Source organism: Corella eumyota, chromosome 4 (genome assembly GCF_963082875.1).
Source record: "Corella eumyota chromosome 4, kaCorEumy4.1, whole genome shotgun sequence".
Classification (NCBI taxonomy): Eukaryota; Metazoa; Chordata; class Ascidiacea; order Phlebobranchia; family Corellidae; genus Corella; species Corella eumyota.
The window spans coordinates 16739238-16840766 of record NC_137493.1 but is presented as its reverse complement, the minus strand read 5'-3'; the positions used below and the strand labels follow the sequence as shown (position 1 = coordinate 16840766).

The following is a 101529-nucleotide window of genomic DNA, read 5'->3' as shown; positions in this document are numbered from 1 at the left end:
AGGATCTTTTGTTAATTTAAATGTTCTAGATCCCTACCAGAAAACCTTATCGCTTATATTTTTTTACGTTGAAAATGAACATGAACGAATACCTTATTCAAATAGAATTAAAACAAAATATTAATAACCGATATTAACAATATACTATAAAGTAAAACCAACCTAATAGTTAAAACATCAACCAACCACAAAGAACATAATACTAAGTTCAAAAAATGTGATAATAACGAAACCAACTATACTAGAAAGAGCCTTATACTTTGGTGAATGAAAGAGGATAAAAACGTCATATTAACTTAACCAAAACATAATTCATACTCCCATTTATGAGTCATAAGTCTCCAATTATAATAAAAAAAAGGAAAATACAAATAAGCTAACATAACCCAATTTAAGAAATAAAACTACAAAATTTGTGTCATGATTTCCCCATTTAAAGAAATTTACACAAGTTAATTCCGAAAAAACAACACAAATTAGTATAAACACAACAATACAATTAATAAATTCGACTTATGTAATCCGCCCCAACATTAGCAGAACCCTTTATATACTCGTACTTAATACGATAATTTTGTAAAACATTGGCCATCGCACAACACGGTCATTTATAAATTTAGAATGTTCTATATGAACCAAGGGCTGGTGGTCCAACTGGAGGGTAAATTCTACCCCATACAAATAATTTTTAAACTTTTAATAACCCAAATCACGGCCAAACATTCTCGTTCAATCGTGGAAAATGTTAAACTAATCATGAACTTGAAGTAAACCGCACCGACACCTACGTTGGACGCGTCAGTACGCAATACGAACGGTTTTGTAATGTCAGGTAGTCTTAGTATCGGCTTACACATTAAACTTTGCTTTAGGAAGTTAAACGCCAAATTTTGCAGTTTTTTCCACTCCACAATATTTGGTTGATCTTTTTTGTCAACTCGGTTAACGGTGCGACTATTGCCGCGAAATTCGGTATAAAATTACGGTAGTAACCAGTCAGTCCCAAAAATCCCCGCACATTCTTTGTTGTCGCTGGCCGTTCCGCTTCTTTCACCTTGCAAACTTTTTCTTCCTGGAGTCCAAAAAATACTGTCTGGATACTGTGCCCCAACTCGATGCTATTAGCCCCAATAACGCACTTTGACGGTTCCGCCGTTACGTTGCCTTGACGCAATCGCTAAAATAGTTGCTCTAACGCCTTAACGTGTTCTTCCAAAGTTTCTGTGTGGACGATTAAGTCGACAATGTAACTACGTTTACCAATCCGATTAACAGTTGTCTCATACCTCGAACAAAGTTTGCTCCCGAATTTACCATCCCAAATGACATTTTAAGAAATTCATAGGCGCCATCAGGCGTAACAAACGCTGTTTTGTAAACGTCATTTTTGTGCGCCTGCACCTGCCAGTAACCCTTAGTTAAGTCCAATTTCGTGAAATATACATCTCCCGATAATTTACGAAATATTTTCTTTGCTGTCACCATACGTTCAGGATTAAACACAGTCAGTCACAAATTCGATTTGTACCGTCTTTTTTTTACAATTACCACCGGCGAAGCAAATGGCGATTTGGATCTTTTAATTACACCCATCTTAAGCATTTCGTCGATTTCGTTCTTTAATTCACCTCGTATCCCATATGATACCGGATAAGGTTTAGACCGGATCGGAACATTGATGTCAAATTTATTTTGTGCTTTACACAGTTCATCGTACCTGGCACATGGGTAAAAACGTTACTAAATTTCTTGTCACTTCAAACTCGGTTTCTTGCTGTGACGACGTAAGCTGCTCACCGAACGTTAAATCGTCAACCGTTTCTACACACTTTGGTGCTCTTAATTCAAGTAACTGTTCGTCGTCTACATTCTGCTCTTCTAAATCGTTTTGTCCCCCGATGACGGCTAAATTAACCACGGCCTTTTTGCTGCCAATCGTTTCCTTTAAAAGCATCTTCCCTGCTTGAATATTTCCTAAGCAAATTTACATGAAACAACTTTATTTTCCTATTAATATGAAGTTTATAATCGTTTGCTCCAACTTTTTGGGTAACTTGAAATAAACCCTTCCAATGCATCAATAGTTTATCATTGTCAGTCGGTAACAACACAAGAACCAGATCGTTATTCTCGAATACTCGTCGTTTCGTTTTGCGACCAAAATAATTTTTGAAGCACGCCTGCGCATTCTCCATAGCCTCCCTCGCTATTTTCAAAGTATTGTCGATTCGTTTCCATCACGTACAAATAACTGTTTTTCACTTCTTGCTCTGAAACAGTGTTGGTCCACATCTCCTTTAAGATGTGTATTCGTCCCCGCACCGTTCTTCCATACAGCAGCTTGAATGGTGAAAATCCAGTCGACTCTTGCGGCACCTCTCGATAGGCAAACAATAACGCGTTGATATAACAATGCCAGTGGTTTTGCTTTTCACAACAAAGTCGCTTCAGCATAGATTTTAACGTACCATTAAATCTATCTACTAGTCCATTACACATGGGGTGGTAAGGGGCACTATAAGTGGCGAATTTTTGAAAGACGCTCGACTTCTTCCATGCATTCTGACACAAACTGAGTTCCCAAAGTTTTTTTTTTTCCGTATAAGAAGTTTCCACCCATTTTTGCAAATAGTTTTGCAAACGCACTATGAACTGCTCCGAACTCCCATTAGTTTCGGGCTTTACATGTTGGAACTTTTTTCCGTAACCATCTTCGGTCAAGTCGTATCGTTTTAAAAGAACACTCTTCAGCCGATCATAATTCACGGGGTCTTTATCGGCTAACCGTGAATACACATCCAGTGCTCTTCCCTGTCAACAACGCACTCAATGATAACGCCCAATTTTCCTTTTTCCAGTCGCTGCTTGTTGTCAATTATTTAAATTTTAACAAATACCTATCCAGCTCATCTTTACCGACACCGTCCTTAAACGATAGTAACTTTGGAGTTCTTGCGCCGGATTCTTTCCCGCCGAAGCTACTTGCGGTCGCCTGCGCCAACTCTAGCTCAAATGCTTTCGTCTTTAGCTAATAATCACAGCTTCTTTTGCCACCTTTATTTCACGGACCCTTTCCTCCCGTTCAACAGCTTGCTGTTGCTGTTGTCCGACATATTCCTTTAACGTTTCGCCCTCAAGGCCAAATGGCTTTCCAGCTTCAACCAGATTGTCCGATTCACTCATTTCGTAATAACTTTACAAGACTGTTCTCTTTTCTGAGTTTTCGTAAAAAAAGTAAACAACAATATCTCCCGGACGAGCCCCCAGATGTCACGTTTAAAGGTAAATGGTGGGATCTTTTGTTAATTTAAATGTTCTAGATTACTACCAGAAAACCTTATCGCTTAAATTTTTTTACGTTGAAAATGAACATGAACGAATACCTTATTCAAATAGAATTAATACAAAATATTAATAACCGATATTAACAATATACTATAAAGTAAAACCAACCTAATAGTTAAAACCTTACTAACCACAAAGAACATAAGACTAGGTTCAAAAAATGTGATAATAACGCAGCCAACTATACTAGTAAGAGCCTGATACTTTGGTGAATGAAAGAGGATAAAAACGTCATATTAACTTAACCAAAACATAATTCATACTCCCATTTATAAGTCATAAGTCCCCAATTAAAATAAAAGAAACAAGGAAAATACAAGAAAGCTAACATAACCCAATTTAAGAAATAAAACAACGAAATTTGTGTCAGTTGGTTTTATAAATTTTGTGTTATTACGTTTTAAAATAGACCTAAAAATACTGAATATAAAATTTTTTTTTAATTAAAACAAAAATTACATGAAATTGGTAACAATAAACTAAAATAATTATAAATTATGTTTTCGTAAAACTATAATTTTTTTTACTTATTTTTTTATAAAAATTCTAATTTTTTAACTATAAATTTTATAGAAAAAACAGGAAATATAAGAAAAAATACAAATTTTGATAAATTATTTTTGGAGCTTAAAACCCTGCACAAATTCGGAGCAAACATCAATTACATTCCTAAACTCACCAAGCTCTATGTCTCAAGTTTAATGACGGACAGATTCGACACCGCTATGGAAATCATTACCGAAATGATGTCACTGATTCAAAACCACACTCAATTGGACGCAGAACAAATTAAATCATTCGCTAATACTCTCTATGATAAAGAGAAATATCTGGAAGGAATTTTGTTTAGTGGAGTATCAGCAAATATGTTGATGGATGAAGAAGGGAATCCGAACGAAATTGTTCGAATTTTAGGTTCAAGTTTATTTGGAATAAGTTTGTGTGGTGATAAACTTAAGGAAAAGGAAAACAAGAAGAATATAATTCAACGTCACGTGGCTCCACTCATGCAGAAAATAAAAACTTTAGTTATTAACAACAAACATCTTAACGTCATCAACAAAGCTGATTGTTTACATTCGATCGGGTTTAACGAAAACTTAGTGGAAATCGATGATGCGCTACAAACCTACGAAACTGGGTTAAATTTGATGGATAACGAGTTTGAATCAAATGCGAACAAACACGAAATTTACGGCCATCTTTTACGCGACATTGGTAACTATTATAAAATTAAATCACAATACTCGGAAGCAGAAGAAAATTATCTTCAAGCAATCAAAGCTTACGAAAAAACTGAGGATGTGGACGACGAAAAAAGAAAACGGTTGATTAGTTTTTGTAATTCTGAGTTGTCTGAGATCAACGAACGACTTCAATTTTCATTTAAGAAGTAAACTAAATTCAAGTTTAAAGTTAACACCGAACCCCATTTAAGTTGTGCTAACCATTGTTCTAACAATCACCATTCTGAGTTTTCTATGACATCATATTGAGCGTTGTATTTGTTTTAACGCTACCCACTTAATACTGGTTAAACATTAACATGTTGTACCAATATTGGTTCCTATACAGGTTTAAGATATAAACTCTTGTTTAGGAACAAAATTGTAATCCTGTGTTTGGCGTTTTCTTTAATTTCTGTGCATGATTTATCAACCATTAGTAGTTAGTATATAAATGTATTTAACCAAATTGTCTTAATTACTAACGGCCACTTTGTAATTTATATGATCCTAGCTGTATTGTAACCAAAGGTGGGCACCAAATCGTTAATGCGTTAAACGTTAAATAACAAAGTTGAATTTTTTGTTAAAAGTTAACTTTTAAGTTAATTTTAAAAATCGTTATCGGACCTGTTAACTTTCGTTAAATTGTACTTCCGTTAAATTAAGCCCGTTAACTCAATGTTTTACAAGTAAATCCATGGTAATATAAGGAATATATATGTTTAATATCACCGTTTATCGGGTTTAAACGTTGCAATTTTTAAACGATGTAAGTAATTACTATCCGGCCACTGTTATTTGGGCATTAGGCCTATGCCAGTTTTAAAAACTTCTTCTAAACCATTTTCGTCTAGTTAAAACATCGATTAAAAAAAAAACTATTTTTTTTATAAAAAAGGTAATTTCTTTGTTTGTTTTAATTAAATTTTAACGTTAACGTTCAACGATAACTTCCGTTACATTTGGTTTAATTTAACGAAAAAACGTTAGCGAAGTTACTGTTATGTGTAACGAATAACCATTTAACGAAGTTGCTTTTCGATTAACTGTGCCCACCTATGATTGTAACTTGATTAGATCTAAATTATTACCACGTGGCCACCTTGTAATTTATGTGATCCTAGCTGTATTGTAACTTGATTAGTTGTAAATTATTACCATGTGGCCACTTTGTAATTTGTGTGATCCTAGCTGTATTGTAACTTGATTAGTTGTAAATTATTACCATGTGGCCACTTTGTAATTTGTGTGATCCTAGCTGTATTGTAACTTGATTAGTTGTAAATTATTACCATGTGGCCACTTTGTAATTTGTATGATCCTAGCTGTATTGTAAACTTGCTTAGTTGTAAATTATTACCATGTGGCCACTTTGTAATTTGTATGATCCTAGCTGTATTGTAAACTTGCTTAGTTGTAAATTATTACCATGTGGCCACTTTGTAATTTATGTGATCCTAGCTGTATTGTAACTTGATTAGTTGTAAATTATTACCACGTGGCCACTTTGTAATTTATGTGATCCTAGCTGTATTGTAACTCGATTAGTTGTAAATTATTACCACATGGCCACTTTGTAATTTATGTGATCCTAGCTGTATTGTAACTTGATTAGTTGTAAATTATTACCATGTTGCCACTTTGTAATTTGTGTGATCCTAGCTGTATTGTAACTTGATTAGTTGTAAATTATTACCATGTGGCCACTTTGTAATTTATGTGATCCTAGCTGTATTGTAACTTGATTAGTTGTAAATTATTACCATGTGGCCACTTTGTAATTTATGTGATCCTAGCTGTATTGTAACTTGATTAGTTAGAAATTATTACTACGTGGCCACTTTGTAATTTATGTGATCCTAGCTGTATTGTAACTTGATTAGTTGTAAATTATTACTATGTGGCCACTTTGTAATTTATGTGATCCTAGCTGTATTGTAACTTGATTAGTTGTAAATTATTACTACATGGCTACTTAGTAATTTTTGTGATCCTAGCTGTATTGTAACTTGATTAGTTGTAAATTATTACCATGTGGCCACTTTGTAATTTATATGATCCTAGCTGTATTGTAAAGTAGTTAAGCAAATAAAATGTAGCGAGTGAAGAATGATCTGATTTTATCAAAATTGAAATAGAAAGTGTAGGTTTAAGGTGACTTTTAAACAACTTGCAACTTGCTTTAAACTTTTAGTTTTGTCAAATTGTTTGTTTTACATGATACAAAATATAATACTTAAAAAAAATTTTATAAATCCAAAACTCTTGACTTAGTGTAAAATAAAATGTCAAATTAATTTAAAAAAATATCAAAATATAATCCAACGAGTTCCGTTTCACTTTAAAATATGAAATTAACGTTCCACCTCTCAATAGGTAAAATACACAGTAACCCAATAACTGTAAGTATAACTACATTTAATGCATTTTGAAGTACCCTATATTTAAATATCACATTTTTTTATCCCTTTAATAGAAATAGAACAAGAATATTCGTCGTGTTTTTAAATAAACAACAAATTTATTGGTTGTATCACTTTGTAAAGAAGTATAAATAAGCGTATATAACTATATTGTAAAATTTCAATCGTTTTATTAAGTCAAATCGCTCTGTTTTACGAAATTTTGTATGCCTTTAATTTCATTAACTTATTAATATCTACTGACAACAAGCGGCATACGTTCAGGGTGCGTTTAAAGTTTTATTAGTAAGTTATTAACGACATGCCCACCCCATTACGATTGAACAAATACAATGTTGGTAAGGTAAAAGTAAAAACGCATGATCAGCAAAAACCGCTCAACCAAAAAACTTAAAAACATGTGCAAAATATTTCAAAACTTTACAACTTTAAAAGCTAGCCGGCGGTTATAATTAGTGCATCGGAATATGATATTTTTAAATGTGGTGTAATAGTTAAAATATTGATAAAACTTTGCGTTATTGAGATGCTATGATAAAATATTTCAACTTAAATTTAATAAGATTTTAGTTATTTGGTAATAGGATTTTAGTTTTTATTGTACAAAAATGCATCTATAAAGCAATGCAATATTTTGAAAATTATGCTAATGTAAAATTGATTCGGTGTTTCAGCGTTTGCTAAAAGAAACTTGTAAAAATTTTTTTTGCTTTCATAAGCATAAAATGTTATAATCTGGTTAACCATGTATATATTTGTTATTTCTTTAACTATTTTAAGACATATTTAGTAACAATATAGTTTAAGATAATATAATATTTAAAAATATCTAAAAGGAAAATTTGAAATACCCTACTAAAAATGTACTTAAAAAATAATTGTAAAAAAGGAAAATTTTAAGTATTCTGATAAAACACCCATATTTTTTATGATGGAGAATAACGAAATAACAGCAAAAGACGGCCGAAAATTTAAGTACAGAAGTCTAACTACAGAAGATCGAAGTGAAATGTTGAGGTTAATATTAGAATATTTTGTTTCGAGTGAACCGACTTTTTCGTCTACTTGGCCAGAAGAAAAGCACACTGATTTCCTAACCGATTATGTCGATGTAAGTGATGTTATGCTATTTCTTTTTGCTGTAAAAACTCGTATCCTGTAGCAAAAGTGCTACAACTTGAACCAGTATTAAGTTGTACAAAAATAGGATATTGTGAATTTATATATAAATGTACATAATGGAGGTTAATAGACGTATAGATATTTCTAATTTATAAAACATTAATCGAGCTGAAATTTTATCTATTTACAGAGCTATCTCGGTCAAAATGTAAGTATTGGTTTATACGAAAATGACCCAAAAAAACTGATAGCTGGAATGGTGAATTCAGTTTCAAATTTAAAATCCAACCCAGTCAGACCTGTAACCTCGCCAGGATCAGCAAATGTACAAAAGGTAGCAAAAATTTACTTTTATAAATCATCTTCTAACCGGGTTTGGTGACCATGCCATAACATACTTAAAATCTTTATGTAAACATTGATACTTTTGGCATGTTTTAAATCATTAAATTGATTTTGTCATTTTTCCCCGTCGCATTGTTGTAATACTAATTGTATATCGTATTTATTATTTACTTTTATCAATGCGCGAAAAACCCCAAAAAAATAAAAAGGTGATTATTTACATGCTTTAGTGACTAATTAAGACAGGGTCGGGGTAAGAAATGTTACTTAACGTTTAGGCTCTTAAGTCGGTCGTCCATCACCGAGGATTGCCGGCAGTGTGGTGTAGTGGTCAGAACACTCTTTTATCATACACAAGGTCCTGGGTTTGATTCCCAATGATCTCATGCTGTGGCGCCCTTGTAAGGCGTTATAAACGATATAAACTCCTGCTGAGCCAGAACTTAATCTGCAGTATAATTATCGGGCAATTACAATCTATAATATCCCAAACTACCACAGGCAACTCGAGACTGGTTCGGAGTAACTTATGTTACTCTATGTTTAGTTCGCACAGACTTTCCCACATCGAGAATAAAGATGTATACAAAAAAAAAATTGACAATTCTTACTACCTTGCTAAGCCAAAGAAATTCTACTAATTTTTTGGTATATTATCAACCTGGCGGTCTCGTCTAATCATTATAATGCTGATTAATTTTAAGTCTAACTAATTATTGTTAATATTTTAGATGCTCGGCAAAATGATGGACTACATTCCTCATACGATCATGGGCAACGATAAGTTTATGATGATCGAACTAAGTACGATCGAATATGAATATAGGAAGCTTGGACTAATGGGAGAGCTTCGAAAAAAGTATTTTCATTAAATATTTCTTTTTACTTTCATTTTATGAACCACAAAACTTAATATATTTAACTAGTGTAAAATTTAAATAGTTTTAGATATCTAATTATTGGTTTTAAAAAAAAAAAACATAATAAATGTTAATTAGCGGGAATCGAACACGGGCCCTAAAACCATAAAAAAATAATTTTAGGTGAATAAAAATTTAAAATAAATCCAGTAAACCAACAGTAGGAATTAAACTAAAGACCACAAAACTTAATATATTTAACTAGTGTAAAATTTAAATAGTTTAGCTATCTAATTATTGTTATTAAAAAAAAATTAAATGTGGCTAAGAGAACAAAATATTTAAAAAATTTTAATAAAATTTAAACAATTTTCTGAATAAAACAAATTTCTAAAGAATTTGAAAAACGATTTTATCCGAAAAGTTTTCTGTATAAGGATGATCAATCAAGCGTGTCCAGCGGGGTAGGAACTTTATCCAGTGCGCAATCAACCGTGTCTGATCTATCAAGCGTATCAGGTCACATGACCAGCCCAAAACCAACAACACAGTCACGTTTAAAAGGTAAACAATATTAAAGAGAAAGTTCAATGCCTACTCTGTAGCGCCCACCACCGGTCAGTTTTTTTGTTAATTTTTTATTTTATTTTAGATCAAAATCTTCAGCAAGTGAATTTGCAAACTCTATTTGACTTAGAAAGTAATAAATAAAATAATGTTAAATTTAACTTATTTTTAAACAATAAACAAATAAAACATTAGAAATCAGTTAACTTTAATTCATTTTTGTAATAAGCTGAATTTAAATCTGAAACTTTAGAACAGTTATGTTACTGATAATATTTCACATGTTAAAATATTAACAGAAAAGTCAATGAACCACTGGACCAATGGTGAATATGACAAGTCATTTTTGGAACTAAAAGCCCTGCACAAATTCGGTGCAAACATCAATTACATTCCTAAACTCACCAAGCTCTATGTCTCAAGTTTAATGACGGACAGATTCGATACCGCTATGGAAATCATTACCGAAATGACGTCACTGATCCAAAACCACACTCAATTGGATGCAGAACAAATTAACTCATTTGCTTTTACTCTCTATGATAAAGAGAAATATCTGGAAGGAATTTTGTTTTACGGAGTATTAGCAAATATGTTGATGGATGAAGAAAGAAATCCAAACAAAAATATTGGAATTTTAGATTTATGTTTATTTACAATAAGTTTGTGTGTTAATAGACTTAAAAAAATCATAATTCAACGTCACGTGGCTCCACTCATGCAGAGAATAAAAACTTTTGTTATTAACAACGAACATCTTGACGTCATCAACAAAGCTGAGTGTTTACATTCGATCGGGAGTTACGAAAACGAAATGGAAGTCAATGATGTTACAAACACTTAAAACTGGGTTGAAATTAATGGATAACGAGTTTGGATCAAATGCAAATAAATACCAAATTTACGGCCATCTTTCATGCTACATTGGTGATTTTTATGAAAGTAAATCACAATACTCGGAGGCAGAAGGAAATTATCTTCAAGCAATCAAAGCTTACGAGAAAACTGAGAATATAAACGTCATACGGAAAAAAGTGTGGATCCAAGATTGTAATTCTAAGGTGTCTGAGATCAACAAACAACTTCAATCTTTATCTAAGAAGTAAAATAAAATTTAAAACCAAAACCCAATTAACTTGAAACAGTCAACGGAATTTCCGCGTTTTATTTTTTTAAGATTCCGCCTCTCCTTTTTTCACTTTCCTTCAATTTCCGTTCCTTCATTTTCCGGTTCCTTCATTTTCCGTTCCTTCATTTTCCGGTTCCTTCATTTTCCGTTCCTTCATTTTCCGTTCCTTCATTTTCCGGTTCCTTCATTTTCCGGTTCCTTCATTTTCCGTTCCTTCAATTTCCGTTCCTTCATTTTCCATTCCCTCAAATTCCGCGTCCCCCTTAACACTGGTTAAACATTAACATGTTGTACCAATATTGGTTCCTATACAGGTTTAAGATATAAACTCTTGTTTAAGAACAAAATTGTAATCCTGTGTTTTGTGTTTTCTTTAATTTCTGTGCATGATTTATTAACCATTAGTAGTTTGTATATAAACGTATTTAACCAAATTGTCTTAATTGCTTATGCTTAATAAACAATATTATCAAAACATGTTATTAAGTTTAATTTTTTTTATAGGGCAATAAATTTAACTTAAATAAGCAAAAATAAATAAATAAATTATAAAAACCTGATCAGAATTCCAACAAGTTTCAGGTTTCCCATCGAGCAAATATTTCTTCCCGTATTGTTTTGTGTCCCTGTTTATAACACTGCTAACTTGGATCTTCACCGAGTCCTTCAACATCGACGTTTTTTCCAAGAACACAAAAACTAACGCCGCTGATGATTAGAATTGAACCAATAACTTGTCCTAAACAATTAAAACTTTGTTATAATTAGTTTAATAAACTAAAACATTGGAAAGCTAAAAAGACCAGCAGAGTGGTGTAGTGGTCAGAACACTTCCTACACTACATAAGGCAATGAATTTGACCCCCAATGCTTCTATGCTGTAGCGCTTGATTAAGGCGCTATTAACAACATGAACTCCTACTGAGCCTACACTTAATCATCAGCTTAATTATCAGGCAATTATAATCTATAATATCCCAAACAGCAAAAATCAAAATAAGACTGGGTAAAAAAAAGTCAACATAAGACTGGGACTGAATTCACCCTTTCCACATAGAGGATAAAAAAAATAAAAAACTATAAATTTTGTTTTAATTTACTTACTGGTTGTAATTCTTTCTCCAAGGCAATATCCAGATATTGTTGTGAACAAAAGAGTTGAAGAGTTGGTTAAAGGCACAGCAAGAGTTATATCTAAAACATAAAATAAAGTTTTAAATAAGGTTTCTAAAATGTAAATGCTTATAGCTTTTCAATTAAGTAAATATACCAAACAATTCTTTCTGTAGATTGTAAGTTAATACTGACCTGTTATAGATAGAGCAATATAATACAACACTGATCCAAACTGGTTAACAAGTAAAGGCAAACCACATCTCCAATTAAGAACTAAATACGAAAGTTTTCGGAAAATTTCTTTGTATTGTTTGTCCTCTTTTATTTGGTCAAACCCTTTGCTACCTTTCTTAATAAATGGGTTGGTTATTCCCCAACAAAAAGCAGCCAAAACTACGCAAAATATTGCTTGCCACAAAAACTTTTAGTTGCAATAAAGTAAAAATTGTTTGAAATTATCAAGTTACTATGCACACGTGCGCTGTTTGTATACAGCAACTACTTTAAATATGTTAAGTAATCACTTTGTTAACATTATAAATAAAAATGTCGTTTATCCCCGACAAAAATGACCAAAATTATTATTAATTTGACCAAATTATTATTATTATTATTTTTAATTTAAAAGTATTATAACTTTATAAACTTAAAACATGGGCTATAAAATATAACCATTATGTTTTAACATATATACACTACTTTATATGTAACCACAATTAAACAAAACTTTACTAATTTTAGGTTTAATCTATTTCTAAACATAAACCTTAATATTAAATTGGCATACAATAAAATATATTTATAACAACTTTTCTATAAACAAACCTGTTTATAAAACTACAGCACTTACTATTAAACTACAATCAACTAAACAACCTTTTAACATATGCTGAATACAAGGCCTAACTATAAATCTAATCAAGGAAAAAAACGTTAAACGTACAAACGTATTTTACTTCAAGCTTAAAAACGCCAAGCGAAAAATATGACGTCATTATATGGTATGTTAGTTAAGGTTAGGTTAAAAGTGAACGTTAAATATTAATTATTGGTATTTTATTTGGTTTTACCATTCGTGTAATAAAATACTATTGCAAACTTTAAAGGACGAAATGTCGTGTTAGAAACTCAGATCCGAATCGGAAATGATAATGTTTCGGGAATTCCCCGCTAGAACAAAACTTTGCGCGGCACGTGCTTGGAAACCTTTCATTTATTACCATGACGATTACATTCAGTAGGGTTGGTAATTAACAACAACACAAGGTTGCCATTCACAATAAAACAAGATGTTGCCACTTTATTTGAACAGTTAAAAGTTACACAGCGTAGAAAAGCGAGTAAAATAAAAAGTAGTGTTCAAAATATTAAATATTTAGTAAACTGACAATATTTTTATAGAATATAAGCTAAACATATTTATTTTATGGAGTTTTATAAAAGATATCAACAAAAGATTTAATATTTTCTTATGATACTTACAATTTTATAAATAACTTTTCCGCAGCTTAAAATTGGTCGTTAACAAAAACAAAATTGGTTTCAACAAAATAAAAAGGGCTAATCTTTGTAAAACGTAAGTTCAAAATAAAAATGATTAACTAATTTGTGCGTTAAAATAAAAGAAAAACTAAACAATATTAAATAAAGTATTTAAGTCATATTTTAATATTTATTGTCGTTGATTTTAGATCAGTGCAAATACATTTTTACTAATTAAATTTTAGGAATGATTTGCTTTTATTTGACATAGATTTAAAATTTAAACAAAATATTTGGCAATTTATCTTTACAAAAAAAGCATAACAACTCAGATCAACCACACAACAAAACCGTATAAGAAATAAATTTAATATCTTGCCAGTCTAACAATCATAATGGCAGAAGAAGCTGGTCAAATCGTAGCAGAGCAAATAGTTAATTCGTGTAGCGGAAAACTTTTGTTTATGGAATTTCAGTTGCATGGAGCTGCAGCTGAGAACATGGTTTATGTAGTGACTGGTACAGCTGCTGCAGTAGGAGTCGGTGCATTTGCTTACACTTTATATAAAAGTGAAGAGAAAGAACAATTTTGTAAGGATATGCTTAAAATTTTAGTAGCAGCTGCTGGTGGGGCTGCTTTTATTAACCGAGTGACGTCAGGATCTCTTTCTGTCCACGTCATAGCTAAGGATCATGAAACAATGGATCTTATTTTGGCTGACTATGCTTCAAAAAATATGCTAAAGAGATTAAACGATTACGTGGCCGAATATGCTTTAGATTTGGGAAAGTTTAATAAAGTTGAGCCTATGGGTGTTGAGGTTATTAAAACTGACGAAACCTACGAAGAAATGAAGTTGGAAGCTGATGAAAGATTAACTAGGATGTTGGCACAGCCAGATGACAAACAAGTTGATGTCGGTAAGTTTAATTTTAAAAATAAATTAAAATCGTGTAAAAAAGTTAATACACAATATTTACATTGTTTTTTTTGCGTTTTTTTAAAGAAGAACAAATGTCTAAAGAATTTGAAAAACGATTTTATTCGAAAAGTTTTTTACATGATGATGATCAATCAAGCGTGTCCAGCGGGATAGGATCTAGTGCGCAATCAACCGTGTCCGATCTATCAAGTCACGTGACCCGATCAAAACCAACAACACAGTCACGGTTAAAAGGTAAACAATATTAAAGAGAAAGTAATATACCACTGCTTACTCTGTAGCGCCCACCACCGGTCAGTTTTTTCTTATTTTTATTCAATTACAGATAAAAGTCTCCAGAAAGTGAACTTAAAAACTCTATTTGAATTAGAAGGTAATACGTAGAATAATGTTAAATTTATACAACTAATCGTTTACCAACAAGCAAATAAAACTTACATTTATGACAAAAATTATTTTACAACACTTATGTTACTGTTTTAATTTCATGTGTTAAAATATTGACAGAAAAGTCAGTGAACCACTGGACCAAGGGTGATTATGACAAGTCATTTTTGGAGCTAAAAACCCTGCACAAATTCGGAGCAAACATCAATTACATTCCTAAACTCACCAAGCTCTATGTCTCAAGTTTAATGACGGACAGATTCGATACCGCTATGGAAATCATTACCGAAATGACGTCACTGATCCAAAACCACACTCAATTGGACGCAAGACAAATTAACTCATTTGCTTTTACTCTCTATGATAAAGAGAAATATCTGGAAGAAATTTTGTTTAATGGAGTATCAGCAAATATGTTGATGGATGAAGAAAGAAATCCAAACAAAAATATTGGAATTTTAGATTCATGTTTACGTGGAATAATTTCGTGTGTTAATAGACTTACGAAAAACAAGAAGAATATAATTCAACGTCACGTGGCTCACTCTTGCAGAAAATAAAAACTTTAGTTATTAACAACAAACATCTTGACGTCATCAACAAAGTTGAGTGTTTACGCTCGATCGTGATAAACGAAAACGTTATAAAATTCGATGATGGGTTACAAACCTACAAAACTGGGTTGAATTTGATGGATAACGAGTTTGGATCAAATGCGAATAAATATGAAGTTTACGGCCATCTTTTACGCAACATTGGTGATTATTATAAAAGTAAATCACAATACTCCAAAGCAGAAGAAAATTATCTTCAAGCAATCAAAGCTTACGAGAAGATTGAGGATGTGGACGAAAGATCAAAAAAATGGTGGATCCAGGATTGTAATTCTAAGTTGTCTGAGATCAACAAACAACTTCAATCTTCATCTAAAAACTAAATTAAACTAAAAACTAAATTCAAAGTTCAAAGTTCACACTAAACACCCGTTAAAATTGTGCCAATGTTCACATAATAACCATTTTAATCTTCTTTTGCCACCATATTGCTTGCAAAACATTTATCTATCGTTCTAACGTCAAGTTTAAAGGGAAATCATTGTATACATGGCTCCAATTCACATTTGCAACTTGGCGAAATAAAAGTTTTTTTAACCGATATAAAACAATATTTTTTCACGGTTAACTATCGTAACCTTGTTTTATTATTGATGTCGTAGTAACTGACTATTAAACATGTACAATCGCTTCTCTGTTTACTTTAAAATATTAAATATTAACTACGTTTTACCACAAGGTGGGGTAGAGAGAACTTTTGTACACACAACGTGATATTACGATCTTGTTATTGTTGAATATTCCAAATAATTTTGAAGCTTGGTTTTTAAATAGTTTGTTTCACTAATTATTGTTAGTCTGCTGATTTTTTTTTGTTTACAATGTATTACATAACAAAGCATGAACTTGATTAAATTTGTAAAATATTATACGTGATTCGCTTGATTGTATAGTAAGCTAATTTGTTGTTAAATGCATTTACCCCATTATGTATTGTATGTTGATTAGTTGAAAGTTATTACCATGTGGCCACTTTGTAATTTGTGTGATCCTAGCTGTATTGTAAAGTAGTCAAAGCAAATAAAATGTAGCGAGTGAAGAATGGTTCCGTGATTTAACTGGTATGAGCGATTACTATGTTTGCTATGTAAACCTAATAAAAGTGATTAAATTTGATAAACTGAATAAAAAAATGTAAAGTTAATATCTTAAACTTAACGACACCTTATCCTTCTGCAATAAATTGGTTTATTAGCCATATTTGTTTATTACTGAAAAATTAAAAAATCTTTGACATCAATTAAATTTACTAGTAACCTTTTTCCCAATTCAAAAAATTTAAATTATTAAGATACTAGCCTAAAACAACAAAAAATACCCTATTTCCTAATATTAAGCATACAGATATAAAAAAATCTAAAGTCAAACTTATGATATAATATATCTTATGTATTATTCTTATAAAGTATATAAAACTTAAAATTGTAAACGTGATATGTACAAAAGGTAAACAAGAAAATATGTACTAAGACGACAAAAAATGCTGAACGTTCATTCTGGGCTGTTAGCTGTTTGCTTTTCAGTTGATAAATGCAGAACTAAACATTATTTATAACATTATTTATAAGTAGTTTAACATAGAGCCTAAACCTACGAAAGGTGTACAACTAGGGTAAATATTTGTTGGCAGTTTAGGCTGTCATCATTAAACGTTTAGTTAACTTAGCAATAAATTAACGTTAATAAGGAAAACATAAAGGTTAAAGATTTGATATTGTCGATCTTAAGCTTATTAAACTCTTATTACTATCTGCGAACTTTGGCGTAAATCGTTTTATAAATACCAAAAGTTAAAGGTTACCATTTACAATAAAGCAAGGCGGCGTTATTTTAATCAGGCAAACTTTATATACAAAGTGTAGGGAATCAAGTAAAAAAAATAGAGGTCAGAATATCAAATGTTTTAGTAAACTAGTTATAATTTTATTTTTTAGCAAAACTTGGGTGTTTTGTATATTTTTAGTATGTAACTAAAACCGCCTGCTTGCAAGTCTCTTGACAGCTAAAAAGAAATAATTTTACTTTAAGATATAGCAATACAGATAAAACCTAATTCTACTTAGTTTATTTATGACAACACTTAAAACTTTTTAAAGTAACTTTAATTTTAAAATATTTCTAAACGTTGTGTAATTTGATTGTAGTGTTATAATCTACTAAACTGATAACAGATAAACAAAGTTTAAAAGTAAGATTGCCGACTGACTACACAACTTATGATGAAATTTAAAACATAATCTTACAACAACATAAACGTTTATATAAAACCAGGTTGTATGACCCTGAGCCCCATGTCTAAATTAGCCAAAAAATATTAAGTAAATTAAATTAAATTATATATATAACTGTTTTACAAAATAAACTTATATTTCAATTCATGTTTTTTAGAAAGTTTAAGTTAATTTCTATTTTGAACATTATTAAACGATTCCAGCAAAGAAAGTTCATCACGTGATTCTAATAAAACGTCACAAAACTCTGAAGTTGCTTTAGCGTCTACACCCACGGCAACAAACGTTCTCTCAACTCGTAGAACTCTAACTACTGCTTTACAAAGTACACAACACCAAAGTCAAACTACTACAAGCTTTGCAACACAACATTCTACTGCAGAAATTTTAACTACCACACAGTCTAGCCAAACACAGCGATCTACTGAAGGGACTTCAACTACCACACAGTCTGGCCAAACACAGCGATCTACTGAAGGGACTTCAACTACCACACAGTCTGGCCAAACACAGCAAACTACTGAAGAAACTCCAACTACAGCCAAGTCCAGTGAACAAACACAGCAGTCTAGCACATCAGCCAGTGCAGTTTCCAAGATGCAACAGGAGGATTATGCTGATTTCAAAAGTACAATTCCATTTCTTGAATTTAACTTAAAAGGAGAAACTGCGAAGAAATTGGCTGTGTTGGTGACCGGTACAGCATGTGTAGCTGTCTCAGTTGGAGTAGGTGTAGGAGGATATGTTATGCTAACGGTTCCAGACAAAGCGGGGCTTTTAATCGGTGTGATTTCAGCAATATTTGGCACGAAAGCTGTTAAGGCATTTGCAAACCGAGTAGGACAAGGATCCCTTTCAATTCAAATCATCGCCGAAAATGAAGAGGAATCAGACAAGTTGATTCGTGATTACAGTTCCAATGCAATGCTGAACCGATTGAACGACTTTCTTGCCACATATCCTGAAGAATATGACTTAGGTAGGTTCGATTTGATTTCCTTGAAAAATTTTGAGTTAATGGAAACCGACGAAAGTTACGAAAACATGAAAAAAGATGGAGACGCAAGAATTGAACGCATTCTAGAAGAGGTCAGTTAAGTTGACTGTAACATTGTTAATTTAAAGCTTTTTACTAATACTCTATATTTATATGATCAGTATGAAAAATTACTGCTTAAATAATATGATGTACGTTTTCTTAATAAATTTTATGTTTATTTTTCTACAGATCAGAGCACCCAAGAAAATCGGTAAGCAAATTTAAGTTTGTTTTTGTAAAGTGTGTAAAACAAAAGATGCCTTCCCGTCTTACAGAAGTTGATAGTGTACAACGCCAGATCTTACGACAACGAAAAATGTTCTCTTATCTAGATGACCAGCAAAGTGTATCAAGTGGTTATGTGAGCATGGCACCAAGTCTGTTTAAGGATGACCAAATAACCATGATCAGTGAAACTGGGACTAGTGCGCCATCTAGCGAACCGCCTCCACCTAAACGAGCCAAACTGACAAAACAAAAGTTTTCAGAATTGGACAAACATAAAGGTTAGGCTTATGGCAATATGTTAACAATGAGTAAGTTTTCTGTTAAATAACAAATAAATATTTTTTAGACCTTATGAGGGATGAACAAGATTTAGTCAAACTATTTAAAGCAGAAGGTAAATATTGTTGGTGTCACGTTTTAAAAGTAAATGGTAGGATCTTTTGTTAATTTAAATGTTCTAGATCCCTACCAGAAAACCTTATCGCTTATATTTTTTTACGTTGAAAATGAACATGAACGAATACCTTATTCAAATAGAATTAAAACAAAATATTAATAACCGATATTAACAATATACTATAAAGTAAAACCAACCTAATAGTTAAAACATCAACCAACCACAAAGAACATAATACTAAGTTCAAAAAATGTGATAATAACGAAACCAACTATACTAGAAAGAGCCTTATACTTTGGTGAATGAAAGAGGATAAAAACGTCATATTAACTTAACCAAAACATAATTCATACTCCCATTTATGAGTCATAAGTCTCCAATTATAATAAAAAAAAGGAAAATACAAATAAGCTAACATAACCCAATTTAAGAAATAAAACTACAAAATTTGTGTCATGATTTCCCCATTTAAAGAAATTTACACAAGTTAATTCCGAAAAAACAACACAAATTAGTATAAACACAACAATACAATTAATAAATTCGACTTATGTAATCCGCCCCAACATTAGCAGAACCCTTTATATACTCGTACTTAATACGATAATTTTGTAAAACATTGGCCATCGCACAACACGGTCATTTATAAATTTAGAATGTTCTATATGAACCAAGGGCTGGTGGTCCAACTGGAGGGTAAATTCTACCCCATACAAATAATTTTTAAACTTTTAATAACCCAAATCACGGCCAAACATTCTCGTTCAATCGTGGAAAATGTTAAACTAATCATGAACTTGAAGTAAACCGCACCGACACCTACGTTGGACGCGTCAGTACGCAATACGAACGGTTTTGTAATGTCAGGTAGTCTTAGTATCGGCTTACACATTAAACTTTGCTTTAGGAAGTTAAACGCCAAATTTTGCAGTTTTTTCCACTCCACAATATTTGGTTGATCTTTTTTGTCAACTCGGTTAACGGTGCGACTATTGCCGCGAAATTCGGTATAAAATTACGGTAGTAACCAGTCAGTCCCAAAAATCCCCGCACATTCTTTGTTGTCGCTGGCCGTTCCGCTTCTTTCACCTTGCAAACTTTTTCTTCCTGGAGTCCAAAAAATACTGTCTGGATACTGTGCCCCAACTCGATGCTATTAGCCCCAATAACGCACTTTGACGGTTCCGCCGTTACGTTGCCTTGACGCAATCGCTAAAATAGTTGCTCTAACGCCTTAACGTGTTCTTCCAAAGTTTCTGTGTGGACGATTAAGTCGACAATGTAACTACGTTTACCAATCCGATTAACAGTTGTCTCATACCTCGAACAAAGTTTGCTCCCGAATTTACCATCCCAAATGACATTTTAAGAAATTCATAGGCGCCATCAGGCGTAACAAACGCTGTTTTGTAAACGTCATTTTTGTGCGCCTGCACCTGCCAGTAACCCTTAGTTAAGTCCAATTTCGTGAAATATACATCTCCCGATAATTTACGAAATATTTTCTTTGCTGTCACCATACGTTCAGGATTAAACACAGTCAGTCACAAATTCGATTTGTACCGTCTTTTTTTTACAATTACCACCGGCGAAGCAAATGGCGATTTGGATCTTTTAATTACACCCATCTTAAGCATTTCGTCGATTTCGTTCTTTAATTCACCTCGTATCCCATATGATACCGGATAAGGTTTAGACCGGATCGGAACATTGATGTCAAATTTATTTTGTGCTTTACACAGTTCATCGTACCTGGCACATGGGTAAAAACGTTACTAAATTTCTTGTCACTTCAAACTCGGTTTCTTGCTGTGACGACGTAAGCTGCTCACCGAACGTTAAATCGTCAACCGTTTCTACACACTTTGGTGCTCTTAATTCAAGTAACTGTTCGTCGTCTACATTCTGCTCTTCTAAATCGTTTTGTCCCCCGATGACGGCTAAATTAACCACGGCCTTTTTGCTGCCAATCGTTTCCTTTAAAATCATCTTCCCTGCTTGAATATTTCCTAAGCAAATTTACATGAAACAACTTTATTTTCCTATTAATATGAAGTTTATAATCGTTTGCTCCAACTTTTTGGGTAACTTGAAATAAACCCTTCCAATGCATCAATAGTTTATCATTGTCAGTCGGTAACAACACAAGAACCAGATCGTTATTCTCGAATACTCGTCGTTTCGTTTTGCGACCAAAATAATTTTTGAAGCACGCCTGCGCATTCTCCATAGCCTCCCTCGCTATTTTCAAAGTATTGTCGATTCGTTTCCATCACGTACAAATAACTGTTTTTCACTTCTTGCTCTGAAACAGTGTTGGTCCACATCTCCTTTAAGATGTGTATTCGTCCCCGCACCGTTCTTCCATACAGCAGCTTGAATGGTGAAAATCCAGTCGACTCTTGCGGCACCTCTCGATAGGCAAACAATAACGCGTTGATATAACAATGCCAGTGGTTTTGCTTTTCACAACAAAGTCGCTTCAGCATAGATTTTAACGTACCATTAAATCTATCTACTAGTCCATTACACATGGGGTGGTAAGGGGCACTATAAGTGGCGAATTTTTGAAAGACGCTCGACTTCTTCCATGCATTCTGACACAAACTGAGTTCCCATGTTACTCAATAACTCTTCTGGTATGCCAAGCCTGCTGTACATATCCAAGACCCCACAAAAATTCGACAACATTCTATCGGTCGTTTTATTTAATTTCCATGTGGCCGCCAATAATACTTTCATGTGCTATCTTTATTGTTTTTATTCGCAAAACTTTCGGCTCGACCACAATTGTTGTATCGGCTTACAGTTGTTTACGTTTGGATGCGTAAACGCACGATATAACCCCCCCCCCCCCCCCCCCGTGAAAATATTCTAACGAAGAATCTTTGCGTTGACCTTCAACAAATTTTTCTTTGCTCGCTACCGGCCGGTTGCTACTGTCTCCAACTTCTCATTTCTATCGAATTTTCTTTTCACCACAACGCCTGTACATCCAGTTTTTATTTTTCTCGCAGCGCTGATTACACACGCTACCGAACACCGGTCGTCTATCTCCATTAGGTAGCAGCACATAATTCCGATCGTTAATTTCCCTTTCATTGCTTTGATCATGTATTAAAGCTAAGCGCCCTATCTAGCAATCTTAAGCCATCTAAAATGCTTTATATGTGATAAAGTTTATCACATATAAAACATTTTCTAACAATGCAACGCTCACCTTTTGTCTTGCAATCAGTCGTTCGATGCCCAAACGACTTGCACAGGTAGCACTGTGTTTCGCTTGCCGTGTTTACACTTCTAATGTCTTTCTGTCAAATATTTTGACCGTGTGCCACCAGAAATTGGTCAGCTGCTTTGCCAACAAATTCAGTTTTTCCGGAGCTTTTTCTCATAGATACACAGATAAATCTTTCAAACTCGCTGCCACAAATTGTACATTTACTATAAGGTCGCAAACACCTTTTCAAGTTTTTTCCGTATAAGAAGTTTCCACCCATTTTTGCAAATAGTTTTGCAAACGCACTATGAACTGCTCCGAACTCCCATTAGTTTCGGGCTTTACATGTTGGAACTTTTTTCCGTAACCATCTTCGGTCAAGTCGTATCGTTTTAAAAGAACACTCTTCAGCCGATCATAATTCACGGGGTCTTTATCGGCTAACCGTGAATACACATCCAGTGCTCTTCCCTGTCAACAACGCACTCAATGATAACGCCCAATTTTCCTTTTTCCAGTCGCTGCTTGTTGTCAATTATTTAAATTTTAACAAATACCTATCCAGCTCATCTTTACCGACACCGTCCTTAAACGATAGTAACTTTGGAGTTCTTGCGCCGGATTCTTTCCCGCCGAAGCTACTTGCGGTCGCCTGCGCCAACTCTAGCTCAAATGCTTTCGTCTTTAGCTAATAATCACAGCTTTTTTTGCCACCTTTATTTCACGGACCCTTTCCTCCCGTTCAACAGCTTGCTGTTGCTGTTGTCCGACATATTCCTTTAACGTTTCGCCCTCAAGGCCAAATGGCTTTCCAGCTTCAACCAGATTGTCCGATTCACTCATTTCGTAATAACTTTACAAGACTGTTCTCTTTTCTGAGTTTTCGTAAAAAAAGTAAACAACAATATCTCCCGGACGAGCCCCCAGATGTCACGTTTAAAGGTAAATGGTGGGATCTTTTGTTAATTTAAATGTTCTAGATTACTACCAGAAAACCTTATCGCTTAAATTTTTTTACGTTGAAAATGAACATGAACGAATACCTTATTCAAATAGAATTAATACAAAATATTAATAACCGATATTAACAATATACTAGTAAAGTAAAACCAGCCTAATAGTTAAAACCTTACTAACCACAAAGAACATAATACTAGGTTCAAAAAATGTGATAATAACGCAGCCAACTATACTAGTAAGAGCCTGATACTTTGGTGAATGAAAGAGGATAAAAACGTCATATTAACTTAACCAAAACATAATTCATACTCCCATTTATAAGTCATAAGTCCCCAATTAAAATAAAAGAAACAAGGAAAATACAAGAAAGCTAACATAACCCAATTTAAGAAATAAAACAACGAAATTTGTGTCAGTTGGTTTTATAAATTTTGTGTTATTACGTTTTAAAATAGACCTAAAAATACTGAATATACAATTTTTTTTTAATTAAAACAAAAATTACATGAAATTGGTAACAATAAACTAAAATAATTATAAATTATGTTTTCGTAAAACTATAATTTTTTTTACTTATTTTTTTATAAAAATTCTAATTTTTTAACTATAAATTTTATAGAAAAAACAGGAAATATAAGAAAAAATACAAATTTTGATAAATTATTTTTGGAGCTTAAAACCCTGCACAAATTCGGAGCAAACATCAATTACATTCCTAAACTCACCAAGCTCTATGTCTCAAGTTTAATGACGGACAGATTCGACACCGCTATGGAAATCATTACCGAAATGATGTCACTGATTCAAAACCACACTCAATTGGACGCAGAACAAATTAAATCATTCGTTAATACTCTCTATGATAAAGAGAAATATCTGGAAGGAATTTTGTTTAGTGGAGTATCAGCAAATATGTTGATGGATGAAGAAGGGAATCCGAACGAAATTGTTCGAATTTTAGGTTCAAGTTTATTTGGAATAAGTTTGTGTGGTGATAAACTTAAGGAAAAGGAAAACAAGAAGAATATAATTCAACGTCACGTGGCTCCACTCATGCAGAAAATAAAAACTTTAGTTATTAACAACAAACATCTTGACGTCATCAACAAAGCTGATTGTTTACATTCGATCGGGTTTAACGAAAACTTAGTGGAAATCGATGATGCGCTACAAACCTACGAAACTGGATTGAATTTGATGGATAACGAGTTTGGATCAAATGCGAACAAACACGAAATTTACGGCCATCTTTTACGCGACATTGGTAACTATTATAAAAGTAAATCACAATACTCGGAAGCAGAAGAAAATTATCTTCAAGCAATCAAAGCTTACGAAAAAACTGAGGATGTGGACGACGAAAAAAGAAAACGGTTGATTAGTTTTTGTAATTCTGAGTTGTCTGAGATCAACGAACGACTTCAATTTTCATTTAAGAAGTAAACTAAATTCAAGTTTAAAGTTAACACCGAACCCCATTTAAGTTGTGCTAACCATTGTTCTAACAATCACCATTCTGAGTTTTCTATGACATCATATTGAGCGTTGTATTTGTTTTAACGCTACCCACTTAATACTGGTTAAACATTAACATGTTGTACCAATATTGGTTCCTATACAGGTTTAAGATATGAACTCTTGTTTAAAAACAAAATTGTAATCCTGAGTTTTGTGTTTTCTTTAATTTCTGTGCATGATTTATCAACCATTAGTAGTTAGTATATAAATGTATTTAACCAAATTGTCTTAATTACTAACGGCCACTTTGTAATTTATATGATCCTAGCTGTATTGTAACCAAAGGTGGGCACCAAATCGTTAATGCGTTAAACGTTAAATAACAAAGTTGAATTTTTTGTTAAAAGTTAACTTTTAAGTTAATTTTAAAAATCGTTTTCGGACCTGTTAACTTTCGTTAAATTGTACTTCCGTTAAATTAAGCCCGTTAACTCAATGTTTTACAAGTAAATCCATGGTAATATAAGGAATATATATGTTTAATATCACCGTTTATCGGGTTTAAACGTTGCAATTTTTAAACGATGTAAGTAATTACTATCCGGCCACTGTTATTTGGGCATTAGGCCTATGCCAGTTTTAAAAACTTCTTCTAAACCATTTTCGTCTAGTTAAAACATCGATTAAAAAAAAAACTATTTTTTTTATAAAAAAGGTAATTTCTTTGTTTGTTTTAATTAAATCTTAACGTTAACGTTCAACGATAACTTCCGTTACATTTGGTTTAATTTAACGAAAAAACGTTAGCGAAGTTACTGTTATGTGTAACGAATAACCATTTAACGAAGTTGCTTTTCGATTAACTGTGCCCACCTATGATTGTAACTTGATTAGATCTAAATTATTACCACGTGGCCACCTTGTAATTTGTGTGATCCTAGCTGTATTGTAACTTGATTAGTTGTAAATTATTACCATGTGGCCACTTTGTAATTTGTGTGATCCTAGCTGTATTGTAACTTGATTAGTTGTAAATTATTACCATGTGGCCACTTTGTAATTTGTGTGATCCTAGCTGTATTGTAACTTGATTAGTTGTAAATTATTACCATGTGGCCACTTTGTAATTTATGTGATCCTAGCTGTATTGTAACTTGATTAGTTGTAAATTATTACCATGTGGCCACTTTGTAATTTGTGTGATCCTAGCTGTATTGTAACTTGATTAGTTGTAAATTATTACCATGTGGCCACTTTGTAATTTGTGTGATCCTAGCTGTATTGTAACTTGATTAGTTGTAAATTATTACCATGTGGCCACTTTGTAATTTATGTGATCCTAGCTGTATTGTAACTTGATTAGTTGTAAATTATTACCATGTGGCCACTTTGTAATTTGTGTGATCCTAGCTGTATTGTAACTTGATTAGTTGTAAATTATTACCATGTGGCCACTTTGTAATTTATGTGATCCTAGCTGTATTGTAACTTGATTAGTTGTAAATTATTACCACGTGGCCACTTTGTAATTTATATGATCCTAGCTGTATTGTAACTTGATTAGTTGTAAATTATTACCATGTGGCCACTTTGTAATTTATGTGATCCTAGCTGTATTGTAACTTGATTAGTTGTAAATTATTACCACGTGGTCACTTTGTAATTTATATGATCCTAGCTGTATTGTAACTTGATTAGTTGTAAATTATTACCACGTGGCCATTTTGTAATTTATATGATCCTAGCTGTATTGTAAAGTAGTTAAGCAAATAAAATGTAGCGAGTGAAGAATGTCCTAATTTTATCAAAATTTAAATAGAAAGTGTAGGTTGAAGATGACTTTTAAACAACTTGCAACTTGCTTTAAACTTTTAGTTTTGTCAAATTGTTTGTTTTACATGATACAATATTTAATACTTTTTAAAATTTTTATAAATCCAAAACTTTTGACTTAGTGTAAAATAAAATGTCAAATTAATTTGAAAAATATCAAAATATAATCCAACGAGTTCCGTTTCACTTAAAAATATGAAATTATCGTTCCACCTCTCAATAGGTAAAATACACAGTAATCCAATAACTATAAGTATAACTACATTTAATGCATTTTGAAGTACCCTATATTTAATTATCAAATGTTTTATCCTTTAAATAGAAACAGGACAAGAATATTCGTCGTTTTTTTTAAATAAACAACAAATATATTGGTTGTATCACTTTGTAAAGAAGTATAAATAAGCGTATATAACTATATTGTTAAATTTTAATCGTTTTATTAAGTCAAATCGCTCTGTTTTACGAAATTTTGTATGCCTTTAATTTCATTAACTTATTAATATCCACTGTCAACAAGCGGCATAGCTTCAGAGTATGTTTAAAGTTTTATTAGTAAGTTATTAACGACATGCCCACTTTATTATTACGCTTGAACAAATGCAATGTTGGTAAGATAAAAGTAAACACGCATGATCAGCAAAAACCGCTCAACCAAAAAACTTAAAAACATTTGCAAAATATTTTAAACTTTACAACTTTAAAACTAGCAAGCGGTTATGATTAGTGCATGGGAATATAAAATAATTGGGTGAGATTAACGTTTAGGTAATGGTAACAATTGGTTATAATAATATATTGTTAAATTACCATCATTCAACAAAATGTTAATTTAAATTTAAACCTAATAAGCTATTATGTTATTAAAATTTAAGTTGTCATTGTACAAAAATGCCTATATAGCTTTAGCAGACAGAAATATCTATTAAATTAAGCTAGTGTAAAATTAGTTATCAAAGCGCTTACTGAAATTAACTATAAGCAACCATTAAAACTATTTGTTATTTCTTTAATTGTTTTTTATTGTGTTATTTTGTTAACTGTTTTATACCTACAATTTAAAAATATCTAACAAATGGTGGTTAAACGTAAATTATCACAATAATGTTTAGTATTTTGATAGTGCTGGTATACCTATATTAATTGTTGTAAAATTAAATATTAATTGATGATGGAGAATAACGAAATAACAGCAAAAGACGGCCGAAAATTTAAATACAGAAGTTTAACTACAGAAGATCGAAGTGAAATGTTGAGGTTAATATTAGAATATTTTGTTTCCAGTGAGCCGACTTTTTCGTCTACTTGGCCAAGGGAAAAGCACACTGATTTCTTAACCGATTATGTCGATGTAAGTGATGTTAGGCTATTCATTTTTGCTGTAAAAAATCGTATCCTGTAGCAAAAGTGCTACAACTCGAACCAGTATTAAGTTGTACAAAAATATGATAATGTAAATCTCTATATAAATGTACATAATGAAGGTTAATAGACGTATAGATATCTCTAATTTATAAAACATTAATCGAGCTAAAATTTTATCGTTTTCAGAGCTATCTGGGTCAAAATGTAAGTATTGGTTTATACGAAAATGACCCAAAAAAACTAATAGCTGGAATGGTTAATTCAGTTTCAACTTTAAAATCCAATCCAGTCAGACCCGTAACCTCGCCAGGATCAGCAAATGTACAAAAGGTAGCAAAAATTTACTTTCATAAATCATCTTTCAAGTGTATTTGGTGACCATGCCATAACATACTTAAAATCTTTATGTAAACAATATTACTTTTGGCATGTTTTAAATCATTAAATTGATTTTGTCATTTTTACCCGTCGCATTGTTGTAATATTAATTGTATATCGTATTTATTATTTACTTTTATCAATGCGCGAAAAACCAAAAAAAAATAAAAAAGTCATTATTTACATGCTTTAGTGACTAATTAAGACAGGGTCGGGGTAAGAAATGTTACTTAACGTTTAGGCTCTTAAGTCGGTCGTCCATCACCGAGGATTGCCGACAGCGTGGTGTAGTGGTCAGAACACTCTTTTATCATACACAAGGTCCTGGGTTTGATTCCCAATGATCTCATGCTGTGGCGCCCTTGTAAGGCGTTATAGACGATATAAACTCCTGCTGAGCCAGCACTTAATCAGCAGTATAATTATCGGGCAATTATAATTCATATAATATTCCAAACTGCCACAGGCAACTCGAGACTGGGTCAGAGTAACTGATGTTACTCTATGTTAAGTTCGCACATTCGACCATTCCACATCGAGGATAAAAATATATACAAAAAAAATGACAATTCTTACTACCTTGCTTAGCCAAAGAAATTCTACTAATTTTTGGTATATTATCAACCTGGCGATCTCGTCTAATCATTATAATGCTGATTAATTTTAAGTCTAACTAATTATTGTTAATATTTTAGATGCTTGGCAAAATGATGGACTACATTCCTCATACGATCATGGGCAACGATAAGTTTATGATGATCGAACTAAGTACGATCGAATATGAATATAGGAAGCTTGGACTAATGGGAGAACTTAGAAAAAAGTATTTTTGTTAAATATTTCTTTTACTTTCATTTTATGAACCACAAAACTTAATATATTTAACTAGTGTAAAATTTAAATAGTTTTAGATATCTAATTATTGTTTTTAAAAAAAATTTAATAAATGTTAATTAGCGGGAATCGAACCCCGGCCCTAAAAACATAAAAAATGCAACATTAAAAATTCAAAATAAATGCAGTGAACCAACAGTGGGGATTAAACTAAAGAACATATGATTATTAAAATAGTATTCTGTTGACATTTACGTTTCCACACAGAGTAATAGATTGGGCAAAACAACAAGACTGCAAATATTTGTTCGCAATATCGACCTCAAAGTTTACGCAAACAATCAACACAAAACTCGGCTTTATGACGTTAAAATCAATCAGGTATGACGAATATGAAGATGACGTCACGGGGAAAAAGGTTTTTCTTAACGTTGCTCAACCACATCAAGAAGCAAAATTGATGAGCATTCATGTTTAAAATAAAATTAACAAAGTTTCAGTTTTACATATTAACCTACATTATATCATTTCAAATTGTGCTACTTCATTACTAATAAATATTTGAATCTAATAAATCTAAATTCGAATTATTGATTTTTGGTGACCATGCCATAATATACTATAAAATCTTTATGTAAACATTAATACTTAAAATATATAAAATCTTTATGTAAACATTAATACTTTTGGCATGTTTTAAATCATGAAATTGATTTTGTCATTTTTTCCCGTCGCATTGTTGTAATATTAATTGTATATCGTATTTATTATTTACTTTTATCAATGCGCGAAAAACCAAAATAAAAAAAAATAAAAAACAATCAAAAAAAATTATTAAGTTGTGTAAAGTGTTTTAAATAATAAGACTAAACAAATAAACCTGCCCAATATTTCAGATTTTTAAAGGTCAATAAATTCGTATCTCGAAAAAGTTGGATTTTAGTTAAATAATTAACTACACGTTTAATTTGGTATTTAAGATATAATATCTTTTCTGTGTGGCCTTTTTTCAATAGATCCACATAAAATTACTTTAATATTTAAATAAATGGATCGATTTTGGTGTTAATTTAAAAGAAAAATTGTTATTAATTTGATAACAACTTTTAGTGTAACCTTATTTATTACACGCATTAATTGCTTTTAGCTATAACTTGTTTATCAAATTTACTGTTTCTATTTTACAACTCTTTTTATGTAGAAACTTTGAACTTGTTTTTCCAGGAATTTAGTAACATATTTTAAACCCGGGCAAATTAATCGATTAAACGAACACTTAACAGGAAATTAAACAAACACTTAACAGGAAATTAAACAAACACTTAACAGGAAATTAAACAAACTCTTAACAGGACCCGTTTAAATATTAACAACCTTTCTGAAATCATGTTTAAAGCCAGTCAAATATAAGGTGTAATAGAAGTAGCACCAACAGAGCATTTCAAGTAATTTCAAGATGAAAAATTTTAAAGAACATTTTTCAACAGTATCAATTCCAACTTTAAATTCAATTTAAGATAAATTAAAACTGATTTAAATCTTAATCAGGTGTATGAAAGCAATCTGCGCACGTCAATGTTTTTGTTGTCAATAAGTGAACGGATATACAAAGGTTAATAGGTTTGTTAAGGTCAAATTCATGGTTAAAGTGTTTACGCCCCTGGTTAACAAAAACTCAATTGTTTAAAACAGATTTTGTGGTTAGCAAAGATAGGTGTTTTTTTACACTGTAATTGTTTAGCATTACGTTTAAATATAACGATGTAATTTACATTTGTAAATAATTCTGGCTGATCTAAAAAAGTTTGTTATACGTTTTATATTTTAAGTAGGTTTGAGAAATTAAATTTAATAATAGTTAGGAATGGTGATAGAGAATAACAAAATAACAGCGAAAGATGGTCGAAAATTCAAATACAGAAGTCTAACTACAGAAGATCGAAGTGAAGTGTTAAGGTTACTTTTTGAAAATTTCGCACCAACCGAACCTTTATTAGAATTAACTTGGCCAGAAGAAAAATCCACTCAAATTTTGACTGAATTTGTTGATGTAGGTTACAATGCTAAACTTTTAAATTGTTTAATCTATATTCGGTTAAAATTATCAATATATATTTTTTTCAAGTTTTAATAATCCTTAGTGATTAATTGAACCGGCAGCGTGGTGTAGTGGTAAGAACATTTGCTACACCACACATGAGGTCGTGGGTTCAATCCCCACTGATCTCATGCTGTAGCGCCCTTGAGTAAGGCGTTATAAACGATATAAACTCCTGCTGAGCCACCACTTAATCAGCAGTATAATTATCGGGCAAATATAATCTATAATATCACAAACCGCCACAGACAAGACTGGGTCGGAGTAACTGATGTTACTTAATGTTTAAGTCGCGCATTTGATTTTCCCACATCGAGGATAAAGATATACAAGAAAAATAATAATTAAATTTTAAAGCAAATTCTATAGTATGTAAAATAAAAAATGACCAAATCAATTTCGTAGTCTAAAATAAAACATAGTTAGTTTTGTACGCATATTTTTTTAAGTATGTTAAAAAGAAAAAAAAATATGATCGTCCCATCAATATGTATAACAACTTTTTATTAAAGGGTAAAGACTTTAGCCCTACTTTTTATACATCATTGTTTTTATATTTTTTATAGAACTACCTTGGTCAAAATGTTAGTGTTGGATCATACGACAATGATCCTAAAAAGTTATTTGCTGTAATGCTTTTATCGATCTCCACTATAAAAATCAAACCCTTTTCACTTTATACAACACCAGGTTCGGCAAACATTCAAAGAGTAAGTTTGACTTTTTTGAATTCATCTACTTATTTATTTTTACAATTATTAAAAAAACAGGCCTGGACCACTAGATAGGTTGTTTTTACATCAATCCTAGACTAGCTAATAAGGTGTCTTGTTAAGTTATTTGTAAATAATACTAAAAAAATAACAAAACTTATTATATACGTTTAAAAACATGGTCATTCAATGCTTGATTTTTTGCCTATTTTCTTATCATTCAGTTAGCAACTATATACAGTTGTTTTTTTGTAATATTCGTTATTTTTTTATTTAATTACCCTCAAAATGGCCTTTAAGTCATTAAAATCGGTAAGTTTTTTAACACTAAGTAAAAATTTAACAGTTGAATAAATTTATGATGAATTGTGTTCCGAACTCAATAATTGGCAACAATAAATTTATGACCATCGAAATAAGTACGATCGAATGTGAATATAGACAACTTGGAATAATGGGAGAACTAAGAAAAGGGTAATTACACTTATACTCTACAAGGTAACCTCTAAACTTAAAAAATTAAGACTTTTGTAACTAGAATTACATTTTATTAAACTTGTCCTCGATGTGAGAAGGTCAACTTTACGGCCTAAACTAACATTTGTTACTCAGACCTAGAATGTTTATTAAATTTTGGATATGCATACCGTCTCACTATTTATGGCCTTATTTCAGAGCACTTTAAAAGTTGGTGGTGGGGATTGAACCTATGACCCTAGTTGTAAAACAAAGTACCTGCAGGCAAATATTGACTTTATTAACCCACATTTTACAGGATAATAGATTGGGCAAAACATCATGATTGTAAATTTCTGGTGAGCTTATCTTCTTCAAAATATACCCAAGCTATTAACACAAAACTCGGCTTTGTGACGTTGAAATCAATCAAGTATGACGAATACGTTGATGACGTCACGGGGGAAAAACCGTTTGTGAAAGTGGCCCCACCACATGAAGAAGCAAAGTTAATGTGTTTAACTTTAAAATCGTAATAGTTAATTAAAATTAAGTAAAACTGTTAAATACTTTTTTCTAAAAGCATGTTAAAATACTTATTTCCTAGAAGCATTGTAGTTGCTAATAAATTATGAAAAACATTGTTTTTTCTTTTCAAATTATTAAGTTTAAAAAACACATTTCTAAATTTAGAGTCGTTTAAAGGTTCCTTTTTTGTTATTTAAACCAATTTTTACTACATTTACCAATGAAAAAAAAACATTTAAAAAAGAACCCGATACAATTTACTAAATTCTAAAAATTTCCATTTTTAAACCGTACGATTTTCCGTCATCTTACTTCGTCACTGTGATTACTTCACTTTTTAACCCAAGCTTTATTTCATATGCTATAAGAAAGCTTGACCTTAGCCGCCAGTGCAATTACAAACTTACCTAAATTTTTATCCAAACGTTTTCTCTGTAACTTTACCCAATTTTATAACCCCGTATCTAAGTTATATATAACACAAGTGAGCTAGTGACATTGTAGTCATAGATAACTTTAGAAAAGATCTTTGCGATACCAAATTATTATGTTTTGATGACTTATTAATTTATGACCAATATGTTTTTAAGTAAAAAGGTCGCACAAGCTAATTTTTTTGTTAAATATCCAAATTTTAATTACTACCCACGTATAAACTCAACTTTTTTAATGATAATGTATTGTATAATGTAGTCTTAATATATATTTATAATTTTATTTATAGAGACACAAATATATTTGTGTGCGTTTTTACTAATAAATCAATTTTGTCAACTTAAATTTCACAACGCCATGCACTTACTTCCTTTAACACGTCAGTTTTCCCGGCGTGATTCATCAAACAAACATACCGTTTGTAGGTTCTGATTCAATTTTAAGATTTCTTAAAGAACTCTTAAAACCAAATTAAAACTTTAAAAAATTGTGAATAGCAAAGATTAAATGATTTATTGCACTGCGAGACTATGAACGATTTATTTTAAATTTGTAGATTATTTTTAGCAGATATAATAAAATTTGTTATACTTTTTATATTTTTAGTAAGTCTAAGAATTTCAACAAATTGAATAATAAAGTTAGAATTAATGATGGAAAATAACGAAATAACAGCAAAAGATGGCCGAAAATTTAGATACAGAAGTCTAACTACAGAAGATCGAAGTGAAGTGTTAAGGTTAATATTTGAATATTTTGTTTCCAGTGAGCCGACTTTTTCGTCTACTTGGCCAGAAGAAAAACACACCCAATTATTAACTGAATTTGTCGATGTAAGTTCTGTTACTAAATCTTTAAATTTTAAAACTTTAAATTTGGTTTTGTGATTTATTATTAAATTTTTAAAGCAAATAATATATTTTGTAAACTAGAAAAAAATCACCAAACTAATTTTGTAGTCTAAGCCAAAACATTGTTGTTGGTTTTATACACATGGTTTTTCAAATATGACGTAAAGAAATTTATGGTTTCTATTATTTTTATTACAACTTTTTTACAGGTTAACAACAGCAATTCCTACTTTTAATAGAACACCGTTATTATGTTTTCTTACAGAAATACCTTAGGCAAAACGTCAGTGTTGGATTGTACAACAATGATCCAGAAAAACTAATCGCTGTAACGCTTTTATCTATCTCCACTTTGAAAAGCAAACCCTTCTCACTTTGTACAACACTTGGTTCAGCAAACATTCTAAGAGTAAGTTACATTCATACTTTTCAACTAATTTATTTTCTTTTTTTTTGTATATATCTTTATTCTTGATGTGGGAAAGTCGAATGCGCGACTTAAACATAGAGTAACAACTGTTACTCTGACCCAGTCTCGAGTTGCCTATGCCAGTTTGGGATATTACAGATTATAATTGCCCAATAATTAAGCTGCTGATTAAGTGCTGGCTCAGCAGGAGTTTACACCGTCTATAGCGCCTTACTCAAGGGCGCTACAACATGACCTCAGTGGGGATTGAACCCACGACCTCATGAGCGGTGTAGCAAGTGTTCTTACCACTACACTACGCTTATCACAAAAATTAAAAAAAAAAACAGACTCTACCACGTATTAGTTTTTTGATTTTAAAACACAATTCTAGTAAGGTAAATAAGCAAAATATAGTCCTGAGTATTTTAAGACACCGTTACCTATTATTTGCCTATTATAAGCAAATTTTGGTTTTAAACAACTATTCATTTTTGACAGATGATAAAATTGAATATGGATTTTGTCCCTAATTCAATAATTGGCAACAATAAATTCATGATGATCGAAATATGTTCGATTCAAGATGAATTTAGACAACTTGGAATAATGAGCCAACTTACTAGAAGGTAATCAAAATGTGGCTGGCTATATTTTAGTTTAGATTTTCTAAAAAAATAATTGTTGTTATTTAGGCCTTGTTAACGTGAAAAGGTAACATAGAGTAGCATTTGTTCTCCCGACCTAGTTTTAACTTGTTGGACCTATTGTAATATAACCAAGTGTTTTAACGCCTAAAACACATTGCAACTAATTTTTAGTATTAAATTTTTAAACCACATTTTACAGAATAATAGATTTGGCAAAACTTTATGAATGCAAATTTTTAACATCTTTGTGTACTTCGAAGTATACCCAAGCTATTACTACAAAACTCGGCTTTGTGACGTTGAAATCAATCAAGTATGACGAATACGTTGATGACGTCACAGGGGAAAAACCGTTTCTGAAAGTTGCCCCACCACATGAAAAAGCAATGTTAATGTGTCTTGCTTTGTAAAGTAATTTGATGATGGAATCATAATAACCAACAGAATTATGCAATAAGAGTTTTAATTACTAAATGATAATGCATCACATGTTTTTACATAAACAAAGTTAGTTAATAAAATATTAACTAGACCTAATTAATAATTAAAATATGGTCCGAATCATGGTGTTTCATAGTGTTACTATATATACAGATAAACTTAAATTCTATCATAAGTAATGTTTTAAGGGTATATCGTAGTTAATGTGCTAGTATATTCTGTAGTGTTATATTATACCCTTTTGCGACGTTTTTATTAATGAATTTAAGTTTGTCAAATTTTATTTTACCATTCGACCCGTTCTCTTTTTGACCAGTCAATTTTTTCGACGTAATTAATCAATTAAACATATGTTTAATAAAGCCTGTGTAAACAAGCAGACTTCCTAAAGTTCTGTTTAAAGCCAGGCGGGAATTTAAAATATCGGATGTCGTAGAAAAGGCGCTAACGGAAAAAGTCAAAACATTTCAAGAAACTTTAAAGAAATTTCATAGACAGTATCAATTATCAAATTTCATTTCAAATTAGTATAAAAATTAAGGGATCACGTTAACTGTCCGTAACTCAACAAAAAAAGTTACATTCTCAAAACCAGTGAATTTAGGAGTTACGTAATATTTACGAGATAGCTCTCTCGCAATGTAGCCTATGCGAATAATTAATAAACATTAGCTATAAATTACTACATTTTAGTGTAATATAATTTAATTAAACTGTAATATAGTTTAATTAAACAGCCGTTTCATTTTCCGGTTCCTTCATTTTCCGTTTCTTCATTTTCCGTTCCTTTATTTTCCGTTCCTTCATTTTTCATTCCCTCATTTTCAGTCGACCCGTTTGCGACTTTTTTTGCGACTTTACTAAACACCGACGGTTGTTTTGCAGACATCATCTTAGTCTTCAAATTTATATACCCTTACCCCAACCCTATCTAAGTTTGTCAGAGAACCACACAAAACGAAAAAGGCGTTGCGTAGAAGAGTTACGTACAAGCTACGAGTAAATTTGGGAGGTACGTAGTGTTTATCAGTTTTGTCTGGGTACGGACAGTTAACGTGAACCAAATTAAGAGTATAAAAAATGAAGAATGACGAAATAACAGCAAAAGATGGCCGAAAATTCAAGTACAGAAGTCTTACTGCAGAAGATAATAGTGAAGTGTTGAGGTTAATGTCGGAATATTTTGCTTCAAGCGAGCCTACTTTATCGTGCACGTGGCCGGAAGAAACACATAACCAATATTTAACTGAACATATTGACGTAAGTGCTATTGCTAAACCTTTTCTTGTACAACTCCATAATGAGTTTAAATATTCCATATAAGTATTTAATATTTAAATTACAAAGGCTGATTTAATATTTAAATTACAAAGCTAATAATATAGTTTGTAAAATAAAAAAAAATGACCAATTTCATCATTGTTATACTTTCTTACAGAGTTATCTCGGTCAAAATGTAAGTGTTGGATTATACAACAACAATCCAAAAAAACTAATTGCTGCGATGGTTTTATATATCTCAACTTTAGAAAGCAAAACTTTCTCCTTTTATACAACGCCAGGGTCGTCGAATGTCCAAAAAGTAGGTTTAAATCTTATTTATCCACAATTTTGTTTTACAATTATTTAAAAACAAGCGTACACCACTTAATGCTTGTCTTTTGAAACTTTTAATACATTTTATTGAACTATTAATAACACATCTATACGAATAGTAACATTTGTTTTTGTTACACCAACCCAGTCTTGAATTGTCTTTAGCAGTTTAGGTATTCGTATTATAGAATAAAAACTATAACAGCTTACTTAACAGCAATATGAAATCAGTGGGAATCAAATCTTGAACCTCGTGTAGTAAAGTCAAGTGTTCTAACCACTGCATCACTGTCAAGTTTTTAACAATTATTAAAAACCCTTTAACAGTTCGATAAATTCATGATGGGTTATGTTCCAAATTCGATAGTTGGCAACAATAAATTTATGATGATCGAAATGACTACGATCGAAAATGAATATAGACAACTAGGTATAATGGGAGAGCTTAGAAAAAGGTAATATCTTATAACTTATCCTTAAAAAGGTAATATCTTATAACTTATCCTTAACATAGTTACCTTTTAATTTTATGATTTAAGGTTAAAGTAACTACAGTTAGTTGCTTTTGTAATATTTTTTATTCACCATTGATGTGAAAGCGCTGACTTTACAGCCTAAACTGTAAAAAGTTTTTTTTCTCGAGTTAACTTGGACAGTTTGGAATACTATTGAAAATTTTCGCCCTGTTTTTTGATTTGGGGTTAGCGAAATGTTTGCTGTTTGTATCGCCTTGCTTAAGAGGCACTACAGCCTGAAAGCAGTTGGCAACAAACCTCATCCCTAAAATAGTAAAGCTAAAAAACCAAACCCCTAAACCATGCTGTCAGTAACTACTTATTTCTTTAAATACATTTTACAGGATAATAGATTGGGCAAAACATCATGATTGCAAATTTCTGGTGAGCTTATCTAATTCAAAATATACCCAAGCTATTAACACAAAACTCGGCTTTGTGACGTTGAAATCAATCAAGTATGACGAATACGTTGATGACATCACAGGGGAAAAACCGTTTCTGAAAGTTGCCCCACCACATGAAGAAGCAAAGTTAATGTGTTTAACTTTGTAATTTCAGTTTATCAGAATTAAGTATTTGAAGTACTACACTACCTCATAGCAGCATTGTGTTGGCAAAATAATTTATGTAGAACATATTTTTAAAATCTAAAAATTAGGTTTAAGAAAGACTTTTGTTTTAAAGACTTATTCTTATATGACTGACATTTTTCTTTTAAACTAAGGTTTCAAGGGCGTTTTCTTAAACATTTACCGATGCATGAAACTCTAGTTAAAAGACACAAAATAGGTATGGCAATATGGGGTTAAATATATTGGGTTTGGTGACCATGCCATAACATACTTGAAATCTTTATATAAACATTAATACTTTTGGCATGTTTTAAATCATTAAATTAATTTTGTCATTTTTTTCGTCGCATTGTTGTAATATTAATTGTATATCGTATTTATTATTTACTTTTATCAATGTGCGCAAAACCAAAATAAAAAAAAATTGGATTTTTGACTATGTAGACTTCTGACATTGAAACTTAAACACAAAATCTTAGCAAGTTAGAACTTTAATTTACAAATTCCTTTTACTATCTCTAGCACAACCTTTAATTTTAAATTAATTTCAATTTAGCAGAACCAAGTTTATGTTAAGTTGAGTCTTTTAAAACTTATTCTGCCCTAGCACAAAATACTTCAAGATAGATTCAACTCTTCCAATGCAAACACCTATTCATTAAAAATATTAAATACAAGATTTTAAACTTCGTTTATATCATACTTTTAAATCAACTAGAAATAATATAACTGGACAGGCCATACGTAATGCTTTTTTATAACATAATCTATTGCCTAAACATTTTTGTATACCCGACTGCTTAAATATAACTCAAAAAAAAAAACTGGTTAGAAGTGACCTTCCAAACCACATTTGATTGAAGTAAATGAACAACCTTGTTAGACGAAATTAGAGATAATAAATATGACTGGTTAACTAAAAATACCATGACTGGTTAACTAAAGATAACATGACTGGTCACTTAAAGATAATATGACTGGTCACTTAAAGATAATATGACTGGTCAATTGAAGATAACATGACTGGTCACTTAAAGATAATATGACTGGTCAATTGAAGATAACATGACTGGTCAATTGAAGATAACATGACTGGTCAATTAGAGATAATATGACTAAACAGAGCATGCAATATGCCCATTCTAATCGCGTAAACAATTTATTTCTTACCACATAAAAGAAAAAATCAAATAAAACGAACGAGGGCCGAAATAACCCTTTCAAGTCACATCTGATGAAAGTAAATGTACCATCAAGTTAAACGAAAAGAACTAAAGAAAAACGAATGAAGTTTCAAGTAACATTTGTAGCAAACATTGTGCCATAACGAATGACGTCGTTTCTAGTACCATATGACGTCACCGTGTGACGTAAGAACTGATAATTTTACCCATTTCCTAAAATAAAACAAAACTATAAAATTTTGAACAAAGTGTTAGATTTGGTATGGTAAGACTTTTTACAATAACAGTAAGTCAACAATATACAAATGTAAAAAAATAATCTTATACTTAGGCTTAGACATTAAAATATATTTTAAAACTATTAAAATTCAGTATTTAACTAGTTCAAATAAAATTTTGTGACCATATTTTATATTAGTTTTGCTGTAGTTAAAACACTTTGTTTCACTACATAAGGTTCTTGGTTTAATCCCCATTGTTTTCATGCTGTATTGCCATACAGGAAGGGAACTATAAATGGTATAAACTTCTGCTGGGCCAACACCTATTCAGCAGCTTATATTAATTGGGCAATAATTTTCAGTAACACTTCCAAACTGCCAAAGTCAACTCAAGACTGCGTGGAAAAAAAATTGTAAAGTTGTAAAGTCAACATTCCTACATCGAAGATAAAAAATACAAAATAAGGTAACCAGCAAGTTAAGATGGTGGTTTAAGGTTTAAAACTACAACATGGAGTTGTAAATTTCCAATGTCTGGTCTTTAATTTAATATACATAATCAACATTATAAAATAATTCGAACCTTAATAAGTTGAGTTTTATCGAAGTTATGACGATGTAAATGAATTGATCTCGATATATTCGAGTAAAGTCGTTCCAACTTAACCACTCTCCATGATAATGTGGTCTACAATAAAAACTGTAAGTCAATATTACAAACAAATTATAACGGAACGTTTTATAATTATTTATTCTTGATGTGGTAAGGTCGAATGCGCAACTTAAACATAAAGTAACATTAGTTACCCTGACCCAGTCTTAAGTTGCCTTTGGTAGTTTTGGATATTATAGACATTAATAATTTGTCGAGAATTAGGCTGCTGATTAAGTGCTGGCCCAGCAGGAGTTTATACCGTTTATAGCACCTACTAAAGGGTGCTACAGCATAACCGCAGTGGAGATCGAACCTAGGGCCTCTTGTTGTAACATCAAAACGTTAAACGAAAAAAAAAACGCTTAAAATACTTACATCTACTGTGTATTCCAACAACTGATGTAGCTTGTTACGATCAAATACAACAGGGGGGTAGGCTGACATTAATCTTCGATTCTCGTTACGAGTTTTGGTCAAATCTTCTCAACAATAATAGATTGGTAAGGGGGTAATTTTTTTGTTTTATAATATTTCTTAGTAGTAAATTAAGTTTATGCTGTAAATTTGTCCTTTCCACATTGGGGATAAAGATAAATATTTACAACTATTTAATATTTATATTTAATTGAAAAAAATTCAATTTACTTTTTGGGGTTATATCTGCAAGTGACTCTACGTCGGTAAGACATTGTTCCATCACCATACTGACGTCACTCATGATCTCATCACTATCCATGATGTCACAAACACGCGTGGATACGTCACCGTTTTGATTACATTTTAGTTTCTTAAAAATTACTGTAGCTGGTGAAATTTCATTTATATCGGGCCTACCGTCATCTGTAGTGACGTCATCGCCATTTAATACGACGTCATTTTCTCGAGCGTCACGTGATGACATAGGAGTGATGTCATCATCTAACGTTATATCGTATGACGTCTCCAGCATGTCGAGTACTACTTTTGGCTAAAAAAATATTTTTCTTTAATTTGTAAATATTAATTAATTCTTCGCAACGAGGATCGACCCACTGACCTAAGGTTTTGATTTCAGTTTATTTAAAAAATGAAAGCATGCAGTTGAAATTAAATTTCACACGTCTAATTTAAGATTTTTAAATAGTAATTAATTCTCCGCAGTTGGGATCGAACATAAGACCCTGAGGTTTTAAATTCACTCAATAAAAAGTAGCATCAGTAGAAATTAAACCCTAGACTTCTACTTGTAGTTTTTTTAAATATAAGTTTATCTGCAGCAGGGATTAAACCCACAACCTTAGGTTTAAGTTTATTAAAGAATAAATATACTCGTAAGAACCAGGTGTTAAATATTTTGAAATGTTTTGCACTAAATATAACTAAAAATTGGAACGAACTTTAATTTTTTTCTTCTTTACAATTCCACTCGACCAAGCTGATCTTTTTCTACGTTTTTTCTTCACAATTCTCTTCTCATTCACTGGAGTTGACTCAATATTTATGTTGGCTGTAACTATACAAAATAAAACAAGTTCTTAGGTTTAAATATTGTTTTTTCTTGTTTTATTTTGAGATGATAGGTTTTTGTAATTTTCTTGGAAAAAAAAGCGTTATTAAAAATGTTTTTGAGCTATCTGTAAACACCAGCTTAAGAATAAATAATGTGGTATTGGTGCGTCTCGAACCTGAAACCTTTTATCTAATAGCACAATTTCATAACCAGTATACCAGACCACTAGACTATTACCAAATATTATTTAATATGTTAAAATGATTTATAGACTTTACTACAAGAGGGACCAGGTTCTATTCCCAATCCTGGCATGTAATAGAGCCATTGGATAAGTTTCTATAACAATACTAAATTATACTGAGCCAAAATATCAATAATCAGGCAATACAAAAATCATTGATCAGCCAAGCCTATAATATCTGCAACAGATTAAAGCCTAAGTTTACCCAGAAGGTGATATAAAAAATATAAACTCCTGCTGAGCCAGCACTTTATCAGCAGCTTAATTATCAGGCAACTATATTCAATTTTTTTTGTATATATTTATCCTTAATGTGTGAAAGTCGAATGCGCGACTTAAACAAAAAGTAACATCAGTTTCTCCGACCCATGAAGATGATCAACAACAAAAAAAAAGAATATTTTACAGGGCACCTAATATCTCACCTATCAAACCCAAAATATGTTCAAAATTAACATTTTAGTTTTACCAGTAACATTGGTTTCCAGTTTCTTGGGAGAAACTTTATAATAAGATGGAGCAAACTTTTGCGGATCAGCTTCCCTTCGATCCCGAGCTTCCATAACTTCCCTGCATAATACCTCAAACTTTGGATCCAAATCCTCCTCTATTATAGCATATGCCATATCTTTTAATAAACATGCACGATGTCTGATTGCTTTATCTGTGGAAAAATAGTGTAATTTAATTGTTTTAATAAGTTAAATTGTTAATAATTGAATATGCAAAGAGTGATGTATTGAATATATTGATATTTGTAAAACTTCTTAGTTAAATCCTAGTTGATTTTAACCATAAGGTCGCAACTCAGAACTAATATTCAGAATTATTTTTCTCCTGAACTACAAACAACCATTTTATTTATTTTAAAGACCATTGACTAAAAAACCAATCATGTATAATTTGTCCAATAAGCTCATCAATAAATAAAAGAAATCAAAACATTTAAAAATTTACTTAACAACAACATTATGATATGTAAACCAAAAACAGAGACATCCAAGTTTGTACTGTTACATTAGTAGGTATAGCAGTTAAAATATATTTTTAGATGAACAGTATGTTAATTCAACCCTATATAATTTTAATTAAAAACAAAAAATATAACTAACTAACATTAAACAAATAAAAATCAGTTCTTTTTTAACTAAAAAACCTTACCTTGGGCACAGTAGTCTGGGTTGTATTCCAATGCATTACTACAAATCAGATCGATATCCTTCTTAAATGAGTTGACATCGTGATATTTATGTTGATCTATCTTCGTCATCATTGTAGATATGTCCATGGGGTTGGTTATAACATCAGCATAATCATCTATCTCTTCTGTATCAACTGGGTTTAAGAATACCTAGAAATTATATTTAAATAAAATACTGGCACTCTAAACTTGAATTTTTAAAGGTAAATATAGAATAAATTCTTGAGAAAAAAATGATGTTAAAATAATTTAAATTTTGTGTCAACTTCTTATCTCAAGAAACTGTTTAAGTTAATTGTTTTATTGAATAAAATACACTTAAATATATATTATACACCGGCAGCGTGGTGTAGTGGTAAGAACACTTGCTACACCACACATGAGGTGGTGGGTTCAATCCCCACTGCCCTCATGCTGTTGCGCCCTTGAGTAAGGCGCTATAAACGACATAAACTCCTGTTGAGCCAGCACTTAATCAGCAGCTTAATTATCGGGCAATTATAATCTATAATATCCCAAACCGCTGAAGACAACTCGAGACTGAGTCGGAGTAACTTATGTTACTCTTTGTTTAAGTCGCGCATTTGACTTTCCCACATCGTGGATAAAGATATACACAAAAAAAAAAAATATTTGAAAAAGTTTACAAAACTGAATAAAATAGGTTTAAAAAACAACAAATTCACCTTAAATCTTCTATCCTTAGCCAACCTTGTTAGCACATCTCTTAAAAACAATCTCAAACTTCTCATAATTGATTCCTCATTGGATTCAATTTTCTGTTTCTCTTTAATGGTCAGTTGGGGGGTAATATCAATATCAGCTTTCTTTAATACTTCTACTGGTTCATAGCCTAGTGTTAAAATTAATAAGATTTTTAATAGTAGAAATATTTCATTTACATTATTTGTATATTGCCTGCTTTACAGGCTGCATATTTCTTTACTGTTGTAATATACAAAAATATTTGCCTGCAATAATTTAGCGCACCATGGACAGAAGTTTTCATTATTTTAAAGATCTAATAGTATATACGACTTAATAAAAAGAAATACTGTTAATGACTTAGTTAAAAAGGTAACAACATGAAAGCAGTTAGAATCAAACCAAAAACCTTATGCCTTAACAACTGCTCTATACTTTTTAAATGGCTATTTATTAACGGAAAGCCAAAAATGTTTAGTTGTTGTTATTAACTTACTTGTTCTATCTTTTAGAATTGAAACTTTTGTTGCAAAGTTGAGAAAGAGAGGAGCGAAAAAGGCAGTTCTCTCCTTTTTGGAGAGTGGTTTTATAATATAAACTTCTTTTTGGTGTTCGTTGAATAATAAAGATAGGGAGGGACTTAATTCAAAAAAATTACAGTTCACAGTAGCTAAAAAAAATAAAAAAAGGTTTATAGTTTTGCAGTAATCAACTTTTATTACAAATGCTAAAATTTTAAGTCTAAAAACTAAAAAAATAAAAAAGTTTTTACCAGAAAATAAAAGTGTCTTCCTAAAAAAGTTTTTACTCGAAAAAAGTGCCTACCCAGAAAAATAATTTCTACCCTAAAATATAAGCACCCACCAAAAAAAGTTTTTACTACAAAATTAAAGTGCCTACCTAAAAATAAAACAGGTTTTGAGGCAGGTAAGGATTGGAGTAACGACTTTAACAAACACTGCAAACTCTCGTTCACATTTTCCCACCACATGGTGGCATCAGGGAGGTAGATGATACTCGGGGAAGATCGTTCAGCTTCACGAAATATCTGAAAAATAATTAAAATTAATAAAACCCCCGAGTACTAAAAAATAAGCCATTTTACACAACGAATACCTACACAAATATTTTTAATCATTTAAACTCTTTAAAATGTAGGCTTTAATAATGGTTAGAAAAGCATTATAAAGGCATTTAGAATAATTTCTTTATAACAGTCTAAACAAAGAGTAACATCAGTTAACCCAACCCAGTCTTGAGTTTCCTTTGGCGGTTTAAAATATTATAGATTATAATTCCCGATAATTAAACCGCTGATTAGGTGCTGGCTTAGCAAGATTTTATACATTTTTTAGCTTCTTAATCAAGAGCACTACAACATAGAAGCAATGGGAATCAAACCCAAAACCTCATACAGTAAAGCCAAGTGTTTTTACCACTACACAATGCGGGTTACCTATCTTAGAATATTGTAAAGTCTAAAAATCAATAAAATGTTTTATTCAAGTTTTATTTCACCTTAGTACAGGCTTCTTCAGGAGAATGCACAGTTGAGTTAAACAGGTTTGGAAAATCAAGAATATGAACAGGTAATGACTCGAGATCATGTAACATTGCTGGAGCTAAGTGAGAGGTTTGCCCATCTTCTTCATCCCCACATATTAACATTCGTGGTCGGTGTATAATGGAGTCCCTGTATGTTAAAGGGGTTTGCATGTTATTAAATTAGTTAACCTATGTAAGTTTGTCCAAGTAGATTTTTGTGTAATTAAATTTTGTATTTCAGATTAAATAAAACGTAATAAGGTCCTGAGTTTGATACCAACTGCTTTCATGCTGTAGTGCCAAGTAAGGTGCTATAAACAATATGTATTCTTGCTAACCCAAAAAATCAATCAGCAGATTAATTATCGGGCAATTCCATTCAATAATATCCCAAAGGCCAAAGGCAACTCAAGACTGGGTCGGGGTAACAAATGTTACTCTAAATTTGGGCTGTGAAGTTGGTTTTTTCAAGTCAGGATAAATAAAATACAAAACAAGTATTAAATTTTTTTTAATTATTACGATAAAAGCTAGATATAAATAACAAAATAATTTTAATTTTACCTGATTCTAGCTGTACTTATTGTAGCTTCATGATAAACATTTAATCCATTTATTGGGGAATTTATTTCTTCTTCAAACTCACTGTCGGAATCACTTAACATTCTGTCAGAATCATTTGCATAAACTGCATCAGTAAAACTTTTCAGTAATTTGGATTTTTCTATAAGTAATTTTTTCAGAATTAGAATATTTTAAACAATTTCTTTATATATCAATTTATCCTCGATGTGAGAAGGTTGACCTTATGGCCCAAACATAGAGAAACATTAGTAACCCTGACCCAGTCTCAAGTTGACTTTGTCCGATTGGGATATTATAAATTATAATTACCCAATAATTCAGCTGCTGATTATGTGTTAGCTTAGCACGAGTTCATACCATTTATAGCGACTTACTCAAGAGTGTTAAAGCATAAAAGCAGTAGGGATTAAACCCAAGACCTCATGTAGTAAAGCCAAGTGTTCCAACCACTACACAATGCTGCCGTTTCATTAAAGTTTCACTTATAGTTTCTAAGATTTTGCAACAAAAATATTCTATGCAAGTTTTTTAAAGCCAACTTACTTTTAATAATTGGTAAAATTTTATTAATTTGATTGATAGCTTTAACAAGATTATGATGCAATAATGGTTTAATAGTTGAGTTTAATGCATAGCCTGGATTGTTAGATGACCGTTGTGCTGTTGGGACGATATTCTAAAAAAATAAAATTAAAAATAAATTATGGTAAGTAACTGTATAAAATTTCAGTTGTGTATATAGCTTTATCCTCGATGTGGAAAGGTAGAGCGAGCTACCTCAACACAGAGTAACATAAGTTACTTCAATCCAGTCTCTAGTTGCCTGTGGCAGTTTGGGATATTATAGATTATAATTCCCTGATAATTATGCTGCTGATTAAGTGCTGGCTTAGCAGGAGTTCATACCGTTTATAGCGCCTTACTCAAGGCATGAGAGCAGTGGGGATTGAACCCACGACCTCACATGTGGTGTAGCAAGTGTTCTTACCACTACACCACGCTGCCGGTTGCATCAGAAATCAACTATTAAACTAGCTTAATATTACTTGAAATTTTAAAAAATTCTACCTTTATGGCCTTATAGAAGTCTTTAGCAGATATATTAATTGAATCAAGATCCAACTTTAGTTTTTCGTTAGTTTTGTATATTTGTGGATATCTTCGTCTTAAAGCAAATAATGCTGACTCAGTACATAGAGACTAAAACAAAAATTACAAAAATTGAAATCAAATATAATTTATTTATAACAAAGCTTGGTGGACTATATATTAGTATAAATATTTAATCTATAGACCTTCAAAATAAATAAAACTGCAATTTGTGGTGCATTAGTAAATTAATGCAGGCAAATATTAGTTAAAAGTTGCAACCATATTTTAACAATTAAAATGCAGACTGCTATTGATTAGTTATCCCTAACATAAAACAGACATGGTTGTTAAATAGTAAGTATAAACCTTTTAATAACATGACCCATTCTAGAGTTGCTATTATTAGTTTAAAACACCTTCTTATTAACATAGTTATATTGGCTTGTAATAATCTGTTAATGGGAATTATAAAACCCTTACTTAAGTGTTATAACATAAAAGCAAGGAGAATTAAACCCAGAACTTTATGTATTAATGCAAATTATCTTTTAACCATTGTATTAGCTCAAGTAAAAAATGTTAAATATTCAATAAATGAACCTTAATATCAGCACCACAATATCCTGAACATTTTTCAGCTAATTCTTGAATAAAAGTTTCACTTAAAGGTGGGATCCATTTACTTGTGTGAATTTTTAAAATTTCTTTTCTGGCCTAAACATAAAAAAAATTATAACAACTAGAATATTTTAGCATTTTAATGTACAGAAAAATACTAAAAATTGATACTTGTAATTGTTTTTTACTGCTCTAAAATAAACTTTTGTTTAAGCTACATTGGCAAGTTATTTCTGTAAGCAAATATGATCAATAATATTTAAAACTGGCAAAGTCAACTTAAAAAAGGCCGAGGTAACAAATGTTAATGTGTAGAGCATAAAGTCAGCCTTTGCACCAAGGTTGAAGCAATACAACAAAAAATGTTAAGTTAAACTTAATATAACAACTAAAAAATTACAAGCAAAACTTATGTGCAAATTCTGTTGTGTAAAATTTAACAAACATTTAAAATATAATAAACCAAGTTCTTACCATTTTATCAGGTAGAGGGAATAGAAATTCTTTATCAAATCTTCCAGGTCTTCTTAGAGCTGGATCTATTGAATCTATTCTGTTAGTAGCACCTTAGGACATATCAATAAAAAAACAGTTTTACAATCTGTAATTATTACCAACTTAATGTTATAAATATATTATACATTTTGGTAAAAAAAGGTAATATATTTTAAACATAAGGTTAAAATTTTAATGTCGCTCTTTGGTAATAAAAGTTCTAATTTTTTTAAATAATTTACAGGTACATAAATAGACAGTACTAACAAACTGGTGATACTCGCAACTTAGTCATTAAGGTACTCTATGAAAACTTAGTCATTAAGGTACGTTAGTCAAGAGTCAGGCATTCTTATAAAGCTAAAATGCAAAAATAGTTTCAAAAGTACAATAAAACACATTAACACCTATTATAATAATCTCTCCTCTACTATCCAATCCATCCATGAGAGCAAGTAGAGTTGAGACAATTGAGGAATGGATTTGATCTTGTCGGGATGATCTTACAGGAGCTAATCCATCGATTTCATCAAAGAATATGATAGAAGGTCGCATTTGATATGCCTGTGTATATTAAATAACTCATACTAATGTAACTGTGTATTAAATAACTAATTATGTGTATATTAAATAACTAATTATGTGTATATTAAATGATTATTTTTATGTGGCATTAATTTATTCTTGATGTGAAAAGGTTGATTTCACGACCTAAACATAAAGTAACATTTGTTGCCCAAACTTAGTCTCAAGTTGACTTTAGCAGTTTAGGATATCATTTATAATTGACCAAAATTTATAAGCTTGTAATTAAGTGCTGGCTCAGCAGGAGTTTATACAGTTTATAGTGCCTTACTCAAAGGTGCTACAGCATATGAGCAGTGGGAATCAAACCGAGGACCTTTCTCAATTAAGTCAAGTGATTAAATTGCATTTCAAATATACAAAAAAAATGCTTACCAGAAAGTTCTAACCAAAAAAAAAAAACAATTTTAAATTTTATTACCTGATCAAATAAAAGTCTAAGTTGTCTTTCTGATTCCCCCACCCATTTACTTAAACAATCTGCCCCCTTCCTCATAAAGAAAGCAACTTTTTTGTCCTTATTTGAGCACTCATTAGCAAGTGCACGAGCTAGTAAAGTTTTACCTGTACCAGGAGGTCCATGAAATAAACAACCACTAAAAATACAAGGAAATTACTTGTTAACATTTATTCTTAATTAGTTAATTTTAATTGTAGTAAAATGATTGTAAGGTACAAGCTACATTTGCGGCATACCACAAATAGCAGTTTTTTAATTATTTTTGTGCTTTTAGATTAGACATAACTATATTGTCTATCAAGCTCTATTACATATATAGATGTAATAGACTAAAAAATATTTAAAGCATACCTTTTAGTAGATTATTTATCTGGCAATTATTATCAATGATATTTCAAACTAGCAAAGTCAACATAAAACTGAGTCAGGGTAAGAAATTTTACTCTTATATTTATGCTAACAAAAAGTTAAAAAATTGAAAAAAAAAAAAGATTTGTTTTTAGTTCATTAATTTTGTTAATTTACCGAGTTGGGGTGATATGAAATTTCTCAAATACTTCAGGATATAAAAGTGGAAATACGACCATTTCTTTAAGAGATCTGATATGTTTGTGGTGGCCTCCTACTGACGTGAACTTTACCTATAAAAAAAGGTGCATAGGTAATTTTAAGTTAAAAGTTGCAACCATATTATAACAATTAATATGCCGACTGTAAGGTAAGTTATAAATACAATTTTTTCAATATTTAGAAGATTTTTGAGTATTTTATTTTATGATTTAAACTCACATTTTTATCGATACTCATTGGGTCAACATCAGCGAGGGAAGAACCGATCTTTTGTCTTTCTTTAGAATAACCATGAACATCATTCGAGGATAAATTCATTGGAAGACATCTAAAGATATATAAGCAAAAATTTAAAGTGTAAAGAATTATATTAAAAATGTAGAAATAAATTATCAACAAATTTTTTTAATTTTTAATTAAAACGCTTTTTTTATTCTTTAAATATGATTTTGGTTGTAATATACAATAGTCTAATACCAGTTAAAAAATTTTAATTTTTTCAATATAAACCACTTTTTGTAATACCTTCTACCCATTATATAACACAACTTTATTTATCTTAATTCAAATTTTTAATACCAACCAACCTGTTCCTAGCTTTGGCCATACTTTTCTTCTTTCTTCGTTCAAACTTAGTTTCTTCATCGGATGAAGAAGTCGAACTACTAGAAGCTCCCTTTAAAAAAATTAAAAAATTCATCAAACACAATTATCAAGTTAACCCAGTAGTGTAGTATATAGATTAAATCACGTCCCAACAGTACACCCTTTTACACCAAATACAAATAAATCTATTACCTCAAAGTGATACAGAAAAAAAAACTGATTAACAATATAGTAGGTCCTGTATATGTCATGTTATTGCATGTATCCTATTTTGAAGGTTGTAAGTTTAATTCCCAACAGCGGCAGGCCAAATTTTTATTAAATTATTTAAATAAATTTTTGTTAAATGTTATTTAATTAGGTTAGTAAGTCAAAAGTTGTTTAAAAATTATAAATTTTTAAACCTGGGAATTTGTTCTTCTTTTCCGATGTTGGTACGGACTTCGTGGATGGTTGTAGTTACAACTTCTGTGCTCCGGGGAGTCAGGGATGTGATCAAAAAGATTGTTGGATTGGCGCCGAGGTGGCTCACGGCGTTGGAGTTCTAAAAAAATTGATTTTTTGTAAACACACAAAATGAAAGTAAAATTTCAAATACAAGGTCAGCAGCATGATGTAGTAGTGGTCAGAACACTTGACTTCACAACATAAGGTCCTAGGTTCAATCCCCACTGCTTTCATGCTGTGGCGCCCTTGAGTAAGTTATATAAAAGATTCAAACTACTACTTACCCAAAAAAAATAACAGCTTAATTAGCTGGCAAATATAATTAATGATATCACAAACTATCAAAGGCAATTCGGGACTAAGTTAAAGTAACTAACGTTACTCTATGTTTAGGTCGTGCAGTTCCCTTTTTTACACCAAAAATAAATAAATAAAAAATAAATAAACAGTATATTTTTATTTAGGTCTGCATTTAAGTTTCATGTTACATATTAACATACAATTTTATATATAATAGTTGGTATAAAAATAAGAAATACCATAGATAAGTCTAATTGGTTGGGCTCGGTGTCTCCTTAATGAATATCTTCCATTGTGGCCATCTTCTGTGTAAAAACTTTAATGTTTATTATCTCTTACTTAGCAGGGTGGATGGAGAAATACAATTTATAAGTTATTTGTAAGCAGGTTAATTATTATCTAATATAAACTTGTACTTTGTATATGATCAATACATAATGTTTTATTCAAGGTTTTTATTTAAACTTTGTGTGGCCTTTCATTTAAACAAAATTAAATCTTAAAATTTTAAGTGCATTATATAGATAGTTTATAAATTCTATAATTAAATATATTAGTTAATTATTTTTTACCATTTTCTTCGACATCAATTTCTTCCTCATTTTGAACTTTTTGAGTTATTGATTGTTTTTCTAAACGAAACAAAAATCTATTAAAAAAAAATGTTAAATTTAATTTCACATTCTAATATATAAATTTTATATTTTTTTAACTTATTTACCTTCGATGTGAAAAGGTCGACTTCACGACCTTAACATAGAGTAACATCAGTTACTCCGCCCAGTTTCGAGTTGCCTGTGGCAGTTTGGGATATTATAGAATATAATTGCCCGATAATTAAACTGCTGATTAAGTGCTGGCTTAGCAGGAGTTTATACCGTTTATAACACCTTACTCAAGGGCGCTACAGCATGAGAGCAGTAGGGATCGAATCCAGTTAAGGTGAACTCCTAACTACTTACTTCTTAATCTATGAGACCTGGTTGTTCTTAGTGAATATCGTTGATTAGTTTGTTCATTTTCCAGAAATTCTTCATTATTTTCTTGCTCTTAAAATACAGTAACGAATGTTATTAGGATTAAGTTTTAATATAGAAAAAGACTCTCTTCAGCCTAAATTAACATTAGGTTATATAGTCGATCCGCCCTAAAGTTGACATTTTGTTGTATGATTGTGACTTGCAACTAATATTTGCCTGTGAGGCTGTGATAAGCAAACCACAAATGGCAGTTTAATATTGTTTGCAGGCCTATAACTTACACATACATACCCATATTATCCACCATACTCTATTCTGTATAGATTATGCTATCCTAACATAGTGTAAGAATAAAGTAAAATCTAAGTACTTAATGAAGTAGTAAAGTTTTTTTAGAATAAAGATTTTCTAAACATTTTTGGGAAAAGTGGCTGAGCCTTGTGCACTCATTTTTATATAAAATAGAATAATTGAATGATTTGATATTTTTTCAGGTTAAGATTGTGAAGTTGGACCTTACTAAATTCAACAAACCTTCTTCCACTTCTTCTTCCTCCTCTACTTCCTCATCCAGCTCCTGTTCTTCACTTGCATCTGAGGTATTAAGATCTGTGTCATCGAAGAAGCGTTTTGATCTTCTCCTTCTATTCTTTATACTACTGTATATATCTGGTTGTGAGGGGTTCTATAATAGTTAAATATTTTTAAATTACCTATAGTATTTTCTTTATTAATAATCAAGTCAATCTAAAAAGACCAGCAGCATGGTGTAGTGGTAAAAACACATGCTACACCACCATGAGGTCGTGGGTTCAATCTTCGCTGATCTCATGCTGTAGCGCCCTTGAGTAAGGCGCCGGTATAAACTCCTGCTGAGCCAGCACTTAATTAGCAGTATAATTATCGGGCAATTATAATCAATAATATCCCAAACTACCACAGACAACTCAAGACTGGGTTAAAGTAACTGATGTTACTCTATGTTTAGTTTAAGTCGCGCATTCGACTTTCCCACATTCAAGAATAAAGATATATAGAAAAAAATAAAATAAAAAAGACTACAATTGCATTAACAAAATTCCTCTAAAATTGAGGCAAAGATTGGAGGGCAAAAGAATTTAATATATTATAGTTATGAATTTTTTACCCACTTACTTGTACTTGTATAGAGGTTGGGTCTACACCTTGTGCTATTAATAAATCCCTGATCTCAGGTTTTATTTCATCTTGTTTAAACTTCTTAGGATAACTAGAAAAATTTAAACTAGGTTATAGTGTTTGAAAAATCTAAATCCACAAGATATAATAAATCTTAATAACTTTAAACTCTACTAAACATAAGCAAATTGTAGATTGTCTTATTAACTATATAAATCACTTTTACATAAAACATAGTATATAAAAATGATTAAAAAAAAGCTTAAAAAAATAAAGTCGAAAAAAAGCTTAAAAAAAACAAATTCAAATCTTACTCTTGTACAGCCTCAATAGAATTTTTTAATGAAGAAACGTTTAAAGTGTTGTAACTTGATTTCTTGTTTCTACAATTTCGACGAAGTAAATTGTTCGGAAAGGTGGCATCTAAGATAATAAAAACAACTTTTTTTTTTCGTATATATCTTTATCCTCGATGTGGGAAAGTCGAATGCGCGACTTAAACATAGAGTAACATCAGTTACTCCGACCCAATCTCGAGTTGCCTGTGGCAGTTTCGGATATTATGGAGATTAATTGCCAGTTATTATGCTGCTGATTAAGTACTGGCTCAGCAGAAGTTTATACCGTTTATAGCGCCTTACTCAAGGGCGCTACAGCATGAGAGCAGTGGGGATTGAACCCAAAACCTCACATGTGGTGTAGCAAGTGTTCTTACCACTATACCATGCTGCCGGTTTAAATTGAAGAACTTGGCTTTGCTGAGTGAAATATATACTATTGAATTTTAGCTATTATAGGCAAAACAGTACCTAAATTTTTTTTTTAATGTGTAAAATAGTAGGAAGGTTTCGATTAGTGAAATATGCAATACAAAACAACTGGCTACAAAGTGTAGTATGTATAACAATAAACATTAAAGTTGAAGGTCACTGGTTTTAATTACACAAATAGAATGCAAAAAGATAATTTACAATATAAATAAACTCTTATCTTAACATAGGCCAAATGCTGGGGTAGTTTTGGTTTAAAATTCTAACCCTAAACTTGATTGTTGTTTAAAAAAAAATTTGTTCCAACTTTCCTTACCTCTAGATAAAGATCGATTTCTGGATGGCACAGCAAGAGCTCCAATCCCTTCATCTTCCTCTTCCCCAGAACTCCCCTCCTCCTCGATTCCTAGAGATCGTAAGGATCTTAAAGAAGAAAAAAATTAATAATATACACAAAAAAGAACTTCTGCTAAGCCAATACTTAATCAGCTTAATTATTAGACAATTATAATTTATAATTATCTCAAACTGCTAAAGGCAACTCGAGACTGGATCAGAGTAACTGATGTTACTCTATGTTTAAGCTGTAAAGTTGTCCTTCCTACGTTGAGGATAGATATATATAAAAATTAAAAAAAAAACATAAATAAATAAAACTGCCATTTGTGAATCAATTATTTAATGTTTAATGTTTGATACCTGTTGTGGTTAATTCTTGCAATTTCTTTTTTTGTTAAAGTTGATGTTGATGCATTCTTATTTACTAACATTGATCTAAAATAAAAAAATAAAAATTACCAAATATTTAAGTTGTTATCATTTTCAAATATAAGGATAATAAGCTTAAGTTAATTTTCATAAACAAATACTAATGATCAGCGTGGCGTAGTGGTAAGAACACTTGCTACACCACACACGAGGTCGTGGGTTCAATCCCCACTAATCTCATGCTGTAGCGCCCTTGAGTAAGGCGCTATGAACTCCTGCTGAGCCAGCACTTAATCAGCAGTATAATTATCGAGCAATTATGATCTATAATATCCCAAACTGCTAAAGGCAACTCGAGACTGGGTCAGGGTAACTGACGTTACTCTATGTTTAAGTCATGCATTCGACTTTTCCACATCAAGGATAAATTATATCCAAAAAAAAAATGAATTTACAAAAAAGTATTTTTTTCCAAACTAAAGTTTAAATTAAAGAATAATATTTTAAGTGGTATTTTTGATGTATTAATATTCGTTAATCGTGTCTAGTTTAATACAAAGTTAACAATTATTTAAAATGTAAAAATAACAAGAAAATTAAAAATTACTGAGTGGAATTTTCTTCGTTATTTTTTCTACTACAACGACGAGTTTTTGTTTCAGTAAAACTAGAAATATTGCTTTTAGCATTGTTTTCTTCTTTCTAAGAATAATAAATCAAATATTGTGAAAGGATTTTAAGGGTAGGAATAAATGTAGTATATGGTATAAGCAAATAAAAATACTTAAAAATAAATAAAATTTTAAGAAAAAAATTTGTTTTTAATTTTTTTTGGAAAAAAATTTTTACTTAACATGTGACTGAATTCCCCTTTTGGGTAATTTCCCCATTTTAACACCACAAATTCAAGTTTAAAATAAGATCTTTTATGAAAAAAAATTTTATTTTGCTTTTTTACCCTTAACTTTTAAAATTTATAATTAGGTATATAAATATTAATCAAAAAAGTTCAAAAATAAAGTAACCTTATCAAATTAACAAGTAATATTAAATAAATTAACATCTCATTAGTATTTAACTACAATCCTATACAAAAAATCATTCAATTTTTGTCAAATATAATTTAAACGCAAATAAATTGTTACCTCTGCTTTTTGTTTTTGTCGCCAACCTCTCAGATGATGAACTTCAGTTTTATTATTTTCCGAGGTACTTTTAACTCGAGATCGAGTTGTCCTCGTGATTTTAACTGACTCATAACTCTGAGTTTTAGACCGAGTCAAGCACTCAGACATTATTTAAACTTACTTTATCTATAAAAAATAAAGTTGGTTATAAGATATTATACCTCATGATATTTTATTTTTTAGTTTACAATATTAAGTTATTAGTTGCAGAAAACTATATTTAACTTCAAACGTCAGTTTACTGGTCATAAATTTAAAAAATGTTTATTTGTCTGTTTGTAAAATTAAATTAACATTAAAACACTTTTTTTATTGGTATCTATTAATTCACATGTATGTTAATATAATTTGTGTTTAAACTTTGTGTTGAAAACGTCAACATTTTAGTTTAAATTATTATTTGATAAGATAAATAATTTTTAGTTCCCGTTTTTATGTTTGTTTAAAAATCGTTTTTTAGCTTTATCTTAAGAGTAAGTGTACTTAAAACATAATACAATTTAATGGTTAAATAAACAAGTACATTTAAAATGTCTTAAAAATACGAATTTGATGGATTTAATTTAATTTGGACATTTAAAATACATAACTTATTAGTTTATAACGTTCAACTTTTTAGATTTCTACGTTTTGGCGCAAAAATTTTTAATAAACAGACAACAATATTTAATATCGAAAATTATATGATTTCTGTTTTCTTCTACATTTTGTAATCTTTTTCCTAAATAATTATAGGTATCTATTGATTAAAACTTTTAATTCTATTAAATTTGCAGCAATTTTTAACTAAATATTCAATAAATCGAGGATAAAAAGTTACATATACATAAGTGCTTCCAATGTATATATTGTAATTAATATATTTTTTTAAGATAAGTTTGTATGCGTGCTTACAATTAAACTAACTTTAACAAAAAAGATAAACTATTTAAACTAATAAATCTATTTAAAATTTAGTGCTAAAACTGTTCATTATTTTGTTAAATTAGAAATTACTGGCAACATAACATGACTCAGTATTTTTAATTCAATATTCTGCTTCATCATGTGACCAGCATGCCGGCAAAAGACGAAACGCAGCTGGGTTTAAATCATTTAAGTGGGTCAAAAGCTTAAAAAAAGCGAAAAAGATCCAATTATTTTGAGTGTCTGTTGTAAAGTAATGTAGGGAAAGATAGAATATATAAAAATACAGACCAAATTTAATGGTTTTTGCTTTAAAAACCTAAAAAAAAGTTTGCGTATGCCTTTATATATTTTAGCATTAAATACGTTATTTCTTTCAAGGTTTAGTGTGTTTAAAAATAATGTCAAAGAGTGGTGGTGATTCGTTTGTTCATGTTTTAACAACTATCTTTATAATAGCTGGTGTTTACGATGTCTTCACTAATTTTGAAGATAATAAATGCGAGATGACTTATATGTTCGAAAACCCTCAATTTGCTAAGGTTTGTTTATCTGATTATATTAGTACTGAGCCAAATAACATCACCGGCACTGTGGTGTAGTGATTTGAATAGATACTACACTACATGAGGTTGTTGGTTCAATCCCCACTGCTCTCATGCTGTAGCATTCTTGAGTAAGACGCTATAAACAATATGGACTTCTGCTGAGCCAGCACTTAATCAGCAGTATAAATATCGGGCAATTATAATCTCTATAATATCCAGAAACTGCCACAGGCAACTTGAGACTGGGTCGGGGTAACTGATATTATTCTATGTTCAGGTCGCGCATTCGACCTTTCCACATCGAGGATAAAATTATATACAAAAAAATACAAATTAAATTTAAAAAAAAATTTAATATTTTATAGTTGCCACTTAACCACACCCGGTATTCCTTATATTTGTATGGGGAAGGAAAATATTTTCAAAGCGTAAAGAATTTTAATCTTCAAGGAATTCCTGTTTTGTTTATTCCAGGACATGGTGGAAGTTTTAAACAGGTAGAAACAATCTTAAAATTATTTTGTATTTATTATAACAAAGTGGATGTTTTACTAATGATAAACTTAGCATTTTTGGGTATTTTTGATCTGTACGATCTGTATGTGTCTATAAAATATACAGAATCAAATACATTACTTAAAATAAAGGTTTCAATAAAACTAAATAAGTTGATTTTAAATGGGTTAAAGTTTAATCTATTTAAACCTTTTAGTCTATTTAATTCTTCTGTGTTTTTAAAAAGGCATAAACCCAATTTTAACTTTCATTTTAAATACATTATGTTCCTTTTGGCATATACCTCGATTTTACTTATATTTTAATTCATTATTGTACTTTCATTTAGGCAAGATCTATTGGATCTGTGTTGCTACAAAAAGCTCTCAAAAACAACGACCGCATTCATTTCAATGTTTTTACAGTTGACCTAAACAAAGAATTAGTTGCTTTATATGGTGGCACTTTGAACGACCAAGTTGAATTTGTACATCAAAGTATTAAGAAGATATTGTCATTATATGAGAACCAAGCAAATGGACCACAATCTGTTGTTTTAATGGGCCACTCTATGGGAGGAATGATAGCAAGAGCGCTGTTTACTCGAGATAATTTTTATTTTAACTCGGTTACAACTATTATTAACCTAGCAACACCGAATATTGGACCTGTAGTTCATATGGATAAAGATATAAGTGCTTTCTATCATAAGGTTAACACTTATTGGAAGGAAAATGGCAACACTACTTTAAAAGATGTTTCAGTAATTTCTATCGGCGGCGGTACTAGAGATTTCCAAGTGCCAACCTCACTTACAAAACTACCTGTTAATACAAGCAATGTAATTTCAACGGTTGCCACTTCTATTCCTAGAGTTCATGCGTCTACAGATCACCAATGCATTGTATGGTGCAAGCAATTGGTCTTAGTTACAGCAAGATTTTTGTTTGATATTATCGATAAACAACAACAGCAAATAACTGGTGATATTACAACTCGAACAAGGGCAATGGATTTCCATTTTCGACAAAATTCTGGTTATGATACATTCACTGTAAGTGATAAGCTTAGGACTGTGAAAATATCGCCATCCTATCAATGGGTTGTAGTTGATTCACTACTCTGGTCTGTTAGCAGTGAGGAAATGGGCACAGGCACATACTTTGTGTTTCCAATACATGAATTCACGAAATTTAAAGCTAATAATTTTGTGAGCAGAATCGACGCTCCTAGAGAAAAATGGATTTTCATCTGCAAAGCTTCTGAAGATGAAAAATGTACTCAAGCATTAGACTACTCACCTAAATCTATAAACACCCCTAAATACAGGGTAATTCATTTAGACTTAGAATCACTAGAAGAAGAAGGATATACACATATTATATTTCCTGCTTCTGCAAGCAGAGGAATTAATCTATTAGATGTCAATATATTGTCTGATTTAGAGCTTACAAATGAAGTTATTGTTCCGCATATATTTTCTAACTTATGGACCTTCAATAAAGGGTATGAGCACTCAGTTCAAAAAAATCCTGAAGAGTTTCGGTTTTACTACAAAGTTAAATTAGATGGATTCCAGGCAATATATCATTCATTTAAGCTTGATTTTAAACCTAATACCCTTCTAAGAAGTGAAATTGAATGGGATGAAACGCAAAGTACTTATGGAACCGACACAATCGAGTTAAAATTACATAACGTTCCATCAGATGTCTCACAAAAAGTTGCGGTTCATGTTTACACTGATTCTACCAATTTACCTTTAAGCTTTCAAATCAAGGTCGAATTCCAACAAGTTTTAGGACAAATAATAAGATACTTTGGTACCTCCTTACCAATTTACATCATCTCAAATATCGTGCTTATCTACATATACCAAGTTAACCAGATACTTCTTAAACAACCTTGCCATACAGTCGACGATGCTAGATCTGTCACTGCAAAACCTTATAAAGTTCAACCATTTTTAAGTTTAATTAAAGTGTTTTTCGGATATCAGGGATTTGTTAGAGTTTGGGATTTAATCGGTCTTCCAGTCCCTGACTCAATCAGCCTTGAAGATGAGCATAAAACATGGTTTGGATTTGGTCCCTTAATTGTATTTCTATTTGCTTACGAGATTCTAACATTTTTACTTCTTGTTCAATCCACAATTATGTTTCTTTTTAAACCCGTAATTAACACTCTGTTGAATCTGAAAGCCTTTAAACCATTTACAACATCAAGTGTTAACAGGAGTTTATTTCATGCTACTATGGTCTCTGTTATACTACAAGCTGGGAGCACGTTTGGTTTATTGTACATGTTTTTAGCCTCATTTCTTCATAGTTGTCAGTTAAACTATGCAATTGTGCCTTTATCCCCACAAGAAATAAGGGAATGGAAGGAGAATGCTGCTAAAGAAAAAGAAGCATCGTTAAAGAAAAAAGAAGCCCCGAAAACTGAAGAAAACAAAGAAAAAGAAGAAGAAAATAAGGAAATTTCTGAAAAAAAAGAGGACAAAAAAGTTGAGGAACCGGCAAAGAAACCTGAAAACAAGGACCCAGATCCAACGAGTTCATCTCAGGATTTATTTTCTGTTTATTTTGTTCTAACTCAGTTGTGGTTTTGGTTGTTTATCTTTTCTGTTCCATCGTTCGGCGTTGGCCTAGTTAATTTTGGGTAAGTTTAAATTTATGTTATTTGTATATTTATTTAACTTAAAAAACATTTAAAATAAAATATTCATATTTTTAATTAGTTTTTAATTTATTAACAATAATGTCTAAAAATAGGTAATCTTTTTTTTGTTATAACAGCATAATTCTAGTATATTTTATGTGTATTATCCTAGTCTTACACTGTATCAGTTTAAGATCCTTAAAATTATTTATTAACTTCTTGGTAATACCGGTACTTAACATGTTTGTTTAAAGTAAAATACAGATATAGTGCTTGTAGTAGTGAAAAGTTCTGTAAGACAGGCTTTCTGTGAATACCCAAAATATTATTATTTGCCATTACTATTTAAAAAAATGGCAATTTTTATTTAACTTTTATTACACATTAATAATAACCCTTTTTTTCTTTTTTTAATTTTTTCTTTTTTTTAACAGGTCAACAGGTTTACCCAAAGACCCAGTCATGTTGTCAACCAATATAGCTGCCATAATCTTCATTTTACAAAGCTTAAGTACCTCACATGATGGAATACTTAATTCAAAATTAAAGATCTTAACATGGATTAAATTCCCGTTATCTGTGTGCATGGCATTGTTTTGTATTTACAATATACATAGAGCGCAGTGGTTTATATTAGCTTTTCTATCTTTCCATACTGTTACACAGTTATATTGATTGAAATAATAGTAAATTAAGAAAATCTTATGCAGTTCTAGGTACACATTTTAGAAGAATCTTGCAATAAATTTAAATATGTAACATTTTGTCATAGTTAGATAGCTACCAATATTTGTTTTTTGACAGATTTTTTTACTTGGAAACCATTTGCAAAACTGCTTTAAATTATGTGTTGTGTGTGTGTTAGTGTATGTCAATGTTTTTTTTAATGTATCAACTGTTTATTAAGTGTTTTTATAAGCTAAACTTTAAAATTTTTGAATAAAGTGTTTTTACTAACTATTTTTACAATCTACACCAACCGTCAGACGGCGCCAAAGAGTAGTAAATTACATTCTATTAAACTGTGTGAATGTTTATAATTAAAAAGTTCTTTTTTACTTTAAATTATGATTAGCTGGTTGTCGATTCAAATGCATGGAATATATGTTTTCGTATTTTAATTAATAAAATTTGTGCTGTCCTGATTTTTTGATTTTCTATCAAATTTTTTTAATTTTCTGTTAAAAGTTTGAGTAAAAATCGAAGTTCATTAGAAAATAATAAGATTTTTTGAATTATTTAAATCACAAATCCCAGGGAAATTTAATTTTAGAATGTGTTAGAATATAATCCTATTACACTATATTCGCAAGGGGATAAGTATATATCATTAAAACTAATTGAAAATATATATTTTTGTCAGGTTAATTGCAAAGCGACATTTTAATATAAAATATCTGTTGAGTAATACAAAATAAAAGATATATTTTAATAGATTTTTCCTGTTAAGTTGGGTGTTTAAATCAATACATTTATATTTTGACAGTTTAAATTAAGATTAAATTAGATTTTTGTGTAGCATAAAAGGCGCCAAAATACTTCAAAAGTTCAGAACTTTAAAAAACTTTTAGCTGTAGAACGCTTTACAACCAAATTGGAAAGATTTTAAAATTTTAAAGGCTTGTAGACTTTGTAGGATATAAAAAAAGGCATAACACATTTTTACAAACGATTTCAACATGGCAATACAAAATCTTGTTGGCAGATTTTTCAGGAAACGTCGACACCGTGTTAGTTGTATTTTTAGTAACTTTTTTTGAATCATTGCGACTCAAAAAAACGATAATTCAGTTCAAGCGTAGACTTGCAGACGCTGCCAGAGAGAAAAATCCGTTTTATTGAGATTTAAAACCGGTAAACAGCCCTAAACCTAGCGTAAATTGTAAAATAAAATCCAGTTTTTAGTAGAAAAAATTTAGAAAACTATCAATAACTGAATAAAATCAAATTTAGTCAGTTTGTTTAAAAATAGGGTTACAATATTTAATTAATAGCATTTAGTTAGATTAATAACGAAGCATTATTTAAAATTTAAATGAATTAAACTTAATTATGTTAAGTTATATAAACTGCGTCACAAAAGCACATTACTATAATGAACTCATGCGTCACAAATGCTATGCACCAGTAGATACAATAGTGTAATTATGAATGGGGGACTTTTACGTCACAAAAGTTAAAAGAAGTTATCGCTGTAACAGCGAATATTTTGTTAAAGAATTATTAAATTTGTATACTGGAAGGCCTAGCCAGGTGCCAGAATATGTTATTACTATAAACACCAACAGGATGCTAATAAAGTTATTGAAACCGAAATGTAATATTGTAAGTTTTTGGCAGACGTTTTCACTCGATTTTTATCGCAATTTGGCCGTAGCGAACGTCGTGTGAATGTTTATAACTTTGTGGTTTTGGCGAGTTGAAGTGGTCTAGATTTTGCTACGCAGTCAAGCAGTATATATTACTAAAATTTATGTTAAATTACAACCATCAAAAAACAAAGTTAATTTAAAATAGTCATCAAATGTACAAGTAAATTGCGCTATGAATAATATTTAATTTTAATTGTTTATATAAAGGTAATTATTTTTGGATTTTAGGTGTATTATTTGACATGATATTTTATAAATGCAATATGTGATGATTTTACACAATATGTTAGTTTACCAAGTTTTAAATAAATTGTAAGAATGTCAAACCCCGATGAAAATGAAAAAGATTGTGAGGAAATTTTAAAAGAAATTCTAAAAAGAAGAAATGCCAGGGAACAGGAGCAACTAAACATAGGATGGTAAGACATATAAATTTTTATTTATTTATCTTCAATGTGGAAAGGTCGACTCACGACCCTAACTTAGAGTAACATCAGTTACCCCGACTTAAGGGTGCTACACTATAAAAGCAGTGGCGATCAAACCTAAGACCTTGTATAGTAAAGCTAAGTATTCTAACCTGTTTTAATTAAGTTATACAAGTTTAAGATATTATTAACCTCATAATATTACCCCAACCCAGTCCCAAGTTGTACAAGTTTAAAATTAAATTTTTATAACATATATTTTATCTATTAGCTGTTTTATTTTTAAATTATATATAAAATTTATGAACTAGCGTTTGTGACCAAATTAGTTTTAAATTAAATAAATGACTGGTTTTACATTATTATCATTTAAATTTTTTTTAGGTATTTTTGGCTATTATCTGAATACCCCGGTCTTGTAATATTTCTGTGCTTATGTCTCACGAGCACATTTACTTCAGTTTCAATATTCTACAGCAATACTCCAGACTTCAGCAACCCAGCAAAAGTATGTTGATGGTTCACAAAATGCTATTTATCTCTTTAAAAGTGATTCTTAATTTTGTTTTGAAAACTTTACTAATTGGCAAAAGTGTTGTTGTCAACAGCACTAATTTGACTTTAAAGAATGCAGTTTAATTATAGACTGGTACACTGGTTAATTTACTAAAAGTTGTTTTCAAAATTGATAAGGTCAAAAGTTAATTTAACATGCTTTAGAATATGGTAATGTCAAACATAAAGGGAAGTAATTGAACTGCAAAAAAATATATATACACTAAAGTAACATAAAACAAATTATTTATTTTTTAAATTTTATAAATTTTTATGCTTTTAAATTAACATTACAATAAAACATACCTTTTTGACCCTTATGTTTATCTCTAAACACCAAAATTTTATTAAAAAGTTTAAAATTTTTTAAATTTCATCTAAAAACTATTCTTTTTACTTTGCATTACAAAAATTACCAAAATTTGTTCGTTTAATTGTTATTTTTTTCTAGGGTTTCGAGGTCCGAGGAGTTGAACTATCAGATAGATTGGTAACATGGCAAAACATGATTAATCAGACTGGCCATCGGGCAACTTTATCTTACTTTCCATCTGTTTTTGCTCAGGCAAAAGTTGAAAGCCAGGTAAGTGGACTTTAATTACAGGATTACAATCTTAAATTAGTGGTCACTTATGCATGTAATTTGGTGTACAACAACTATTTGTATCTTTATATTCTTGTACAGTAATATAAACCATAATAAAGTTACATAAAATTTACATTTTTTATTATTTATCGTAAAGAAATATTTTTATTTTTTGTTAAAATTTTTTTCTAAGAGTCAGTTTTTGAAATTGTAACACTAAACTTTAACTAACAAAAAAATTTAAAGCCTTTTAGTTAATTCCCTAAGCAAACACTAAACCATCATCATGAGATTGTAACAAATTATGTTGTTTGTAGTAGATTTAATCTTGCTTGTAAGCCTAGTTTAACTAAATGGACTTAATATTTGTTGGCATACCAAAGTTTAAGTATTTCAAAACTTTGCCTCTGGCCTTATTCTTAAATGTGTGTTGTAATTTAATAGGTGGTTAAGTTTTCGCAGAATCGTTTAAGATTGATACCTTGACAGAAGTTCTGACATAACATGTTTTTTGTCACAATTCTTATTTTAATTTGATCTGTAATTTTTACAAAAATAAATTATTAACATATTTAATTAAACTTATTAATTATTTAAACCCTACTTATGTTGTAACCTATCTTTAAATCACCACAAAAAAGACATTTTTTTTGAAAATTAATTTCTTAACTTGATTTTATATATATATATATATATGTGTGTACATAAGGTGTTAATATAGGGTATTATAGTTGTGAGAAAATAATGTTTTATAGTCTGATTACTTCTCTATTTCCCCTTTCAACTTTGAAGTGGGTTTATGACTAATATAGTTAACTTGTATTTTCTTATTTCAAAACCTTAAAATTTTGTAAACCTTTTAATGTGTATTCATTTATATGCCAAATATCTTATTTTTTGACCATTTTTATAATTATTTTAATAAATTTTGTTGTGTTTTTTTATAGATTTATTTACACAAATTTTGTATTTTTTTTAGAAAAAGCAACTTCGTCGAGTTAACATGCAGAAAAATAAACAAAAAAAGAAGAAAAAACGTAGAAGAAAGAAAAAGAAACGAAATAAAAGATCGTTGGAACCTTACAACTGGGATTTTACTCAAAATGGATACTTTTGTGACAATCCTCGTAAGTAGATTAATTTTTATTATTATTTTTAATTTATCCTCGATGTGGGAAGGCCAACTTTGTGATCTAAACATAAATTAACATTTGTTACCCTAAACCAGTATAAATTTTAATTTAACACTAGAGCATTTGGCAATTATGTGAAGCATAAATGAATTATGTAAGGGCTTTATATAGTAAAGCTTCATATAAAATGAATAATTAATTTATTAACTATTTCTTTAAACTATGTCATATACATTAAGTTGAATAGTTATTATGCATAAAAACAATTAATTTCCGTTTATTAATTTTAAAGAAATAATATTACTTGTTCATTGTTTTAATATATAACAGCCTGCCAGTATAAATATTTATATATTATACACTAAACAATATACCATATTGTACCAAGTATAAAGTCAATTTCTATGTAAAACGATATCTTAATCATCTAATTATCCAACATTAGGAGATTTCACGCATCTGTGTGTTGATATTACAGGCTCTATGTTCGGCAAATTGGTTTATACATTAGACAATAATGAAGTCGAAACTATCTGGAGTTTGCCTGCTTTTCGATCCATCTGTACAAGTGAAAATCAACTTTTAAGCCATATTACATACGCGGATATCTGCTATAAGTTGAACATCTCAACATGTTGCCCTACAATGTCGTTACCCAACTATGTAGCCTACCTAACAGGGGTGCGATCGTGCCAGTATCTTACTCAATCAGATCTCGACACCGCGCTTGCGTTATTAGGTAGGTGTGAGCGTTATTATTGCGACGGAAAACTGACTTCTGATTGCTGGCAGCCGACCGACGAAATTAACCGGTGTGTAAACATACCTGATGAATGTACCCACCATAATGCTGTTTATTCAATATTCTACTACCTTCTCGAACAGAGTTCACTCTGTACAAATAACGTAAACTCAACATTATTTCTGCTGCGTAATTCTGCAGTTTTCTTACCCGCTCTTACTAATGATGGTTTACTGCCAATTTATGACGACAATTTTGCTGGACAACTTTCAGATGGCGTCACTAAAATATCTGGGATTGATTTTGGAATTGAAGAATCGGTCTTTGAGAGATTTTTGTACACCGACTCTGTCTACCCATTCGTCGCCATGCTGGCTGTGCTAGTAATTATATTTTTCTACACAGGGTCGCTATTTATAACTCTCATGAACTTTATGTCAACTGCTAGTGCAATGTTTGTCTCCTATTTCTTCTACACAATTGTTTTCGATTTCAAATATTTTCCATTTTTAAATCTCACGGCCGTGCTGGTCATGGTCGGGTTATCGGCCGACAATGTTCTCGTTTTCTACGGGACTTGGTGCAGCCACGCCGCCGCCGATGAACTAAAACTCGCCCGAGGTTGGGTACTGCGTCATCGCCACCCTACAGACGCTAGAATCGGGGTGGTTGCCAAGACGACGATGCGTCACGTTGCCTGGTCTTTGCTAGTGACTGGGTTGACAACTGCTGCTGCGTTTTTATCGAATTATTCCAGTTCTGTGACTGCGATCAAATGCTTTGGAGTTTATGCCGGACTTACAGTGCTCACTAATTTATTTTTCTCTTTGACCTGGCTACCTGCGACCATTATTTTTGACCACAAGTATTTTCAATGTTTAAGGTGTAGTGGAAAGAGTAAACTGTGGGCTAAAGTGTGTGAAAATTTCGCCGAAATCTCGCGAATATTTTTCCATCAAATTCAGGTTCTTTTCATCGTTCGCTTGCGCTTTTGTTGGATGATTTTGTACTTCACTTGCGCAGTTTCAAGCCTGTATGTTGTATTCATTTACCCAGGACTTCGGCTTCCACAAACAAGTCAATATTTTCAGTTTTTTAAACCCTCTCATCCGTTTGAAACCTACAACTCGAACCAGGACTTTGCGTTTCAAAATGAGGGGTTCGGTAACTTCAGCGCCCGGATCGTATTCGGTCTCCACCCGGTTGATAACGGTGACCACCGGGACCCGGAAAACAAAGGAACTCTTGTACCTAATATAAGATTCAACGTATCATCGCGTACTAGTCAAAAATGGTTGCTGAATTTCTGCCGGGAAATGCGGAAAAGTGAGTTTTACGAACCATCCTCCCACAACTTACAATACACAACTTGCTTTGTTGAAACACTAAAGGAATGGATGGAATCAAAGGAATGTACTGAGCAAAATATGCCGTGTTGTAATAGAGCAACTTTCCCGTATCGACCTTATGTGTTCCAATATTGCTTAAAACAAGGAATTTTCTCTTTAACTAACGATCCAAGATTGCCTCGTTTAAATGCCTGGTCGCCAGGTCCAAGGTGAGCACGTGTTTATTGGTGTTGTTTATTTTAAAATGTAAAAATTTTTATTGTTTTGTCATTTCTTATGTATTTAATAATCAGTAATGTAAGTAAGTTCACTTAACAACCTAAACATTAAGTAAACATTTGTTACCCTGACCCATTCTTAAAGCTACAACATGGGAGCAGTGTGAATTAAACCAATGAACTTATGTTGTTAAGTGAAGTATTTTAACCTGTTAAAAGCGCCTTAGTCAAAGATGCTACAAAATGGAAGCGGTGGGAATTTAACCCAGGACCTAATGTTCTTAAGTAAAGTGTTCCAACCATTGCAAAACGCTGTCAATATTTACTTATCAAATTCTGCAATTTTTTTAATGTAATTCAATATTTTGACCCCAACTATTTTTTCTAGGTTTGATATTAATGACGTCATACGGGCTGTCGTCATCGAATTCCCATCAAACGTCAGCCATTCGTCATCTTACAAACAAGTCGAAAGTTTTTACCAGAACGTCGACCGATTTCTTCAAATGCTGCTCCACGACGCCCCAAGTGGTATGAAGGGAGGCTGGTTCGTTAGCGATTTTGAATATTACGTTCTACAGAATGGTTTATATTATGGCACCATTACTTCAGTTGGTCTTTCTCTGCTGGTCGCTCAAATTGTTATCTTAATCACTTCTCGTAACATCGCTGTCAGCATATTTGCCAACTTCACAATAGCTTGTATTATCTTTGTTACATCTGCTATCCTGGTCTTACTTGGATGGGAACTTAACGTTCTCGAATCGGTCACAATCTCTATCGCTGTCGGGTTGTCGGTCGACTTTACTGCTCATTACGCTATTGCTTATATTGTCGCTGAGGATAAAGACGATAGGGCGCGTAGAGTTGAAATCACGGCGTCTAGAATGGGTCCTGCTATCACCCTAGCGGCGCTAACTACGTTCATAGCAGGCGTAGGTCTGCTGCCATCTAGCGTGCTGGCGTATAACCGATTCGGGGTGTTTTTAATGATCGTAATGGTGATAAGTTGGTTGTTTAGCACCTACTTTTTCTTGCCATTATTAAGTGCAATAGGCCCGCAAGGTGGCTGCTGTGATATAAGATGCAGCGGGGAGAATTGTAAGAACGTTTCGACTGAAAACGACGAACAAACAACGATGATAACAAGTGAGAATTGTCATCCCACCCCGGGGTTTTATAATCATGAGATCGTCGAACGCTCGACGACGCTGTAAGATTATGACGTCACAAAAAAATCGATTCTATAGTTTCTTTTCAATTTTTTATGATCAGAAAGTTGTGTTTTTTTGTTATTTTTCTTGAATTTGCAATATTTTTGTAGTATTTGATCAATTTAATATTGTGTTTTTATATAACTACCTTATTTGTTGTCGTTTTTGTATTATTAATATTTTCATTGATCACAATTTAATAATTTTTTTTAAACATGTATTTTATTTAAATTTACACCTATTTTTAAAAGTTAATTAAATTTTTACACTATCATTTTTTTACTTCGGTTTATATATTTTAATTAGGTTAATTAAAATTTAATTAATTGCCAAATTTAAAATAAGAAAATAGTATTTTTAAAAGTTAATTATTATCATATTTGTTTTTTAACTGTGTTTTTGCCATCATGAGATTTTCTATCGTATTCTATATCTTAGCTGTGTTGAATTTTTGTTGTTTTGAAAAAATGTTTTTTATTCACAAAAAATATATTATTAAAATAAAGATTTAAGTTAAAAAAAATAGAAATAATAAAAAATGTTAAAGGTATATTTGGTAAAATGACGTAACAAAATACGTCATAATAAAAAATTATTTTAAATTAATTCACATAAAGAATAATAGTAACCATAACATGAAGTAAAAAGTGTCCTGTTTCCTTTTAGGATTGCACAATTAAAATTGGGTTCTGAAAAGTAAAGTTTAAGTGAATGAAATACAATCATATTTCTGTCATATTATCTTTTTTTTATCCTCGATGTGGAAAGGTCGAATGTGCGACCTAAACATAGAGTAACATAAGTTTCTCCGACCCAGTCTCGAGTTGCTTGTGGCAGTTTGGGATATTATAGAGACTATATTTGCCTGATAATTAAGCTGCTGATTAAGTATTGGCTTAGCAGGAGTTCATACCGTTTATAGCGCCTTACCCAAGGGCGCTACAGCATGAGATCAGTGGGGATTGAACCCACGACCTCATGTGTGGTGTAGAGTTCTTACCACTACACCACGATGCCGGTTATAATTTATAATAATAATATGGGCAAATTCTACATATTTAAAAATTAACTTTACCGGTTTTTTGTGGTTAAAATTTAGAACTGAACTATTTTAATTTTTACCGAATATTTTAAAAGCGCTTTCGACTTTCACATAATCATTTTCCAGTTTTGAACCGTCCAACCATCTCCAATCGGTGTGATTATAATTTAAACCGACCCAAAATTTTTTGTTGGGGTAGTAATGAGAAATTACTTTCATTAAAAATCTAAAAAAAATGTTTTAAAACTAATTAAATTGATGAAGTAGTTTAATCATTAAATTAATCGCATAAAATTCGCTTTATTTTTTATTTTACAGAAGTTTTTGGTTTCCATGCTGTAGCGCCTTTAAGTATGGCAAATTAAATGGTATAAACTCCTGCTGAGCCAACACTTAATCAGCAGTATAATTACCGGGCAATTATAATCTATAATATCCCAAACTGCCACAGGTAACTCGGAACTGAGTCGGGGTAACTGATGTTACTCTACGTTTAGGTCGTAAAGTTGGCCTTCCCACATTAAGAATAATTAACAATAAAGTTCTTAATTTTTAATAAAATTTACTTTAAATTTTTGTTGAATTTTACTCCATTTACGACAGGTATAAACCCCCTATCTTCACAATATTGTTTTGCTTTATACCAGTTCGAGGGTTTGCGACCAAATTCATACAAAATATTATGTTGAGCATATTGATGAAGTTGACCAAATGCTAAGAAAAAAATAAACTGTTTTTAATTGAACTTTTTTACAATATTTGTTAAAAATACATTTTATACCCACTGCTCTAAGGCCAAAACCAGTTAAGTATCTTTACAGTAAAAAAACTTTGGCTTTACTACATGAGGTACTGGGTGCGATACCCATAGCTCTCATGCTGTAATTCCTTTGGGCAGGAGCCTATAAACGGTATGAACTCCGGTCGACCCCAAACCAATTGACAGGTTAATTATTGGACAACCTTATCAATAATATTTTAAACTGGCAAAGTCAACTTAAGACTGAAAAGGGTAACTGAATCTAGTGTTTTCCATAAAGGCAACTTAAGGCTGGGTCGTTGAAATGAATTGTATTCTATGTTTAGGCTGTAAAGATAACCGTTTCACATTAAGGATAAAAAAAATTAAATATAATTTAGGTAACCTTCTTTATTGCTTCTAATTTTATTCCTTAGCGATTTAATTTGTTTAATTAATTCTTCAGTTTGCGACAATTGTTCTTCAGTATTTGGTAAAACAATCGGAGTTGAATTCTCTTTGATATTAAAACTTATTTGCTGTTTCTTCATTTTTTCGTGCAGCTGTTTCAAAAATAATTGCCTTTGAGTTTATTATGTTATTCTGGTGCAATAGAATTATAAAGCAATCAATTAAATATTAGCTATTCGGATCCATTCTTTGTATTTTTATAATAAGCTTTTGTGACCTAAACATAGAGTAACATCAGTTACTCCGACCCAGTCTCGAGTTGCCTGTGGCAGATTGGAATATTATAGATTATAATTGTCCGCTAATTAAACCATTGATTGGTTTTTGGCTTTGCAGGAGTTTCTATCGTTTATAGCGCCTTACTTAAGTAGGAATCTAACGCAGGACCTCATGCATATAGTATGCAGTTTTATAATTTGTATTTTAATTTTAGAACTGGCATTAAAATACAACGCATAATCCAAACTACATTTACAAAATAATTTCAGTAAACCTGTTGGTAACTTAACATCATGTCATCTCCATTATATCGTTTGTTACATTTACTTCCAAATCCTTTGTTCTATAAAAATAGAAAAATATTTTAAACTATAAAACGGGTCCCGGGTTTAATTCTTTCCGTTGGCAGAAACGACGGCGTTGTGTATGGGTACAATCGTGGGTTTAATCCCCACTGATCTCATGCTGTAGCGCCCTTGAGTTAAGCGTTATAAACGGTATGAACTCCTGCTGACCCAGCACTTAATCAGCAGCATATTTATCGGGCAATTATAATCTATAATATTCCAAACTACTAAAGCCAACTCGAGACTGGGTCGGAGTAACTGATGTTACTCTATGTTTAAGTCGCGCATTCGTCTTTCCCACATCGAGGATAAAGATATACAAAAAAATGCCTTTGCTTTATTACATGAGGGGTTAAGTTTAATTTCCATTGCTCTCATGCTGTAGCGCCCTTTAGTAGGGCGCCATAAACGGTATAAACTCCTGCTGACCCAAACACTTAATCGACAGCATATTTATCAGAAAATTATAATATATAATAATCCAAACTAGCAAAGTCAACTGAAGACTGGGTCAGAGTGTCAATGTTACTTCATGTTAAGCTATACAAAAAAAACTTACTTGTAAACTTATCATGTACGGAATTTTCATTTTCGGGTAGTGTGCATTTAATGTAAGGTTGTCTAATATTGTCAAAGCTTCTCTGCAACAAATAAACATGGCAAAATACACGGCACTACATGTTACAAATTCGATGAAATTTTTCACGTATTTACAATTGTAAAACTTTTTCAACAAGCGAACCATTGTTTTTAAACTAAAATCAACTTTTTTCTGCAAAAAATGCAAAATAAATAAATTTTAAATTAAGAAAAGTAAGTTAAAATTTATGTATGGATATTAGCAACTGAAACTAACGTAGCAATAAGGAAATGCCCTGTTTAGATAAGCTATAGCTTAACTAAGACTATTACCTTGTTAATTTCTCTATATCTCCTTCTAGGTGATATGCTACCATACATCTTTATCATATTATTGTATCTTCTTGCTAATTTGAACTTTAAAATTTTAAAATCTTAAAATATTTACTTTGTAAGATCACAAAAGTTTATTTTTTTGCACTTTTATTTGCTATAGAACTTATTAAACAATACTTTATTGTTTGTGTCATAAACTGATGTAAAAACTTGAAATTTTCTTGTGAAAATGTAAATTTTATTTTATTTATCTTTAATATGCTTATATTATAACTTACAATGCTGTTAGCTTAAATAGAGGCTTTAGTGTAATCACTTCCGCATAAAATGTTAATTGTTTAAGACAATAAACAACTAAATAAAGTGTCACTACGCAATATAATATAAAAATAAAATCTTATTTATAAGCTTATTATAGAAAAATTTAATGCTTTTAAAAGCTATTTAACAAAAAGTTATATTTTCTATTATGTAAAAGTATTATTTTTTTACATTACTTTTGTTTTACTAATATTTTTTTAATTATTTTGTTTATACTAATTAAAGCTTTTAATCAGCGTTTCTGTAATACTGTAATACAGAACACTTGCTACACCATACATGAGGTCGTTGGTTCAATCCCCACTGCTCTCATGCAGTAGCGCCCTTGAGTAAGGCGCTATAAACGGCATGGACTTCTGCTGAGCCAACACTTAATCAGCAGCTTAATTATCGAAAAATAATAATCTATAATATCCCAAACTGCTAAAAGGCAACTCGAGACTGGGTCGGGATAACTGTTGTTACTCTATGTTTGGGTCGCGCATTCGACCTTCCCACATCGAGAATAAAGATATATACAAAAAATATATATATATTTATAGCACCTTTTTTGGATTTCTATTTAAACTTATTTAACAAGTTACCACTAAAAAGAGGTCGTGCCTTTTTTATAAAGTAATAGGATTTCCATTTCTGTAAGAAATACGTAACAAAACTAATATTGTGACGTCATGTAATAATAAAAATATTTTTTAGCACTAAAATTTTATGTTAAAACTGTTTTTTTCTTGTAAAATCTAAAATATCGGCGCTATTTAACACTCCCGGATGTAAGCAAAAAGGCACGACCAAAAGTTATTTTATTTTTGCTTTTTTCATTGTTAAATTTACCGTAAAAAATAAATAAAAATAATTAAAAAACTTTATTTTAGGTTATACATGTATAAAAGATTAATACAAATTTATAGAAACACTAACAAACAATGGATTTTGGTGTTTTAAATTTATAAAGAATGATAATATAATTAACTATTACTCAACTAGATCTGTTATAAAGCATAGGAACTTAAAATTTTCCATTAAGCGAGGCGCAAGGAATTTATAATTACTGCGTCTCCCCGAGAAATTCCTTTACCACGAGGTCCCGGGTTTTTTGAAAATACGAACAGAGATTTTGTTACCAAATAAGGTTATAAAATGCAGCTGAATCCAGCTGTAATGGCGCAATCCTCTTTAATTAAGCGAGGGAATGTTACGTCATAATTAGTGCGTCTTCTTTGCATCATAATCAGAAATTCTGTTGCGAGACAGTGCGCATTGTTAACGCACGCGTCAACTGTTTAGTCGTTAATTAAGACGTTAATTGTTGCAAATATTAAATAAAAATTAATTAAACATTTAGATATTATATCAAGTTATTAGTTAATGAAGTAAAATTAACAATTTATTAATTTGTTTAGAAAATTTAAGCAAGTATATTTTGATTGACAGTTTGGAAAGCGCTTTCCACTGTAAGCGCGTCGTGCACGCACACACAGGGTCACTGAACACGTGCAGAGTCACGTGACTTAGTGTTTCGTGGCAAATTTGAATTGGAATCGGAATTCTAGTTCTTTCTAGATGGACTTTCGAGGTGAGTAGACGCGTTTTTGTTAGTGCTTTAAAGTTTATTTTTTTTATCGTTAATTGTAATAAGTGTGGCATATTATAAGCAGTTATTAATAGAAAATAAATATGTTAGCAAAAGTTTTTATAAAATTTTCAAATATTTAATTTTAAAATGTTATTTAATTTTTTTTTCAGAGAAGTTAGTGAAGCTTTTGAAGAACATCTTGAACGACGAAGTTTTCCGAACACTGCTCAAGGTTTGTGAACTTTTATTTGGTTATTACGATAAATATTTAAAAAAAATTTCAAAAAAATCATAAATGTTAGTTTCAAGTTAGCAAAACATAATCGATAATTTTTTTATATATATTTAACTAAAAATTTTCAAACATGATTAAACCTGTGTTGATGCGCAGGTACTTCCACAAAGTAGTAAAACGAGGTATTTAGGCTATAAAAATAACTGTACTTAAGGCATAAATTAAAATCTGGCACAAAAATTTAAAAATTGACATAATTTAAAATTATTGGCACAAACTAAAAAAAACAATGTATATTGGCAATATTTGGCACAAAAAGTGACATAATTTAATACAATTGGCACAAAGAAATAAAAAATGACATAACTTAAATATTTTGGCATAAATTGACATATCATAAATTTAAAATTATTATTAAGTAGGGTTTAGTGTCTTATACTATTTTTCTAAACAATATTTTTTATATAGAAGAAGTTGGATTATATTTGGATTATATGATTGGAGGAAAAAGATAATGGCAGGAATTGGAGGAATGGAAAAAGGATGGAAGTTTTATTAAGTCTCCCTTGCAACTAGCAAGGGAGAAGTTAAGACAACTATGGACTAGATTGGATCATTTTGCAAACTCAGGACCTTTATTTAATAATTATACCAGGTCTGTAGGGTTGTAGGTTTTTACGTGACTATACTCTTTTTATTTTGTGAATAATAATCAAATCATAAATCAAGCGCTTAAAATTTTACGGGTTAAAAGTTTTTCACGTGTCTATTTTTATTTTGTGACTGAAAAAAAAACTCATAATTTTGCGCTGTAAATGTTGATAGTTGATACAGTCCCAAGTGTGTTTAAGTTTTTGTGTGTGATCATAATTATATTAAACGGGACTGTTTAATGGTTTTTTAGATGTTTTGGCGCATGTAATATATAGAATATACAATATGTTTTATAAAACTAGGCCTATGTGTGTTTAATGTGTATTTTATGCAAAGGAAGAACTCTAAAATAGTCTCAGGACCTCACTTCAACTTGACGAACTTAAAAAATAGTCTCGGGACCTCATTCAACTAAAGGTGGGCTATAAAGCTTCAGGTCTGTAGGGCTGTAGGTTTTCACGTGCCTATTTCTTATATGTACTGCATAAATCAGCGCTTTTAAAGTTTTTTCACGGGTTAAAAGTTTGTAGTATCTCGTGTCTTCTTTCTATTTTATGACTGGTAAACAACTCATAATTTTGCGCTTTAAAAGTGTGTAGTTGACACAGTCCCAAGTGTGTTTAGGTTTATATGTGTAATCATAATTATTTTAAATGGGACTGTTTAATGGTTTTTTAGATGTTTTGCGCAAGTAAAGTATATATAAAATATTTAGAAATCTAGATTTTAGAAAACTAGGCCTATGTGTGGTTTATAATATTTATGTGTGTATATTAACTGTATTTTATTTGCCCTAAACCTAAGTGTGTGTGTGGGTTGGAACCCAACATAAATTATCTAATTTCGTGGGCGTAGCCCGATATAAAGCATATATAATTTCGTAAATGGAAATCCAAACTAAAAAATTATAAATTTTGTGGACGGAGCCCAAAATAACATACACAGTAAACACAAAATTAAATAAACATGCAGAAAAAACACAAAAATTTTAAATTTCTTTCTCTTTTATTTTTTGCAGGCGTTTCTTATTTCCTTCTACCTTTAAATCTAATATTTACCTCCACAGGGGCCTCTTAACCATTCGTTTTATTATTTTACAGGGGCATTACTAACCAAATTATATTTTTTTTAGGGGCCTTTAAAAACTAAAACCAAACTTACCTTTTTTGCAGGCTATTCTTTTTTCCTTCTACCTTTAAACCATTTTTTTACTTCCACAGGGGCCTCTTAACCAGTAACTTTATTTTTTTACAGGGGCATTACTAACCAAATCATGTATTTTTTTCAGGTGCCTTTAAAAACTAAAACCAAACTTACCTTTTTTGCAGGCTATTCTTATTTCCTTCTACCTTTAAACCAATTTTTTACATCTTTTAACCATTCACTTTATTTCTTTACAGGGGCATTACTAACCAAATTATATTTTTTTTCAGGGGCCTTTAAAAACTAAAACCAAACTAACCCTTTTTTGCAGGCGTTTCTTTTTTCCTTCTACCTTTTAACCATTCGTTTTATTTCTTTACAGGGGCATTACTAACCAAATTATATTTTTTTTCAGGGGCCTTTAAAAAACTAAAACCAAACTAACCATTTTTTACAGGCTTTTTTTTCAAGTTAGATTACCAAAAACAAATTTAAACATTCTGTTTTTTATTTTTAGATGCCGGTTGAAAATCTGCAGATCTCGTCGATTTGTTTTTGGCCAATTTTAACTTGTTCTTTATTTTTAGAGTTCCTGTTAAAAGAAAACTTCAATCTAACATTTTTTTATTTTTCCCGCAGGGTAGATTACCATAAACAAATACTAACTTTGTTCTTTATTTTTAGATTCTGGTTGTCGAGCAAAACTTCTGGGTTTGTATAAAACCTTTTTTAAAACGTCACCAACACAAAACAAGTATATAACTTTATCTTAATTTAAACGAAACACAACATAACACGATCAAATAGTCACAACCACACTTTTAATATTTGTAAGCAAATTTCTAATCCTTATTATTTTACAGAAAAAAAGATCGAGAGCATACATACCATTCTTAACAAGGGGTCAACCATTCCGCTTTTCCAAAGGGGCCAGTCATTCCGCCTTTCCAAAGGGACAAGCGGTCGTTTTTCCGAGGGGCCAGTCAGCCAATTTTTCTAAGGATCAGCCAACCCAATTAAAAGAGGGTTCGATATTCCCATGTACAGTAATTAACTGTACAAACAGACATGAACATTTAACTGTAAAAGTTTACACTGTATAAACATAACTGCTGTATTAAAAACTGGACATTAATTCTAAAACACAGCTAATTTTTTGTGTACTTTATATGTTATTTATTTTTCTATAATTTCGTACTGCGAATTTACTAATTTTTTTATACATAAAAACCTATAATTTTTTTATACATAAAAACCTATTTCTATTTTTTTGCAATATTTTTCGTACTTGTAATTTATTTTATTACTTCAATTATTGTACTGTATTTATTCAATTTTTTATTCAGTGTATTGTATTTTTATATTTCTTTTCAATTTAGCTTTTTCATTTATTTAATGTATTGTCATTTTTATTGTCTAGTAGTAACTGAATTTATTAACCATTTTTTCATTGTAAATTATAAATATTTTTACTCTTTGTATAGTGTGTAATGCAATTGCTTTTCACTTCGTACTTTTTCTCTCGTGCCATGTCAAAATACAAATGAAAAAAATAAGTTTTTATTCTTTTACTTCGAACTATCCTATTCTGCCATGAATATCTTTTAAAAACTGGCCAGAAACATTAAAAAATGAACTTGAAATTTGTCCAATTAACATGAAAAATAACTTTTATTGGCCCGAACATAGAAAATAACTTGAAATTTGTCCAATTAACATAAAAAATAACTTTTTATTGGCCCAAAACAGAAAATAACTTAAAATTTGTCAAATTACCATGAAAAATTACTTTTTATTGGCCCAAAACATAGAAAATAACTTAAAATTTGTCCAATTACCATGAAAAATTACTTTTTATTGGCCAGAAACATACAAAATAACTTAAAATTTGTCCAATTAACATAAAAAATAACTAATTATTGGCCCGAAAAATGGAAAATAACATAATTTTTGCCCAATTAACATTAAAATAATTTAAAATTGGCCCGAACATAGAAAATAACCCGATTTTTGTCCAATTAACATGAAAAATTTACCTAAAATTGATTCGAAACATGATAAATAACTTAATAGTTGTCAAATTAGAATTAGAAATAACACAAAATTAGTCCTAAAGTCATGGAAATATTTTAAAATTGGCCAATACCCATTAAATACCATGCAAAATATAGTCTCTCATTACAGTTATTCATACCCAGTTAAATATTTAATTAACAAGTATTTATTTATGCGAAAAGCATGTACAAATTAATACATAATATCCTAGTCTGGGTCCAATTAGAAATATATTTAAAATGGTAGAAGAATCCATTAAAAAATGTTTAAGAAATTAAAGAATAAATGTAGCACACATTTTTAAAAAACTAAAAAAGGAACATTAAGACCCCAGCAGTTTATTATTTACAGGTTTGAAAGTCTAAGAAGTGTATTGAGGGGGTATATTAAGGTACAATGTAAGTAATAATGTATTTACAATGAGTTTTACATGGTAGTTTTTGTGAATGGGGGGTTAAAAAACTCCTGCATAATGAGCTGTATACAGTTTTTCGGTTATCCTCAATATTTAATTTTTTTAGAATTTACAAAATCTGGATATATTAAAATAAATGTTAAAAAAAAGTAGCCTAAATTTATTTAGAAAAGGTAAAAATAAAAAAAATTAATAAAATGTTGTATTTATTACTTAAAAGCAATTTAAAATTCACGCGAAATATCGTGACGTCACGAATGCAGCTAGCTTTTTCGAAAATCTTATGAGCTAGGGCTTCGGCTCGATTAGGGTTAGAGAAAACCAGGGTTAGGCTTTCCAAATAAAATAAATCGAGCATACATAAAATATAACACGATATAAGATATAATGGAATCATTTTAAAATATCTTAGGTATTTTGTCACAAGTTAGTTATGAATTTTGTTTAGATATATTACAATTTGATAACACGTGTCATTTTATAGAATTTTGCAAAATATATTTTGTTGTTTAGTCTAAATTTAAGTTATATTTGCAATAAAAAAGGTGTATTATATGAAAAGTAACAATTTAGAATTGTTTAAAACAGAAGTTTGCAAGTGTTTTCAGGAATTTTTATTAACGTTTTTTGACTTTTTAAGTTTAACAATTTAATATTTTTGTTAGTTTTTTGTATTAAGGTAGTAAAGTAATAATGCCTTGCTATGAGTTATCACTTATCTTAAGACTAACAGACAGGGCAACAAAAGTTCAAATAATCAAAGACACAATTTCTGGATTATTAAAAAGCGGACACAACGTCCGAAAAATTCAAAGTTTAGGAGACCGTCATCTTCCATACACAATAAAATCATCCATGCATGGAAAACAGACGAAAGGTTCTTACATTCTATTAGATGTTGATTTAAAAGAAATGGATATAAATCCTGTGAAGGAATATTTCAAGAAAAATACTGACATTTTAAGGATGTCACATCATCTGCATGATAATTTATATGGTCTAGAAGAGGAATGTATGGGGGATAATACAATTGATTATCTACAAAAAGTTGAGGAACTTAAAAAGATTTCGACCAATGATAAAAAGTTTAAACCCAATTTTAGAAGTGATGCCCCTTTCCAATACTAAATATGTTAATATTTTTGTATATGTTTTTTGTTGTTTTTATTTACTTTTAAAGGCTTTAAAAATTATAAAAAATTGAAGGTTTTAAAATTGTATGTGATATTTATACGTTAAATTAACCATTTTTGCATTCACACTATTTAAAAATTAATTTTAGTACAAAAGTCTGGTATTTTTTTTTTAATTTGGTAACTTTGTATTTTTAAAACCTTTTTTTGATATTTTTAGTGGTTTTAAGGTTAAACAATTTCTTAATTAATATTATTTAAAAATGGAGAATACGACAGAGAAGAATTATTTACCTTATATTGCTGCTGTGGTAGTTGGAGGCCTTCTAATATTTCTTTACAAGATTTTATTCAGCAAATCTCCAAAAGAAGAAGAAAGTAAAATTATAAAGTTACCCTAAAGTTTAATTTAAAAAAAAATTAATATTTTTAATTAAAATACTGTCATTTTTTAGCATTTGACTTTGAATTTTAACCACTTTTTAAAATACATTTTTTGTTTTAGTATAAATACTTTTATAACTATTTTTTTTATTTAATTTAGATGAACAAACTACTGAAGAGAATTTAAATGGGACAACAAAACAAAGTAGCAAGAAAGCCCCAAAGTCTGTTTCTCATTTAAAGAAGAACAAGAAGACTCAATCAAATTTTACTGACCCTCTTCTATGCACAACACTTAAGGTTCACAACATTGTTAAATTATAATAATTGGGCACCATACAAGCTGTAATATTTGTTGTTTTGTGGTTGCAACTCGCAATTAATATTTGCTCGTGATAATTTTCCCACGCACCACAAACTGCATTTTTACTTATCTTATAAACCTAAAACTGGACATCTATATCTAACTTATTGTTAATGCTTTTAATAACATACATATAACCTATTATATCTCTATATTAATCGTAATGTTTTTTTAGTTTTTAAACTAGTAATTTACTATTAATATGGTCACAATATAGAATAAATGTTACATAAAGTGGGACTTATATAGGTGTTGTGTTATATACACAATGTTATTAAAAAACTCTCTGCATAATGGTTTAAGTTTGTGCACTTTAAAGATACATAAGCTTATAAATAATAAATGCATTTTGATAATCTTAATCAATCTATGTTACAAATCTTAAATATTTATTTTGTCAGGGACATGGAGGAAATGTACTTGGATTGGATATGAGCATAAATGGAAAATATTTGGCAACGTGTTCGGAGGATCGAACGGTTCGTTTGTGGTCTGTGAAAGATTTCGGAAAAGGAAATCAAAGTTTTCGGGTCAACGTCGAACTTGATCATGCTAAACAAGCTAGGTTCAGTCCCGATTCAAGGTAAATACTTTTTTAAAAGTAGCAACTTTTTTGGTAAATTAAAAAAAATACAAAATAAAAAAACTAAAGTTATTTTTTTTACAATGTATATATATAGGGCCTACTTTGTATTTTTTGATTTATTTAATATTTTAGAGCTTTTATTGCTGGGTTAGCTGTAGATAATACAGTGAGAGTTTTTAGACTTGGAAAGAAGGAAGATAACACCCCAACTGCTACCCCAGTTGAACAAGACTTTCCAAAGTATAACAAGTAAGTAAAACACTAATATCTATGTACAAAATAAATAAACTGCCATTTGTGGTGCCTGGGTTTATTATTATGGACAAATATTAGTTGAGAGTTGCAACCTTATTTTAATAAATAAAATACTGACCCAAGATGGCTTTTCTATTTGTGGATGTAACTGGTATTTGGCTTGACAAAAGATGCCTATAAATATACTGGGTTAATTTGATTAAAATTTAAAAGAATTAAATCCAACTTATTTTAAATCCATTCTATCTAATATAATTATATTTATTTCTTTAAATTTATTTGATCACATACACTTGCTATATAACTTTATATTTATAATTTTGTAAACTTATATAAATTTTAGAGCTGATTTATTGAACATTGGAGTTGGTGCTTCAGCTTCAGGAGGAAGTTATGTGATGACAGCTTACAAAGATACAACCATAATCATTAGGGATCTTAAAGGGGAACCATTACACACCATAAACACCAACCAGGGAAACAACAACCATGCTTTGGTGTCACCATGTGGAAGGTCATTATATTTTTTATATTTTATTATTCTTAGTGTGGGAAGGTCAACTTCACGACCTAAACATAGAGTAACATCAGTTACTCCGACCCAGTCTCAAGTTGTCTGTGGCAGTTTGGGATATTATAGATTATAATTGCCCGATAATTATGCTGCTGATTAAGTGCTGGCTCAGCAGGAGTTCATACCGTTTAAAGTGCCATACTTAAGGGCGCTACAGCATGAGATCAGTGGGGATTGAACCATGAACCTCATGTGTTAATGCCAAGTGTTTTGACCACTACACATAGTGCACGTTGCTTCACTAAATTAATCAAAAATTATTTTTTTACCATAAACCACATAATTGCATTCTGATGTAGAGGATTAAGTTAAAACATCCTTAATTTTTACCAGGTTTGTGGCAAGTAGTGGTTGGACTCCAGGTGTAAAGGTATGGGCTGTAAAGTTCACAAGAAGTGGAGAATATCAGGAAGTAACTCGAGCTTTTGAGTTGAAAGGTCACACCTCTTCTGTTTGGTCGTTTGCATTCAATTTTGACTCAACAAGGTGATTATAAAGATTGTTGTTATATTTCAGTTAAACTGGTGGCATGGTGATATTAGGAAAGGCACTATAAACTGTATTGATTATAAGGCAATTATAGCGATTGGTTTGATCCCCACTGCTTTCATGCTGTAGCACCTCTATAAACAATATGAACTTCTGTCAAACTAAAAACCAATTAACAGATTAATTATCAGGCAATTATAATTAACAATATTTCAAAATGTTTAAGTCAACTTAGAACTTGGTCTAGGTATCGAATGTTACTCTATGTTTATGCTGTTAAGTTGGCTGTCTTACATTAAAGATAATAAAATACGAAAAGGACTATTTAAAAAAAAAGTGCTAAATGCTTTTAAAATTGGTCTAAAAACCACGATTTTTTTGCATTCTTTAAAACTTTTAACCATAATTTTTTAACAGGATGGTAAGTGTGTCAAAAGATGGGACTTGGAGATATTACGACACTCAGGTTGAGTACGATAAACAACAAGAACCTTATCTTATATCATCTGGAGAGTTTAATGTTTGTGGGTTGTCTCCGGTGGAGAATAATTGTCTGGTTGCTCTGTCACCGGATGGTAGAGTTGTTGCTGTTGCTAGTTTGAACAATATCACCACATTTTCAACAGCTACTGGTAAGTTATGTTGGTATTTATTGTTTTATATGGTTGTGGTAATAAAGTTTTTTTAAATAATTGAATGGCAGCATGGTGTAGTGGTTAGAACACTTGGCATCATACAGGAGGTTATAGGTTTGATCCGTACTGCTTTCATGTTTTATTGGCTGCGTAATAATCTTATCTTATTCCCATATTTTCTTAACTGTAAAAATGTTAATTTTATGGACTGATTTTTTGGTATCTTATAGTGCCTTGAATGTGTTAAATTTAATTAATAAAATGTAAAAAAATTTTGGAATTCTTGTGCTTTCTTGTTTCAGAAAAAACTCTTTTACTTTACAGTCTTTGCTAATTCTCGCTTGTACTTTACGATCCTATTTTTTTCTGAAAACCATAAAGCACAAGAGATCCCCTTTTTGTATAAATTAATTTTTACTGAATTTCTTATTTTTTTGAATTTTAGGTAAAGTTGAAAATGAATTTAAGGAAGTTCACATCGAAATAATATCAGCGATAAGTTTTGATATTGCTGGAAAATATATTCTATCATCTGGTGATAGGTAAATATTAAAATTCTATTTTTATAAAGTTGTTAAATTAGCACAAATTATAGATCAGTTTTTACAAGTTTAAAAATTCGGTAAATTATTGATGATACCTATTATCAAACTACTATTATTTTAAACATTACTATTAAAGGATTGGGTGATAATAATCACTTTTGTAAATATTGCCAAACTGTAATACACTACAGTGTGCTAGCATTTTGGTCAGGGCTTTTATAAAGCTTTTTAAACCAAACATATTAAATAAAATAGTGATAAAATTGCCCTAAATTCCAATATCTTTTGTTCTTAACTACACTGATGGTTACAATTTTTACTACACATTTTTATGCCATTAAAACCCAAAGAATAAAAATTGTAAATGTCCTAATTTCCATTCTCTCTTCTTCTTAACTACATTGATGGCCCCTAAACTGAACATATTAAATCTCTATCCAGACATGTACGGGTTTTCCATAATATTCTTGGATATAAAGAAACAATCCGAGATTTGGAGGAAAAAATTAGAGATTTACCTTCTGCTTCAGCTTCTCGAGATCGAATTTCTAAACAAATTCAAACTGCTAAAGCTTCTTTAAAAGCGATTTTGTCCATCAAAGAATAAAATCTTTACTATTTATGGTTTATAATAGCATTTTGTTGTTTAATATGCTATTCTAGCTGCTTAAGCATCTACATAGGCCCTTATGTCTATCAAAAATAAGTTTAACATAAGTTTATGTCCAAATAAGTGCTGTTATTATGAGCTAATATATTTGTGTTTTTGTTAAATCCTTCTATTTGTTGTATTTGTTACATATGCCTATGTTAAGGCCATGGATTTGATAAGTTTAATAAGTTAATGTTTTTTAATTGTTTATGTTAGAGCCTAGGTTATGTAGTTTTGTGATTGGAATATTTTAAATTATGTAGCGGTAGTTTGGTGATTTTTTTAGCGTGCAATAATAATAAATGAAGTTTAAATTTAACTTAGTTTTTTCAGACTCTAGATAGAAATTTAAATAGTCTATAAAGCCTTAGTTTTACATTACCCCAGCATTTACTAACACATGTATACCTACTACTTTATAATATCCTATATGCCTATTATAATTATAAACGTTGAATTATTAGGTTTTGATAGTTAATAAACTTAGTGTTGGGTCTTTAAATTTTATTTTGGGTCGTTTAAATTTAGTTTTGGGTCTTTAAAATTTAGTTTTGGGTAAGCTTAAAAAAGTATCTACTAGTATTTTAAATAACAATGCTGTATATTACGCTTTAAGTGGTATTGTACACTAGATAGTTAGTTAAACATTATGATCATTTTATTACGAAAAAAAAATGTTTTTAATAAACGAAAAATACGAGCTAGATTATACAGAATTAAGTTGAACTTAGAAGTTAGTAAGCACATGATAATAAATTGTAATTTACCCTTTATATATCAATATAGGTAATATTAAATATTCGGATAGTTTAAGAAGAAAAAAACAATTTTTAGTACGTCCACAAGAGCACTTATAAATGAAACAGTAAAAGTGTGTTAGTTATAATAGAAAAACTACATCTTTTTATCTTTAAAGTACGTATTTTTCTCTTAAAATGTTTAAATAATTCATTTTTGTACGATCGACAATTTAGTGTTTAGTTCTCTTATAATGTCATTCGCATTATCAAGATCCGCGCGGAGGCGCTCGTTATCACATTTTAATTTGCTGTTATCCTCCCAAAGAGTTTTATGAAGCGAGGTTTTTGAGGTTGGGTAAAGAAAAGTGGTCTCTGGCGTTCTTTCGATAAACACTGGGGTAACTGGGGCCGATGTGGTCCCCGACATAAAAGTAGTACAACTACACCCACTATCTCTACGCTCAGTAAGACCAAGGGCGCTATCTACCGACGCAAGACCGGCAGGAACTCTAGCCACTGTGTTAGGAGGGTAAGAAAACGAAGTCATTTTCCCGTTTTCTATCTCGTTTGAAGGCTCTTGGTAGTCTGAAGATGAGTTAGTACGATCTGATTCTTCGTTAATATCATCACCAGTACTGTTAAGCCTGGCTTGAATGTCTTTGTGTGTTGGTGTTGTTGCTTTTCCATATAAAAACGAACTTACTGGGGATGCTGTATCTGATTGAATTAACTCATCCCCACTGCCATCTTGCGGCCACGCGGGTTCGTTCACACTTGTCCTGGTGGCGCTGTGGTTCATAATCCGCTTCGCTGAGGTCCGTTTCTTTAACATTATTTGCATTTTTTTCTGTAAAGAGACTTTACCGAAGTCGTTGTGGCTTAAAACCGGCGACGACGTTTTTCTTGTCGGTGGTGGCGTCCTTGAGCTCTGTTTTCCTCTTTTTGAATCTGACACGATGATCTTTGACCTTTGTTTGATGACGTCAGCTGCCGCAAATGACGTAGATCGTTTCATGAAAGTTGTTTTCTCGGGTTTATCTTCGAACGTTTCGTCTTCTAAGGTTAAAGACGATGCGGTCGTGTTTAAAAAATCTAAAAAAAAAATGAATTAATTAAATAAATAAAATATTAATTAATTAATTATCAGGTTTATATTTCTTAATGTTGCCAATATTATAAACTATTTTAACTAACATTAGGTTTGTTTTCCATATGTATGTTAAGACCATACAATCCCTTTTTATAAAATTATTATTTATGATTCTTGGTTTGACTACTACATTATATGGCGTTAAGTTTTAATCACGTGATATTAGTTTAATTTAATATATATAGATATATAATGCAGCTGAGTAAATGATATATATAAAGATGTATGTCCAATTTATAGGCCTTTAAAATAAATAAAACTGCTGTCTGTAATTCGCAGATGAATTATCCCTGACAAATATTAGTTGGGAGTTGCAACTATATTACAACAAATAAAATGCCAACCATAGGGTGGGCTATCGACCAGTGTTTATAAAAATGATAAATTTATGAGGATCTACCTCCGTTAATGTCTGATTCGGAGGAGATTGAGGTCTTCTCTCGGATCTGCGCCATCTTCTTTGGAGTTTTGTGACTTGCTCTGGTCTTACATTCTAACACGATTCTATCCTTGCAGTGTTTATGACAATTTATACCACAATCTGATAAAACAATAAAAAGTTGGTCAAATCTTAAATATTTGCAGACTAACATCTTTTATATAGTAAACACTAAAGAGGCAAAGATTAAATAAAAAATTTCACTAGTTTTTATCACATTTTAAAATAATTTTATCTTAATAGGATAAGGCTGTTATAAATATTTAGTAATGGTATAACATATAAGGCAACGTAAATCGTATTTAATTAAAAATAATTTTGTTAAACTTACCTTTACATTTCCAACCTTGCTTTACCAAACCCCACAACTAAAAAAGAAATAAAATATATAAGTATAAAGAGTATACAAAAAATAAGCAGCTTAAACATGGTTTTAAGTAACGGTATAAGGCATAACTAAGTAGTTGGCTTTTATAGAGTTATAGTTATTTTTAAATCCATTTTTCTAATTATTTTGGCTTACAATTTATTTTAAATACTATAAATATGAACTTACTAATTTCTGGCATTCCTCGCAAAAAGTTGGATGAAAATATGAGGTTTCCACAAAGTTATGTTTAAATCCTTTACAGAATTCGTTTCTTCTCGTGGCACTTATTTTCAAAAAGTAATCCAGCATTTCGGACATACTAATTCGTCCATCTCTGTACAATAAAATAATATTTTAAAAGATAAATATGGTGATTTATATAACATTAACTGGTAAACAGTTAGGCAGACAATTGGTTTTAGTTCACAAGGTGCTTTGTTCGATTCCCACTGCTGGCATGCTGTAGCGGCTTTAAGTTGGGCGATATAAACGGTTTAAACTTCTGCCGAGTCTTTACTTAATCAGCAGTTTAGTTATCGGGCAAATAGAATCTATAATATCCCAAACTGTCAAAGTCAACTCGAGACTGGGTCGGAGTAACTGATGTTATTTTATGTTTAAGTCGCGCATTCCACTTTCCCACCTTAAGTATAAATAAATAAATAAATAACAAGTTTAACTTACTGGTCCTTGTCTACTGTACTAAAGGTGGCCATGCCTGGAAAATTTTTGATGAAAAAATTAAATTCATTCTCAGAAATAAAACCGTCCGAATTTTCATCATAAGCCTTAAACACCGACTGTAAACATAAAAGTAAAAACTTTACAAAAAGCTACAAATTAAGAATAGTTCAAGTTTAATACTGTTTTAAATTAAAAATAAACTAGCTGACAAGTAGATTTTCTTCTCAAGGATAAACTAAATGAGGCCGTGGGTTCGATCCCCGCTGCTCTCATGCTGTAGCGCCCTTGAGTAAGGCGCTATAAACGATATAAACTCCTGCTTAGCCAGCACTTAATCAGCAGCGTAATTATCGGGCAATTATAATCAATAATATCTCAAACTGCAAAAGTTAAATTAAGACTAAGTCGGGGTAAAAAAATGTTACTCTACGTTAAGGTCGCTAAGTGCCTCGTTGAGGATAAATAAAAATAATCAAATATTATAATATTAACGTACCGTGACCATGGCCGTGACGTGTTGTTTTATTGTCTCATTATCGAGATGGCAAGTATACTTCGCGAACTCTCCGAACCCCATGTTCATTATAGGAATAGGAGACGACTGAAAATAATGAAATGCATTATTCATAAGTGTTTATGACGTCATATGACGTCAGAAGCGGTGTCAATGACCTTAGTTTAATATCGTGGGCGGAAAAATGTCAAATTAAAAGATAGGTGCTTTATTTTTAAAATTTAAAATTAACGCAAAAAGGATTAATGGCATACCACCGAAAACTGTTTAACCGAGTATACGTTTTACCGAAAACAATATGCCCGAAAACGCCATTTTACCGAACTATGATACATTTCTGTCTCCTTTATTCTTACCCTTTTCTATATAATACCATTTAGTTTAAATTTTTAATTAACCTCATTTTTAACTTGCCTCAGGGACATATTTTATGGCCCTCAGCTTATCCTAAGCCCTTCTTCCAAAAAAATGACTTAAATTCCCCCCCCCCACCCCCAAAAAAAATGACATACATTCTTCCAAAAATGGCCTAAATTTCCTCAAAATTACCCAAATTTCGGTTTTAAAGTCGTTTTCAAGAATAATGGCTGATATTAAACTAAAATAACATAAAAAAACGTTTTAAAATATCTAGGTTTTAACCTAGGGTTTTGTTGTTTACTAATATTTATTTTCATTAATTTATATTCATTTAAGTTTTGACTTACCGCGCCCGAAATACTTGCTTTGATCTCACGAGGTTCAAGGGAAACAGAAAGTTGGTAAATTTCCTCCTCGCTGTAATATAAATATAAGGAAACTCGCAACGTGTTCACTAAGTCCCGGTTGACGTCATAAGGAAAAGGGGATTTTTGGAGTTCGGTTAATTCCTGAAAATTTAAATAAAATATTTAGTTTAGTCGTCGAGTGAGTGCAATGGTTAAGACGCATGAAAAACACTAGTAGAGGTCCCAGGTTCGATCCCCAGTGATCTTAAGCTGTAAGGCCCTTTAGTAAGGTGCTATAAAAGGTATAAATTTCTGCTGATCCAGCATTTAATCAATAATTTTTTAATCAATAATTCTTTTTTAATTTTTTAATCAATAATTTTAATCAAACATTTAATCAATAATTCAATAATTATCGGGCAATTATAATCAATAATATCTCAAACTGCTTACGTCAATTTGTGACTGGGTCGGGGTCACTGATGTTACCTTATGTTTAGGTCACGAAGTCAACCTTTTTTAAGAAGAATAACAAATCTTTAATAAGCAATCGAAAAAGTTGGTTGTTTACTATAGACTGCATACTTAAAGTAAACACAATTAAGACCCAAAGTCCGATAGCCATATATAGTTAAAAATCGAATTGTTAAAATTAAATAGAGTTTCGGTCAAAATTTATTATTGTTTCATGGTTTTGATTAAGTATAGAATTTAGTATAATATTAAATTTCACTTCAGTTTACAATTCGTTACAAAAACTTATCGAAACTGAATTATTTTCTATATGCCTAATATAGAAGTAAAATTAAATTTTTAATATTTTATCCAAATAATATAAAATATAAAATTTGATAAAATATGAATTCTAGTTAACTTTACCTTAAATATTCCACCAATCAGCATCATCTTTCGTACGTTAATTAACCCATCTCCTACTCTGTCAGGTAGTGCAGTATGTAAAGCAATCAGATCTTTCATTAAAATACCTCTGAAAAATATAAAAAATAATAAAATTTGATTTAAATTTTATTTTTAAAGCAAGTTTTATATTGAAAAAAAAGGCAAAATTAAAAATGGGAAAACATATAAAATTTGTTACAGAACTTATGTAATAACAAAACAAATAGCTTTTTAAAAATAATAAAAATTGAATTTTATACTATATTAACTCTAAGAAATTCCAATTAAGGTTCTATATAAGTTTGTGAGTAAACACAGTTTTACTTACATAACTGGAATTTTAAATTCGTTTGTAATTTGTGCGTATGCTCTTCTGTATCCACAATAATTTGATTTCGAATCTAGTAGCTCAACTAAATCTTCTAAAGTCTAAAAAAAATATAAAAACATAAAAATTTAAACAAATATTTTATAGTTTTTATAAATATACCGAGTTTTCTCTTAAAATAAAAAAACAATTTAAAAACGTTTTTGACAAAATTTTAGGTAGTAACTTTTTATACTTAAATAGATAATATAAATGTTGAAGATTTAAAGTGTTTACCTTCAAGGTATCTTTCGGTACAGCAGCCATAGTTTTTTTCATTCTTGAAATGACGGTATGAGTCAGGGCCCCAACTACAGCCATTAAAGTGTTAAAATTTTTCATCTCCTGCAATTTCTAAACAAAAAAATTGTCTCAAATAAAAATAAATATATTAAAGCTTAGTCGGCTGTATTCAATTTTGGGACCTTCGCAATAAAAAAAATGCTAAATTATTGTAGGCAAATATTAGTTGCGATTTAGGACTATGTTAATAACTAGTTTATATACATTACAGCAAATGGTAAAAACTTGTACCCTAATGTAATTAATAGCCTTATGTTTTATTAAGTTAGGGTAACATTTTTTGAAGTATTTTTAGGCTATCTGTAAACGCCAGGCTCAAGGGCCAAAAGGGACAATGCTACGGCTTAAACCAAAAACCTTTCGGCTCATAATTTAATGTCATAACCGATATACTACACTACCTGACTATTATAAACCTACCTTCGCAATTTCCACGAATTTAACGATAGCAACCGCACGTTCTTGTGGGTTGTGATGATCTAATACCATGCATTGAACCCAGTGTGTTATGTTATTGAACAAAACAATTGCTCGTTCCAATCTTAAGTTGTCTTTTATTGAACCATGCATAGCATAGTTGTGAAAATCAGATAACTACAAAAATAAAATATTTAAACCTTTTACAAAGTAGTTTAATTAATATATAATAAAGCTTAGTGGACAAAATAGTATAAGTATTATTTCATTTACAATTCTAAGGCCTTTTAAATACTAAAACAACGGCCTTTTGTGCAGGCAAATATTAGTTAAGAATTGTGACCATATTATTACAACAAATAAAATGCAGCTAGTTGGGCAAAAAAGACCTAATAAGCCTTTCAAGTATTAAAAATCTGCCATTGTAGTACCTGGGTAAATTATCACTGGCTTATATTGGTTGAGCCCACAACAAAATATGTTTGATGCAGTTTGTTTAAATGCAGACGGGATATATTCCAATAAACATAAATATTAAAATCAGCATTTTTCAAACTTTTTTCTTACTGTTAATCTTCTGAAACTTTTGTATTCCAAATACGACATGTGGATTGCGATCTCTTCTGCCCTCAAGTGGTTGAAAACCAGGGATACCTTTCTTCTTTTTCGGTTCAACTGATTCGGACGAACCGACATCTGCGCTGGCGTCATCCACTTATAAGAAACCCTGAATATGACGTCATAATTTAACCAAAACGTCATCATTTTATGGCCTTATTTTTAAAACAATATTGATATATACTTGACATATGAACGTTATTTATAATAGGTAACCCATTTACAATGACGTCACAGGGTAAATATTACGTCACAATAACTATAGTGATATCGATTTGTTTATCAGCTTTAGATAATTTATGTTTAGAAACTGATTTCTTTTTAAATAATAAAATAAACAAGAAAATAAGCCCCGCCTACTTGTTGGTAGGGTCGATGATTGACGTGTCGATCTCCTGGTCACGTGACGCGAAGTCTTGAAGTGCTTGCAAGGCTCGAACTAGTTTTAAATCAAGGTCGAATAAATGTGGAGATTCGTTTAACCAACATCTTTAAAAAAAAACAAAGTTATAAAGTTTAAATTTTATAAAAAAAAACAAGTTTTTTAGTAAATGTAATCAAAATAAGTTAAACTGTTGAAAAATGCAAACTTTTAAAGGTTTAAAATTAATTCAAAATACAAAGGTTTTTAGTAAATGTAATCAAAATAGATAAAATTGTTAAAAAATACCAACTTTTGCAGGTTTAAAATTAATAAAAGTACGAAGTTTTATAAAAAATAGATTAAGTTATAAATGTAACATCTTTTGTTTTATAAAAAATAGGTGAAATTGCTAAAAAATTCACAGTTTCTTTAGGTATATTAAGTTTTAAATTTAGATTGAAAAAGAGCCCATACCTTATAGCATAAAACATTTTCTTCTGTTGTTCTATGTTATTTGATTCTTCTTTATACGTAAACACAAGAAAAATTCGGTTAAGGAAAAATCAAAAATTGAATTAATGTTGTTATTATTAATTACGTAATTATTCAATATTAAAAGCTATAATAAGCTCTTAAAAGTGGGTAAAAATAGTGCAAGTACATAACTATTATGAAGAGGATATTAATACTATGGCAGTTTATTGGAAAATAGTTACAAAAAATATATTATTAACTAGTGACATAATTTGCAAATTCGTAGAATTAAAGTCCTGGTATTTTCCTAATATTTGCGGGAAACACGTATCACGTGACCAACACTATGACATAACAATGCCCTGGGAATTTTCAACTTTATGATGAGCACCTTTATAGTTTTAACATAAGCTAAAAAATTTGGAATTTTTGATTGTTTTTAATAATATCACGTAGCGTTGTATTACGCACGTTGGATTAAAGGTCGAATTTTGCAAGGTTTTAGGATTACCTAACCTTCATTTAAAGCATTACTAACAGTTTCTTGTGGCCGAAAGGTTAAGCAACTAATGGGGTCAAAGGTTTTTTTAATCTTGTACAGCTTGGGACTGGGTTGGTTTATTTATTATTATTTTTTTATTTTGTTAACTGATTTTCTTAAATTAAGAATTCAAAAATTTAGTATTTTTAAGAACTCAGTTAGCTCGGAAAATATTGGCTTAGTTGATGACGTCATTTCCTGGTTTTTATTTTGTAGGAAATCGATCCCACTCGACTGAAACTAAGTGAACAATCGCAGGCGAACCTACGTAATAATAGGATCAAAACAAAACAATATTTTGATTATTCTCGAAAAGTAAAGTTCCTTAAAAATCCTCTAACCTAGTCTCAAGTTGTACAAGTTTTATACAATATTTAAAAGTACTTATACTTACTTTACGTCAAATTTAACCACAAAAACTACGTTTTACAAGTTCAAGATATTATATTAAGGCATTACACATGTTTTACTATAATTAAAACCTAAAAATTTAAAAAAAAATCCGAGTTTTGGGTTTTAAGTTATAATTAGTTAAGTTGAAAAGGATATAATTGTGTGAATAAGACCATCAGTTGCTCAGATGTCATAAACCATAGATGTGTTAAATACAAAATTCGTGGAAAATTTTTGTTGTTGGAATTCCCGTCGATGTCTGTAAACAATTTTAAAATCAATAAAAAATTTTGCTTGTTGTCCATACGTCAAAAATTTACGCGAAATTGTTTAATTTAAATCATAAATTGAACCCCTAAATTTTCAAGGGGATTGTATTAGATTTTTCCTTATAAAAAAGGTTTTAAAATCATATTTTTAAACCTTTCTTAAATTATACTATAGTCCATAGCCCGCCATGCGATCAGGATTTTAATTGTTGCAATATGGATGCAACTCTTAACTAATATTTGCCCTCAATAAGTTACCTATGCACCACAAATGGCAGTTTGCATTATTTTGTAGGCTTATTAATTAAACATACAAATATATGTATGTAATACTAAGCTTTATTATATATATTTTTACAGAAGTTGCAGTGTGCTTAACCGGTCATGGCGTCAGAATCTAGGCCGAAAGGTTTTGGGTTCGAGCCGCACCAATGCCACACTATTCACCCTTGAGCCCGGCGTTTACAGATAGCTTATACACGTCCAAAACCGCACACCATTACCCGATAAAAAAATAAAAAACCTATCCCCTTAACAGAAGATGAAAAAAAAAACATAATTACCGAAGCAATCGGCGCATTTTCGGACCAAATTTTCTACGCTCGCTGGGCTTTCATCTTTACTCGCTGAACTAGGTGACAATGACGTAGTTGAGTTACTACTGACATCACTCTGCTGACGTAACATCGCGAGAGAGGGGCGGGTTCGTACTGAAAGTGGGTCTTTGCGACTCGGGACGGATGCAGTTTTTCCGCCGACTTTTACTCCTAAACTGGAGGCGAATTTCTTTAAACGATCCCGATCTTTTCTCTTCAATTCCGGAGTGAGGGGAAGACTTAATCTTCTTGGATTACTCTGTCTTCTTTGGAACGCCTCGAGGGAGGATAACTCCTTCCCGGGTTCGTAGGATTCGGGCGAGGATTGGATCGGTTCCGGAGTCTGTGCGGGGGTAATCCGGGCACGTTCTGGCACACTTTCGGGCCTTGTGATTAATCGTGGTCTAGTTCGGGGGTCGACCTAGAAAAGTCAAATTTAATTACTTTTCAAACTTGTGTTTAAAAACATAACAAAATAATAAACCCCAAAATTTATTGGCCTATTTTGCCCTAGATTTACCCCTAACAGATAAGGGGTGAAGTGTTAAATAAAGACGGGGTCAATAACAATAAAAAAATCCCCAATTGACTTAGACTCACCCCTAATTTACCCTTAAAAATTGAGGGGTGAAAAAGTGATATACCAACTTATAGTTAAACATAAAATGGGGTCCTTAAAAATCCCCTAATTGGCCCAAACTAACCGAAACAGACGACGATCGAAATAAATTCTCCTGACCCCTGTTACCACGGGTTTTTTTAACGGAATGCGAACGACGACGACCCCCAGTGTTGAAAATATTCCAACCGGTCGGCATTTTTTAAATATTTCAACAATTTACAAAAATAAAATTATTTATATCTGGATATAGGAAAAACTTAAGTTTATATAACTCTTAATATTTTCATATGTATATAAGCCTTAATAACTTCTTAAATGTGGGTTTTTACTGCTGTATATTGGTACAAAACATCCATTTTTTAACACTTAAACTGTCTTTTTGTTCTAGAAATGCTTAAGTATAAAACCATATGCATTATTGATATACAACCCTGCTATTGAGACTATCCAAAACTAACTACAACTATTTAAAATAAGGTTTCTAATACCTTAATATCATGTGAGTTAAATCAACTATATACAATAGATATTAATTATTCCCCTTATAATAAATAATACCTTGTGATTTAAACAATATTAGCGCAATTTTTAACCTTTAAAACCTAGCATGTTGCAAGACTGTTTACTCTGTTAATGGTTCAGTTGTGTCAACACATCAGACAGCTCTATCTTAATCTAACTTGCCCACAATACTGACGCCCACTTTTTCTAAAGTCACGGAAGTTAGACAGCAAGCGTCACTTTTACACAAGCCACTATCTAGTAAGCTGTCAATCAAATTAAAACTTTACTATATTCATTTTAGCTCGATTTTAAGGATTTTTTGCAAAATTTCAACTAATATTTCAATATTTTAGCAATACATTTTATAAATATATATTTAATTTTAAATTCTGATCGTTTTGAAGTCATTTATATGTCCCAATTTATTTACTATATTCAATTTAGCTTAATTTTAAGCATTTTTTTGCAAAATTTCGACTAATATTTCAATGTTTTAGCAATGGATTTTATGAATATATATTATCAAATAAATATCTGACTGTTTTTAAGCCATTTATATAACTTTGTAGCCGTTTCCTTGTATTTAAAAACTACTAAATCCTCATAAACAATAGCCCTATTTAGAAGTTATATTAATACACTTTTAAACCCATTCAATTTAGTATTAATTAGAATTGATCCAATAATAACACCTAATAGTTCATTATATTTAAATAAATACTACGTCCATAGCTAGCTAGAACTTATTTTTTTCGTATGAACGCATCACAACAATTTGTAGAATGCAAAATGCAGTCAAATTTTTTTGCTAAATTTTTAGTTGTGTAATACAAAAATTTTATTTTATATAATTTTTCTGGCATTTTTTTACTGGCTAAAGCCAATAGGTTTTTAAGAATATTCGTGTGCATTTTTACATACACAAAAATAAAATATTTTTAGACACAAATTGAAATATAAGACCAAAAACTAATATTTAAATACGCGCTTTTTTCTGGGAACTAGAATAGAGGTAATTATGAGGTCATTATACATCAATTTATTATCATAATAATGATCTTTATTACACATGAATATTTCGTTTTACATAACATATGCCTCATTATATGCAGTAAACAAACATTTTATTTTTATATATTACTTAATATTAAAATTTTGCTATAAATTCAGCCTTCGTACTTAATACAAAACATTAAACTATATTTGAACTGCAGATATTGACAATCTTATCTAAAATTAAACGTTATCTTACTGTACTTAAGCTGTCATATGACGCATATGTCTAAAAAACTAAAAAACAACATTTTTAAACTAATACAGTAAACAGTAGTTAAATAAATGCACTATAATAAACACTATATTTAAAAAATACCAATCGTTAGTATTGTAAGGTTATTTATTATTGTTAATAAATTCAATTAAAATTGATTCTGTAATTTAATATTAGACCGATGATATTTCTTAATTAGGTCAATTTAAGGGCTTTAAAATTATTGTAACTAAATATCGTAAGGCCTTAATACCGCAGACTAGAATGTCAAAATGTAGGTGCTAATTTTAGCTTCAAAATTTGTTGTTTTTTCCGTTTAGCAACACTCTTTTATTTTTAATCTATTTTTATACAACTTTATACAATTAATTCTAACATTTAATTACTAAATATTGCCTTACAATACTAAAAACTAGCATTTTAAACTAAATTTTGCCTTAGTACTAGCATTTACAATTTAAATATTGCTTTAAAATAATACATTTTAGCACTTTAGTTCAATAAATTATAACCTAATATTGCTTGTGGTATCATATTTAAACTGTTATGTCTTAAGTTGAATTTTTAACCCTTCAAAAGTTTTTTGTCAATCTAATGTCAGAATGCATCACTATATTTGAATACAGTTGAATCATAAGTAATTAGTAATAGCATACCGCGAAAAACAACAACACACGATATTAGATCTGCAAAATTACTGAACTGTTATAACATAGTAAAAACCGCCTCGCATTTTTTTGTGCAAAATTTGACATGCCTACTCTTTATTTTTATTTTGCGCGGTATTTTTGGTCATTAATTTTTTGTGAATTTTTTTTTTGGTCATTAATTTTTTTTTTTGGTTAATTTTTTTTTTGGTCATTAATTTTTTGTAAAAGTGACGTCACTTTCCAATATGATGTCATAAATATAAATTTAAACTGTAGGAAGTCTACATTTCCGTTTTAAGAACTGCTCCAAAAAATTTACAAATTTAAATATTAAGAAATTAATAATTACTTAATTATAAAAAGGGTTTTATTTAATTTTTGTGAATTAAAAACGGTTTATGACTAACTAAACTAATTAAAATAATATTGGCGTTTTCTATACTTTTAATTAACAAAATAATCTAAATTTAGTTGACTTAATATGCTTTAAAACTATATTAAAACACCTTTCTTATTGCAAAAAATTCTGCAATAGCGAAACAAAATTGCTTTACTTTTACATAGGCAAAAAAAAAATTGTAAACGGTAAAATTACCAGTATTTGGCTATTATTTATTTTTTAATTTTTTCAAAAGGTCGAATGCGCGACTTAAACATAGAGTAACAACAGTTACCACGACCCAGTCTCGATTTGCCAGTTTAGGATATTTTCGATTAAAACTGCCTTATAATTATGCTGCTGATTAAGCGCTGGCTAAGCAGGAGTTTATACCATTTATAGCACCTTACTTAAGGGCGCTACAGCATGAGGTCAGCGGGGATTGAACCCACGACCTCATGTCTATAAACAGTTTTCGATTTTTTACCATCTTAATAAAAAATATATTATAATTTTATTACCCCTTTCTTAGTTTAAACAGTTTTTTCTTATTTTTTTTATAACTTTTTTTTTGGGTCTTTTTAAACGTTTTTTTATCATTAACTATCTTAGTGTAAACTCAATCTCAGATTGTTTATCATAACTTCATATTTTAAAACTCTTGGCCTTTTTAAACGGATTTTTATCATCTTATATCCTAATATAAAACTCAATTTTAAATTCAAAGTACTGAGCCTTACAGTACGAGTTATAGGTATTATAAAATGACTGCGTTCCGTCAATACTGGCAAAATTTAGTGGCTAATTTTAACTATATAGTTCCTCTTATTTAGTGGATTAAGAGATCGGCAGAATTTAATTTGCGTAAATACTTTAACCCACCGATACCGAAAAACAATAGAATCTATATTAAGCTAAACCGATACCTAACCAAAATACTTGGGAATTATAGTTTGTTATTATTAAGCTTTATACGTTTGCAGAATATACAAAGTTTCAAACTTACCTATTGTTGTAATTTCTTAATGATTATCTTCGTAATTTTTCGTGTAATCTGTTGTTTTTAAATCAGCTCTATATTTTGAATCTAATTTTTTAAAACATTTTATAAAAATTCCTAAAAATAAAACAAAAATTTTGCAAACTTACCTATATTTAAATGTAATATAAATTTTATTTTCTATATATATAATTAGCAATTAAAGACTTACATTAAAAGTAGTTTTAATCTTAAACTTAACTGACACTTCCTTTACAAAATTAAAATTATTTTGATCACCCCTTTAGCTAAATTAAATTTATTTATTTCAAAGAATCGAATTTTAAGATAAATGAATCAATTTATTTTTTTAATGTCTGGAGTTTACGTCATTTTTGACATTTTTTTGTAGACTGTCTAGATCAAGTCTGCAAAAATCATTGAAATATCAATTTCCAAATCTTAGTAAAAATAACACCGATAAGACTTTGTAATTTAATATAGGTAATCAATATATTTGTTAATTTTCTACGCCCTATTATCCGATTTTTAAGCTTATTTTTCTCTAAAATATTCTGAGCCGTATGTTAATTACATAGGTAATTAATTTACACTGTCTGCTTTCTACGATAAAAACAAACCTAAAAAATACAAAAAAAACATTTTAAAAACTTATTTGAAATAAATAAACTGACCTCATCTAATAATTTATACAATTTACTTAATTTCTGCACCCTGTCCTTAATATATACAGTATTTATTCTTTAAATAAACTAACTTACTTATGGGCTTATGATAATGTTTCATTAGACGCATGATAATACTAATCTCGTATTAACAGTCTTTAAAGTCGTATGCGTATTATTTTCAGGTTACTACGTTGTTTAACACGTAGGTATGTTGACTTCATTATAAAATAACGATTCTAGCTGCATTTTAACACAATTAACAGTAAATTTACAGCCCTTGTGATATTAACCCAACTCAGTCTCAAGTTGTACAAGTTTATTATATTATTGACCTCATAATATTACAACAACCTAGTCTCAAGTTGTACAAGTTTAAGATATTATTGACCTCATGATATTACCCCCACCCAAGTCAAAAGTTGTACATGTTTAAGATATTATTGACCTCATGATATTACCCCAACCCAGTCTCAAGTTGTACAAGTTTAAGATATTATTGACCTCATAATATTACCCCAACCCAGTCCCAAGTTGTACAAGTTTAAAATATTGTTGACCTCATAATATAACACCAATCCAGTCCCAAGTTGTACAAGTTTAAGATATTATTGACCTCATGATATTACCCCAACCCAGTCCCAAGTTGTACAAGTTTAAGACATTATTATTCTTACTAATCTTACTGACCCAATCTAGCCTTGAGTTTATAAATTATTGATTGAATTGAATTTCTACTCGTTAGTCTAATAATTTGTTCAACTATTACTTAATGAAACTTTATTGACTTTATTGAATTATCATCAATATTTCGCTAAAAATCTATTCACTGGCATCGATTTTTCTCACAATTCTCAAGAGAGACAAATCTTTTTATTACTTGAATCGATATTTTAACATTTCAACTTGATCTTTAGCTGTGACCTAATTTTAACTCAAAACCTCGTGTTTTTTTCACCACAAAATCTTTAAATATAAAAGTTACAAAAATAATTTTTTTTAATTCTCACATCTGGTTCTGGTATTGTTAAGTCAATAAACGAGATTTGATACGTAACAATG

General features: G+C 30.6%; 14 protein-coding genes across 19 annotated transcripts; 10 read left to right on the top strand and 4 right to left on the bottom strand.

Moving 5' to 3' along the window:
• The first annotated feature begins 7689 nt into the window (after positions 1–7689).
• Positions 7690–10747, top strand: LOC145751050 (uncharacterized). 6 transcript variants are annotated; one of them, XR_014283704.1, is made up of 5 exons: positions 7690–8108; positions 8310–8453; positions 9196–9323; positions 9762–9888; positions 9977–10327. XR_014283704.1 is itself a non-coding variant. In XM_082567128.1 (4 exons), the coding sequence occupies exons 1-4, from the start codon at positions 7926–7928 to the stop codon at positions 9790–9792; spliced, it is 486 nt and encodes a 161-aa protein (XP_082423254.1). In that variant the 5' UTR covers positions 7690–7925; the 3' UTR covers positions 9793–9955. The 6 variants fall into 6 exon arrangements, 4 of the variants coding, with proteins under 4 accessions (XP_082423254.1, XP_082423250.1, XP_082423253.1 ...); XR_014283705.1 differs by having other exon boundaries at positions 9721–9888; XM_082567128.1 differs by lacking the exon at positions 9977–10327 and having other exon boundaries at positions 9762–9955.
• LOC145750970 (transmembrane protein 234 homolog) lies at positions 9991–13131 on the bottom strand. Its single transcript, XM_082567040.1, has 5 exons — positions 13093–13131; positions 12329–12557; positions 12125–12214; positions 11577–11759; positions 9991–11289 (listed from the first exon to the last, which is right to left on the bottom strand). The coding sequence occupies exons 1-4, from the start codon at positions 13129–13131 to the stop codon at positions 11662–11664; spliced, it is 456 nt and encodes a 151-aa protein (XP_082423166.1). The 3' UTR covers positions 9991–11289; positions 11577–11661.
• Positions 13132–14212: 1081 nt separating this feature from the next.
• On the top strand, positions 14213–15624 carry LOC145751069 (uncharacterized). The gene is made up of 4 exons (XM_082567150.1): positions 14213–14539; positions 14626–14796; positions 14888–14935; positions 15070–15624. Exons 1-4 carry the CDS (start codon positions 14218–14220, stop codon positions 15507–15509), a joined length of 981 nt encoding a protein of 326 aa, XP_082423276.1. The 5' UTR covers positions 14213–14217; the 3' UTR covers positions 15510–15624.
• Positions 15625–28045: 12421 nt separating this feature from the next.
• On the top strand, positions 28046–30300 carry LOC145751067 (uncharacterized). The gene is made up of 4 exons (XM_082567146.1): positions 28046–28280; positions 28481–28624; positions 29368–29495; positions 29774–30300. The coding sequence occupies exons 1-4, from the start codon at positions 28098–28100 to the stop codon at positions 29982–29984; spliced, it is 666 nt and encodes a 221-aa protein (XP_082423272.1). The 5' UTR covers positions 28046–28097; the 3' UTR covers positions 29985–30300.
• Positions 30301–31370: 1070 nt separating this feature from the next.
• On the top strand, positions 31371–33309 carry LOC145750969 (uncharacterized). Its single transcript, XM_082567039.1, has 4 exons — positions 31371–31556; positions 32171–32314; positions 32664–32791; positions 33093–33309. The coding sequence occupies exons 1-4, from the start codon at positions 31371–31373 to the stop codon at positions 33307–33309; spliced, it is 675 nt and encodes a 224-aa protein (XP_082423165.1).
• A 1080-nt stretch (positions 33310–34389) lies between these two features.
• On the top strand, positions 34390–36056 carry LOC145750968 (uncharacterized). Its single transcript, XM_082567038.1, has 4 exons — positions 34390–34569; positions 34853–34996; positions 35498–35625; positions 35846–36056. The coding sequence occupies exons 1-4, from the start codon at positions 34390–34392 to the stop codon at positions 36054–36056; spliced, it is 663 nt and encodes a 220-aa protein (XP_082423164.1).
• A 1111-nt stretch (positions 36057–37167) lies between these two features.
• On the top strand, positions 37168–38753 carry LOC145750967 (uncharacterized). The gene is made up of 4 exons (XM_082567037.1): positions 37168–37347; positions 37526–37669; positions 38011–38138; positions 38543–38753. Exons 1-4 carry the CDS (start codon positions 37168–37170, stop codon positions 38751–38753), a joined length of 663 nt encoding a protein of 220 aa, XP_082423163.1.
• A 1173-nt stretch (positions 38754–39926) lies between these two features.
• Positions 39927–56693, bottom strand: LOC145751676 (ATPase family AAA domain-containing protein 2-like). The gene is made up of 32 exons (XM_082567873.1): positions 56537–56693; positions 55999–56093; positions 55383–55457; positions 55000–55106; positions 54228–54336; positions 53911–54004; positions 53290–53440; positions 52738–52824; positions 52348–52407; positions 52015–52080; positions 51433–51572; positions 51010–51098; positions 50642–50750; positions 50378–50493; positions 49814–49988; positions 49215–49371; positions 48787–48878; positions 48295–48408; positions 47671–47802; positions 47146–47278; positions 46582–46741; positions 45991–46165; positions 45373–45520; positions 44969–45142; positions 44454–44620; positions 43728–43917; positions 43036–43230; positions 42210–42325; positions 41479–41800; positions 41209–41312; positions 40762–40866; positions 39927–40170 (listed from the first exon to the last, which is right to left on the bottom strand). The coding sequence occupies exons 1-32, from the start codon at positions 56684–56686 to the stop codon at positions 40132–40134; spliced, it is 4146 nt and encodes a 1381-aa protein (XP_082423999.1). The 5' UTR covers positions 56687–56693; the 3' UTR covers positions 39927–40131.
• A 1184-nt stretch (positions 56694–57877) lies between these two features.
• Positions 57878–62281, top strand: LOC145750164 (GPI inositol-deacylase-like). The gene is made up of 4 exons (XM_082566126.1): positions 57878–58026; positions 58398–58529; positions 58877–61188; positions 61623–62281. Exons 1-4 carry the CDS (start codon positions 57886–57888, stop codon positions 61861–61863), a joined length of 2826 nt encoding a protein of 941 aa, XP_082422252.1. The 5' UTR covers positions 57878–57885; the 3' UTR covers positions 61864–62281.
• A 1511-nt stretch (positions 62282–63792) lies between these two features.
• LOC145749578 (protein dispatched homolog 1-like) lies at positions 63793–70283 on the top strand. Its single transcript, XM_082565378.1, has 6 exons — positions 63793–63979; positions 64373–64496; positions 64995–65126; positions 66109–66256; positions 66741–68562; positions 68960–70283. Exons 1-6 carry the CDS (start codon positions 63879–63881, stop codon positions 69786–69788), a joined length of 3156 nt encoding a protein of 1051 aa, XP_082421504.1. The 5' UTR covers positions 63793–63878; the 3' UTR covers positions 69789–70283.
• Positions 70284–70382: 99 nt separating this feature from the next.
• On the bottom strand, positions 70383–73563 carry LOC145750966 (uncharacterized). The gene is made up of 7 exons (XM_082567036.1): positions 73516–73563; positions 73163–73375; positions 72531–72599; positions 71973–72129; positions 71394–71541; positions 70908–71053; positions 70383–70474 (listed from the first exon to the last, which is right to left on the bottom strand). Exons 1-7 carry the CDS (start codon positions 73561–73563, stop codon positions 70383–70385), a joined length of 873 nt encoding a protein of 290 aa, XP_082423162.1.
• Positions 73564–80517: 6954 nt separating this feature from the next.
• LOC145750122 (small ribosomal subunit protein bS6m-like) lies at positions 80518–81267 on the top strand. The gene has a single exon (XM_082566070.1). It carries the CDS (start codon positions 80608–80610, stop codon positions 81040–81042), a length of 435 nt encoding a protein of 144 aa, XP_082422196.1. The 5' UTR covers positions 80518–80607; the 3' UTR covers positions 81043–81267.
• Positions 81268–81272: 5 nt separating this feature from the next.
• Positions 81273–85842, top strand: LOC145750121 (transducin beta-like protein 2). Its single transcript, XM_082566068.1, has 9 exons — positions 81273–81425; positions 81592–81731; positions 82197–82378; positions 82514–82630; positions 82980–83150; positions 83544–83696; positions 84117–84331; positions 84780–84876; positions 85321–85842. The coding sequence occupies exons 1-9, from the start codon at positions 81311–81313 to the stop codon at positions 85484–85486; spliced, it is 1356 nt and encodes a 451-aa protein (XP_082422194.1). The 5' UTR covers positions 81273–81310; the 3' UTR covers positions 85487–85842.
• Positions 85843–86177: 335 nt separating this feature from the next.
• On the bottom strand, positions 86178–96219 carry LOC145749752 (RAS guanyl-releasing protein 2-B-like). Its single transcript, XM_082565606.1, has 17 exons — positions 96082–96219; positions 95345–95798; positions 94669–94771; positions 93579–93635; positions 93101–93229; positions 92690–92849; positions 92126–92299; positions 91640–91756; positions 91364–91464; positions 91015–91123; positions 90136–90297; positions 89411–89515; positions 88915–89030; positions 88417–88564; positions 88192–88228; positions 87822–87962; positions 86178–87363 (listed from the first exon to the last, which is right to left on the bottom strand). The coding sequence occupies exons 1-17, from the start codon at positions 96193–96195 to the stop codon at positions 86480–86482; spliced, it is 3111 nt and encodes a 1036-aa protein (XP_082421732.1). The 5' UTR covers positions 96196–96219; the 3' UTR covers positions 86178–86479.
• Between the last annotated feature and the right edge of the window lie 5310 nt (positions 96220–101529).

Bases quoted from the DNA above. Each gene is read 5' to 3' on its own strand.
- LOC145751050 (XM_082567124.1), top strand. From the start codon at position 9,849: ATGACCAGCCCAAAACCAACAACACAGTCACGTTTAAAAG. The intron at 9,889-9,976 runs GTAAACAATATT...ATTTTATTTTAG, and splicing joins AACACAGTCACGTTTAAAAG to ATCAAAATCTTCAGCAAGTG. The intron at 10,025-10,190 runs GTAATAAATAAA...AAATATTAACAG, and splicing joins AACTCTATTTGACTTAGAAA to AAAAGTCAATGAACCACTGG.
- LOC145750970 (XM_082567040.1), bottom strand. From the start codon at position 13,131: ATGACGTCATATTTTTCGCTTGGCGTTTTTAAGCTTGAA. The intron at 12,558-13,092 runs GTAAAATACGTT...TGCAACTAAAAG, and splicing joins TTGGCGTTTTTAAGCTTGAA to TTTTTGTGGCAAGCAATATT. The intron at 12,215-12,328 runs GTCAGTATTAAC...TTTATGTTTTAG, and splicing joins TATTGCTCTATCTATAACAG to ATATAACTCTTGCTGTGCCT.
- LOC145751069 (XM_082567150.1), top strand. From the start codon at position 14,218: ATGCTTAAAATTTTAGTAGCAGCTGCTGGTGGGGCTGCTTTTATTAAC. The intron at 14,797-14,887 runs GTAAACAATATT...ATTCAATTACAG, and splicing joins AACACAGTCACGGTTAAAAG to ATAAAAGTCTCCAGAAAGTG. The intron at 14,936-15,069 runs GTAATACGTAGA...AAATATTGACAG, and splicing joins AACTCTATTTGAATTAGAAG to AAAAGTCAGTGAACCACTGG.
- LOC145751067 (XM_082567146.1), top strand. From the start codon at position 28,098: ATGATGGAGAATAACGAAATAACAGCAAAAGACGGCCGAAAATTTAAA. The intron at 28,281-28,480 runs GTAAGTGATGTT...TATCGTTTTCAG, and splicing joins TCTTAACCGATTATGTCGAT to AGCTATCTGGGTCAAAATGT. The intron at 29,496-29,773 runs GTATTTTTGTTA...GTTTCCACACAG, and splicing joins ATGGGAGAACTTAGAAAAAA to AGTAATAGATTGGGCAAAAC.
- LOC145750969 (XM_082567039.1), top strand. From the start codon at position 31,371: ATGGTGATAGAGAATAACAAAATAACAGCGAAAGATGGTCGAAAATTC. The intron at 31,557-32,170 runs GTAGGTTACAAT...TATTTTTTATAG, and splicing joins TTTTGACTGAATTTGTTGAT to AACTACCTTGGTCAAAATGT. The intron at 32,315-32,663 runs GTAAGTTTGACT...AAAATTTAACAG, and splicing joins GTTCGGCAAACATTCAAAGA to TTGAATAAATTTATGATGAA.
- LOC145750968 (XM_082567038.1), top strand. From the start codon at position 34,390: ATGGAAAATAACGAAATAACAGCAAAAGATGGCCGAAAATTTAGATAC. The intron at 34,997-35,497 runs GTAAGTTACATT...CATTTTTGACAG, and splicing joins GTTCAGCAAACATTCTAAGA to ATGATAAAATTGAATATGGA. The intron at 35,626-35,845 runs GTAATCAAAATG...CACATTTTACAG, and splicing joins ATGAGCCAACTTACTAGAAG to AATAATAGATTTGGCAAAAC.
- LOC145750967 (XM_082567037.1), top strand. From the start codon at position 37,168: ATGAAGAATGACGAAATAACAGCAAAAGATGGCCGAAAATTCAAGTAC. The intron at 37,348-37,525 runs GTAAGTGCTATT...ACTTTCTTACAG, and splicing joins ATTTAACTGAACATATTGAC to AGTTATCTCGGTCAAAATGT. The intron at 38,139-38,542 runs GTAATATCTTAT...TACATTTTACAG, and splicing joins ATGGGAGAGCTTAGAAAAAG to GATAATAGATTGGGCAAAAC.
- LOC145751676 (XM_082567873.1), bottom strand. From the start codon at position 56,686: ATGTCTGAGTGCTTGACTCGGTCTAAAACTCAGAGTTATGAGTCAGTT. The intron at 52,408-52,737 runs GTAAGTAGTTAG...TGTTTCGTTTAG, and splicing joins CAGGTCTCATAGATTAAGAA to AAAAACAATCAATAACTCAA. The intron at 41,313-41,478 runs GTAAATTGAATT...ATTGTTGAGAAG, and splicing joins TGCAGATATAACCCCAAAAA to ATTTGACCAAAACTCGTAAC.
- LOC145750164 (XM_082566126.1), top strand. From the start codon at position 57,886: ATGTCAAAGAGTGGTGGTGATTCGTTTGTTCATGTTTTAACAACTATC. The intron at 58,027-58,397 runs GTTTGTTTATCT...AATATTTTATAG, and splicing joins AAAACCCTCAATTTGCTAAG to TTGCCACTTAACCACACCCG. The intron at 61,189-61,622 runs GTAAGTTTAAAT...TTTTTTTAACAG, and splicing joins GTTGGCCTAGTTAATTTTGG to GTCAACAGGTTTACCCAAAG.
- LOC145749578 (XM_082565378.1), top strand. From the start codon at position 63,879: ATGTCAAACCCCGATGAAAATGAAAAAGATTGTGAGGAAATTTTAAAA. The intron at 65,127-66,108 runs GTAAGTGGACTT...TATTTTTTTTAG, and splicing joins AGGCAAAAGTTGAAAGCCAG to AAAAAGCAACTTCGTCGAGT. The intron at 66,257-66,740 runs GTAAGTAGATTA...TTGATATTACAG, and splicing joins ATACTTTTGTGACAATCCTC to GCTCTATGTTCGGCAAATTG.
- LOC145750966 (XM_082567036.1), bottom strand. From the start codon at position 73,563: ATGTATGGTAGCATATCACCTAGAAGGAGATATAGAGAAATTAACAAG. The intron at 72,130-72,530 runs GTTTACTGAAAT...TTTTTGAAACAG, and splicing joins TGATGTTAAGTTACCAACAG to CTGCACGAAAAAATGAAGAA. The intron at 71,054-71,393 runs GTAAATTTTATT...CATTTTTTTTAG, and splicing joins AAATTCAACAAAAATTTAAA to ATTTTTAATGAAAGTAATTT.
- LOC145750122 (XM_082566070.1), top strand. From the start codon at position 80,608: ATGCCTTGCTATGAGTTATCACTTATCTTAAGACTAACAGACAGGGCA.
- LOC145750121 (XM_082566068.1), top strand. From the start codon at position 81,311: ATGGAGAATACGACAGAGAAGAATTATTTACCTTATATTGCTGCTGTG. The intron at 81,732-82,196 runs GTTCACAACATT...TTATTTTGTCAG, and splicing joins TTCTATGCACAACACTTAAG to GGACATGGAGGAAATGTACT. The intron at 82,631-82,979 runs GTAAGTAAAACA...TATAAATTTTAG, and splicing joins GACTTTCCAAAGTATAACAA to AGCTGATTTATTGAACATTG.
- LOC145749752 (XM_082565606.1), bottom strand. From the start codon at position 96,195: ATGCCGACCGGTTGGAATATTTTCAACACTGGGGGTCGTCGTCGTTCG. The intron at 92,300-92,689 runs GTAAGAAAAAAG...TTATTTTTGTAG, and splicing joins AAAGTTTCAGAAGATTAACA to TTATCTGATTTTCACAACTA. The intron at 87,963-88,191 runs GTAAGTTTAACA...TTGTTTTATCAG, and splicing joins GCAAGGTTGGAAATGTAAAG to ATTGTGGTATAAATTGTCAT.